General features: G+C 29.9%; 3 protein-coding genes across 3 annotated transcripts; 1 reads left to right on the top strand and 2 right to left on the bottom strand.

Moving 5' to 3' along the window:
* Positions 1-3,600: 3,600 nt before the first annotated feature.
* LOC136974426 (TGF-beta receptor type-1-like) lies at positions 3,601-64,233 on the top strand. Its single transcript, XM_067269306.1, has 10 exons — positions 3,601-3,978; positions 11,907-11,969; positions 46,948-47,062; positions 47,648-47,772; positions 49,118-49,351; positions 49,445-49,675; positions 62,265-62,432; positions 62,514-62,795; positions 62,870-63,000; positions 63,068-64,233. Exons 1-10 carry the CDS (start codon positions 3,918-3,920, stop codon positions 63,191-63,193), a joined length of 1,536 nt encoding a protein of 511 aa, XP_067125407.1. The 5' UTR covers positions 3,601-3,917; the 3' UTR covers positions 63,194-64,233.
* A 6,747-nt stretch (positions 64,234-70,980) lies between these two features.
* Positions 70,981-80,690, bottom strand: IP3K1 (inositol-trisphosphate 3-kinase-like protein). The gene is made up of 10 exons (XM_067269271.1): positions 80,338-80,690; positions 79,976-80,212; positions 73,851-73,939; positions 73,639-73,784; positions 73,466-73,538; positions 73,252-73,387; positions 73,119-73,175; positions 71,785-71,958; positions 71,530-71,703; positions 70,981-71,442 (listed from the first exon to the last, which is right to left on the bottom strand). The coding sequence occupies exons 1-10, from the start codon at positions 80,398-80,400 to the stop codon at positions 71,404-71,406; spliced, it is 1,188 nt and encodes a 395-aa protein (XP_067125372.1). The 5' UTR covers positions 80,401-80,690; the 3' UTR covers positions 70,981-71,403.
* Positions 80,691-97,335: 16,645 nt separating this feature from the next.
* Positions 97,336-122,262, bottom strand: LOC136974752 (nose resistant to fluoxetine protein 6-like). The gene is made up of 17 exons (XM_067269699.1): positions 121,813-122,262; positions 113,072-113,298; positions 111,037-111,151; positions 110,878-110,965; positions 110,713-110,810; positions 109,011-109,178; positions 108,843-108,936; positions 108,137-108,223; positions 107,894-108,059; positions 107,742-107,819; positions 101,354-101,421; positions 101,047-101,106; positions 100,845-100,964; positions 100,343-100,463; positions 98,776-98,962; positions 98,555-98,697; positions 97,336-98,488 (listed from the first exon to the last, which is right to left on the bottom strand). The coding sequence occupies exons 1-17, from the start codon at positions 122,147-122,149 to the stop codon at positions 98,285-98,287; spliced, it is 2,361 nt and encodes a 786-aa protein (XP_067125800.1). The 5' UTR covers positions 122,150-122,262; the 3' UTR covers positions 97,336-98,284.
* Positions 122,263-123,549: the final 1,287 nt, after the last annotated feature.

Genomic DNA, 123,549 nt, shown 5'->3' with positions numbered 1-123,549 from the left:
ATAAATAAAGTAAATTATTATTATTATTAAAATATTTTTGCAAGAATAACTAAATATTAATTTTTGTTATTATGTAAGTAATATTAATAAATATTATATTAAAAGATTGTTATAAAATTCTAATTTTAAACGAAAATCAAATTTTTTGTAATGAACGAGGAAGACGTCACGTGACCACTGCTTCATTTTTAATTAATGACGTCTTTACATAATTGAAAATAAATAGAGTAATTTTTTAATTATATTATATTAAAATAATAAATTTAATTACTTTTAATTACGTTCAATATTTTAAACTATTTATTTTTATTATTATTTTTAAATAAGAAGTAAAGGCTTTTATTTAAAGTCTATACAATATCATCCGTTGTCTATTGTTTGACTAAGACACAAAAAATAATAAGAATTTTTTTTTAAAATTATTACTCATGTTTTTTAAAGGTGAAGTTTAAAAATAGTTTTAATATATTAGTTTATTAAACCTTGGCTTATTTGAAATACGCGACGTTATGACACGTGAGTAGCGTAAGCGAAACGGGAAGAAGTAATAGAGATGGAAACTTTCACACTAACCTGCCAACGGTGCACTTTGACTTACTTTTAATGGCACAGACGTCCCTCGGCCGCGAAAAAAGGAATCAAACTATGAACTGTCAGTCCAGAAGGTCGAGACACACACGACTCAAGAGTGCATTCACCTTCTCTGCCTCCGTCTAGCTTCTTTGTATGTGGCACCTTATTTTGCTTTAGACGAAAGCAAACTTTAACAGGTGTAAAAAGGAAAACAACATCATAAATTAAACAAAAATAAACATCGGGATAAAGATTAAATATGCCAGGAATTTCATTAGCCGATTTGCTAAACTAAAATACATATATATAACAAAATGGCAAAGCAGACGGAATTTACTTATCGATCGCAACTACTAGAATATAACGTGTATAAACGTCAGACAAAAGCTAATAAATGGCAGGTGAAGAACTTGCGAATGCAGATGCCAATTTGCTACTTTTTTTTTTTTAAGTGTTTAAGTCGTAAATTCTAACAGTGAATGAAATTTTTTTCTTTTATAAGTATACTTTTTGCGTGCTGTACAAGCTACTTGTTTTGTTTCATCACCAGTTGTTGAGCCGCGGGCAAAAATGTCTTATCGAGGCCTCTAAATTAATTTGCAGTCCTTCGTAGACAAAACATACGCAGCTGGCGTGACAATATAATTTCTCGTAAATTGTATCGTCTTTTATGCAATTAACAAAAGTTTACAGATGTAGTTCAAGTTCGTATGACTAAACGGGGGCTTAAAAATCAAGACTTTGATACCCTCGAACATTCTAGTAATCCAAACAAACGAGAGAGTGTGTAAATATTACGTAACTCCGATTCAAATATGTTTAAATGTTAACTTAAAACAGCTTTGATATTTTTCTCTTACGAGAATTGTAGGCTAAATGCCTGTTAAGTCTACACCTTTCCAATATGTTTGTAGGTGTAGCGACGTCATTTATAGACAAACAACGTCATAGAAACATTATATATCATCAATTTAAGCGGTCTACTTGTTGTTTGTGCATCAACCCTTATTAAATATTTCCATTTATATATATCTATGGACTAAATAAAAACAATTACGCAACGAGATAAACAGATACACGCTCCGTAATAAATTAAGCTCATCTTAACTGATCTAAAACTGAAAGATTTTGATATTTCTTCATAATAAATTACCGGATTTTAATTTATTATTTTTAAAAATAAAGTTAAAAAAAAAAAAAATGATAAGGTGTGTACAACTGGATGAAACAAGATTTGAGTTTTTAAAAGCTGTTTACAATTTTAAAGAATAAAGAAACCAGTTCTTACCTTGAAACTGTTTGTTAAGACACGTAATGAACTGTAACGGTAACCATTAAATTAACAAATTGTTATTTCTGTTTTTTTTTTTTTTTTTTTTTTTTTTTTTAATTTTAACACCGTAAAACGGAAGCTTTCAGTTAAAAGAAGAAATATATATATATATATATATATATATAACATTTTATACAGAATGGTATCAGGCGAAGAATTCAATTTTGAAGATTGAAGTATGTTGCGAAAGTCGAAGGACAATAATGAACTTTCAATAAAGAGAAGTGATATAACGGACAGTATTATAAGTAAAAATGATATTTATTACAGTTTTACCGTTTATAATATATATATATATATATATAGTGTGTGAAATATGGAATAAAAATATCCGGCTTATAAAATTCTTAAGAGTTATTTTATAAAAATATGCAGGAAGTTTTTCGCTCAAGTATTTGGCAAGAAAGAAAAATTTTCAAGCGATGATTAAATTGAACGCTGGCTTTCAATTTTGAAACAAGTTATTTTGTTTTTTTCGTTTAATATACTGTATATAATTTCCGGCAAAATATGTTTATTTATCAATAAAATTAAAGCAATTCGATACGGTATTTTAGTTTTTTTTTAATGTGTAGTACCACCGGTAGATAAGGAACTGTCCATAAATTACGATCACATTTTTTTTGAAATTTTTACTCCCTTGTCCGACTTGTCATAATCCCCTCGCTCCCAGTGTTGTGGACAGCCCCTAAGGATATATTTCCGGTCCGAATTATATCCTTAGGGGCTGGTAAATACGAAGGAAGAATAGAGAATGACTGCAGGATGCCCGAGGCAATTAGGGTGTCAGCCTAATTCCGGAGGAACAGATCCAGGCGATCAAAAAGAAAAAAAAAGACACTCGGGAATTTTTCTTCCATGAATACGTAGGGGGTTCTTGTTATACCCATAGTAGCTATATTCACAATGGAGCGGCAATGGCGCTCCATTGTGAATATAGCCACTATGGGTATAACAAGAAGCCCCTTAGGACTCACGAAGCGGAAAAAAGCTCTCAAAAATGATAGAGAACGGCACTCGATATTAATTATTCACAAAAATTAAGGTGATTCGGACCGGATTCGAATTCGGATCCTTACGCCTTTAGGCGATATCTTATAGCGTTATGAGTATATTGCATTTTAAAATTAGTTTTCAAATTGTTTTTTTGCTTTTTGAAAAAAATTGAATTATTATTTGTGTTCCGTTGCAAGACTTATATTGGTGTATTTTCCGCCTGGTAAAAATTATGTAGCGTAAATAATAAATTAACGCAACTTTAAAAATCCAAAATCGATCAATTATCGCCGCGATAATTTCGCCAAAAACAGCGAATAAAAATTATAAAATATTAACGCCGCCGATACTTAAAAATGTTAATTATATTTTCGCAAAAAAACTCGAATCGGTCGTAAATAATTCATAAATAAAATTCATCTTAATTAGCATAAAAATCTCTTTATATAAAAGAGATCGCATTGTAATAATTCTTGCATAACCAGTCAAATGGCGGACGTTTAAGCTGCTACCAGCGCCCTCTTTTCGTACGATGCATTTAAAATTTATAATTAAACATAAGTTATTTTTTTAAAAAAAACTTATAAATAACACTAAAAACTTATATTAAAATTAACGAAATAAATCAAAAATATCAAATTAAATAATTTACGTCAAATATTAAAAACGAAATGTTTGTATATTAAAGGACGGCACATCTCTCCACGTGATCAGATGAAGCCGATTTCGATGGACGTCGCTTCTTACGAAATTATCGCTATCGGTCGGCAAAAACAGGCGCGACTTTTATCAGTTTCGAAAAGTATAAACATAAATTAAAAGCGGGTTAACTCAACTTGGTAATTAGGCTCCGTACGATGGACAAATCTGTAGATTTTTCTTTAATTCACCGACGTAACTAGGCCTAATCGAATTTATATGAAGGGAAAAAAATCATCTAAAAACTGAAAATAGAGGGGAAAAAAAATGCTGGAAATTGTGCCATTTTTTCAATTCGAACGTTAGTTTATTGATAATGATTCTCGGAGTATGTTTCATGAGCTGGTTGCTGATATGCAGCTCAGTTAGTACAACAGGTAAGATTTTTCATTGTATCCTTGTATACATTCCAACACAGAGCTTAATATACAGCACAGAACATAACACACAACACAACACAACAGGACACAACACAATACACTAAAATATACACAATTCAGTTTAACTTCACTTAAACAAAGAAAAAAAAAAGTGCTTTTTTAACACCAGTCTATTCTGTTAAAAAAAAAAAAACAAAAAACTTGTGTGTTGTTTGCTTGTAGTGTTAATTATAAATCACTCCCACTATATTCTAAGATATCATGTGTTTTCTGGATTGATAGTGCGCGAAAATAATAATCGGTGATTAAAATTTGAACAGTTGTTTAGTACGAAAGCTATGCATTCCATTAATGTATGAACCATCTGGGGATGAGCTAAATGTGCATCTTTGCAGTCATGCTAGATGAATTTCAAAACTTTGAAGTCTTTTAGGAGTTAAATATACTATAGAATACGAAGAAAAACACAAGTAAAAAAAAAAGTACATTGTGCTGTAGTTTAAAATATATCTTTTGTGTTTGATTGTTGCGTTGTCATCGTTAGATATAAGTCTTTATTTTTGTAAGAATCTGTGCGTGTTATTTTGTGAGATTTCTACTTTTGTATGTTATCCGGTAGAAAATTTCTTTGAATAAAAATTCATTAGGTATTTTGGAACAGTTTCAAAATTAAGAACTGGAATTGTGTAAGAGTATAATTTATTTGGAATTTGTAATTTTTATTTTTATGTATGTAAGTATAAATACATCGATGACCATATTTTTATATATGACATAATTGTGGCCGAATTATAATGTTTTATAGATGTATTAAACTTTATTACGTCGTAACATCTAAGTAGACAATCTATTTATTAAATGAAACTTGTACCACCGTTTTATATATTTTGTAAGTATTATTTGAATAAGGATAAATTCAAGCAAATTACATGTATAGTGAAAAGAATAGTTGTTACGGATTTTTATAATTAACTAATATAAAAAAAAAACACTTAATATCTTATAAATAAATATATTTGTTTGATTGAATTTATTATTCAGAATTTATACATATTTATCTACGAAAAATCACTATATTTTAGTTTAAATTAGTGACAAGTTTATTATTTATTTGAACAAAATAATTCTGGTAAAAGATTGTATAAAAATGATAAAAATAAATGATTAATTTCTATATCTGGAAATTTTATATTAAAACTTAATTATTTTTTAATATGGAATATATATAATATGTAATAACATGATTTTGTTTTTATCGTACAATGCATAAATATAAAATTGTCCAATTTAACCTAACCTAAATGCTTTTAATCTAGATCTTGCTTTTTATTTCGTGTATGGAGCACATAATTGGTTTCATTGCTATTTATTAAATTTCTATTATTTTATTATTTATTTAAATTTTAAAAATCAATGGCCTGTTTTATTTCGTATTTACAGAAATCATTATTAGTAATTATGTATAATATATTTATCGTTATTAATGTTTGGGATTTTCAAAAATTTTTTAGGATATTCGGAAATATTTTTGATTGTTTTCATAAAACTTCTTTTTTAATAATTACCTCGGGTTATTTAAACAATGTAAATATTGTTTTTACGTATTAAATTATATACGATTTTCATTTTATTCATATTTGTTTGGTTGATTTGTAAAGAAAATACAGTATTAAAATGAATAATTGCTTGAAAAAATAACTATTTTTCAAATTTACAATTGCTTTATCCAATTAAGTACAAAATTATTCATAGAAATAAAACACGATTTGTTGATTTGATAAGCTAATATTATTTAGATTTCTCGCATGTATTCTACTAGAATTTCGCCAATTTTTGGTATTGGTTCGAATTAAATTATAAAATGGGTAATTTTAAAACAAAAATCATTTCGATAATAGAATAAAAAATGACTTTTTAAGTAAAATATATATATATGTTAAAATTTCGCTTTCATTAGTTTTAAAAGATTGGTAATAATCAAGAGATTATGATTTGAAAAATTTAAAAATTAAATTGAATTATGAATTAATATATTACAAAGAAAGATTTAAAAGTTATCATTTAATCTTCTCTATACTTTATATGCAAAATGTAATTTTATTTTTATATAACTTAAGTTTTACCTTATTAATATGTAACATTCTTAGTCTTTACTATAATTATATGTGAATTTATTCAAATAATATATTAAAGTATAAGAAAAGCTAATTAATGACTAAAATAAAGTTTTAAAAATAGACTTTATATTCTGATTAGTTTTATATTTCCTTTTAAAAAAGTAATTATAGTACGCCAGAATCTTAAGATAAAAATTAATTTGATAATTTTAAACGGATATAAGATTTCTGTTTATAATTATACATTAGTATGAAAAAGAGATCTTATCAAAAATGAAACTAAATTAATAATTTTTATTAGTTAATTTTCATAAAATGTTATTAAACAATAAACATTTTATTAAATAGAGTTTAAAAATTACAATGTCATTAGCGTCGCGATAAAAAAAAAAAATGTTAAGACAAAGTAGTGGAGTAGTTTTGTTATTTTAAAATTTTAATAATAAAATATGATTTAATATTTATAAAATTAATCTTATCAAAATCCTCTATTTAATATCCTTTATTATGTATGCGTAATTTTTTTTTTATCGTCGAATATTTTTAAAGAAAACTTAAACGCATAATATTTTAATTATGAAGAACATTCTGTTCAATATTTCAAAATAATTACTACTCAATATAATCATGTATACATTATTAATAAACAGGTTATTGCAATTTTAATATTGATATTGTAATTCTCTATTTTATTACATGCAAATATATATAAATTTTTAAGATGATAATTTTTGTATTTTATCTCTTTTATTTCATTTATAAATTACATTTTAAAATTAGTCAATATGGATGAAATTAAAAATGATACTTTTCTGCTGTTATATTTTTCTTTTTTTTTTTACGTATATTTGAAAGCTAATATAAAATTATCTTGACATTGAAGTTTGTTTTCTGTATTTGAAATTTAATATCTACACGAATTTGATTTTTATAACTTAACTATTATTAAATTGTAATAGTTTATATAACATTTATTTTAATTATTAAGCACCGGAATGAAATAAGTTGGAACGAAAAATATAAAGATAAATACCGGCTCCTTACTTATATTTTAATTATGGCGTTATGAAGAGTGAATAAAGCCTAAAATTGATTTTAATTGTTTACATTACAAATACTTGAAATTTTTTTTTGTATTTTTCACATATATATATATATATATATATATTTATTTGATTAGTGGGAGATCATAAACGAGGACAGGTTATAAATACTGTTTACATTGCTGTATCGATCACTTTTGTTTGTAAATCGAAATGTCTGAAAAATTTATCGGAAAACATTATTTTTTTGTAAAGAATTTTGGAAGCAACAATTAGTTTCTAAAAACAAAAAAAAATTGAAGATTGTGAAGGTTATCTGTTTTTTTAATCAGCACTTCAGACATTTTTAATCTTTTAAGATTTTGTAAAAAGAATGATAAATGTAAAATAAATATCTTAGAAAAAGATAAGATCATGACTATAGATCTTACTAAATATATATATAGATATCTAGTTTGAAACATAATTTAGGAACACCTGCGGCATTTTTACGTAATTTTTTTCATTTAGAAAATTTTTATATATTTAAAAAAGTCGTTAACTTCCATAAATTTAATTAATATGCAGATGATAATAGATATGAAACGAAGAATATTAAACGTTAACATTCTCTAGTAATTTTGCAGCAGAAAACATTATTAGATGTAAATATTATTAGAAAAATTTGAAATTACATTACAGTTTGTCTCTTGTTTTCAATCAAATAGTTGAGATACTTCATTAAATTTCAAAAATAATAATAATAAGCTATTAAAAATGTTATCATCCATTGTTATCTAATCATTTCATCTAGCTCTTCCAAATACATATTGAGAGTGATTCACTTCAGTAAGCAATAATACAAGTGGATCATACATTTCTAATCTCTAAAACTATATAAAAAGACATTCCTTTGACTAATATGTCTGAAAAATATCATATGATACTATTTGCAGATGAGTGTTTTTTATGATATCGATTGATATTTAATAATCTGACAATGTTTTGCCAATTTCTTATTGTATTGAGTTTTTGTTACAACCATCAATATAAAATGTAATGAATAAAAATCTGATTAACGTACATTATCATCGTAACTGTCATCTAGAAAAAAAAATTGTTGACCTTATTTCTAATATCCTGTTTTTATATGAATATAATTTAAATTTTTAAAGCCTAATTAAGTCAAAGCATAATGAAGAGAATGTGTAAATTAATTGCAAACTTATTAAGTTTTATTATTTAAATAATCATTTGTAAAAGGTTATATTTAATGTTACATAAAAGGTTATTTATATATATTTTATTTTAAAGATTTTTTTATGTTATCGAAATGCTATTTCAGTAGAGAATCTATTTATTATTATTTTTTTGGTAAGGTAGAAAACAGTACTTTTATAAAATTTGTCTTTGTTAAAGTTGTCAAGCGTTCAATGATGCTTTTTATTTGTTGAAAACTAGCCATGTAGATTATTGTATACAATAATTGAAAACATGACAGACTAAACTGAAAAGCTTGTTCATAATACAATTAATTAATTTTAACATATTTATCTAAAAGCATTAATAAATTTATTTACGTATTTTACCTGGTATAATAATTCATGTTTTATATAATAATATATTTTGTAACTTTAAACAAACACATAGTCAGTTGCTACATGCATATGAATATTGCTAAATAATTTATGGTAATATATTTATAATTGGATACATAGAACTCCATCCTTTACATTTATCCTCATCTGGACTCTGGTTGAGAGATGGGACTTGGTCAAATCCGTGATTTTATGTTCAAGAAAGACCCTTAGTGCATGCAGGAAAGAATGAATAAAAAAAAATAATTAAATTTATATATTCTAATTTTATAATGTTAAAGCTCAAATATTTTTGTGATGCTATTTTAAATAATATATATATCAATAACAATGTATCATTCGAGGTTTATAAACTTCTGAAAAAAAGTGGCCACTTCAGTTGCACGCTGTTTTTCAAGGTTTAGATATATTTTCTAATCTGTAAAATAGATTCAGGTAATCTATTTTACAGATTGTGAAATAAATCGAAATTATAAAATGAAGACGATAAAGTAGAAGAGCATTTTTTAAGCCACGAAGTAAACAAACAGGCTCAGCAGGTAGACGCGATTTATGAAATTCTAGTGGCTGCTAAAAATTTGTATTCCATGCAGGCAATAATAGAATTGTAGTATATAATATAATGAAATTGTATTTTCTATGATTTTAAAGAAAATTTTACAATAATAGTTTTAAATGGAGAGCAAACTTTTCTGTTATGGTAGCATCAATTGGCAGAAACAGTGAAGAAATGGTTGCATATTTAGAAGAAACATTATGGATTGAGAATGACTGTTTAAATTTTTCTTATGTTGAGAAATGATAGAATTAAACATTTGTAAACCAAGATACATTAAGATTTTATATTGTTTTTATATTAGTGTTTTCAAGTTATTTCCTCCTTTGGAATTCTTTAAAATCCACATTAATTTACGATATATTGAAGAAACTAGTAAAATTCATACTTTGTAATTCTACTTTTGTTTTTCTAAATTCCATTTGTATACAGTTTATCTATGAATTTTCTTTTAATTCTAATTGTTTAAAGCTTCTTCAAATACTTGAATTATAATAAAAAAATTTATAATTTTAAACTAATTTGTGTTTCAAATTATACAGAAAATACATAAATTTTTCTGTATTTATACTACTACATTGTAGAATGATAAATTCATATTTTATAAAAGAAAATAAGATAGTTTTCAATGCTATATTAGCAATAATTTATTCATGCAGAAAAATTTGCTGAATGATTCAGAGAATTCGGAAAAATATATATAAAATTTATTTAAAAAAAAAAAAAACTTGTTTGAATTTTACATCACATGCATTTTAAAGTTATTGGTATAAAAATTTAAATGATGAATCTTCAAACATTTAATCATAATATAATGTGTTTAAAATGAACTAGATTTAAATTATTAAGTTGCATACATAATATTCACTTTAAAAATGTGTTTAAAATTGGTAAAATATGTTAAATAGAAATAACAGCTTATGAAATCCAGCAAATACTTTTATGGACGTTTTAGACTAAGAATTAATGGGCCTTCATCAATTAGATCCAAGCCAAATTAACAGAATTGAATGTATAAAAACATTTGATAATAAACGTAAATATAATGGTAACAATAAGAAATAACATAATAAACAAAATTTGTTTAAAAAAAAAAACCTCCGTTTTATCAATTAATGTTGGTAAAATATTAATGTTATTTACTATTATCGTTACTGCCATTTCGAATATTTGGTGATTTTAAAATCATTCCGAATTTTATTATAAATCGCTATTATTTCTTAATCTAATACTAATGTTCGGTTAACGATGACAATTATATTACAAGCAATGTTTATTAAAATTAAATTTTGTAAACATATGTTTACAGGAAAGCATTTATATTTTGTTAAAATAGTACAATGTAACTACGCTCCCAAGAGAAACAATTTATTGTGATTAGTTACATAATATAACATCGCAGTACAGTTTACTTAAAGATTAATACATAAATGCTAGTAATTTATAACTTGTAATTGTATGCTATAATAATTTTAAATACATTGGTTTAATGGAACGAGCTCATTCTCAGTTTGACCATTTTAATAAGTCAGAAATATATATTTTATAAACCTTTATGTACTTTATGTATGTACAGAGCAATATTAAATGTAATAGAGGCTGTTTTATTGTGTAATTTTAATTTATTAAAATTCTTAGATATGATAATATAGAATTTTTGTGGACATGAAATATTTAAGAAAGATAAGAATTAGAAATTTTCTAATTAACTTATTCTTTTAAATTTAATGATTTATAGTGTTTTAAAATATCATTGTTTCTTTTCTATTTTTAGAACGTAGTAATTAATTTTGCTGTATAATTTATCAATGGATTAAAAATACGCGTAAGGAAATCTTAACAATATAAAATAAACCTTAAATATATGATTTATATAAGAAACACAGTTGACAGATGTTTAATGGGTTGTATTGTTCGTAATTTAACGCACGGAACAAAAAATCTGCGTGGAAACTACTTTACGTATTCTGTTCATTATATCGTAGTAATATATAAGAAATACTTCTTGCTTTTGATTGTAAATAACTAAATAAAATATATACGTACAAAATAACTATAAAATGAAATGAAAATGTAAGTAATAAGACTTAAAACTGCAGAAAAGTTAGAAGTGGTGACATATAAATAAAATATTGTCAATTTAATATATAATTAAAACTTTCAAATATTGTCTTTGATTTTTCTAAATGGTTAATTAATAATTCTATTTCAACAAATGATTTTATTCTTTATTTATTTATTTTTTCTTGAACGTTAATATCATTCATTTTTGTGTAATTTAAAAATACTCTGAAAATAATTAATATATTTACTTTACATTTAATTTGATCATCAAATAATAATTTATCAGATATTTATAAAATGAAGTTTTTTAAAACTTTATAGCAGTGTTTTTACTATTTTTTTTTTTTATTATGAATCAGTCAAAATTAGATTAATATGTTTACTCATATAATTGGAAAATTTAAAATTTTATTATTTAATTTAATTTAAATGATTGATTTGTTTTTAAAAACAACCGTTTGTTTTTTTTTATTGTGTTAAATTTATATTAGTTAATAATAAATAAAATAGATTAGTAAAAATTTATTTTAGAAACTAAAATGTAATGTAGTTTATTTTCTGTTTATAGGTAAACCTACTTCAGAAGCAAATATGACCAGATCACCGAATATTACCAAAATTCAAAACAGATGTAAGTATTCATATTGTTTTTCTATGAGTAATTGATAAGTTACAACTATTCACGAAATTGGACGAATAAACGCAAACAAAAACACCACAATAAGCCTTAAATATATCGCCAGCACGCATTCCAAAATAGAACATCGAACTGCAGAGATCTGAAGTAGTTCCGACATTAACTCGAAAATGTTTGTATGAGTTTAAATAATATTAAAGCTCTGTGCCGATGATACATTAAGGTTTATTGTCTGTTTTTTCTTTTTGTTAGTAATTGATAAATATATTTCATGTAGCCTTGGCACTATATTGGCACCAACATTAAAATGCTTACTTTAGGAAGTTGAATGTTTAACTGAATAATAATAAATGTTTTTGTCCTGATCCCAGACGGTTTCAATTTACGGTAGTGATGATATTTACGTTCATTTTAAGCTGTAGTTGTCCTGGATTGGGATGAAAATGTTTATTATTCAGTTAAAAATTTGGTTTTCTGAAGTAACCATTTCAGTATTGGTAAAAAATATATGTAATTTAAATAAGAATTTTTGAGGAAGTATCTATAAATTAATGATTATGCTTAATTTGAAGAACTTATATAATTATATTAAATTTAAGTTATGTTTTTATTAGAACTTTTATTTAGATTTTAATACTGTATCTTTAGTTTTTTAGTAATAAGAAAATTGCAAAGCTTTCGAAGTTTGTTTGTTTGTTTATAATTATTTTTCATTCCATTAGTTGGTTTAATTACAAATTAAATATTGACATAAAGTTTAAGTTTGACAATTTTCTTTTCTTAATAAAAGAAAATTTTGCTAATGTAATTATTTTAAATTATATATTGACGATTCTTAGTTTAGTTTGTATTGTTTTATATATTTAGTGCTATTTATAATTTATTTTATTATGTTGTAAAGTTTCAGCTAGCAAGTATTTCATTTAAATGAAATTATTATAATTAAAAGTTATGAGGGTGTAGAGTATGAAATATAAATTATTTAATAAAGAATTAATGATTTAAAACAATAGTTATAGCAACTGTTAATTTTGTATGACAATGTTAACTGATGTAATTAAAGTTTTAAGAACTACAAATCAATTATTATTGCTTGTAACGTTATAATTATCTAAAATCTACATGTAATAATTTTGAAGTTAATGAATGAATGCTGTTAAATTTTATATGTAAAGACTGAAATATGATTATTATTATGATTTTTAATATTCGGATTCAAAATGAGAAATCTAATTCATATATATTTGTTTAAAAATTGTCTTTTATCTTATGACAATGTAGAAAAATTACATAAAAATTTATAAGTTCATAAAATGAAATTTTCATAATCAATATATTTAAATATTACATTTATAAAGTAATATGTTAATGAATACAAAGAGGTAGAAAGTATGCATTAGTCAACATTATCTTCATTCAAGCTAAACAAATAAATAAGTATATATAGTGTATTATATATATATATATACTAATTTATTTGTTGAATATATATATATATATATATATACTGTATATTCATTCTAACCTACTACAAAGATACAGTAAAACTAATAAAAGATTTTTATTAAAACAGATCAAATAATGAATTATTAAGTACTTAAGAATTAAATTTTTGAATTAGAAAGGCATTCAGTAATTTATTTATTTAATATTTTTATATTACCAAAAAATCACTGAATGCATTTCTAATTCAAAAATTCATTTCTGAAATATTTAATAATTCATTATTTGATCTGTTTTAATAAAGATGTTTTATTAGTTTTATCGTATCTTTGCAATAGAGTAGATTGTAAAATGAAAAAATAAATAAATTGTAAGAATTAGAAGTGTTTGATAAATTTAGAATTTAAATTTTATTTAAATAAATTTGTACAAAAGCTATTCTATAGATATATTTTATTAAATTCTTATAAAGATTCGGTAAAAAAGCTTATCACTTATTCATGCAAAACATTTTCACGTCCTTTTGATCCCTATTTGTGTGTGTGTGTGTAAATGTAGAAGGCTTTTCTTTGTTCCTTTTTTAAAGATATATTATTTCCATTGTGTCCTTTGTTTGCTTTTTTTATTTTTAATTACTGTATAATTTTAGTTTTCATATACTAAAGATGATCTGATGGATCAGCTATCATTTTGATGTGAATGAAACTAAAACACCTACATAAGGATTTTAAAATTAAATCATTTTTTATGTTTTAATTCTAATATTGAAAATATTGATAGCATTTGATTTTGTATGTCATTTCTTTGCAATATTTCTTTTGCATATTAATTAAAACAGAAAAATTCTTTGTTTTTCATTCAGGTAAAAGATGGTTTTAATTTTTGCATTTACTACAGTTCTTACATTTATCATAAGTAATAAGTCAAGCACTTCCTCAAGACTGTATTTTAAATTCATAATTTTAAAATTTCTCAATTCCAACTTACAAATGATTGACTTTTTTAATTAATCGTGATTTTTACTTGATGTTGAGAAGATATTTTTTTTATCCGAAGATGAATTTGAATGTATAATTTTTAAAGAAAGTTAATTTTCAAATAAAAATGTTTGTATAATATACTTATTTCCTCAAGGAAATGAAAATGTACTAGGAATTTTATGATTAAACTTGTAACAATTAGAACATAGATTACTATGTATTTTTTTTTATTCATAAATATTTATATTAATTTCACTATTTGTAATACATAGATTTAAAAATGCAAAATAACTTTGAAAATACGAGATTATAAATAAAATATTTAAGGATTATTTCTGCGTAAAAATATAAAGAAAAGTATCATTTTAATTACTCTACTTAAAATAATTTCGATAAGAAATGTTTTTTAAAGTGTCTGAGATGGATGAATAGAAATTTTATAGTGCTAGGAGAATAATTTACTGACATAGATTGATAAAATAAACATAAAACATTTCAAACTGCATAACAGTCAGAAATTTGACAATTTTCCAGTTGTAAACAGTCAAAATAAATAATTATATAATAGTATAAAATAATAAAAACTGTATAATAGACTATATAATATTATTTAATAGACTAGTTCGTTGAACTGAGTAAACTTTTTCTTAAAAGTTTTATAACGTAATCCTGTATATTAAATTTATCATGGAAAGGGATCACTACTAGACTCAGTTGCTAAACTCGATATAGTGAGGCACTAATAAGTTAGATTAAAACTGTGATTAAAGTTTAAAACGGATTTGGATGTATTATATTTCACTTTAATTTGCTATGAGAAAAGAAACTGATCTACCATTAAAAAAAAATTAAAAAAAAAATAAAATAAAATTTATAAATGAGAGAGAAACCATGGGGAAATCTTTTTAAAAGAAAATAAAAAAATTATTCCTGATTTATTCTTTATTATCTAGTCTAAGTGGGAGTGGTGGTAGACAACAAAAAATCTATAATACAGAACTACATGTTATATGAGTTGTACTTTGAAACAGATTGTACAGACTAAAATAAAAATCTATAAAACTTTTTATTTATTCATTTTCTATCCTCTGTGGTAATCATTATTTCATAGTTTTAAAATAAAATCTAAAGCCAAACAACTAACCATGTTATTAAAATAAAAGCATAGTTATTACATTTTTCAAAAATTAGAAAAGAAAGAAATCTTTATTGTGAGGAAACTAAATTATACTTGTTTGTCCTTATTTTGTTGGAGTCAGAAATCAACTTATAACATGTTACCAAGTATTTTTACACTGCTAAATCCATCTTCAGAGGAACTTACTACTAAAAAACACAAATTCAAGTTATTAGAACACAAATTAAAATTTTTTTTAAATTGTTTGTTTGTAACTCCAATAAAGTGAGTTTCTTGGAAGATTTGAAAAAGTTGGAATGTTTCTTGAATTTTTCTATCTGCAAGTTTTTCACTTTAGATTCACTAACTTATTTTTTTGAGAAACTTTATGGGTACTTTTCAGGTATATATTGTATTGTATATATCCTTTTTTATAGCTTGTGCCTTCCTTTTTATACTTAAGGGCACTGCTGCTTATAGGGATAAATGTGTAAAGAATAATGAGCAAATATCTATTGTGACATCGTCACAATGCTGGGCTGCAATTTTCAATCATATTTTTATTTTATTTAATTTAAAATATATATTCTCTACTTCAAATTAGTAGTGTCTTGCTCCTGTGCATCATACTTTTCCTTTAACAATAGAGTTGTGCCGGTCATTTATCTAACACTCTCCAGGAGAAAATGTTTGAATTGGAATAATGTGAATTCTTATGCAAACATACATAGTTAATTGGGCCTCCTATGGGCCCAATTAACTATGTATGTTTAATTAACCTCGGGTAGCCCTAAGATTTCCATATCTGGTCTCGTCTTTCATCTATCTAACTCTGTTCTCGAGATTAAGGAAAGGCAGATGGACGGACAAACAGTGAGAATTTATAGGTCTACAATTTTTCAAATTGCAGGCCAATTAGTAAAATTTCTTATTTTTTTTTTTAAGATCTAAATGCATTTCCCAAGCAAAATAGCTAACTCCTTACATTAGGAAAGGTCCATTTTGAATGCTTTCTTTCCTTAAACATCACTGTCACATTTTATTATATCAGGAGATGATTGAGTTATATGCTATTTGGTATGTAATGGTATAAAGAATATTATTTATAAATAATTATTTAAATATATTATATTATACAATTATAATGTATTATAAATGAAATTAATTTTCTTTTAATTTAAGGTTGCAGCAACTGAAATTCTTACTTTAATTACTGTCATGATTATCAAGAACATGACTATAAAAATATTCTAATAATCTAAGTTATTAAGTAGCAAGACATTGATAGAGAATAATGGCTATTAAATAATGTAATGTATATATACTCTATGTATATTTTTAAAGATAATTACATAGATGTAAAACTTAATGAAACATATAGTGAAGATTACATTTTCTTATTTATTTAACTAATATTTTGATTTGTATACCATATTTTATGACATATAATATGCACTGCCATTTTAATGCAGAATGTTTAGGAAAAAAGTGTTTAGAGTTTTTAGCAGTCCTGTGCTTTTGGTACTTGACCCTAAATTTTTTTTTAATGTATTCTGGTTAAAAAAAAAGTAAGAATGCACATTTTTATTTATCAGAGGAAAAATGAGTTTAAAAGAGGTCATTTACAGTTAAAATATTCAATACGAATACATGCAAAAGCTGCTTAGCTATAGCAAATAATAATAATATATTTAATTAAATAATAATGTTTTTGAGAGTTTGGCTAGGTAGAGATTTCCATAGACTACCTATGAAAATTCATTAATCTATGGTAGATCACAACTTCACATATAAGATGCAGGGTGATTTTATGAAAGTTGCTGTAAAATATGGTTATCAATAATTTCATAAATAAGTTGTAAAGAGTAGTTTTAGCTTTCTTTAAATTGATTTTAAGAAAGCAGAAATTTTCAATAGTCTCTGAAATAAAATGAGAAGTTTTTAGTGTGATTCTGCTTTTTGAGGTTTATTATTCTATCAAATTAGAAAAGATCTGCCAGAAGAATTTCAGAATAAGAAACAAAGGTCTGTCATAGTATATCATTCTTATGATAAACCAACCAGTAAAAGAATTTGATTACTGTATATGCCACCTTCAATCAAAAATAGCAATAGTTTTATTGATATTTGATGTTATTTTTTCCGTTTTGAACAAACAAGTATAGAAATCTATTGTTTTAGTAAAAGTATCCACATCTCGGAAATATAAAACATTTTTTATGAAAAATATAACTAGTAATATTATTAATTACAATTTTTTATTTAATTTTTTCTTATACTTTCATTTATAATTTGCTACATTTGTTACACAAATTAATAATTTTTAATCTACACAGAAAAATTTGAATTGTAAAAATATGCATAGATAAAAACATTTTTATGTAATTATCTTCATTTACATATTCATGCTCTATACATTAATGTCAAAAATATAAGTATCATTCATCATATATTGAATGTTAATCATTCATGATATAAAGGACTGATAACTAGTAAAATCTATTTGCTTAGTCTGTTTTTTTAATCGGCTAATTTTGTTACAGATGGATCATTTACAAATATAATTCTAATAATATTCAAATATGATAAGTTAATGCAAAAGAAAAAGAAATAATCAATGGGATGATTTTCACATCAAATACTGATATATAATAATATAATAAAGTGGAGAAAACACTGAGATTGGCGTTATATGTACATTTTCTTATCGCAAGCACTTTCGATGAACCTATAGTCGTCGCCATCAGGCGAATATGGAAATTTACTAAAAACTTCAACGGAAATAATCCAATGAAGAACAGAACGCTCAAAATTTAAATTAAAACTTTTGTCAAAACCGTTAAGAACATGTAACAAGTACTCAAATGTGTTCGAAATTGAACGAGCAGTAAGCTCCATGATATGCGAAGCAGCGCATGCGTGGATCCAGGCTTGCACTGTACATATACTGGAGGATGCTAATAGTTGCTTAATCATTTGTACAGTGTGACCCATATGCTGGGCAGGTCGAGGGTAGGCGTTTTGCATGTATCCAAGGTGGTAGTAAGAAGAGATTCCCATATAAAAACGAGTTTCTGATTTTTACAACTCTTGAGCATAATTGATTGGGATCATAACCCTGCTCAAGTACCTTTTTTTGTAAGTTCTGTGATGTGCCTGCCTCTCACAACATCCTCTTTGTGCTTTGCAAGGTGGCTGGCAAGCATTCTAGTAGTGGCCCCAATATACCTTGTGTTTACTCCCGTTGCAAGATTCTCTGGTGGAACAGCATAGACCCCTGACTTCTCAATTGTAGAAAACTTGTTCCTATCATTGCAAATGAGCTTGCGTAGGTTTGGAAGTGGGGATAGTGGTAGGACAAGGTTACGCTGCTTAAAAATATGGCAAATGCGTATAGAAAGGGGTCCAAGGTATGGCAACGATGTTTGGACCACAGAAAATTCCCTCTTACTGCATAGCGTAGTGCTTGGAAATAGTGATTTTTTTACTATATTGATTTGGCAAGCATTACAGCCTCGAAGGTGGGCACTGAAGGATATAAAGATAAGATATTACATCTAGTTTGTAGAAAGTGTAGGTGTCTGGCTGTAGGGCACCAATGCTTGAAGCGATGGCGGATTTAGTAATTACAGATGAGGGAGTAACATATGGAGAGTCCAGAACTATTGCACGAAGGAATTTAGCAAGTGCTTTTTCTAAAAAGTAAGTAGGATGAGACCTTTTGTTTACAAGTGGATGTAACGGCCAGTTTTCCTTATGCGTTTTTGGTTCAAAGAACAACCTGGGACATGCAATGTTGGAGGGGGATCAAGGGACCCAGGTAGGGTTGAGGAAACACCTGGTAGGGCTATGATTCTTGTCTTCAGTAAGATTATTGGTGTAGGGTCCTCACTCATCACTGAGGAATGTGATTGCGCAAGCACTTTTGACTATAGGTTCATTGAAAGTGCTTGTGATAAGAAAACGTACATACAACGCCGATCTCAGTGAAAAAGAAATAGTTTTATAGAATGCAAAAAGTGAATTTTAAAAATTAAAAAACGTTCGATTGTAACAGAAAGTTGTTCAGATTATTGCATTTGGCCTTGAATTTTTGTAATTGAAGTCTGAAGTTGTGAGATAAAAAATATCCTATAATAACTGAATTTATTTTATAAAATTTCAGGTTTATGTTGTAATTTAAGATGAATATGAAAAATTCCATTATTAAATATAATTTGTTTTATAATGTAATGAATACATGCTTAGAATTTAAAAAAAAAATATTTTCAATAATTAAAATTAACTTTACTGTGTTTAAATATCTCTTAATTTAAAATGTAATTATTAAAGAAAGAGTATAAATTTTGAACGTTTTTAATAAAATATTCACAGAAGCTGGAAATGAGATAACTAATAATTTACCCAGTGCTTCAAACTTCTTCCAGCAATTATTTTCTTAAAAAAAATAAATAAAACACTTTTGGCCTCTTCAGGTATATGTGCAGAAAAAGAATTTGAAAGATGACAATTACATACAATGTGTGTGTATGTATTTGTATGTATATATATATATATATATCTGAAAATAAATCTATTTTCTTACAATTAGTTTAGAAATGTAGAAAATATTTTGTAAATTTATTTTTAAGTTAAATGGTAATTATCTTATATTTTTGCATATAATACACAGTTTTTCTGTCTTTAAAAAGTAACTTGATTTGAGAATTTTTTTTGTAAGTTATATGTTAGGAGAGGTTTTGTGCTAGGTTAATTACAATTACGAACTTTCACCTATGGCTGTTTCATAGGCTTGTGGTATATGGTCAGGTAGATTATGCAAAGGTTTTATTTTCATTCTAGAAATTTTGTGTATTATATGTCATTGTAGATTATAAGCTCAAAAATATGGTGGTTATTTTTCTAAATTTACATAATGTAAAATAAATTATTCTGCTTTAGAGTAGTAATAATAAGCTTAATATAATGCTTATGATAACAGTCTTACTTCCAAATGTATTTGGTAAGATTGTTTTTTCAATTAGAAAATTAATCATCATCATGCATTTAATTCAAGAACAAACAGTTTGATTAAAAATGTTCAAAAATTACCATTTAAGAAAAAAAAATTTTTTAATTTGACAAATTAATTCTGTAATGATTAACTTTCAACAAACTTTTCCTTGGTGGAAACAACATTTTTTATCCTCTGGTTTGAAGAACTTCTATTGGAAATTTTTATTCTGATAGATTTAGAAACATAATGTTAATATTACTTAATATTATTCATACAAAAAAATAATATTAAAATATTAAATTAGCATTACTGTGCATGCTTTGTATGGCAATGACTGTGAAAAGCTTTTTATACACTGGTAACAACAGTAACTGATTGAGAAAGGAATGTGTTGTTTAAAAAAATGTATTATGTTCTTAGATCTGAACTTGTTATAATATGGTTCATAATGAAATTTTTGTTATTTGCCTGAAACAGATTGAGGAATAACTTTTTAATTAGATAAAATATTCAATATAGTTAAGCATAGTTTAATATTAGATTATTTTGCTTGGCTTATTTTTATCATATGCTAAATCTGAAGTTTTATATCATAGCGTGTTAAAAACATTTTTTTAATGAGTTAACAAATACTTGCATGTATGAAAACATCTGGCAGAACATCCTGTTTACACAAACTATATTATTTTCATATTATAGAAAATTTTATATAAAGTTATATAATTTATTCTTTCTGTACTAAGAGTATAGTAAGAACATTTATTAACATTTAATTTCACATCAGCTCTTAAATTGTATTGTTAAATTTATGAATAAGTCTTATAGCCTTTTTTAGATTCTAAAACAAAGACAGACTAGCTGCTGCAGTTAACTTCATAAAGTAAACAATACATCTTTAACAGTGGGCAGCAGTTTTTGACCTGGTAATGGGCCATGTTCAGGTGTAAAAGACATAAAAGTGTCCCTAAACTGCTATTAAATGTGTATTGTTTGTTTTACTGATTCAAAAATGATTGATAAATAATAAAATTTGCTATTACGTTTAAGCTGTTTGCTGAATTATTAATTCTAACATCCTGTTTTCTAAATGATTCTTTTTGTTTGACGTGAATGAAACTCTTTTAATCTGTTTGTTTTTAGATTTATCTATGTTTAGTGCATTTAGTTTTTGAGAAAAATATTTCTGAAAAAAATTATTCTTGAAGTGACAGTTGAAAAGTTTAAATATAATTATAACAAACAGTTAAATGATACATAACTTAATAATATGTTAGGTGTTATAATGTAGTTAATGTCATTTTGTAATAACATAAACTATAAATTATTGTAATAATAATAATAATATACAATTTGTAATAGATGAAATTATAAGTTATCATAAAGTGCTAATTTTTTAAATGGACAATAAATAAATTTTCCTTTTACTAAAAATTTCCCTATACGATTTACATGCAGTTCTTATTTTAATTCAGTTTTTTACAATTTATAAGTTAATATGCTTATTTTTGTGAAGTTAATATTTATCTTTTACTACAATATTGATAGAAATGAATAAAAATAAATATAGAAAGGTTCTGTATTTAAAATAACTTGTTGGAGTTAGAGCATAAAGAAAATCAGTAATGTTCAGTGCTAACATATAATACTTGCTAAAAAACTAATTAGAAATTAAGAAAATGTAATTTTCTTATAAGATATATTCTGTTTTATGAATATCAATAAATCCATCATCATAAATGCATTATTTTATAAAATATGCTGAAACATGAAAATGTAGTAGCTATTTGCTTATATTGAAGAATTTTCAGCATACGTTCAAATTTATGGATCATAAATTTTGTTTAGTATTCTGCATAATTGCTTAGAAAAATTCAATAATTGATTAGTAGTATCTTAATTGTTGCCATGCTTCTTTTCTGCCATCAGGAAAATTAAATTAACTATATACAAAAGCTGAAGAAATTTCGTCCAAAGCTATTTTTATTTATAGTTTTCAAAATGATTTAAATTCAGTCTTACAGTAAGATTTTATGTTATGTAGCAGGACTGTCTCAACAGGAGCCGTATATCACCTATTAGAAACACGAGAGCCGCACTCTGTTGAAACTGTATTTTTTTCTAATGGATACATATTCCTGTATATTTAATTATAATAATTAAATTTATGAAAGCCACAGTAAGGGGTGAAGTTTGTCCACCATTGTTTTATAGTTCTGAAAATGCAGGTGAAAATTTTCATTGTTTTGATTGTTTTGATTGTTTTGATTTCTGCCAAATAGACTTTGTTCTTAAGTCAGTTATTGAATATTAAAATATTATTATATAATATACAGAAATTACAATCTTCATATCTATGTAAATTTCATTTAATTATCTGATGAAAATGATATATTATTAAAAAATAGAAATTGTTTTAATCAATTGCTACCAATTAATATACATTAAAAACTGTATGATAATTATTGTTTTATTCGGATATATATGACGTAATATACACTTACTCAGTGAATAAATCAAAAAATTAGCATACCCACTTCAAGCTTGAAGTAACTTGATTAAAAATTTAAAGTACAGGAGTCATTATGTTATAAGGCAAATACTTCATCAAATTAAGTTTAACTTCTTCAGGGTCAGTACATTTGAAATATTCTAGAACACAAACCAGTTGGAAACGTACAGAGGAGGAAAAATACGCTTATCAATTATAAATTAAATAAAACTTAAATATAAAATGGTGGCATATGTAATGTTATATATAAGTTTATAGGTTAAATATTTTGTAATAAACAACGGAAAAAAAATGATTAAAAATTTGTTTAAATAGAAAAAAATGTACAGTAAAACCTGTATAAAACGGACTCGCTCGGTACCGAATATATTTTCCGTTATGAACAGGTTTTTTTTAACACAGGAAATCCACCGTTTCGAAGAATTTTTTCCGTTTAGGCAAGTTTCCGTTTTATTAAGGTTTCGTTTCGAACAGGTTTTTTACCGTACGTGTAAGATACGCATTGATAAACGTTTATAAATTTTGAAGTAGTTAAAATGAAATAAAATAAAAAACTAATTGCCAATTAATCAGAGTACACATCGTAAAACACTTTCGTTCCGAAGGCGTTAATCTTAGCGAAATGCCTTGATTGAAATTATATGCAGCTCAGTTTAATATGAAAATTTTATAAGATTTAATAATTCATGAAGAACACATATATATTTTATTTTATTTTCTTTGAATTGGTATGCAGCTTTTCGTACATGAAGAGAATAAAGATACTGTATATGGAATTCTGTAACGTAGAAAAGATTGGACTAGACAGAAAAAGATCAATTAAAATAATTCAATATTCAGTTTTTCATTCTGTATTCAATTTCGACCATTTCCCCCCCCCTTTCTAGAATGAAATGACTGATCAATTCACTGAAATTAGAAATACAGTAATTGATATTCATTAAAAGATTTATGACATTATAATGGAATACAAAATTGATCTCTTTCTTGGCTTTTGAAATTTTTAAATACAGTAAGACCTGTTCAAAACGGAAACCTGCCTAACCGGAAAACATACCGGATACCGTGGGTGTCAGGTTTACACAGGTTTTACTGTAGTTCAATAAAACCACAATCAGTTGCTCTTATATGTAAAGTCGACGTCTTGGACAGTTTTGAGATAATATATAAGCTTATATCCGCTTGACCACGCATTTCTTTTTATTATTATTATATAATTTGATCTTTTTATAGTTAGTTTGGTATCATTTAACTTTCAAATTGCTGTTATGTATTCCAAACATATCCAATTTTAATTGTAAAATTTTCAAACTATAAGGTTTGAATCAACTAAACGGAATAAAAAAAAAAATTAAAGATGAAAAATGCCAAGTGGTCGAGTTACACTACATAGTGTTAGCAGACAGAACAAATAACGACACGGTTTCAAAATTACTAAACGTTAGGTTACTAAAGTGTTACAGTATTGTCTGATTAGAATCAACGACATTGGATGTAATAAATTATTCGACAAAGGTACCGTCCGTAAATTACGTAACGCTATTTTTATACTTTTCAACTACAATCCCATGGCCGGTAACGGTCCGTAACGCTGTCGAACAATACTCACAAAATTACGCAAGGCGAATCATCCATAAATCCTCTTAATTGTACTGAAGAATAATATGCAATGCTGATTATTGTTATATTAATTACATGTATAATGTACAAAGAAGCGACGTAAACAGTACGGTTTGCTATGCAACATTTTTTCTTGTTTTTTTTTTTAGTTAAACAACTGAAATTAGACACATAACCAAACATATATTTGATAATTTGGGGAAAACTACTGGCAGGTTTTCCCTACATATTTAGCAAACAACACCAGTCGATTTAACGACAGCATTGCATAATGTTTTTGTAAACACACTACCCGCATCTCCTCGTAACACATCGTAACGATTACTTGCGCATTTGCTCACCTATATCTACGTTACGTAATTTATGGACAAACCCAAATCGTTCGAAAATCATAACAGAATATGAATATCACAGGCACGAAACAGTAGTTAATCATCTTGATTATTCAGATAAAAAATATTCCTCATTCTTGACTACAAGATTTACAGTATTGTCATTTCCGCGAGAATTCGAATTTGAATTCACAGTTCAGATTCTCCGGAATCTTGTGATTTGAACCATCCATAATTTAAAAAACAATTACCCAGATTCCTGTCGTTCCTCATCCCTGCAACTCCTAGCTCATGTGTTTCTCGCATATAACGAATAAAATTGAGGCCGGCTATTTAAACTCATAATGTGCTTGTGCTTCTCACGAACAAATCTAAACCTCTTCGTACTAATATATCGGAATATTACACAAAATTGAATTATTTTCCGTTTTAATCTTTTTGGTGAATTTTAACAGATTAATCTGTTAAGTGAAATTAGTATTTCTTGGCTGGATGTGTGTACACCAGTGGCTAAGCGATTCCGTTCCCTGAACACTGGGAGGTTCGGCCGCGGGTTCGCGCCTCGCCGGACGTGGAGTTTACCGGATTTTCTCCACGTCTGTAACGCCTGAAGGGGTCAGTTACTCTTAAAAAGACCTCCCGGAAGGCATCCCCTAGGCAGATCGCCCTAGCGTTGCGTTACCGTAATTTAATAAAAACAAAAAAAAAGACAGAATGTGTGTAAAAAAAAGAGTCTGTTTTAGCAGGAAGACTAAAGCCGTTTAAGGAAAAAATTTGCAATTTAATCCTAAACTGCCACATTCGTGACTTCCTTCCAGAAAAAGTTGCATGCCAATTTGACGAGTGTGTTTAATGATGCGAAAGAATAACTCTTATAATCAATTTTTATTTATTTATTTAATTTACAGGAAAGTTTTCTATTTTAAAGATGGGTGCATTTACTTTTACGAATTACCTCGATAATATTCCGAAACAAAAGTCGGTTAAATCAAATTGAAATAGTATATTCAGTTTTTTTTAAAATGTATCTAGATTTATCTACTCGTTAAATTTCAATTAGTTACATTTTATTACATTTGCCGTTTTATGTTTATGTGATCGCTGATGAGAAACAATCGTAAAATTACTGGAGAAAACAGAACATTTACTTAGAAATAGAAAGTTATTTTTTATGTTGAGCAAGTCGTAAGTCATGCTTCATTTATTTTTACAACTTTCAGTTGTTTTTAAAATGTTACGAGTATATTTTTGATTAAAAAATCGGAGCTGATCACACAGAAAAATGTCTCTTAAATTAGCACCGACGTAGCGATCGTGATTGATATCTATAGAGATATACATCCGATATTTTAGAATTAATTAATACTAAATATACCAAAATGTAATTCATGAAAAATTCAAAGATCTATTCAAATATTATGCAAATGTTATGACGAATGCTTTTCGGCAACAATAAAATGGCAAATTTCTTTTACTTTCTTGGCTATTGTAACATAACACGTGGAAAGTATTGTAATTGTGTCAAATTAAACTCCCGGGTTTTTGCAAGGGTTCATTTTTAGACTCCTTGAACCCAAAAAATCAAAAAAGGAGGAAATTTCCATGATGTGTGTGTGGCGTCTATTTAATTTAAGCCCGCCAGTGGCCGAACACTGGTAGTTGGTTGTGAATTTGCGTCTGTCCAACGGACTGGCCACATGGAGTTTTCTAGGTTTTCTTCACGTTTATAACGGCTAAATGAGAGCCAGTTTCCTATTGAAAATCCTCTTGGCAGGCACCCCCTCTGAAGATCGCCCATGTGTCGCGTTGTGGTAAAAGATCAAACCAATCTTACTTCATTTAATATTTCGTAATGGGGGTTAAGATTTAGAAACGATATTTGGCGCGATAACTTGGATATAAAGAATATTGATGCTGTTAAATTTTTGGATACGAAACTCGAGAGCATTGTGGGATTGGACTTAATCCCACTTGATGAAAATTTTACTCATTCGCACAATATCAAAATCTGTCCTCAAAGTTAATATAAAAGTTATTTTTGATAACGTCGCGTAACATGGCGCCTCACACAATTTTAACTAAGCTGGTGTCATAGTGATTTTTAAACTTGTTTGTTTTTTAAGTGCGATTTTGATCATAATCCAAAAAAATGACACCTTTCCAAAATTTCTCCAATTTCAATGTCATTTTGCGATTTTAATACAGTAGACTCCGCTTATTGTAATCATGGCTATTGTCATTTGTTTAATGCTGTCTGAATTAGCAAGTTTGAAATGTATAAGCTAAAATACACTTGTAAAGCCACATCGCTTATTGTTATCATTGGGAGCATTTCTGGTAGAGGCCTTAATACAGTTGGATAAGCAAGCAGATGACGTAGCTCGTTTCGTTTGAAACGGATTATGTCATTGGTTTGTTATCCAGCTGCGTTAAAGCTGCTGTATTAGACAATGCGCCCATTATCTTCTGTAAATACCTATTTTTAATTTCTTCATGTTATCAGTCTCTGATAGCATTCTCTCGTTATCAGTATATCATTATTAGTTCTAGCCAATGTTATAAATGTTAATTACAATAAATTACAATACACAATAAGCGATTACAATAAACTCATTTGTATATTGAACCTTACTGCATGTTTGAGCTATTAGACGACGTAATGGATGTTGATAGGACCGGATTGTCCACTAGTCACATGAAGCACATGACTAGATCCATCTCGGGCGTCCAAAATTGAAGAAAAATATTTATACAATTGCAACGGTGGCCGGATGGCCGAGCGGTCAAGGTGGTAGCCTACAGCTCTGCGGGACCCGGGATCGAGTCTGGACGGGTCAAAAAAATTCCCAGGAATTTTTCGGAGGGTGATCCTACCGGATATGTCGGCCCCAGTCTCTCACCACCCGGCCGCCCCGTTGTGGGTCTAGCCGAAGTCATAATGGACTTGCTATAAGAGGCCCTCTTAGTGCCCACAGGGTAGAAAGAGTTAAAGCAATTTTACCGTTGCAATTATTTTTTTAATCATAATTTATAATTAATTCTATAGCTATACTTAGACGTTTTTAGTTTATGATAAAATTATGTAGAGGGATCTTCAATCTGTGCCTAGGAACCTCTGTTTGGTTTAGTTGTTTACAGCAACGCGACAAGTGGACGATCTGCCAAGGGGGAGGACTTTGTGTGGGAAAGTAGCTTTTATTTAGGTCTTACCAATGTGAAGAATACCCTTTGGTGGCCAGTTTAGGTGTTACTAACCTGGAAAGAAACGAACCTAGAAAATTTCACGTGGCCAGCCCATTGGCAAGGCGCGAACCCATGACCATATATATTTGTTCAGTGGTTTTGTCCATTCGGTACTAGTAACCCCTAGGTGCCACGGGCCAATTAATTAAGGTGACCAATCGTCCTCCTTTACGGAGGACAGTCCTTTTGTAAGTTCTGTCCTCCCTTGAAAAGTGTTCCTCTTACATGTCCTCCTTTTTGATATTTGAAGACTAATCTGTAAATCTCCATATTTGATTGATGCCGAGCCGATTCGGCTCGGCATCAATCAAATATGGAGATTTACAGATCCGTTACAGATTTACAGATCCGTTGCATGTAATGTGATGTGATGTATTGTATTTGACATGAAGGCTCGGTACAGTGCAACAAAACGCGATTATGAAACGCATGTGCTCTGCACGTGAGACCTTGAGAGAGTGCGCTGCATGCAAGTAGCTTTATTTACTTCTTACCGAAACAACACGGCACATACGCATGCAGTAGAGATTATTATAGTGTATTATTGTTGCAATGAATAAAATGTTTCTTTTATTTACAATATTTTTTCAAATTTTATTTACAAAATTAATAGAAAACATGTTCTCCTTTTTCATTGTAAAAATGTTGGTCACCTTACAATTAATCCATCACTGGATGTTGAAACGAATCAGAAATGTTTTGATTTCATGTTTGAAGTTTATTTTTATTTTCTTAGCAAAAAAAAAAAAACAACAACAAATTTGAATTTTTGCACAATGTTTTTGAAATTCAAGAAGGCCAAAGTAATGGAAATTTTCTTTCTGAATTATTTTTATCGAGTGAAATCACATCCGTGAAAATGTTTTTCTTTCCAAATTTAAATACCAAAATAAGAAATTTAATTCGTTAATAGCCTACTTGTTAAATATTTTAAGAAGACTGAAAATTGATCTCGAAAAACTGTGGAAACATGGTTTGTTAACGATCTCACAAATCACGATAATTTCAAAAGGTATTGCATTTTTCAAATTTAACGTACGGTAATTGGAAAACGAATTAGACAATATGATTTTAATGTTATCATTTGTTTGCATTAATTAAATTTATTTTTAAAGCTTTATACGAAACGTAAATATGAAGTTTTGCACCTTGTTGAAAAGCCATTTCAATAAGTGTCACTTTTTCAAAGAAATTGGAAAGATTTTTTTTTATGATAAAAAAAAAATAAATGATGATAATTTTAAAAGTTAACTCGTATTTGTTTATCGAGATTAGCGCAGTTCACAATAAGGAAGAAAGTTTCCTCGCATTCCAAACTAGGAAATAAAAGTCCAAATCCGATTGTCTCAAAGGTCAGAGGCCAAGCACCAGAATTGTTTGTCATAAAACGTTACGTTTATCTTTGATTACTTCATAAACATTAATAGAGACTAGGAATGTTTATAGGTGAAATTTGTGCGCGGTGATGATCGTACATTATATATGTATATATATATATATATATATATATAAATCACCCAGCACGTTAGGAAATCAATAAGTGATGAGTTATTTAAAAACATCGAAAATAGATTTTTTTGAGAGCTTTACACAAGGTTTATGCAAGCTCTTGAGGTGAAAAACTTCCCATATCTTGAAAAAATTAAAATTCTAAAATTATTTTCTAACCTTTTCTTTTTTTTAATTTATAGAACTATTTGACGTTTCAGTGAGAAACTATTTATAAATTGGAAAGTAGTAAAAGTAGTACGAGGATAATTTTATTTTTCTATCATACAAGGTCTAACGATTACAGTAAATTAATAGAAAACATGGCAATGGGCATTTTCTATTCAGGACACTGAGTGAAATAATGTAGAAAGAACCAGTTTTTCTTTATATTATGTATTAGTATGAATAGAACTATGGCAAATGTTTGTCTAATTTGTGTTATAAAAATCCATTAAGTATAATTAATTTTGACATTAAGTTTCTCTGTAAAAAAAAGTTATGTTCTGTAGATTTGCTTATAACAAATTAACGTAGAAAAAGAAATAAACCATTCACTTATTTTATTTATATATAAGAAATTTGTGGTGTTTCAGGGGTGATTTTAAGAAATGAAGGTTTGTTTGATTAATTCTAACTTTTTATATTTAGATATTTTATAAATAATAGGTTTATTTTACAGATTGTTTCCATATTTATTCTGAAAATGATTGAAGGTAGAATTAGATTGTCATACTTAATATTGTCCGACATACTTCATTACAGAACTATCAGTTCTGAATTAAAATAAGTGTTTTGCAATGATTGTAGTATATATTTAGATAAAATATATTCTTAGTAATTAAAAAATATGCCAAGATCATGTTTCTATGATTATTACATGCACATTATTTCAAAGTAGTTTTTAGAAATGAGTTTTTTACACTGTGTATTTTTTTTAAAGGTAAAATAATATAAATATGATAGAATTTTTTACAAAAGATTTATTAGTCTTCAGTATACATACAGCCCAGCAGGGGTGGACCTATATAGGGACTAATAGGGCTTAAGCCCTGGGCCCCCAAGTGTGAAGAGCCCACAAAAATTGAATTGTCATAAATATTATCATAAATTTTTAATACGTTTTCATTAACAATGAGCACTTATTGCATAGTAAAAAATAGTTAATAGGTTAGGTTTGGTAAAAATGGGGCTCTATTGGACTTCAATAAGTCCCAGGCCTCAAAAAACCTAGATCCACCCCTGCAGCCAAGCTATAGAAATAGAAATAAAGTTTTTTTTCTTATTTCTATTTCTATGAATGAAAAGAAAATGATATAGCCAAATGCTGTATTTTTTAATTTTTTTTAAAGAGCAAATTAAACATAATGCAGTGAAGAGTTAAAAATCAGAATTTGGCTGCCGAAAAATGGATACCTTTTCAACGGTAACTTCATCATTGACGTTCTTTTGTCCTTGTATTGTTGATGTTCTAACATTCATTCAGAATTTAGAATTTTTTAATTTTGAAACTATGATTAGTGTACATTTGTTTAAATATAGTGATTTTGTAAATTATATCTTGAAGTTTTGTAAGTATTCTTACATTCCTTGTGAAATAATGGCTCAAACTTAAAACACCTAACTTGAACTACAGTGTATTTGGAGTTACAATACTTCAAATATACATGTAAATTACACTTTCTTAAACCTGTTACTGTTGCATACCATTCCTGAGCTAGTTGAGGAAGAACTATGAGATAGTTCAAAAATGTTTGTCACCCGCTGTATATCTTATATGCGTTACGCACCAGTAGCAGGTTTAAGAAAGTGTAGATTTTACTCCCATGCTGAAGTTGGAGTCAGTTCTGTATTTTACGTGTAAATTAGCATTTTAAAATCCAGATGGGGTTCAGCGCCAATCTGTCCGAATTTTCAAAGCTTCACTACACGACTGCAGAATGTTTATGAGAGATGGAATTTGAAAACTTTAATCAAACTCGGTTTACAGCTTTCATTACTGAATTAATTAACATCGTTTTAAGTTAATTTTTTAAATGTTAATAGCAGTGTTTTTAATTGAATTTCAATCCTGTCGAGTTTTGTGTTAGGTAAATATTAAAAATATCAGCAAATATAAATAATAGAGACTTCTTGGCTTAATAGTTGTAAAATGATAAACTACAGTAATTAATAAAAATATAATTAGCAATTTATATTTAACAATTATTTTTAACTCAATTTTTCAGTATTAAATATAATGACTTTTAGAATTTTTAATGATGATAAGAAATTTATTGATTCATTCATTTTTGCATAATTAACATTTTCCAAGAGAGATTTTTGTGTCAATCAAGCTGAATATTAATTTTAAAAAAGTAATAAAATTATATGATATTTACATATTTATTTTTACTGCAGAAATATATATATATATATATATATATATATATAAATTATATAACAGAATAAGAAAATTAAAATTCAAAAATATACAATACATTTGAAAAGTTTATTTCTGAATATTTAATTTGTTTTGAAGTTTCAGTCATGTATGACATGAATAATTTTATGTATAAAATTAATGCATTTTCGTTATTTATTAAAAGAAGAATAAATAAAAAAGATAACAATGAAACTGGATGAAATTCAATCTAAAAACACTTTATCTTTACTTGTTTGTTCAATTTGTTTTCATTTTTCCAACAGTTGCTTACAGAAGGCAGCTTGATTGCATTTAATTCCTTTTATTCGGGCGACTGGTGGTTTTTTAATCTTTTCCCGAAGACACACACAACTTATCATGATTAAAATCATTTGATATTTTGCTGTTTCGACAAATATCTTAAAGTGATAAAAGAAAAACCTTATTATAGTCAATGGAGCATATTTTTTTTTTCCCCTTATTTTTTTCTTTTATTTATTACTAAATGAGATTTTCTCTTCAAAAACATGCAGTCTTATAGAGCTGTTTGCCATTATTAAATTCATAAAGGGAAGAGGATTTACAAAAATTCTTCTAAAATTATCAATAAACTGATGATTTTATAAATAGACTAATTAATACTCGTTTTGAATAAGCAAAGTTTTAATAAACAAATAGAAATATATGCATTTGGTTTAATTAGGTAATTTGAATATACTTATTACTGTAATTAAACAAATGATAACGAATATTTATATAATGAAATCCTACAATTAAAATAGCTTTTGAAATTAATTTGCATATATTTTCAATACGTTACTAAATATGTAAGATACGGTTGACAAAACCAATCAGTTTTGAATAGTTGCCAGTAACAACGTCAAAATATTTCAGTGTTAAATTTAGCAAAGGCAATGTCAATTTTGAATTAAAAGGAAGCACTTTCTAGAACAGTATATACTGTACTAATTTAATGATAGGAACTAAATTCGTTCTAAATAATTAATTTATGTTTTGTTAAAATATTTATATATTATGCTACACTTTTCTTTTCATAATATAATACTGTTCTGTTAAGTTATATTTAAATGCATAATATTTTGTGTACACATAGTATTTAAAATATATATATTTATTGAATATTTTATTCATATTTACTCAAAAATATTTTAATTTAAATATTTTTTAACATTTGGAAAACATTTAGTAATAACCTTGTACTTGTTCCTTATTACAGTTAAAAAAAATTGTATTAATAATTGCAAAAGAAATTAAATTTATTCAACTATAACTTCAAATAATTAGGAAAAAAAAAATTTAAAGTATTTTCCTATTAAAAATTGATTGATTTTTATTTATAAATTTAGATCATTTCGGATTATTTAGTTTAATTAAAAAGATTTTTTATTTATAAGAGAAGTTTAGAGAAACTTAGTTATCTCATATAAGTATCTATTTTTTTTTCTGTAAATGTCATTTTTTAATAACTAGATTCATTTGATTTGTAATAAATAGCTGTACAATATTAAGTTCTCCAGATTAAATTTGTATCTTGAAATTAATTGTATGAAATATTTTCTAACAATTGCCAAATCTACAATTTAACGTAAAAAAAAATAATAGTAATCTATTATTATTACGTTGGGTTATGTGAGATATACTCGGTTAACACCGGTGGCTGTGTACTATGCCAGACCAGACTCAAGACATAGCAACCAAAACAAAACTAAAATTAAATAAGCGTATCAGTGTCAGTGTCTGTATTCAGAAATTTCCTAACAATATTACATGTATTCAATATGATGGCCTTCTATAGTGTGATGTATGTATTTCTATTCAATTATAATGTTCCCAGGCTTTTGTTAATGTGTGTGGTATCATACCTGTAGAGGAGAGAACAACAGGTGCAATAAGCACCTGCTTATTGTACCTGTTGTATCCATCCTCCACAGATGCCTTTTTCCTGGGCAAATTCTGTCTACTTGCTAATTTTTTCAGTGCATACATTTTGTATATTGTGAGTGTCTGGAATGGATATGTCTATAATGTATGTGATTTTATTGTGTTTGTCAATGAGTGTGATGTCTGGTCTGCTGTGGTAAATTGTTTTATCTGTGATTTTGGCCGTGTCGTAGTACATTTTGTGCGTGTTGTTTTCCAATACTGTCTGTGGAATGTATTTGTAGTATGGTTTGTGGATCTCTAATAATTTGTGTTCGTTTGCAAGCTCTTGGAGTATTATATTTGCTACTTGATTATGTCTGTGTAAATAATCTGTCTGTGCCAAGAGCTTGCAACCAGAAGTGATGTGTTGTATAGTTTCTGGCATGATGTAACATTTTCTGCATGTGTCATTTGTGAGTGTTGTATCTCTGAGTGTGTGTTTTTCTGTAGTTATTATTATTATCGTCGAAAGTCAGAATATCACTATTAAATGTTCCAAATATTTGAATAAGAGAAAATACATTGTATTAATATAACATTTTTCGGAAGAAATTATTTCCCAACGAATTACGGATAAACATTTTTTCACTTATAATTATCCGAATAACGAAAAAATGAGAGAGAGAATTTCTTATTATAAGCCACAGTTCAACAGATTTTCCTCATCTAAGTATTATTGTCAGAATTGAGGGGTCAAATTGCAATATATATAATACCTTGAAAAATGTTTAGTGTTTTCACGCAAAGAGTTTATGCAATATACAGTCTGTTGGTTGTATATATTTGTTTTTTACTGTATTCAATTTTTATCAGTTTTTATTTTTTCTAAAATTCTTTGATTAAACCACTTGTATTTTAAATACTGAAATTAGAAATAATCAAATGTTTCATTTCTGTATAATATAATTTTTATATTTGTAAAAGTTGTGAATCAATATATTGTTTAAATTACAAAAATTATATTTTGAGTAGGGTTTTTAAACTTGTTCGTTTATTAATGCAAGAATAAATATATATAAAATTATTCAAAATTTTCAAACTTAAGTATTTAACATAGTTTGCCCGAGTTTATATCTTTAACATTATGTTAAGAAGGGAAAATTTGTAATTGTCACAAATATATTGATTATTACAAATTATGAGAACAGTTATAACATATGAAATTCATATCGGTACTTTCATTAACTACTATATACTATATCATGTTTAATACATAAATACGATTATGAAACTCCAATTGCATTTTTGTAAGGAGGAAAGGGCATTGAAATTTTAAAAGGAACGCCCTTTAACTCCCAGAAATTTGATGTGAATGACTGATAAATGTTACACCTATTGAGTCTTTTTAGTATTTAATTATTTTATCTTACATTTTGTCAGAAAATGGTGTAAATTAATTTTAAACATACGGAAACTCTATCATCTCGTTTTCTAATTCCTGTTTAATCTTTTAATGATTAAATTTAACACGGAGAAAATTTTAAAATAAACTTAATTTTCCGTAGAATACAGTAAAACCTGTCAATGGCGACCATTTACCGTTCCTTCAAAAAGTGGTCTTTTAGACAGGTGGTCGTCCAATACAGGTGGTGCTATAATGCCGTATTTCCACACGTATTTTGCGCACAGATATGGCTAAAGGCCATATATACTAAGCAAAACTCGAGGTGAGCAAAAATACGAGAATTTTTTCAACAATAGACCTACATTGGGACTGTATTTTATACTTACCGGATAACTCGATTAAAAGGAGTCGTCGTGATTTTATAAGGCAGATTTAATACCAGTATTTTAAAGATTAATACAGTATTCTCACACTTTCTTTTTTCCGAGATAATTAATTCAAGTTGGTTCTCTTCGTTTGTTCCTCAGTTACGTGTATTACGTCATCAGTATACAAGCGCCCATCGCTTTGGTTTTGGTTTTCGTTAGTTTAATCTTATTTTAACTTTAAAAATACTGTATTTTTAAATATTTAATAGTTTTATAAGTACAGTAAAAATTGTTAATTGATAATAAAACGATTTTATTATTTCTTCTCCTAATACGATTTCATTACATCAATGACAATCGCGAAATGGGAAGGTTGCCTGTAAAACTGATTTTGTGTTAATGCGTTTATTGTTTGCCTGCGAAAATTACTTGAATATCGTTTTTATAAAAATATCGCGGAACTAAGGTAGGTTGATACGGAAACTATTTATCGCACATGTAAATGAGCTTTGTGTACTGTAAATGTAGTACTGTACTGTTATGTACAGCGCCGGATCCAACAGGTGCGAGGCCCGATTGAATTTTTTTTGCGGGGCCCCTCAAACTTTAAATAACAAAATTAATTAACTGTTAATTCACATATTGAAATATGTTGTTTTATTTTTAATAATAACATACCTAGATATTTATTTTTGTAACATGTACTGTACTATTTTTAAATATATAAATTTTGACGTGATGCGGGGCCCCGATTGGCACCAATCGCTCCAATCGCCTAAAATCCGGCCCTGGTTATGTACTGTAAATGAGTTTTAAAAGAAAATAAACAAATTTTATCAAACGATGAGACCTGCCGATTAATTGTATCGTATACAATATTTTATACCCCTGAGGAAAATACTGTAGATCTACAATACAATAAATTGTGTTTTCCCACAGTTAAACTTCGCGGCTAATTGCCGTTGCGATAAACCATTTTCACTTTTTCTGATAAGTTTAACCCGATCTTCTAACGACAGCACTTCGCATTTCGTTTTCGGACAATTTCGAACAAACTGAAATGAATTTCCTTTGTTGCTAGACTATTCATTAACACCTAATTTCAAGGGTGGGAGAAGTGTCCGAGGTGGGTTCGAACGATAGTTTAGACGGAGAAGTCGTCGCTTATTACAGTTGTTATATGTTGTATCGGACCAAAAATCGATGCCGCGGCCGCTTTACACAGGTGGTCGTTTAATACGGGTAACTTAAACGAAGACTCCGTGTATAAACTATTCCGTGCCAGGAATTTTTGCCCGTTTTGACAGGTGCCCGTCGAATGCAGGTGGTCGCCTAAGCAGTTTTTACTGTATACGATTTGAATTTTTGTTCAACCTGTTAAACTTTAAAACATAAGTAACAGGTAAAATTATAATATTAATTTATTAAAACACTGTTATATTAGTGATTGTTCTATAATATCTCATATCAATAATAAAATTTATTTCTATTTATTAATTTTTATCAAAAAGTAGCCTCTAAGGGTCAGCTGATTTATCGGAGGGTTAATAAATTGCAAGAGTTCATTTGGAGATCAGTGGCAAAATTAATTTTCATTATATTTAAAAATAAAAAATAAAAAGTAATAATTGATACAATATGTATTTAAATATTTATATATATATATATATATGTGTGTGTGTGTGTGTGTGTGCACATGCATTTGTATTATTAATAAAGTTTTAACTAGTAATGCAAGTGTTCATTTCTTATATATAATGACATAAATGGACTCTTGCATTATTAGTAAAACTTCTATACAATAGTAATAGAAACTGGAATATCGAGAGACATGACCTTCACCTAAGAAATTATTTTCATAGCTCATTGTTTCCTGGATTATATTGGACATACACAGGTATTTTGTTATAATTAATGATAAATACCTTGTACAGGTATAGAATTAAAATACGATTTAATGTGATAAGATCATATACATTTTTTATTCAGTCAAAATCCTTTGATTATTGCTTTAATTTAACAAATTTATTTTTAGTTTATTATGTTTTATGTATTTTGGGAAGTGTCAAATCTAAATTTGCTACTGATCAAATTGGATAAAATTAAAACAAAGATGAAAGAAAATAGAAGAAAGAACAGGATATTAACATGCTGGATATTAAATGATATATCTTCTTTTTAAACCCATTTATAACAGGAATATACAGCATTTTTTGATTTGCAATGCCTAAACTGGATGCCTTAATTATATATAACTCGAAAGTTCGAAAAAGTTTGCGAAGAAAGGTTTTCTCACGATTTACGCCGGTAACAGGTTCCGGATTTAGTGTTTATATATAATTATCTCATTAAATCTCAGTTTTTATTTTATAATTCTTCTCCATAATCCTATGGATTTCTTTTAAAACTTTCTGTAGCAAATACTTTCAAATTGAGAAATAAGATACAAGTTTTTCAAATGCTTATTAAATCTATTGTTTTTAGTTACTTATTAAAACACTCAATTCTTTTAAATATTTTTATATACTTAGGAAATTATAAACTTTTAAAAATTTTTCATATAAATTAATGAGTTTTTTTAGTAGTAACTAAATTTGCTGTGTAATCACATTTTTTGTAAGAAATTTTTTAATTACAGGCTTTACTAGTTTTTAATAATATGTGTGGTTAAATAGGATGTAGTCACAAACACTTCATCAGTCTATATGTCATTTTTATGTAATAAATACCGTATTTTACGGACTATAAGACGCTAGGACTATAAGATGCACCTTAATTTTTAAGCAATTTTTAAAAAAATACCTATAAGATGCTACGGACTATAAGACACACCTGAATTTTGGAGGTAATTTTTCGAAGAAAAAAGTGCATCTTATAGTCTAAAATACGGTAAATATAGTTGTATTGGAGTATAGGTAATTTGATAGTGTTTATTCATTTGTTTGGATGCTGTGTATTCCTAGTCTCCTTTGAATGGGGAGAAATCTTATCTTGGATTCTATGAAAGATAATTGCATAGTTTAAATTAGTCGTAGTATCTCAAGACTAGTATCACAAGTACAAAATATTTTTGTCCAGTTAAAATACTCTGTTAAAAAAATGAGTGCTGAAACTGAGGTTTTGGTAATGGATATTATCTAATTATTAATAATTAATATACAATGTATAATTGATGATATAAATTTATATAAATATTATCATCAATCATAAAACTATTATCATTATCATAAAAGAAATCTGTTGTATTAAAGTAAAAAATAATAATAAATAGACAATTATGCCTTAATTAATGATGGAACAAGAATTAAAACAAATATGCAAATGTTTCCGGCTAATTTACCATCTTCAAGCACGAGAGAAAGGAATAATTCAGCTGTTTTTTTTTTCTAAGCTGTTACAGTTGAATCCCCAATAATTTCCACCTCCCAACAACAGCCATTTTTTCAGGACTGTTTCTTTTTTGAAATGCATACGAAATAATCTCAAAACAACAGCCATCTTTTATGTTTCATCAATGGGTTCAGAGGTTTGACTGTATATACGGTTTTGAAGCAGTTATTGTATTTTGTATAGATGATAATATAATAATTATTTATACAGAAAAAATTATTTACCTTATTTTCCGGCGTATAAGACGACCCCTGACTTTTACAGTTAAAATATAGAGTTTGGGATATACTCGCCCTATAAGACGACCCCCGACTTTTGAGAAGATTTTCCTGGGTTAAAAAGTCGTCTTATACGCCAGAAAATATGGTATATCATAAAATAAATGGACTGAGTTCTTTAAAATAGACTGTTAAGTGTGTGTGTGTTTTTTTTTTTTTTTCTTTACAGAAATGGGACAGAATAACAATATCTTTGAGTCAATTGTTTTTGTTATTAATATCTATAAAATTTAACATTCTAATAGTTCTGATTTTTGGTCAAGAATGAATATTCTGAATCAAATAAAATGAAGAAAACTTTGAGAATTGTTCATTATTGATACATAAAATGCAAAACATTAAATAACTTCTTAATCACTGTTATATATAAATTTTAATACAAAATATATAATTCAATTAATTTTACATAAAATTGTTAATATTCCTATAATCACATTTATCCTTTAAATCAGGGAAAAAATATTTAGTAATAAACATAATTATAAAGTAAATAAACTTTATAAACAAAAATAAATATTAGTAATTTTATATACCAGGCTTAATGTATTTATTTTAAATTAAATATTCTTAGTACGTTATTCATGTAGATGCTTTAATATATAAAATTAATGGCGCACGTAGCGAATATATTGATTTATAAATTACTCTTCTTTATTATTTTATTAAATAAATTAAAAAGAACTTTACAGAAATTGACAATTGAAACAAACTAAATAAATATTTATTAATCATAAAATTTTAATTAATTGAAAATAGATGACAAATTTTAATTAAAATTATATGCTTGTCTGTGTTTAGAATTTGAATAATTAAATAAATAAATTTTTAATCTATCCAATATAAACAGAGAACTATTTTTTGAAAATTTAATAATAGCTCGACGTAACTATTAATAGAATTTATTCAAATTTTTAAAAGTTAATATTATACTATTTTAATCTTTTACACGAAATATTTCAATAGGAATATTTGCTCAAATTAATGGATTAATTGAGAAAGTCAAGCTAAATAAGCATGCTTCTTAGATTGCAGATAATTTAGTATCAAATATCTTTTTTGTTTTTTCAGTTGAGTTGCGGTGATAATATAATAAAAGAAATGTCGAATAGTAATATTTGTTTAATATTCCGACATTTTTATTGTGTTTCATTCAGTCCAAAGGATGTTAGTCATTCATTTACATTTATTCCTATTGTGATTTCCTTGTTGTGTGTCACGGATATATTATTTTTAATATTTAAATCTAATTGTAAATCAGAAGTGTTTTTGTTTCTGAATTATTAAAGTTTTTAATTCTATAACCTTAGAATAAAATGATAAATTTATATTTATTTTATTAAATTGTAAAAGAATTTTTAGTTTTAATGTTTAATTTTCATAATTTAGAACTATTTTCTTATATATATATAAAAAGATTCTGTTACTATGTGTATATCTGATTATTTTAATTGATGATTCTCATCTTTTGGATCTAATTACACAATTCATTTTTGTTGTTTTCAGATTTAATTATATGATATGCCATATCCTTATTACTTTACAGATGTAGTAAGCATGTGACAAATGATCATTTAACAAATGTTTTAATGAATTTCAGTTAAAATGATATTTTCAATTTTTCTTATTGACTAAATCATTTTCTATACCTATATACTTATTCATTTTTTTAATTTAATTTATAAATTATAGCCTATTTAAAATTAAATTCTGAATGATAATTGATGGAATTTATCTTGATTTTTTTCTTAAAAGAAGAAAATGACGATAAAATTGTTGCTGTATTGAATATAATTGCGTAAAAGTATACAGTAGGCATAGTAGTCAGATTGAAATCTAGTGATAGAATATGAAACCGTGTGTGCTTGTATGCATGCACGCACTGTTTCATATTCGAAATAATTGATACTAGGCATACACGTGTGCACACAAGCGCGCACACGTGTCAGCATAGTATTAATAATTTCTAAAACATAACTGAATATTCTTCTTTACGAATTAAATTCTTTAAACAAGTTTGTTAGGTGTGTTTTTGCAGCAACGGGTTTAGAAATATGATTTTGTTTTTAATTATTTCTTCTATTAATATCTATAAAATTCAACATTCTACGAGTATGAGTTTTTGTTTAAGAATGCACGCAATCAGTCACAAAAAGCACAGTTTTTAAATGCCATCGACATACGTAAACTCTAACATCATACAACCTACACTTTTCATTAACACACGGAAATATCTTTATCTTTGCAAAAAGTAATTCTGATAGTTGGCCTTGGTCTGCTCAGTGGCATATTCCAGGGTCATTCTATATATATATGAGGTGAATTTTTTTTTTAATATTAACTCTTTATCAATCTACAGATTAATTCTTATTAATAATATATGTGTTAAATGGCAAGAACTTATCTTTTAATTAAATTGCTTCAAATTAAATTGTAGATAAATATATATATATATATTTATCTACAATTTAATATATATATATATAAAGTTGCTTTTTAATATATTTTGTGCAAGAAATGAATTATAATGGAAATTGAATAAGATTGATTTTTTTTTTTCCAATGTAGAAAAACAAATATTGTATTAAATATTTTAAAGTGATAGATGAATAAAAATAAAAGTGAAGCATGAAATCTGGAACGTGTGCGTAGAAAATATATATTGTTACATCATTACATAATAATTGAATTTAATAAAAATAAAATTAATGTAGAACGAATGCTTTCGTTAACGGTTACTAAAAATCTGCAATCGAATGCATAAAAATTTATCTACAGTCTAATTTTTAAAATAATATGATACAAATAAAGATTAAATTTACTTTATTGCTGTTTTTGTTATCTTGCTTAGAACATAATATGTATATATATGAATGAAAATATATATTCTAAATCATATCTGCAATAATGTTCAATATTTTGTAAGTGTTGAATTTTATGTTATATGATTTTCATCTGCAATCAGACATTATTTTTCAAGTCAGCCCACATTTGAGTTGTTTATATCAAACATCTTTTATGAGATGAATTAGTGAAGCCTTCATACAAAAATATTGAGAGATTCTGTTGTTGAAATAATTTTATTTTCTAGTCAATTTTCCTCCTTGTCTCGTCAAAGTTACTACAATGTGTAATAATGCATCGTTGAATTTATTGAACCTAAAGTTGTAATTATTTATTGACATTAAATATTATTATTTAAGTACTTATACTTTGAATACTATTTGTTTTTAGATGCCTGAAAATGAACATATATATATTTACTAGCTGACCCGGCCACACGTTGTTGTGGCTCAAAATGTATCTATTATAAATGTATAACACTTCCCCGTGGGGGGAATTTCAAAAAATCCCTTCTTAGTGTACATTCTCTTGACGTACCCTATTAAAACGCAATCAAAAACGCATCTAAAATAGTATAATAAAAGCCGAGTTCTTCACAGTAAGCCTTAATCCCGTCACTTTTCCCGCTGGGGAATATCGAAAAATCCCTTTTTAGTGTATATTCTGTTGACGTAACCTATTAAAACACAATTAAAAACGCAAAAAACCGCATGTAAAATAGTATAATAGAAGCCGAGTTCTTCACGGTAAGCCTTAATCCCGTCCATCTCCCCCACTGGGGGGAATTTCGACATGTATATTATATAAACACACGTGCGTATTCGAATGCAACGGTAGAAACAAACGAACGTTATATTTTATTTATGCTTATAGAAAATGATCTGCTTCAGTCCATTCTCACAGAAAAGCAGAATGCCTCACAGAAAAGCAAACTTAGGTCGTCAGAAGGTAGCGCCATCTGTTGGACATAAAAGCCTTAATCCATATATAAATATATTTTTGAAAGGGGGGAAATGGTGTAGGGGTATAAAAATAGATAGTAGCCGATTCTCAGACCTACTGAGTATGCATACAAAATTTGGTAAAAATCGGTAAAGCCGTTTCGGAGGAGTACGGTAACTAACATTGTGACACGAGAATTTTATATATAAGATTTATTTATTTAAAAAAGCATCTCCTATCCAATTTATAACTATTAATTCACCGTTAAGAATTATGTATTTAAATAAATAATACATTAACTACATAGACATGTATTAAAATTTAATAGTTTTTTTAGGTTTCATTTTCTTTTATGGTACATGATTTTACATATTTAATATACTACGAAATTGATTTGTTCTATTTATAATAAATTTATCATTGATTATTTAATCAGAAACACTGTTATACATATTTATTTCACTAAATAAATACTTATAAATTGTTTTTGAGTAAATATTTGTGTATGTTTAACGTTTTCAACAAAAATTGGCAGATATTCTTATATGGAGTGAGCTATAGATCATTAGTTAAGTATTAGTTTGTGTTTAATTGCCAAAATTATTTTTTGTGACTCATAAATCATCTCCCTTGTCTACATTTCTACAAAATAAACAATCATACATATAAGATAGGAATTATAGATTTATTATTAATAAGTTAGTCAGGTTTAAAATTTCTTCAAATTTAGATGACATTCAGGTAAAGTTTATGAGTATTGTAACACTTAAAACATCAGTAGAAAATAATGACAATGTATTGTGAATAATGTATATATGTGAAATTAACATATGAAAAAGTTTTGTATACAAAACACCTCACAAATTAAACGATTTTTTTTATTTTAATAATAGTCTAATATAAATAGCCAAGGAAATTCTAGAATGCTATATAATTATACTGTACCAGCTAGAATTTCCACTTTTTACTTACAAAATTACATAACTAATCACAGACTTTTATTTATATTTATTGGGGTTAGAATATATTGAATTTTACTGTATCTCTTCAGTATGACTCCAATATCACACCTTCACTTCTAGGAAATCCTCAATATCATTGATATGTAAATTTTGTGATAACCACCCTTCATTTACATCTTCACAATGATAGCTATGCTAGGATAGTAATTTTCAATTTTTTCTTGAAGCCGGCACCTTAACTGGTACGCGCAATACTACTGTTACTCAATAATTTATTTAAAGTTTAAATAAATTAATGTAACAAGATGTTGAAACATTTTGGTGCTCTTGAAAATCAAGTTGATAACAACTGGATAATTAAATTATTATTATTATTGTTATTGTTATTATCATCATCCAAAAGCACACTTAAATAACTTTTTTACCATTTTAAATTTCCAATTAAACAAAGTTCACTTTCAAATTCTATCAAAATATAGAAAACTTTAATTCTAATGATTGAAATATGTACTGTGTATATGTATAATATTTTTTAAAACTTACAACTCACCAACCAATTAACCGGTGTGAATAACATTTAAGTGACGAACGTTTTTGTTAACCCTTCTGGGCACTTCTTCAGGTTTCTTCTTAATTCAAAACAGGCTGTTATTCACATCAGTTAATTGGTTGGTGAGTCGTAAGTTTTATATACATCTTGGTGGTGTGCAGTTAAGTACAATATTTTTTACAATAGTTTTTATTCTTTTTGTTCTCCTCCCATCTATTCAATTGTCCTGCTTCTTATACAGTTCAGTTTGTTAACAAATGAATAGTATAAAATGCTTCTTGTGTGAATAATTATGTTAAATTTTCAATTAACTGTTAATATGTCTCAAAAGCAAACTTATCATAACGACCACAAATGACTTTAAGGTGACTGTTTTATCATTTTAATTTTGTTGAAATGTCTCTGTAGATATAATATTGTTTGCAACTGAAGAGGGATGAATGTATAAGTCCGAAATGCATACTGGAGTCAACAAAATTGAAATGATAAAACAGTCACCTTAAAGTCATTTGTGATCATTATAAGTTTGGTTTTGAGACATATTAATAGCCAATTGAAAATTTAAATGAATAGTTGTGCATGGCAGGTCTTACATGAAAAAAATGCAGAAACTTTAGCAGAATAAGAGATAACTAAACAAATAATTAAGAAAATAGAATTATGTAGGTATATATATATATATATAGTAATTTCTCAAGTTAATTACAGAATGAGCAATTTGTTTACAAAGGAGTAGAAACTAAAGCTACAGTATTAAATGGTTATACATGTATGTAGGTACTGTGTATTGTACAATAGAAGAAATAGTCAGATTTGGCAATTGTTTTATGGCTAGTGTCATTCCTGATGCCACACACTCTCTTTTTATCTGTATTTGAGACTGGCCAGAATAATTGCATTCTATATGGGACAAACAAGACATGATTTTTCTCCAACATCTCTAGCTATAGTATCAGCTAGGCTTTATACATACTACTAGGCTTAATCCTTAACTTTGATGATTTGACAGTGAGTCCATTGAGAGTTAATCATTGTGCTTAAAGAATTTTTTTATATTTGTTTATACACATTATCTGTTTTATTTTCATTCTTTATCTAGCATTGTCTTTTATATTCCCTCTTTCTCTATTTATTAAATTCTTGTTAGGTGACACTGAGACAGATTTCTTTATTTTAAATATAGATATTTAGACATTTTTCTAAATTATGTAAATTTTTAGTTTGTAACATGTAAAACAAAGAAAGGAAGAGAACACTAGTCCTCTATCTGTATTAACTGGATTTATTTTCAAGGGTCCTCCTCAGGAAGAGCACTTGAAAGTAGTATATATAGATATTTTGTTTGCTGTTGTTTTCTTCCTTTCTAAGCTTGAATATTATAAACAAAAAGTTTATATTATTTAGAGAAATATTTAAATAATTTATGAATATTGTAGAAGAAATTAATGTAGTGAAATAAAAGTTAACATTAGCCAAATAAATGTGTTGTCATGTCTATATATCAACATTTGTGTTGTTAAGACACTACCAATTGTTGAATTTTGACATGATATATATTGGATATATTGTAAATTTAAAAAATTCTATATAATAAATATTTTGTTTAAAAATGTCAAAATTGAATTTTCTCAGTTTTAAATGCAATATTTATATTATTTCATGAATCTTTGCTGGGAGCTACACATTATTTGAATGAGACTCTAGAGTGTAAACAGAGTATATATACCTGTGACCTGACTGTACTTCACATCCTGTTAAATTTATGTAACCTATGTCCTTCACTTATTAACAGACTTGTCTTTACTACTGCACATACAGCAGCCTGATTGAGATTCACGAAATTATATATTTACAAATTTCCAATTTAAACACAGAATTATATAATATATATATAGATATAAATATAGTTTACATTTCAGCAATGTTTAAGCTCATAAATAATCTTAATGTCTTCAAGAATTTTGTTTTTATTAATAATTGTTTGCTGAGTAATATAGAAAATAGTTTAAACGTACACGAATTGGGCATCGTAAAAAGTTCAAAGTACCACGTATTTTAAAATTCTGTTGTTATATAATAATTTTAAACAAATTTTCCCATTATATTATTTTCTTTGATAAAATTTTTCGTTTAAAATAAATAAATAGCCTATTTTTAGACTTTCTTCAGAATTCAAAATTATTTACTAAAAATAGTAATAATGCTTATTCTTATTTTTAGCTTTAAAATGCTACTGCAATACTTGCCCGGAACAAAACTTTACTTGCGAAACAGATGGACTCTGTTTTCTTTCCACATCAAAGGCCGAGAACGGAGAAATTACTCGTACATATCGGTAAGAAATTTTCATATATTTACTTTCAGTTTTTCAAAATAAATAATAGGATACTGGCACATAACTTTTATTGTTTTAAATATGTCGTAACAAAAGTGCTGAAGTTTTTCTAAATAATCCTTATACTTCTTATTAATAAATATAGAATTAAATTGCATTTCAAGGTGAAAAATAATATTTTGACAGTTTTAAATTAAAATAACAACCAATCCAATTATATGTTTTTTTTTTTTTTTTTAAAGCACATATAGGTAAGATTGATTTTTGATAATGAAACAGATCTATGCCAAATTAATTAAATGAGGAGATTGAAATTTATAATGTAGAATTATAAGAAAACATAATTTCAGTCATGAATAGTTTGTTCATACTCAATAAGGAAAGAATTTTTTTGAAGTGTGAATAATTCTAAAATAAATAGTTATAAAGTTTAGTTGTTTAGTATATGTCCATTTACTAAAAATCTTTACGATTATACTCTAATTTAAACCTTTACAAATGTTTATTTTTGAATTGTAGCATTAATTATAACAAATCTAGTGTATTAATATTATTCATATTATTAATTTCTTTTATTTGTTTTAGCTGTTTGAATACTAGCAAAAATTTTCCTCCAGAAAATCCATTGGTTTGTTATACGTCTGCCAGTTGTTGCGGAAATTATAATTTTTGTAATAAGGATCTTCAGTCAGCTTTTCCTTATGAACAAGGTCAGTTATTTAAATTTTAGAGCATTATTTTTCGATATTTACCATTTGAAATGTAAGGAATTAATAAATATAAACAAGTACTTAAAGAAACAATTAAGAAAATATGCCCCTTTTTATAATTTATTTACAGTGTTTATATTCCTTAGACAATGTAGTTAATCTGTAAATACCAATTTCATTTAAAAAATTAACTAGAATGCAAATCATAATTTTTACTTATGAAATAATTCAAAGGATTTACATTATTTATTGTTGTTATTGTTACATTTCTCATCTTTGGAACAAGCATCAAAGTTTAAACAATGGGGGGTAATCATATTTCTCATTGAACGTTAGTAATTTAATAATTCGAAAGAACCGTTGTATTTATAAATTAATTTTATTTTTCCTAAAAGTGTTTTGCTTTTGTGCAGCTGTTGTTTTCATAAAAGATTGCAGACAATTGTATTAATATACTTGTTTACAAAATCAACTACAGAAATAAAACATTAGTATCATTGTTTGTTTATTAGTGTAATGTCTGTAGACATATAAAATAAAATATGTTATATATATTTATTAAAAAGTGCTCATTTATTATAATTATCACGAATAAGTTGGCAAATTTAAAAATATATTTTACCAATGTCGCCGTAACGGAAAGTCAATGTATATTATTATTTTTCTGCGACTTTGAGGTTCTTTTTTCTAACTTTTTATAAAAATGTCTTCGTGATTTATTTTTGAATATCATATTAACTGTAATTCGAGTTATTATTATAGTGTAAGAGAAGTGAAAAAATAAATGTAAATATATTTAATGTTACTTATCCACGAAGAAATTAATATTTGTGCTTGAGGAATTTAAAAAATAAAGTCATTATACATTTTTAAAAAATTCATTAAAGTAAATGCTGGTTTAAACTTTGTTATGTGTGTTTAATATTTTAATGTTAGTCTTTCAAGAGAAGTTCATCTTAAATTTAAGAGTTTCTTTCGTGCATTGGAAATTGCTTAAAAAGTTTGTTTACGTTAGAAATAAGAATTATTATTTATATTTATGAAGTGTTTCTTATGTCAGTGAACTGCTTTATGTTTGTTCATTGATTTATTTCTTTTGCATGTCTGTTTATTTCTTAGATGATTTATATCAGTAGAAAAAAATGCCATTACTCCTCCTCAAATTTAGCAAAGATTTCTTTATGTTAATTTAGAATGTCTGCATTTGTAATTAATATTTATCCTAATTTTTTGCCCTATCTACGATTACCATAATATTAATTTTTGAATTTTTAAAAATTCGGGAAAATTTCTTATAAATAAAATGTGAAATTTATTGCAATGTAATAGTTTTGTTCTTTTACAGATGAACAAACTAAAGATACGTCTACCTTGAGTCTGGTTGAGTTAGTTATATTGATTGGAGGACCTATCTGTGTATTTTGTATTGCTTTTATGATTGTCATTTCGGTATGGCATCAAAAACAGAGATTAAGAAGATACAGATCCGAAGTTGAAGCAACAATTGAATGCGGCGATCAGCCTTACGGACAGACGTTAAAAGATTTGATGGAAATAACCACTTCCGGTTCCGGTTCAGGTAGAAAATAATAGGAACATCAATAAACATTAATGAATTTAATGACAATTAATTTATTAAATAGATTTTAAAGTAGATATTTTCGTGTTTAAGGTCTTCCTTTACTCGTTCAACGAAGCATTGCTCGTCAAATTCAATTGATAGACGTGATAGGCAAAGGGAGATTTGGAGAAGTATGGAAAGGGCACTGGAGAGGGGAAACCGTGGCTGTAAAAATATTTTTTTCGAGAGATGAGAGATCGTGGTTTCGAGAAGTGGAAATATATCAAACTGTGATGTTAAGACACGATAATATTCTTGGTTTTGTGGCAGCTGATAATAAAGGTTTGTAAAAAAATTTATTTATATATGTAAGATAAACATTTAAAAGTAACATTAGAATAATTCCACAGACATTTTTATGTACCATAATGTTTTATAATGTCATTAATATTGATTTTATTTCTGATATTAGACATTTAAGGATTAAAAATATGAAACACTATAATAAAACAACAGTATTGAACGAAATATTATTTTATTTTAAAATTTTACTATGTTGCACTGTGTTGTAATGGCATATTGTTAATCATGAAATAGTGAAGTTTATTCAAAATAAATTAATGAGTTTTTATTGGAAAATTGTTTTTATGGATTGATTTCTTTGTTGCGTTATAAAAAGATGCTACTGTTTCATTTATTTGCGAACAAATAAATGTACTATTTGACTTATAGATTGCTGAAGAACTGGATGACAATCAGTTTTTTTTTTATTGGTTAGATAAAACAGAAGCATGATTCTTAAATGTAAGCAAACAATTACTTGATATTAAATTTACACAATTTATTATTGAGAGTTATGTTAAATAATTTCCATTGTTACAAAAAGAAAAATAATAATACTAACAATTAGAACAATGTTTTAAAAAAACATACATTGCTAAGAAAACAAAAAGATTATTTGTGTTATGCATTTAATACTTGGAAATTCAATAGTTATGTTTTGTAATTAGGATTTATTTTTTTGAAAAGTTCAAATTTTTCAAGTCAGTTACTAGCATATTAAAGAAAGAAAGACATTTATTTTCAAATTAATAAAACAATAGAAAAATATGTAAATAGAGTTTGCTGAACTTTTATGGTGCAAATTTATTTTATACAAATGGTTACAGTATAACATAGGATGTTTGAGAAAGGTCATTTATGTATTTAAATATCTTTATTATTATACAAATTTATAATACAAACGAATGCAGTTTGCGATATAAGAAAGAATACCTCAAAAAATTATTAGCATGCATTCACTAAACCTCTGAATTCCACAGACTCCTACAAAAGGCTTCTCTAAACTGTTCTGTAGATTCAATCAATGTCAAAGAGCAACTATAATCTTTTGAGTGTTGAACACTTCCTGTGTCTTTTAAATGTCTGCATCAAATTATAAATTGAAGACACACTTCATGGCATCTTTTTGTACTTCCTGTGATACAGTAAAAACTGCTTAGGTGACCACCTGCATTTGACGGGCACCTGTCAAAATGGGCAAAAATTTCTGGCATGGAATTGTTTATACATAGAGTCTTCATTTAAGTTACCTGTATTAAACAACCACCTGCATAATGTGACCACAGGCATCGATTTTTGGTCGGAAACAACATACAACAACTGTAATAAACTACCATTTCCACGAATATATCTGGTCTAAACTATTGTTTGAACCTATCTCAGCAACATTCCCCCTCCTAGTATAATGAATTAATCTAAACTCTTGTTCAAACCCACCTCTGGCATTTCTCTCACTCTTGAAATTAGGTACAGGTTTTAATAGGTTAATCATTATCAGAACATCTTTATGATATAATCAAACATTTCATTAAATAATGATACAATCCTTTTATATATCAAAGTAGACTTTGGTAATTTGCATATTAAAGCAAAACTGTTTTGTTAAGATTATTATAATTTAATTGCTGAGAATGTGAAATAATGTAAAACATTATTAACAACAATATAAATAAATGTAGAACATTAATATAACAATTAGAAGAAGAGTTAAAAATATTTAAAACTATTTTTTTTTAAATTTCTAAAGTAAATGCTAGTTATGATTTGCTACGACAGACTTCTTAAGTTTATTTTTTTAATATTTTACATCTTGTCAAACACAGCAAATGATGAATGGTTAAGCAAACAATAATTATATTTTTTAATGATTTAAAAAACATTTACATAAAAAGAAAGGACTGATTCTTTTATCAGGGAAATTTACTTCAAAATAAATTTAAATTTTTTCATTTTGCTAAATCCTTTACAAAAATTAAGGAAGATTTGAAAGACATTGTTGTAAAATAGTCTCAAATCACTCATTATTTTACTTTTAAAAATTTAAACACATATAATGAGGAAGATTAATGAATGGAAGAAAGTGCAGATAGTATCTAATGAATGAAAATACTCTAATTATGATATAATCTCCCATAAAGACTCCCAGAGATAAAATAATAGTTTATCGCAGTTCAATAGTTACAACGTAGATGAAAGTTTTTATATTTTTTATAAATGGGAGATATCATTGATGTGTAAGCAATACTTTAAAGAAAAATCTGTAGAAACTGAAGCTTTATAAAGAGAGTTCTTTTCTGTGGTTTTAATTTTGTTACTATATAGTTTTTTAAATATGTAAAATTTCACATGCAGAAAATAATGCTAATAATTGATATTTTTATATGAACAAAATAATTACTTATACTACTTTGTCTTTTATACCAGTACTTTTTAATCTTTTTCCATCCCAGACTGGAAAATTTATGGATAATTTATGAATTATACTTATTTATTATATATATATATATATTTTTTATTATTATATATTATATGTATTATTTATACATGCTTATCTGGAGTTACTGTGCATAACAAAGTATGTACAGTAACTCTAGATTATTATTTAAATGTCATCCATAATCATAGATAATCAATTATAATAATTTTTGACCAATTTTGTTCATTGTGAATCATCTGTAATTTTCTTTAATTATTTAAGACAGAAATCATAACATTAATTAATTATATTCATTATTATAGCTCTAATAATAATATAGAATAGAAAGGGAACATTTATTTTATGGTTATCATAAAAGAAAATATTTCAGTTGTTTTAACAAAACCTAAAACAATTAGATAAACTAATAATGATAAAATTTATGTTATTTTTATAAAATAAGAATTAAAATAAATTTAATGTAACATGTAAGAAATTACCATTAAAATGTACATAATTTAACCCAACAGAATTCTTTAAATTTACAGTTTATCAATTTAAGAAGTCAAAATTTATATATTTTTATTTGGATATAATCTAAAATTGGGTTAATACTACCCTAGGTATACAAAATGGCAGCTTGTCTCTGATTCCAGCAAGGAAACAGTGGGACGCACGTTCTAACCTAACCTAACCTATTCTAATAAATTACCATGATTATTAACAACCAAATTATTAGAATAGGTTAGGTTAGGTTAGAATGTGCGTCCCACTGTTTCCTTGCTGGAATCGGAGACAAGCCGCCATTTTGTATACCTAGGGTAACATTAACCTAAAATGGATTAATATTGTTGCTAGAAAAAGAACACAATGCAACTTGAACACTGAAAGTGGACAAAATATTGAAAGAACTACAGAGAAGGTGTGAAACAATTGCTACTGTTGTCTTTGAATAACAGGATTAAAAACTTTTAAATTACCATGTTTTACAAGAAGAATTTAACAGAAAAATGGGAATACAATAGATCATTTACATTTCTTGATGTCCATATCAATGTAATAAGATGTAAAAATACACAGTATAAAATTACAATAGATGAATATAAATCACACAAACTAGTCTCACATACTTTAGTCAGCCAAATGCAATATAACTGAAGACTTGAATGTCACTTTTAAAGAACACAAAAAGTCACTTTCAGATAGAAGTGATTGTACTGTATTTCCTTGCAAATTATTATTTAGGTACTTCTGTATGAAAATTTCTTGTTTTTGCATTTTTTGAAATATCCTACTTTGCTTATAAGAGCATTCTCTCGTGCATATCAACTTGCTTTGGCTTATAAGAGAATTGCATTGATTTGCCAATGTAAATTAAATGTAAAGATTTTTAATAATGGTTACTATTTTAACACATCTTTGCTGTTTTCTAAGAAAACTTCATTGCTGATTGAGCCTCCCATAATTTGTAATTGATAGAATGATTCGAGTATTGTTCCCCCATCTGTGCTATCAAACCCCATTGGATGCAACTGTTATAATCTAAGTTGCCTAATATGCTGGAGTATTATATTAATTTTTGAAGTCTTGATTGATGTGATTATGTTAATAGTGCAAATTTAATTTCATTTTTTATTCTATATGTCTTGGAAAACAAGTCTTTGGAAAAGTCTAAATTATTAATTTTTCATTTTGATTTCTTTCTTCATTTATTTTAGTGGAATATAACAAGATAAGAACAAACTTTTCCATTTGTATATTACCATAATTGTAGACTGTATAAGAACAACTTTGTTTTCTCTCAAATAACATATACATAGAGACCTTCATACATATTTAAAGGCACACAGAAAAGATTTACAGTTAGTTTCTGAGTCTTTTCCCCCACATCTTTCCGTGTTAGCTTTGTTTGATTGTTAAACTATTTAGCCTACTTAGTAAAGTTCTATTTGTATAATTACAGGAATATCTTCATGTTATATCTGGTCTGTTAATTATTAATCCAATTATATGTTGTAGCGTAGATTTTTATTATTTATTTTAAATAATAAATACGAAAATTTGTTCCAACATATTTTTGTTTTTCTCGTTTACCCATTTCTACTTGTCAAGTTGATTTATATATATTCTACATACTTAACATAGAATCTGCTTAATTGACTTCATCAAGACAAAAGATTCATGAACTCAATTTACTAAAGGCTAAACAAAGAAGATACAATGAACACTAACATTGTTTACAGTTATATGAAATCAATTACATTTTATCTACTTCATTCTCTTCCTCCTCCTCTGAACTCTTGGGAATAAAAATAGCATAGCATTGAATAAATGAAATATTTATACATTAGGTATGTGAATGTACTCGGTTGTATCTCGAGTGCATTTAAATACGTAGTAATAAACTAAAAAAAATTGTGCGCATGCAAAGTTAAGTTTTTCATACATGGAAAATAAATTATACTGATGATTAGTTTTTAACATTCATTTCAGTTTTACAGGAACTTACATTAATTGCAATTTTTCTAAACTGTAAGTAATTTTATGAAAATAAGATATTTCTTATACAGTTTCAGGACAGTTACATACACTTACTAAAAACAAATGTTGACGGTGATGTACTCTATAAATATATTTTAAAAATTATTAGAATTCTTTATAATGCCATTTAAATAATATGTATATATGTATATACATGGGTGTCTGCAGAAGAGGCAAACAAGCATTTACCATCTCATGGAACAAGTAAAAAATTTCTTAAATTACAATCGTAAAAGTGATCGAGATACGTAACCTTACACCTTTCACCATGGGATACTTCGATGCAATACAGGTACTCCTCACTTTACGACCGAGTTCCGTTCCGACGACTACGTCGTTAAGCGAGGAGCTTGCACCGGGAATATAGAATTGTTGTAAAATTATACAAATTATGCAACAAACTTCAAATTTATTCATAAAAAGACTATTATAGTACGCTATTAGCCTATTATAGTACTATAAGACAGTTATAGTACGCACAAGCCTATTATAGTACGCTTAGTTCACCATTTGCCACAGACCGACACTCAAGCTGAAAAAAGGGGATTCCCCGAATTGCAGGTCGAAACTCAATTGTTCGTAAGTGTGAGTGGTCGTTAAGCAGATAGGTTGTACAGTGAGGAGTACCTGTACTGTGTTCTATAATAATATAAATTACATTAATTTATATTTGATTATTTGTCTCCAAGCTTTGCTCCCCGGAAAATTTTCTATCGATTTTCAAGTGTGTATATATATATATTTTATATTACCAATAATTCATTTAATTTTTTGAATCAGATTTTATATTTTTGTTTTGTTTTAGTTTTGCATATATCAGTTTTATGTAAATTGCATTCCATTTACTTGGAGAAAAAATGACTTTGTTAGCAAGTGAAATTTTTTAATCGCAAGAGATACAAATTTGCATAAAACTGATCTATATGCAAATGAAATGCTTGACTTTGCATATACAAGCAGAAGTATAAAAAATAAAACTTTGGATATATATAAATAAATAATATCTGACCTAAATATTTTCAATAAATATTCAAAATCTGTTATTTGAATTACAATAAGTGTTGATAAGTTCTAATTAGCTTTTTTAGCCTTTATGCTTTAAAATATCTGAATTTATAATATGTTATAAATTCTCTACCCTTGTAAATAAAATTTTTTTAAATAAGATTTTAAGTGTATATAATTATTCTGTCCCTTTTCTCCCTAGATACTTAGTTTACTGTTTAAAATTTGGCAAGGTTTGAGTTGAGCATCTGCCAACATTCTGTATTTTGAAGCCACTGATCTTCTAAACCTTTTAGATATTTATTTATTTACTATGTTTTCTTAATGATGATAAGCTATGAGTTAACCGATTTGCTTTACTACAAATCTCTGTTAGTTAGGAATCTGTTTTTAATTGTAATAACTTTAGATTTTGGATTATTATTAATTTGCAGGATGCAAAACCAAATGAATGAAAACTTATGCTAGAAAAAAGGAATCGTTTGCTTGTACATCAGTTAGTTTGGATTAGCGAGTGCATGCTTCATATGTTTAAAAATTTTCCCTAACATTTTTTCATATAACTTGATAAATATTCTCATAAATTTATTCAGATGTTTCAATATAAATTGAATTGTTAGGTAGATAAAACAAGTAAGCAAATGAATTCGTTCTAAATACTATAATTGATGAGGTAACCTGAAGGTTGTCGGCATCAAATTACAGTATTTAAAAGTCAATTTGAAAGCAGGTTCGGGTTATGCAACGATACAGGTTATCTGCCAGTTTCGATCTGCAACTTATCAAATGGCTTTTTCTTTGTCTAAACTTACTTGAGCATCTTTAAAAAATGTGAGAAATTTATTCTTCGTGTGCTGTAGACATATTCATTTGCCTTTATGATTTCTTTTTTTTCTGATATTATCAAAAGTGTGTGCACATTACATATAATGTATATTCTAGTTCTTTCTTATTCATTTTTTATGCATCAATTCATACTTTACTTAGTTATTATTTGACAGTACTATTTTAACTTGTATACTGCACTCTTAGAACCTATAACTGGTGTGATATAAAAAAAACAAAGGATGCAAATCACCACAAACGTTTTCGAATCATTGGCAGTTCTTCCTCAGCTGTGAGACTGAATTACTGATGGGACAGAGCGGATTGTTAAAGGAAATTTGAGAAACAATTATAAGGTGTTACATGAGACGTGTGTGTTGTTCTAGTTGACCTACCATGACCTTAAAGTTCGGAGTCCATCAATGCCTGCCATGCTGTCGACAGAACCAACTCATCCTTAAAATTGATGCAGTTCTCATTGAGGGACGATTTGTAGATTTGAATTGCCTCAGGCCACTTAAGGTGTTTGTTGTGTGACGTAGTGTGTACGATCACACAACAAACACCTTTCGCCTGATGGAACTCCTTGATGGACTCCGAACTTTAAGGTTATGGTAGGTCAACTAGACAAACACACACGCGTCTCATGTAACACCTTATAATTGTTTCTCAAATTTCCTTTAACGGTTCGCTCTGTCCCATCAGTAATTCAGTCTCACAGCTGAGGAAGAACTGCCAACGGTTCGAAAACATTTGTGGTGATTTGCATCCTTTGTTTTTTTATATCACACCGGTTATAGGTTCTAAGAGTACAGTATTTTACACATCCTGGTGTTTTGCAGTGTAATGTTGAACTTGTATACTGAAAGCTCAAGTTTCTGAGAATTATGTAGAAAAAAGAGAATTACCTCCTCTTCTGTACGTAAAAACTGTCAGAGAACTGTTTAGAAGTAGTCTGTCAATTTTAGTTTTTTTATAGTGAATAGGTTTGAGAATCGATCACTCAGTTTGTGTCATTGGATATCATTAACATAAGATAAAATTTTTATGTTTATTTTAGCATATGATATTATATATTCAATTATTTTTCCTTGTTTTATTCTTTAAAAAAAAAAAGAATTGTCATTTTGTGGCCATTTTGTATTCCTGTCACAATGCAATTTAAGCAGTTTGTCTCCTATTTTATAATTAGGCAATATTACAATATTTATAAATAATATAGCCTGATATACAATTCCGAATTATAATTAGGAATGCTAATTGAAATATCTGTAGACAATTTCATAAAACAACTTTCAATTAGACATGCTATTCTATAGTGACACGGCAGAGCCATTTGGTCTAGGATTATTTTATATTTTACAAACATTCAGCCATTAATTGATTACTGTAGTGTTTTTAACCATTTTTTAATAGTGACACCCCAACTTTGTAATATTTAAACTGATACAGAAGTAGAGACACTGCAAGAAGAGTTACTGCGTTTTTGAACTTTCAGTAATACATGGTGCTGCTTGCACTATTTTATAGCACTCCAGTGAAAACCACTGGATTGTTGTATTGTCATTTGGTCTTCAACTGACAACACATTCCCCAATAAATTTATTAAGGCATTCAATAAGGTGTTGTACTTACTGTTTAACAAACTGATATGCAGTTTATAACACTCACTTCCAAGATAAGTGCTAGCAACTTTTAATATATTAAAAACATAAATCAAAGCTAGTTTTGATTAGTTTTAAAAAAAGCATTGTTTACCCTTAAAGCTTCAAAATACATACAAAACAATAAAATTTAAACAATGTGTTTAACAAAACTCAAAAGAGATGCTTATCAAATACAATAGTAAACAAAGTTATTGTATATACCAGAGGTGGGCAAGCAAGAGTTCAGTGGGAGCCGAAATGTAGGTTTTGCAAAATGCACGGGAGCCGCAGTTCTGTACTGTTGTGGCGAATAGTATGGTAAGGCGCACGATTTTATTATATAATACGAATATAATATAAAACAAATATTAAATTTTTTTAATAAACATATTTTCACAAAATTATAAAAATAAAATTGTAATAATAATAATAATAATAATAAAGAAATTAACACTTTCAGCAAGAGCCGCATGTAACTCAAAAAGAGCCGCATTTGCCCATGTCAGGTACATACAGTAAAACAAAATAGCTCTCAAACTTTCTGTGAAAATTCGAACCCGCCGGAACCAAGCCGTTAATAATAAAATTATTTTATTGCTTGGTTCCCATGGAGAAAATATGAATCAGGAGGAACAAGAGTTGAAAAACGCGAGTTGGCGAAACGGAATAACGTGACCGAGAGGATAAAAGGGCGACGAGGGAAAACAGGGGGGCCGGTTACGTTCTGTCAATTTGACTGTGTGTGTGCGCAATATCGAGGGAAACCACCCGAAATCGACGGAATACGTTGACTATGAGGACCGACCCGGATCACGAGGTATGACCCAAATTTATGTACACTCTCCCTCCGTGGATCCGAAAAGAGGCGACTGTCGCGCGCTTCTTCTGTAATTATATCGTTAGCTTAAATAAATTTTTGTTGTTGTTATTATCCATTGGCTATGTCTTTTATTCGGGTATCGTCACCGCCGCTCTATCGTCGGACTCATCCACTTCCTCCACTCGCCTAAAAACGCGTAACGCGTAACACTTCAGAACCGCCATCTTGACGTGGGCAGGTCTAACGGACTTGTAAGCCGAAAAAAGGAGGAACGAGACTCCGTCCGCCTCCCGGCACCCACATTTCCAATGAAAAACAGAAAAAGAACATACTTTTTCCCTGTTTCTTCTCTTTGCCTAAAAGAAAATGAAGTTATAATTTTCAGCAATAACTCATACAATAATTTTCATCAAACATGCTTGCATATACATAATTATCTAATGTATTTGTAGTTATGTTTTATACTTTACAGTTAAAATTGAATGAGAATTTCAACAACTTGATGTTAAGCTTTTGCATGTAATGCCATTTCTGTTTAGGACAGTGATTCCCAAACTTTTTCAATCCACCGCCCCCTTTGTTCCATAAAGTTATATCCACCGCCCCCTAACCCATTTTCTCTTGTGTGAGAAAGGATTGGAAATATTCTTAGGAAAACTTTTCTATGAATCTCACACTTTGTGCCCTTACCTTACATTGTTCTCAACATCTGGAAACCATTAAACGCGATGTTTCCTCTTATCCATTTAATAGAGGGAAGGGAATGGCTGTCAGTGACCCCAACTTATGCCTTTGGTCACCGTTCAGTACCCTGCCTCCAGTGCCCCCCTAGATTTACTCACCGCCCACGGGGGGGGCGGTAGTACCCACTTTGGGAACCACTGGTTTAGGATATTATAAAGTGATTTTCATGCAGTAGTTATGCTTGATTGTCTTCTAAAAAGATAATTTTAAACTAAATTGGTGAACCAATTTATAAAACTTAAATATATTTTATAATTATGATACAGATAAAGATTTTGTCATTTAAGTTTGTTCCAAAAGTATGGTAAAATAATTTTTTCCTCCATTTTTATCACAGCTTTTTTAATTATTGAACATCCAAATGGCTCATGCTAGGATGTGGTCATCTCTGCGGAAATGTGCTTGATTTGTTTTGTAAAATAAGTCATTTGGCATTCCAAATATTTAAAAATGCTTCAGCTATTTTCAAAAATAGAATTGCATTCCGTAATTAGATTTCTCCATATCATTAAAACTTTGATCTTGTGTATTATTCTCAATTCGACGATGAATTCAAGTTTCTGAGATAAAGAGGTGAGAGGTTAAAAATAAGGGAGTTGGGCGACGTCCTAAAAATCCAAAGTCAATGAGCCATAGAGTTGTTTGCGAAGATACCAAAAAATTGTGTGCATGCCGAGTTCCAAAACACTTCAACACAAATCATGGGTCGTGTTGAATGTGACTCAGTTTGCAAAGTTTTCTGCAGTGAAGAAAATTTTTTAGAGGACTTAGTTATCAGGGACAAAACTTGGGTAAATTGCATTACATCCGAGTCTAAAAAAGAGTCCACGACTCCGTGTCACTTTTGGTCACTGTCTGCCGAAAATAACGGCAGGCTTTTTAACAGAATTTCTTTGCAATCCATTCATATTTTTAAACAATGAAGAAACAATTAATGTATATTTATATTGTGAGCTATTGGATAAACTTTGATGTGCCATTAGGTAGGAAAAAGCCTGGAAAGTTTTGACAAAAATAGACATGCCTGATACATTGATGATGCAACTCCATAGTTCAGTGTAGACTTAAATTTGATTCAAAAGTAATAGAATAGCCTGTGTATAGTCCTTAGAACGCTCCAATTACCATCTTTGTGGTTTACATTTCTCTGGTGGCAATACTTTGGAACAAGGAATCTTTGCTTTTGTCTCATGCCGGAAAAGTGTATTTTTCTACTTATTATAAAGTCTAAACTAGAAAAATTTGGCGATTTCACATAACTATTTCTAGTAATGTGCCAAACTACTGCCGGATTAAGTTGGGCTATTATCATCAATTAAATTCTAAATATGGTACTAGAGGTAGGCATTACGTGCCATCTCTTATTAAATTTAATAATTAATTTAGGATATTCTGGAAGAAAATAATCAGCATCTTTATTGAATTTGTTTATTTGTTGTTTATTTTCTATTTGCAGATAATGGTACTTGGACACAATAAAAGTTTGTAGCTTGTAGGTAAAATTAGTAAATATTATTATTAGTGAGAAAGAAGTAAAAAGCAAGGTGTATTTGGCATATTATTTATTTTTTATTTTTTCTTTTCTTTGTTTTTGGGCGTGCAGAGCCAAGTACTTAACAAACAGAACAATGTTCAAATCTATTGCTTTATAATTAAGCAACTATACATAAAGAAAATGAATTTTTTCAAACCTTAAAATGTTATGCTACATGAGAAAAAGTGAACTTAAACAATCAATGGTATTGAAATTATTCTGAAATTTTAAAAATATATTATCAGAACTACAATAAGAAAGATTAAACTTAAGTTTGAGTAGAAAGCGGATAAGATACTAATGTTCTAAAATAGAAATTGCATATCCATTTTCTATGTAAAACAGAACGTTCATCTTTCTTTGTTGTAATACCAAAGATGAAATTAAATTATTTAACTACAAAATTTGTCTATCTTTTTAAATTCTAAGATATTTCTGCTGTTATATGATGGAATAGCAAAAACATAGAATTCTCTTAGTGCATTGTTTCCACTAAGGCATATCAGGATGCAGTTTTCAAAAATTGTAGACCTATAAATTCCAACTTGCGTCCGTCTGTCTGGCTTCATTAATCTCGAGAACGGAGTTAGATTGACGACAGTCGAAACCAGATATGGAGAGCTTAGTGGCACGAGGTCCCGATTAACCATAACTCCCAATTAAACTTCTGGTTTGGATTGGAAATCGTGCTATTTCAATTCAAAAATTTTAGATAGATGACCGAAATGACTCCATTGTTAACAGGAAAAGTGGGATGTACAGGGGTAGGACGCTACTGAAATTGAGAGCATTGTGACGAAAAATTGCAACCTAGCATTGTAATGATGTCACAATAAATAATTGCTCATTATTATTATACTGCTAGTTCTTAATTAAAATGTATTTTTATGTATTTTTACATTCACTTTGATAACTCTACTTTAAACTTTAACATTTATGCTGTTAATTTTTATATATAAAAATTTTCTGGAATAGATTTACGGAAATGTAAAATTTTATCTATAAGTTATTAGCTTAACATTTATTTTATTGAATTGTTGTTTATTTTCTATTTGCAGATAATGGTACTTGGACACAATTGTGGTTAATAACCGATTATCATATGAACGGTTCCTTATTTGATTACTTGAACAGAACAACAGTCGATATCGCTACCATGTGCAAGATGACTTATTCGATTGCAAATGGATTAGCTCATCTTCATATGGAAATTATGAGTACACAAGGTTGGTTGGTTGCGCAAAAGTATTAAAGAAATTTCTTATATTAATAATAATAATAATAATAATAATAATTCCATTATTTAGGGAAACCGGCTATCGCTCATCGTGATCTAAAAAGCAAGAACATTTTAGTAAAAGCCAGTAAAGAATGTGCCATTGCTGATTTAGGGTTAGCGGTGAGATTCGATTCCGTGACAAACTCCGTGGATATTCCGCCGAATCCGAGAGTGGGTACCAAGAGATATCTTGCTCCGGAAGTATTGGGAGAGACGATCAACACAAATCATTTTGATTCGTTCAAGAGAGCAGATATATACGCCCTCGGACTCGTTCTTTGGGAAATTGCACGTTGTTGTGATATAGGGGGTAAGTTTCCGAAATTTACTGCAGACACTCGTAAATTAAAGTAAATACCGATTAATTACAATTGTTATTTACAGGTATTTATGAAGGTTATCAGTTACCTTATTACGATATGGTTGCACCCGATCCTACAATCGAAGAAATGAAGAAAGTGGTTTGCGTGGACAAACAGAGACCAGCGATTCCTAATAGATGGCAGTCTTGTGAGGTGAGTCACTAATTTGCACATTTTTAATTTTGATATTTGAAATATTCATTTATTCTTATCCAAATAGGCTCTGAGAGTCATGTCAAAAATTATGAAAGAATGCTGGTATCATAACCCGGCGGCTCGTTTAACCGCACTCCGGATAAAGAAGACGATTGCCAATTTGGGGGCTCACGAAAATTCAAAAATCTGATACTAATCTTTCGTAGAAAGATGATAATTTAACGTATAAAACCACTGCATGACTTTTATTACAGAATCTACGAGGATTACTTTCGTATGAAATGGAATCCTCGTACGAATGAAATGCTTTCGTATGAAACACTTTTCCCAATGATATCTTCATTTTTTAGTTTTTCTTAGAAAGATTTACATATTATAGAAAAGTTTTGAGGTTATTAACTGAATATTGTTGTCTTGTATTTCACTATTTCTCGATGTTAATATAAAAAAAAAAGAAGTTGGTAGTTTTATCATGTGACTGTTATTGTTTATAATGACGTGAGTATAGATTGTATAAATATTGAGAAATTGTAATTTCTCACTCGAAAGTTGATATTATTATAAAGAGAACATGCATTATATTGGAAGTTTTTGTAGGCCTCGTCTTTTTAAAGATGTTACGGCCATAATACTGGTGCTATAATGTGACTAATATTGGGATTCATAATCTCAGGCCTGGTCATAAAATTTGGAATAACATATTCCTAATCATGTTGTCCCTAAAGGAGGTTAAGTTTTCAAAAGAGTTTTAGTGATGCCCGACCTTTCAAACGAAGTTAGCTTAGTAACTATCCTTAGTATTTGTTTTTGGAATGATGATACAAGTAAAAATTAATTTATGTTCCTGTTTAAAATCAAAAGAAAAAACAACTTGGATTTGTTTTTTTATTATTAATTCTAAATTAAAACTGTAAATTGTTAACAAATAATTCATTACAATGTGCAATTTGTTATAAATTAAGGAAAGAACAGTAATAATATAAAAAAAATAACCATTGAAAATGGTCACATGGAGTTTAGCATATATAGGTGTCTGCATATGGTTTGTTGGATTTTCTTGCATAGCATCATAATGCTTGTCTACATATTTGTAACTTTTAAAGTTCATAAATTATTTATTAAAGGTTGCCAGTATATGGCGATAACACGACGATTAGATAAGAGTTGTAAATAATAGTATATTACGCTTGACGAAGCTTGATTGTTGTTTCTTTTCCTTTTTTTTTTTTTTTAAAGACAACTGTAAACTCCATGCTCGATGTCTCTGTGGTGCATTTCTACCGTTCGTTTGGGGAAATTTCCTGTCCGAAATGTCACGCATTTTTCGTTTCCATGCATTTAAATCAATCTTTTTTCATACGATCGATATTCGTATAGTGTAGGCTTTGTATAATAGAAACGATATTTGTGCCTTTTTACTATTAAGTAATTACTTTCTATTCTGTATTATTATCGGATGTTATATCGTCGTTGTCATCTTTAATTTGTCGATGCATCTATAGTTTTTTGGGGATGTAATAATCAGTTTGATGAACACTGCCATTTATATAGCTTTTCTGATTGTTGCACTAAAGCCCAATCATTTTTAATTGTGCTATTGGATTATATATACATACATATATATGTGTGTAATTTTTTATTATATATATATATGTATATATACGTGTATATGTGAGTGCGTGATTTGTTTTTTGTTTTTTTTTTTTCTTTTAAAAAGTGTATTAAGAAAACATTCCTGAAAATGATCTCCGAATAGATACTGGGTTTTGGAATAGTTTGTAACATACCAGTAAAGTTTAAATGGTATATTTGATACCATAAAAAAAAATTATATATAAAACTATGTGAGTGTTAGTCAACAGTTTTGTGTATTTTTAAATTTTGAGCTGTCTGACAGTCACAGATCGAGTGTGAGATGAGCAGTATTATACACACGAGTGTATGGAATTTATATATAGTATTCTTTGATATAAGAATTAAACTGTATCCCATTTGCGGACGGTATTTATTCCATTACGTTTGGATATATTAGGTGGGGGAATTCTTTTTAGCTAAGACAAACTCCGTTTTCACGATAAAAATATTTTACAAGAGCGTAACTTTTTGTGAAAGAACTGTACAAAACTAAACGGACGTAAAACTATATCATCTCGTCAGTGGTCGGAAGTACATGTTGCATTTATTCATTCTGGAGAATGGTTAGTCTAGACTGCATATAACTTAAAAAAAAAAAATAAAAAAGTGATATATTAGACCTACCTCGGTATGTTGTGTACTGAAAGGACATTCTGATTATTATGCTAAGTGTTGTTATATTTTTTTTTTTTTAAATTAAAAACTTCATCTTGTGATATATATAAAGAGAACTATCATCATTTAGTGGTGACAAAACTGTAGAAGTGCAAAAAAAATAAAAATTGTACTATTATAAAAACAAAATGAGTTTTTTTTTGTTTTGAATGTATTTCAATATTATACTGCTTTATTATTATTTTGCAACATTGTGATGTTTTATTAATTCCTACGTTGCTATAATTGTAATTCATATCAAACGCCTTTTTGACAATGTTAAAATTGAAAAATGTCAATAAAAAAAAAAGAAAACAAAAAAACTTTATTGTATTTTGTATATATGATTGTATAAAAATTTATTTTTTTAATATTTTACGTTGAATGGTTTTTGTTTGCACGATGCAATATATCCAAACTAAGGATTTTGGCGATTTTAATTAACTTTCGGCTTGATTTGCTAGGTCGGTGTTCGACAAGATCTCTCTGAAGCCGAGAGAGATTGGATTTCGAATGTGATGTGTCTGACCTCGTTACGAGTTATAAAAATTGGCGTGTACTATACGGTCTTGTTTTATGTGGATATTGTCGTCAGGTGTCACACAAATCTCTACTAGACATACTTATGCAAATATTTACTTGCTGATTACTTTCTACACGATGAAAACATTATGTGCACTATTAGAATTACTTTGCAGTGAAAACACAAATCCCATATCCCATGTAAAACAAGGCCCCTGCCATATATAGACCGTAGTATGTCGATTCTGTACGAAATAAATCCAGTCTAATCCAAACATTAACTTTACTTTTGTAAAATATATTGAATTAAAGATGTTTCTAATTCTTAATTTGGATATATTGTGTAAAATATGTAGGAATATAATGATTTCATGAATGATCTATTGGTATACTTTTAATTTTAACTAAAACTTGCACATTTAGTAACTAATTGTTAAATTATTTTTAACATTTTATTTACATATATGCAGTATATTCTATTGTATCTTCCTTCCAGTCAGTTATAAAGCACATACCTAAACATTATTGCAATGTAGTATTAATGGCCAGATTGCTGAAGCTGTCAAGGGAATTTTTTATATTTCAAATTAAAACTTTATTGGTGATTTACGATAACCATATTCTGAAGTAAACTGTGTGTAAATAGTTTCCGTTCAAATATCTTCTAACTGAAGAAATCTAAAACAATAATTAGTATCACACATTCCTATGTCTTTATTAGAAGAAATCTTTGTTTCTATAAAGTAAGGTGTGATATTGATTATTGTTAGAATAAGTTCCAGCTTTGAATTACACATTGTGTAAAATAAAGTTGATGCAAGTACAAATTAATGTAAAAAACACAAAACAAAATACATCAACAAAATGTTAGTTAAATCCCTATTTCATTATCAATATCATCCTAACTAATTTATTAGATTCAGATATACAGGCCAATATCTATGTTTTTTTTTAAATTTTTGATATACATTCCAGACACACCACACATTATTTTTATTACATTTACATTTTCGACTTCATATACTATCTTGTATATATATCAGATATCTCCTTTACCGTTCTGAAATTCTATATATATAAAAGGAGACATCTGTTGGCTATTACTCTTTCTTGTGTCTTGGAAATTCCATATACATTCTTATTATTATGCTAAGTGTTGTTATATATATATATAGAGGAGAGGAGGGTATTTTGGAATACCATTTACATTTCTAAAAATACCTTTACTGGTTTGGTTTTTGAATAAAAATCCCCAAAATCATCATGAGTATATACTATAACTAATTGTAACGAACTGTCACTTGTAAAAATAAATACTATTTATTTTGTTGTTATAAAAAAGTTTATTTAAAAAAGTCACAAATGGAGGTTATGAAATAGTCGGATAATATGGAATATTGAAAAACTAATTAACTTCACAAAACAGTTATTTTTAACTATAAAAAAAACCATATTTTTAAGATTATGTGCATGTCATTTCTGCTTTGAGTCTATTTACAAAAGCCACGGATATAATTTTCTTTCTCTGCTCCAGTACAGTCAAGGTGAGCCCACAGAAAACAGCTGAAGCATTGAATCCAAATTTCCCCTTGTTGATCTTTGGAGAATTTTCCGTTACAGAAGATACATTCGGCGTCTTTGTTTTCCGGTTCTTTAGTTGATGGCACGAAGTCCATTACAGATGATACATCAGAATGGAATGATTCATCGCTGGTGGGTTTAGGTCTAGAAGGTCGGTCTAAGTTTAATTTCTTAACAGGTGGTCTTTGAATGTTCGGTTTCTTTTGTTGTTTTGAAGCTTCTGGTTCCTTCTTTTTGTCCTTTTCTTTCAGTTTATCCTCTAACTCTCTTTTATATAGGGAATAGGTTTTTATAGAAGAAGATACAGCTTTCCTGCCTTTATTTGACTTCTGCTTTTTTGGAGGTGGTGGTGATATCTCTGGGTAGGACAAAATTTGTTGACATATCAGGGACAACCACATCAGGACTCTTGGAAGAACAGGGTTGAGGTGAATCAGAGCTTGTAGACGAACATGGAAGAGGGTCATTTGTTGGTCTCATAGTCTGAGGCCTAAGAACAGTGAGTGTAGAAGCAATAAAATCTTCACTGCTAAAAACATTTCTATTGACAGGATAAATACCAGTCACTTTAAAGCTGTTTACTGCTATGTCGCCAAGTTGTACTTTAAGGTAGACCCTGCCAAACAGTTCCATCATATCAAAAATACTCAAAGGCCTTGAGCTATGCCTTAAAAAAGATCTCACTTCCTCACTATAGTGAGACTTTAATGGACCCATAAAGGTTTTATCCAAGGGTTGGATTTTATGCGAACAGTGGGGTGTAGACATAAAATCGTAATGACTTTTCCTTGCTAAATTAATTATGTCAATGTTACGCTTGTGGGTTATGTGCCCGTCAAGGAGAAGCAGGATAGGTGATTCAGCTGAGGGTTTTGTTACAGCAATGAAATATTTAAACCATTTAGTAAAAATGTTTGTCTATATCCAACCATATGGGTGGCACGATGCGATGATCCCTGGTGGAGCACCTCTAAGAAGTTGTTCATTCATGTTCTTCCTCAAGAATATTACAAGAGAGAGAAAGTCAGCACCTGCACTCATACAGGGAATGATGGTCATGAGAGAACCTGTTTCAGCTGGAATAAGGGACCCAATTTGTCTATTTCCTTTTAGGCCTTCTACATGAGGAACTTTACTTTGAACCACAGACAAACCAGTTTCATCTACATTAAATATCCTGTTAGGAGAATAGTTGTATTTTTTGAAACCAACATCGATCAGGTCAAAAAAACTTGTCTATTTCTTCTTTATTAATTCCCCTGGCTCTGGCAAAAGATTTACCTATGGGTTTACGGACTGAAAGTTTCAGGTTCCTTTTCATAAAAGCAGTCTTTGCCAGCAGTTTCGTCCTTAAATAGATTGTGTATGTTATTGTAAACTGCAAGTTGATAGGCAAGACTGCAGACATCCCTTTTTGTGAGCCCATAGAACATGGCCTCCATCTCAACTAAATATTTTTGTAACTCGTCTTTTAGTTTTTTAGGAAACACTGGCTTATGGCCAAGAGTAGTTGAGGTTGCTACCTTTGCATTTCTCTCCTTACTGTTGACAAGGTGGAAGAGAGATGCTCTGGGAACCTGGAATTCCTTGGACACCTTAAGGTACCCCATCTTCTCACGAACAGCTTCTATAGCCTTAGCCATCTGCGTCTGACACCAAAGCTTTCGCTTCTTTCTCTTCTTTCCCCCATCTTCCTTCTTTCTAGGCATATCTGTTTTTTTTTTTTTTTTTTTTTTTTCACACTATTTAAAACTCTTGCAACTACTAAGGGGGTTAGGTTTAAATAGACAAAACACATCTGAAAACAAATGATTTGTAGGTCTAGACTATAGACTAATTTTCAAATAACAAAAAAATTATGGTTTTGCTTCCATTCCAATAGATTTAGCTTTTAAAAAAATGTACTTTGGTTTTAAATTAAGCTATATTACTATTTATATAATTAACAATTATTGTTTAGCTATCAATATTATACTCAAAACTCATTTTTTAACTATTTTTATTCAGTATATTTTGTCAGGTATTATGAAATACTAGGTATTTCATAATACCCAACACGCAATCTTGGAAAATGAACCTTTAAACTGATCAGCTAAAAAACAACCACAGTATAACAAACTACAATTCTTTTAGTGTGTACATTATGCTTAACATCAATGTTCAAGTCACATGTGTACTAGTAAGTTAAAACATTTGAAAACTTACCTGCAAAAACTCTTGAAAATTACAAAACACACTTTGTAGCGAGTGGTACGACAACATGCGGTCAACTCTCACTACACTGCATCATAGGAGTCTTTCTTGAGTAGTTCACAGTATTCCCATGTGATAACAGCAACAAACAGAGCCGAAACCTTGGTATTCCATATTTCCCAACTATTCCATAATACCCACCACTCATATATATATTGACTCGTTCACACTTTGTTAGTCCAGATGCCACGAAAATGTTTCCACTTAGCTCAATTGTTCCTTGTATACTGATGGGGATGGGGACAATTAGGCGGGTGACAACTGGGTGTATGATTATTCACCCAATTATTATAGACCTACCTAATGATATAAGGGAAAAGATTTTCCCTTATGGTTCAGAAATTTCCGACACAATAAATCAACTTTTAAATCGCTTTGGATGTACTTCAAGATGGCGTAAAGAACAATATTCCACTTGTGCAGCTTTAAGTTTTCACATTTAATATTGATAATTCTTTATGCATTGCTCCATATCTGTAGCATTAGATAAATATGAATATATACATTACTTTCTAAATTATGTAATATGTAATTATCTTGTATACACTCTTTGTTAATATACATGATGGAACCACAATTTACACAACACTATTGTAATAGTGTGATTTCCACTATATGGTAAACTGCCAGCAATGCTGTGTGTTGGAAATAAGAGGCCTACTTTACGGGTATCTTTGTTTCTACAAATCTGGAAAACTTAATTTTGTAATTTAATTTATATTATTTATTTATAAAATATACATGTAACTAATTTATATACAAAAGTAATTTCTGCGTCAAATAATATGCTCGTGTAACGCGTTACTGAGCAGTGCATACAGAATTACAAATATTAAATATGGGAACTTTTAAAGCTGCATAACAGATTTCTGATGGGATATCATTCTGTATGTTGTCACAGTTATGGTTATGATTCAATCTCTGAATGTGTATACTTATGGAGATTTCTGAATTGTGGGGAAAAACTGACTGCAGATGGAATATATATTCTAATTCTTTACAATGTCCAACACTCACAAAAACTACAGTTTTTGGACTGTGTGTCTTATGATATTACCTTGTTTTGTTTAATACGGGGCATCCAAAAGTTGCCATACCATTTTCCGATACTGTTTGGGAATGTTTCAAAAGAAGTGGCTGCATTCATGACTTTGTGAAGAAGTGGCCAAGGTGTAGTGTTTTGTAAATAAAAAAAGGTGCATTTTGTTCAAATTTTCATTTTTGCTGTGTATGACAACTTTTGGAACACCCTGTAGTGTACTACAGGGTGTTCCAAAAGTCAAGGTTCTAATCACTGTGATTTGGATCTTCAAAATATTAAATTACAAGAGATTTTGTATGATTTTTCAAATTTTAATTTTATGAGATACATAGGACATTTAGCCATGCAAACACAATTTACTAGATCAATATATATATAAACAGACAGACAATTTCAAAATTTATGTGGCACATTTAACTTGAGCTCGACATGGCACTTTTCACTCTTATTCAGATCTTTTAAATCTTAGAGTAAATTCATAATTTAATTTTTCTCAATTGAAAAAAGTATCTACAAAATAATTACAATAAAACTGTACAAAATTTATACTCAAATTATGCACGTTTTAAAAATAAATATATAAAAAGCTAATATTCTGCTCTATTCTTAAATTATATAAACAAGGACTCGTTCAAAGTTATCGGGCGTGTAATCTCTGATACCATCTGTACAAAGCCTGTACTTCGGCAGAAATTATTTTCGAACCGTTCGGTTCAAGTCTCCGTCCGAGAATCGAGACAGTCTTCGAGAACCTGTAACAAAAACCCTCCTGTTATTAATATTCTACCCAAATTTTTTATATTAAAATGCTTAAAAAGGGTTTCTTAACGAAAACGTACGGAAATTAAATTGTCTAATCCGAACAGATATCCATCTTCGTGATTACCGAGAACCCACGGGGACCTGTGATCGATGGTAACTCCGTCGGGAAGAGAGACCGTTTTGGCAAAATCGATCATCCACGCTCCGACTTTCGTACCGTCGTGGACGATAAGAAGGCTACTACCTATCACCTGCAATGTCAAATATTTTAATTTTGTAAATTAAAAAAGATTTAGATTGTTTAACGTAAACGTCAAAAGTGACAAACGTACTTCGTGTCTGGAGAAAAATTCGGATTTTTCAAACTTTTTCCGCAGTAATTTTAGTCTCTCTATTAATTGGGACGTGATGCTATCACTATTACCCAAGAACAATTTTAGAGTGGCGATTACTTCGTGTCGCTCTCTGACTTGTTTGAAATCTTTGATTGGTTCCTTTCCTTCGGCCTTTTGAAATTAGTAATTATAAATTATGCAATTCATTAATTAATTATCTTACATCAAAATATTAGATAATCGAATGGAAAATTTGCTTCTGAGGAGTTGACCGTGCTTGTTATTGTTGCAAGAAGACTTAAATCACGAGATTTAAGTCTTTCTTGCAATGATAATTTTTTAAAATTCTAAATAAATACAGTGATGTCTTGTACTTCAAACAATTCTAACTTCAAATGGTTTTAACTGCAAACATGTCACCCACAAGTGCATTTTTTTGCCATCTGTTGTGTGCTGTCGTCTCTCGCTCTTGCCGTGAAAGCATCTCTTGCATTGTGCTTGCGTATATTCACTGCTTTTTCCTTTATTTATGGTGCGCTTGGTTATATGTATCCCTACATATTAATCGTGGCATCCAAGAAGTGTGTGGAAGCGACAATGCCTGTAAGGGACGTTGTAATATCGGTAGATCCCATGTGCGTACACAAAAGTGTTACATGTGTGGCAGATCTGGCTGTCGTGTTTAAGATGCCAAAGTTATGGTGCACACCATTCCTAAGCACAAGGAAGCAATAAAAGCAGCAAATGTTGCCAAAGGTGAGACAGCATATTTTTTATTTATTGTTTTAATGTTTTAATTTTTTAGGGTCATTTAATTGTGTTATTTTTACCTTAAATTATGTGTGTATGTCACTGTGATGAGTACTATTTAGGCCTTTAGGGTCTGGAAACGGATTAATTTGCCTTCCATTATTTCTAATGGGGAAAACTGATTCGGATTTTGAAAATTCAGAGTTCTAACAGCCTCCTGAAATGAATTAAATTCAAAGTATGTGGCACCAATGTAGATTGGTTATGTTTGATGAAGTTTTTTGTTAGTTACAGCAATGCAACACTTGTGTGATCTGCCTAGAGGGAATGCCTTCTGGGAGGTCTTTTAAGGCCTATTTGTGCATTATAGATGTGGAGAAAACTCGGAAAACTCCACGTGGCCAACCTGTCCCAGCGAGGTGCAAACCCACGACTGAACTACCAATGTTCGGCGAACGTTCGGAACCACTTGGCCACCAGTATGCCAAATGAATCAGTCCGACATCAAATTCTTGTATCATGTCTGCTCCTCAAAAGTAAATTTTAATTTGGTTACTCTGTACAACAAAAATATATCTTACCTTGAAACCTTCTATTCTGAAACCAAAATTTGACGACGAACTCAAATTTTCTCTAAACTGTTAACAAGGGAATAATTTATTACTGATTCTAACAAGCAGAAAATTCAAAATAATAATAGAAAAGAACACATACTTGCATATAACGAAGTTTAGTAATTGCACTGATTTTCCTTTCTTCGCTGGTCGGAGCATCTGTGTCAATCTTGACCATTTTCTCGTATAAATCGTTCCTCGCTTTACTATTTTGGACCTCTGACTCTAAAAATGTCCTTAAATAAAAATAACTCGATTAAATTTAGAAATATATTATCGAGTTTATTATAACCAATTATAAAACTTAGCAATACCTTGTACCCATTTTAATGTCCATTATTGAAGGATTCTTAAAATTGAAGAGTAGATCTTCCATTTCTATGAAATCTTACATTTAATTAAGACAAAATGCAATTATAATATAATTTGGCATTACTAGTATAATTTATGTTTAAATCACATTTACATTGTATAGTTTAAAGGATACGTTCGCCGTTATATTCCACATCTTTATAATATCGAGGAACCATGTCGTGTATCACGTCTTTAGCAAAAGCCTCGTAAGCTTTAACTTCGGAATTATCCGGAGGCCTCTTTTTCCAAATGGTGCCCGGTCCCGCGGAGCAAGAGAACCTAAAATATTATCAATGTTATTAAAAAATTTTATATAATTAACAAGTTTTATCTATAAAATCAAACTTACCTTCATGTCCAGATAATTGAACCCAGTTGTTCACCTGATTCTTTAATAATATATCACTGGCTGGTGCCGTTAACTCGAGTGCACTCTTAAAAAAAACATTATTTATTAATTTACATATATCATTCAAAGTTTAATTTTAAGTATTATTAAAAATTTGTAGTCAAAAATTGTCAGACTATGCCATTATTGTGCCACAATTAAATTTTCTTTGTGTGAGAAACTTCAAACAGCCGAATTCGTATAGACAAATCAAGTTGCGATAGAGTAGTTTCTGAAAAACCCGTAAAATGAATGTTGGATGATCACTAGGCTACTAAAGACAATGGCCAACCATCCTAGGAATCCGAGTTGAATTCAGAAATTTTAAGTGATTTGGTACAGAAATATCAAGCAGTGGCAGATCCATAAGAACCCAAAGGAAAGCTAATTCAAAAATTTTAATTATTTGAATAATTGTAAGTACTTTTTATTAACATGTTGACAATTTTAATGAGGACAGTCTGATAAATCACATTTGCTGTCAGAAATATTTTAAAGTTTAAATGAATAATTTTTATTTTGTGTCGACAGGGAGGGCCTTAGATCTGCCGACATCAGGTCCCATCACTCACCATTGTGAATTGAACTAGCCTATGTTACACACACAAGAAAGAAGCTCAAAAAATCCTAAAAAGATTAATTAGGAAAGTGTATCATACTTAAAGGAACCGAGATAATTCAACTGCCTAATATTAATACATTAATTTCATTAATTTTATAATTAAACATGGAGTTTGCTGTAAAGAATTGACAGTTTCCATCCATGCTCTAAAAGTACTTGGAAGGGTCTCTCCAGATAAAGCAATGTGTTATTCGACGACTAATTGAGAATCCGAGTGTAGTAATTTAGAATATTCTGAAGGAAAAGATCAAACCTTAGTAGAACTCAATGCCTCCAGATAGGAGTACAGTGGAAGTTATCAGTTAAGCTAACTAGATCTCTATCTAGGTTTATTAATTTGAATCGCGCAAACATACAGGTTACCTGCAATGCCGACTAGGGAAATCTCTGTGCCCACTAATTGCTATTGTTCTCGGCTGACTTACGTTTAACCTGACAAATGTATATGCAGTAGGCTTTGTTTAAATGAATCAACATTTAAATGGAAAAAATTTAGAATTTTTCCTTTTATATTTGCAAATAGAACATGCTCAAAGGTTGGGTCAATGAATTGGCATTGCCATTGGTAACGTCCCATTAGTTACATCGTGTAGTTTTTGAGGCGTGTTTAATTGAAATAAAATTTGGTTCCAGTTAATTTTATCTTTATACTTTTAACAGATGTTTTATAAGTGTGTATAAATACTCAATGTAGATTATTATTATAATTTTTTCATACAATGTACAGGATGAATAAGTAAGTTTTAAAATAAATTTGATTTAACAGAGTTTTGGCAATAGCAGACATTCCTTTCCCAATTAATCCATTAAACTGAGAGAAGAGTATATAAACAAGATTACTTATTAATAGCTTCTTTAAATAAGTCTGGCTTATTTAAAGCCTAAAAAACATATCCAGCATTTAAATATTTCACTATTAAAATTCTGGATTAGTTTTATATGTGGTTATACAAACACGTTTATATTTTTAACTGCATCAGTTTACGTATTTCTGCAAACCAGGTGAAATTTCTCCATGAATTTGGCAATGTCTTTAAATAGCAAAATCAAACTTAAGCAATCGAGCATCTCTTGTATTTCTATTGTAAACAGGCTTTTGTTTAATTTATAATATAAAATAGCCAAAGCTTTGGACTTCAAGCAGTTGAATAAATATATGAAAAATTACGCTATCCAGACAGCAATCATTTGGCTTTAATACATAACTATCGGGTTTAAGACATTTATGTCTGTATGAAAAATTAATTGAGAAGAGGATGATTATAAATTTAAAAGAAGAATAAAAATAAACTAAAATTAAGTTAGATTGAAAATACACGGTAAAAAATAAATGAATTGTATGATTACAAATTTAATACTGTCCATATTAAATCGGATATCCATTTCTATTCCTATAATGGTGCATTGTTATTTACGAGTGTCTGTCGGATCTGCACCTGTATTTATTACAAAACCGCAAAGAAAATAGGAAACTAAACAGATACCCAATTAATGTAGTGAGTATTAAATTAGTGTTATTCTAATTAGCTGCCCAAACTACAAGAAAGCAAATAATAGTTTTTTCCCTGTGTAGTTTTTAATCATATGATTTGTTGCATAACAAACAAATTCGTTTTGTATGCTACTTTGGATCATAGGTTTGCAATCCTTGTACTAGGATGTAACTAGAACTCTTGGTATAACAGTCAATTAATAGATTTGTCATGAATCCAAACATGTAGATTGCACTTTTCTCACTTAGTTTTTACTCTATAAGTACTGGATATGAGCAGTTATTTTAAAGCAGATTGAAGTGCAATTACATTTAATATAATTTGAAAGTTATATTGCTACAAACAACAACATCTCAATGCCTGATGCGTATATAATAGAACACCAAACAATCGCCTAAATATCGGGCTAAAATATGGCTAATTAAATGTTGTTGTTTATATATATATATATACCTCGCCGGGTAATGTGATAGCTGGCTGAGTGCCGTTGTGGAGATGTCCTTTGGCTGTGGGCGTAAGAGTTGTCTCCGGCCAGCATCGTATTTAACCATGTAAGGTTATATCTAAATTAATATATTTCTGGAAGCGAAGACTTGCTCGGGGTCCAGGAGCATAACTGGCAAGCGCACCGCACGGCAAGCAGAGGTTGCGGGTTCAAGTCCCGTCCTGGGCCAGTTCTTTTATTCCAGAAGGTTCTAAATTTATTTAATTATAATTATTAATTTACTTAAGAGATGGCACCTAATGTCTACCTCTAGCAACAAATTACTTTATACCAATCATTTAATTAGCCATATTTTAGCCCGATATTTAGGCGATCGTTTGGTGTTCAGTTATATTGTGGTTAGTTTATTGTAAATGGATAGTTAAACTATTAAATAAAATAGTGTCATCGTGTTTTATTTCTAATAAATTATTTTTTATTGGCATATTTTCTCAATTAAGTTAAGTTATTTAGTGATTTTTTTAAACTTTATTTTTTGTTCAAAGTAATAAAGTAAAATATTACAAGCTTAAAAGTCTCATTTTTGACTGACATCATAAAATAAAGTAATAAAAGTTATTAAATATAACCTATTTAAAAGAGTAGATGCATAATATTTCATTTAAAAATTAATTTTATCATGAATCTTTGAAAATATTAGAATGAAATATATTGGTTTCTGCTTAACAAATGAAAAATTGGAAAAATGTTTGTAATTATGTATTAATTGAAAGAGGCTTTCCAACTTAGTTTGAGTAAACAACTGAGGGTACGGACATGGTTTGGGTATCAAATTAAAGCTCATGCCCTATAGATGATGCTGCAAAAGAGTTTTGAGAAAGATGCAATAGTTTGGATGTGGCAAAGGTACAATGTTAAGTCTATGGGACAAACATCTCAGGATCTCACTCCGTTAACTTTTGCCATTAAATAATTAAACTTGGACAATGAAATAGTAAATGCAGAGCAAAATAGATTATGACTGCTTTCATTAAATATCCATTTCTTTAATTAAACAAATTAATACCATAATACAGCGTGGATGTGGATGGAAGAAGAAGAGAAGAGAAAGGGGACAAATCCGCTTGCCATATGGTGATAATCATTGTTCTTATTGTTTCAGGTGCAATAACACTTGAAGTAATTTGCTTATCCCTGAACGAGTACAGCTTATTTTATTTTATGGGGACAACACAGAAATTCCATTGGAGCAACAGAAACCTTCGGGGGCCCTCACACAAGGCTGTTGAAAATAGTCGAATGTAAAAAATTCGGTGTTCTGGGTGAAAACAAGCTTTACCCCTTGTTCAGGGATTACAATTACTTCTGTTGTTATTCACCTGAAACAATAAGAACAGTGACTACCCCTATATCATAAATTAAATAATGATGTATTGGCTAGAGTTAGATCAACATATTTCTGATCCTGAAGTGAAAGGAAAACAGAATATTTCCTCTCTAAGAATTTTATTGCTTAACTTGCATTTTTTGATATAGGATTACAATTACAAATATTTTTATTAAATGTAATAAAATATTTAGTGATAAGAAAGCAACAGAAAAATAGTCTAAAACATGGGACTTTAACTATGAATTGGGTAAAGTAGTTAGTTCATGTGGCCCTGAAATAATTATGATTTCTCTGCTGTTTTAAAGAAGTATTTGAAATAATAATCAAATAAAAAAAACAGAACTCTTCATGAACAGAAGTGATGCCAAAACTTCTTCCAAAACATTGTTGATAATAGAAAAAATAATTTGACAAACTTAAATTGGTTGATCTGAAAAACAACTTCTATAAATCTAAGTCCAAACTAACCTTTATGAATATGACAACAATAACTGTTTTCATACAAAAATTATTTGCTAAAAAGAAAAGTGAAGAGGACACAAGTTCAGGAAATGATACCACTCAGGGCTCTGACCATAAGAAGCTTTAACATACATAAAATCTGCCTGTAAATTTCCTAATTGGAATAATTATCCTAATTGGGAATGCAGTTCTACCATCCAAACAACTATAACAGATGCTCTCAAACTATATTAAAACATGTTGGAGGAGAGAAGGAAAAAGACTCAACAGATGTTCTTACTGCAGTTCTAAGCCAGAAAATCTTTGAGCCTTTTGATCTAAACAATCCTCAACCAGGCCCATCTCATTAAGGCTTATTCATTAAGTCACTGTTTCAAATGTGTTTTAATTTTAATTCACGATCTTTTGTCTTATTTATAATTATTATTTATATAAAATGAGCAATTATTTATTGTGACATCATCACAATGCCAGGCTGTAATTTTTAATCATATTCTTAGTTCATTCAATTTAAAATGTGTTCTTCATCTCAAATTTGTACTGTTTTGCACCAGTTCATCATACTTTTCCTGATAAAAACAGAGCCATGCCAGTTATCTATGTAATTCCATTTAGGGAAAAATTTTTTAATTGAATTCAGGTAACGTCTGGTTTAGACCGGGAGTTCGTATATAGTTAATTGGGACTTCCGCCCCTAAGCTTTCCATATCTGGTCTCAACTTTCATCTAACACTATTCTGAAGATTAAGGAAGGACAGACAGGCAAATGGACGACAGTGAGAATTTATAAGTCTACAATTTTTTCAAATTGCTGTCCAATAATTATAAAATAACCATAATAATGTTTCAATTCTAATAAATAATTAACTTTTAGCAGTGAATTTTCATACTAAAGGAATTAATTTTATTTAAAAATACATTAGAATTTTTTTTCAACTCATGAACAGTGGACTGGGAACATAATCATTTAGCATTATTAAAATGAAGCCTTACTTTAATGAATATACACATGGAATGTAGCATAATCTGTCGTAATTTAATTAATAAATAATGTTAAGGTACTGAAATGTGTGGAGTCGCCTTTAATGGGAAAAGTACGCCTACGGTATAAATTTTATTCTAGCAGCGTATGGTTGATTTTTGAAATACCAGTTTCAATGAATTGAAGATTATGTTTACCATAATTTAATTGTATATTCTAAACAATTTCCTGTTTATTATTTCAGACCAGCTAGACTGCACGATATGTTTCGATACTTAATAATGATATAATTCAATTTTAAGATTTGTATTGAGTATTCTCCTTAGTCATTAATAATAATATAGATTCAAATATATTTAAATTTAAGTCCCTACATCTGATCTGTGTACAGATAATCAAATGTAGAATAAATAATTTGTTTCAATTGTTTTATTAACATTCAATGTATTGGAATAATGCCAGAAACAAGTGTATTGTTTAGAATGAAATATTATCATTAAAATTTTTTAAATAATTTATTATTTAAAATTAAATAAAAAATTTTTTTGCAAGACTAATTATACAAATTATGAAACAAAGCTGTAGAAAATTTTAGGATTATAAATTTACCTAATTTATATATGTATATGTATAATACGATTAATGTGTTTTTAATATATATTTAAAATATTTACGTAGACAAACTTACCAAAGCAAGAAGATGCAATAAAGTTAGATCATCGTTATCTATATTTTCCAATACGCCTTTCGCATAAGCAAGTTGACATTCGGCTAATTCGGTTTCTAGTTTTTTCGGTTGAGTTCTAATTCCGCTTCTTGTCAGACGTTTCCATTTCTTTTTGGGCGTCTTTTTCAAATTTTGCAAGTGTTTCTGCTGCACGACTTCGACTAATTCCGAATTCTTATTACCGTTGGATTTGGCTACCTGTAAATACAAAGAAAACGGTCATTTTCGAGTTCTTACGAGCGTCTTCGAGTCTCGATTCTTATTCTGTCTATGTAAAGATTATACATTACATCGCCGCTAAACCTGTAAGACACAAATCTCACATTAGTATTTGTCATTTTCTCTTCCCGCCTATCTTTTTCCTCTCTGCTAAGTCCCGAACCCATATCAGATATCTCAAGAGCATTAATGGGAATATGTTATTTTAAGTGGATTCAAATTTTCTATAAAATACATTTGTTCGACATCTTATTCACACTTGAGTCGTAGAATAGAAACAAGGGAAGACTAATATAATTAATTTTGTTAAATGGATTTTTAACTTTTATGTGCTTGAGTAAGGATTCTTGCATATGGATGGCTTCGACTAAGCATGGAGATAAACAGGAAAATATTGTTTTATGCTAATAAATCTAATTTTTTTTTAAATAAAATATTTTCTACATCTTGCATTAATAGTTAAAAAAATTATTATTATTATTATTTTCGAAATTGTAATATACACAGTTTACTTATCAAATATCATTTAGATACGAGATATGGTACGATAATCCCCGGTTTAAATTCTAAAGTTTAATAACGATTACATTCGAGATTAATTATATTAAAATATATATGAAGTGCGTACATATATTTTAAATATTATGACATATCGATGGTTTTAAAACATGTTTTAGAAGAGGAAAAATATAAATTTTTTTTTTTAAATCTAAAGCACAGAAAGTAAACCATAACAGGATTACTCTATACAATGATGAATAACAACTGCTAAAAATAATTATTACAATTATTGATACAGGAAATATGTGACATAATTTCGCATCAAAATATATATGCAATTAATACTTTCCTTGTACTACACGTTTTTTTCTCTTCGTAAATTAAAGAGTATGTATTCTCTACATGCGTAGCTCGTGTCATTTAAATTTTACACGTGCACATTTATTCCGGAGAAATAAATCAACCGATCGATAAACAAACACGTTCCCGACACTTTTTATTACAGTATATAAAAGTTATTTGCCATAATACGTTATAGGAGAAAAGTGATATATAATAAGAAAGAACAAAGGGAGAGGAAAAGCAAAAACACTTAATTACGCCATTTTCAATGCTAAATTCTTTGTCTGTCAATAAATTAAATAGAAAAAAACTAAAATTGAGTAATTTTATTATTTTACATAATGACTAATTAATTAGGTAAATTAGTATGAACTAAGAAAATAGACAAAAATTTAACATTGACACATTGACATCATTTAATACATAAAATATACATACAATATCTGAAATATAGAAAATATCTTTCTATAAAACTATAAAATACGGGAATATCGTAACTAAAATTAGATTATTTTGCGGTAATATACACATATATATTTTTTCGGTATGGGAAAGTATACCTCTAGAATTAGTTTTTCCGTCTGTAACCGTCGATTATTTTAAGAAAAGTAGTTAAAAATATTCTAAAATTTATTTACTTTAATAATATTTAGAAAGTAGAACAAAAAAGAAAAAGAAAAAGGTCAAGGATAGAATAAAATTATCAAGTTTCTTTAAAAAAAAAATAATAGAAAAATAAAAGCTCAAGAACAAATTTTTTAATAAGAGAAAATAAATGAGAAAATATTTTTATACGGAAGGCGTGCGATACGAAATATTTTTAAAAACAAAACAACGTTGTTATTTTGAAACCTTGCGAATTTCAAAATTTATATTAAAATTGAATTTCGATGAAACTATTTGTCATCAAACTTGCATATTAACAATCTATGTGTGTTCTGCGATGGAAGTAGCTTACAGCAAGACAGCTATACAGCACGTATAGTTGTTCTCCTTGGCAATTATAGATGTAACAGATAACATCTGGGATACGACTAAAATTATTCTTTGTTTTATGGACGAATATCGCAGGAAAAAAAAAACCACATAATTTGTCATGCACATGCATTGTTGATAAAAATGGCTCTATAATGTGTAAAAAATTACTCCATTAATATGCGACAATGAAATAATTTTCTGTTTATCGTATACTATAAAATAACAGGAAAAATTTAAGCGGATAAATGATCTGCTGCTGTTTAACGTGATGTTTAGTATGGCATTGATTATCAAAGAAAAAAAACATTTTTTCTTCTTAATTGTTTTACAGAAAGCTACTTGGCGAGTGTTGTCGAGATGCTGAAACTAATACAGATATTATTTTAAAAATGCTGTGCGTTAAACCTTTAATCGGAAACTAGTTCGTGGAGTTTGAATCAAAATTAACATTGTTATATATTCTAATGAATTAAAACAAAATTGCTTACGTGGTATAAAAATCTGCAAAATTTGGATGATTAATTGTATTTAACTCGATTTAAAAAGCTTTAATTACATAATTACTGAAAATGGACATTTTCTGTACACTGAGAAATATTAATTCATTACAATACATTATTACTTGCCTAGAAAACAATTTAAATTTATATTATTATTTTTCTCGAATCGGTATAGGTAACATCCACCAAGACAAGAACCTCTCTCAATAACAAACCCAACAATAATAAAATAGCAGTAAATTGTTTTAAAATTGATTTATTCGTTGCACTTTTGTAAAATTAAATATCAATCTATATGTATAAAGTCACGATATGCTTGTTAGGTAAAGGGTTCTATACCATTCGACATATCCGCACCAAATTTGGCATTAATATCCTTCAACACCCTAGAAAAAATACTATGGAGGACCCCCAGTTACCTCTAACGCCCACCCTCTCAAAAGCCCAAGCAATGCCGGACATGTGCAGCTAGTAAGCTATAAAAATAACTTTACGCAACGTAATTACACTGACACTGTATAGACTACATAATTTGCGAGTACAAATATACTCCACGAAGTACGCGGAGAATATCCGTAGCTGCAAATTACGCAGCAGTACAATCAAACTTAATTATTCAGTTTAATGTTAAATTAATTTTAACTTTTATCCTTAAGTTTAACTGTTGTAGCAAATCTTAAATTACCATTCTTACATAATTCTTATCCTTAATCTTTGGAATTTTTGAAATGTTTTTACTATAAATTACTTAAATATCTTTTCTATCATTTTGTTCTAAACACTTTTATAGTATTTACAAAATATGAGATAACAGAATTTAAATATATCCAACTGCAATAAATACGTTATCTATATAAATATTTTTAAACATACGAAATATATTTCAGTCGTGTAAATATTATGTCGATTTGGATAAACATTGTTCAAATTAAGTCGAACGTATCAAAACTATTAATTAAATTATAAAAATAGAAATAATGAATACAGGAAAGTCACAAGAAATGTTAGAAATCATGCTATATAATTATTAATATAAATAAACTAAACTAAGAATAGAAATCTTTAGAACATTTTCATTACATTCAAAACAATTTGTTAGAAAATTCTGTTATTTTTGAATATAGCGAGAATGGGGCTCAATTTAAGCTCTGAATGATACATTTGGGAGCTTAACAGTAGCTTTAAATAGCTTACAATGTCAATTAATGTAAGATTTAATAAAATACTGGGAACCGGGAAGTTTTCCTCCAGTCCGGAGCAAAGTTAGGACCCGAAATGGCTCCGATCCCTAAATTAGTATTGTTTTTACCGACAGAAAATGAAATCTTTAAGATTGCTTTTTATTAATAAAGAAACACTCTACTTATTCTGCAAAAAGGATGTCAGGAGCTCGTGCGGAGCGAAGCTCCCAATATCACAGAGCAAAACTACAAAAAAATTACTATCATTAAAGAGTGAACGAGTGCATTTATAATATAATCCAATACACATCTAACATAATGATACGATTTATACGGGAAGAATCATCAGCATTTTGAACGAAACAAGCACACAACAAAATTAAAGATAATTCGTAAGGCTGCTATAGTGTCGGAAATATAGGCCACAGTTAAAGATAAGCCACTATATATTATGCAGTAGGAAGTCGTTGTCGAACAATCGAGCGATAGGAGAACAAACTTAAGGATGCTAACGAGACACCGGAACGTATCTGCGAAGAAGACGAAGCCATCGCTTCTCATTTAATCTTAAATTTTAAGAAAATAATTATGTAAGAGGGTAGAAGTTAACTTTAGTTAATTTATCTATGTGTTAGTATATAAGAATTTGACTAAAGGTAACACTTACTATTAAATAAGTAAGAGAGTAGAAGTCAACTTTAGTTAATTGGTCTATGTAAAAGTATATACGAATTTGACTAAAGGTAACTCTTAGTTATTTTAATTGAAGTAAATGAACTTACCTGTATAAAATAAGGTAGAAACGTAGAACTGAAAGTAACGGGAGGAAATTCAATAGTGGCAGCCATGACAAATTAAGGATATTCACCTACAAAGAACTTTAGTGTATGACTCGAGTCACGTTTAAAGACGATAGCTCATACTCGTGACACATTCTTTACAATTACTCGCGTCGGTGTTAACTTCCTGTCTCTCACTCGAAGCGTACAAAGTAATTATCCTTGTAGTTACGCTCCTACACTAACTACTCATCGTTTTTCTTGTTATCGCACCGATCGGGTTGTTTTTATTTTACAAAACGTACGATATCTCCGTATACACCATCTTTAATTCCCGTCCACGGCTCCCTCTAGTGACGTCGTTGGAAAGGCGGAAATGACGTCAATGCTATCTAGTTCGTTTATGATGTTTTTCCTGTGTGAAATTTGATATTTGAATGAGTTTATTGCGACCTAAATTACTAGTTTACATACAACTCGTTTCACTGACAGGTTCGACTCCACAAGTGTTTAAGGTCAAACGTTTACGTTACTCGGTGCTATCGACCTTAAATTTATTTATAAAAGAAATACAGCGTACCTCCCCGACGGAGAAGATGGCGGCCGCGTCTTTTGCCAGTGTCGAGTTGACGTCGCAACTATTTATACCCGCGATTTCATCTAATTATAAACTATAGAAAATTGCTTGGCATTAACGAAACTCTGCCCTATCAATGCGTTTGTTTGGTTTTTTTTTTTTTTTTTTAACAAGCGGCGATAAGCTATCGGCTCTAACTTCAATTGTAAGCTATTGAAAGGACTGTTTCAGCAGGAAACGCACGATTATTTATATACAAAAAACAGAAAGCCAGTGCAATTATAATGCCCTGTATACACAATATACAGAAAATCATAAAAGCTGATTCGACTGTAACACAATTTTTAAGGTCGCAAGTGGTAATTCAGTAGAAATGTCCCACTTTTTATCCCCTCGTTACCCTATTTGATCGGTAGAAATTTTATTTCGGTGTTTTTTATAATAAAATTCGAAAGGTTATTTTAGGGATTTTACCAATATAAATTCGAGGCACGTAAGAAATGCTTTAAAAATAAAAGAGTTATATAAATAAACCAATCGAAAACCAGAAATAAAACTAGGAATTCTGGAAGCCTGCATAATTGTAAAAGCGTATTAGAAAGTGGAACAAAGCTAGAATCGAAATAGGAATTCGGTATGTAGAAAAAGTTAGTACTTTATAACATGGGAGCCATATGATTATAATTAGAAATAATGATTTACATATGGGGCCTGTATAATCATAAGCACGTAATATTGGGTTTACGGATGTGAAAAACGACATTGGTGAGAGGTCTAACACGGATGTAAGAATGAATAGGAAAGATTGATAAGGATGTAAGTAAAACCATATTTTTAGAAACACTAGAATAATGAATAATTAAGACTAGATACGCTAGCGGTCTGAATAAATAAAGCTAAGAACACTATAAATGTGAATAATTAAACTAGGAACACTAGAAGATTAAATAATTAAAAGACGTTAGAAACATCTAGTAACAAAATAGGAATTTGGTGTATAGAAAAATGTCTAAATCATAAATTATCAACTCTATAATAAAATCCATCTGAATATAATTAGAGACAATGACTCACATATGGGGCCTATATAATCAGAAACACGTAATATTAGGTTTACGGATATAAAAACCAAATCCGTAAGGAACACACAACACGGATGTAAGAATGAATAGAAGACCGATAAGGATACAAGTAAAACCATAACACAGAACAGAAAACAAAGTGCATTTTTTATTACACATAAAAAGATACGTAGGCCTACTTTCTTATCATACGAAGAAAGGAAAAGTCGAATTATTTAAGAACATAAATCCTATAACGTTAGTGTTTAGGGCCTCAGCTTTCACTCCAGTCTCAAAAAATTAACATATATTATTAGTACAAGAAGTAGCGGGGGCTGGAATTAACTTGCCTTAAGCTATAACAGGCCATTCTCCTTCACCAAATAATGTTTCACGCGAGGCCCTGAATTGCAGCATGTATTGCTTATATACAAATCTACCCTGGTCCATCTTGTATATTATAATCTAGGGCCAGGACTAATCTAAATTCAGTATGGTGGGTGCTGTGTGTTAAAGGTTAGGTTTATACGCCTTTGGATTGTTTTTAAACCGGATACAAGCAGCATTTCCACGTAAATGATAGTGAGATAAGATAAATTTTTCTACTGTTAAGGGAAAACAATAATATTTGATACTTAAAAACAACTTGTCATATCAAAAATATGCCCTTTCTTTAGTACAAGCCCAACCTCCAACAACGGCCATTGATTTAGGAACTTTTAAAATGCTTACAACCTCCAAACAGCAGCCATTTTTTAATTTTTTTTTCATGGTTATTTTGTGTATAACTTAATTAAAATTAGTAAGTGAAGTGCTGCAGTACTTAACCTTCGTTAATCATTGCTAATGTCATTAATTGTGATTTGATACATCAGTTTTCTTTCTTTCTTTTTTAAACTTTGATTGCTTTCGAGATACGAAATCAACAGTATCATTTACAAAACTGTAGTGAGTAGTCAACACTTCTGTATAGCCTAATATAAAAAAAAAAAAAAAAAAAAAAACATGGCGAAGAAAGTTTCACCTAAAATTATTAAAAATAATGTAAAATAATTTAAAGTAAGGATCGATAAACTTTATCCCCTTATCATCAATACGATTACAGCTTTAAAAGCGATAATTTTACATGTTTACGATACGATTTCCATAGACGAAGTCCATGGGAACTGTATTTTAAATTGCCCTTTGTAATATTTAAATTAATCTTAATTATCAGCTTAATGATAGTTCTATAAATAATAGAACAATGTAGATGATGATGATGATGACGAAATTAGTATGGGTTGTAACGTTTTCTGCGATGCTTACGAATTTTTTTAAAAACAAGTCACTCCCTTCAAGGGCGCCGAGTGGATAAAAACCTTTAAACACTGGGCCAACAGGATAGCCACGTGCAGTTTTCCGTGTTTTCTTCACGTGTATAACAACACCTAAATTGGGGAGGGCAGTTTCCCGTAGAGAGATCTCACGGGTGGCATCCCCCTCAGCAGATCGCCTACGTGTTGCTTTGCCGTATACAACGAAACCAATTCCTTCAAGGGCAACAATAACGTACTAAAAATTGCTCGTTTAAACAAGTAAATCAAGTTTTTTTTTCCCCAAATAAATTTAATGTTTACGAATATTTAAGTACGTACACTATTTAAGCGCTTAAAAATTTAATTTGGTACATTAAAATTTCATTCATAATGCTTCTTTTACAGTATAATAGTCCTTGGTGTGTACTGGAAGTTGTATTCATGCAAATGAGGATTGTGAAAACTTTGCCGTCCTTGAGTTTATTGGATTAACCACAAAAAAAAATAAAAAAATTGTAAAGTTGTAAGCAAAATATTTTATATTAATTTAATTGTCGATTAAAATAGCGTGGGTAATAAAAGAATTATGCCATTTAATGGGATTTTTGGGGCTATGCTTCCAATACTAATTGTGTAATTAGGTAGCAGGCAGGCCTACACGTAAACAGTGTTGTGTATGGCTGTTTTTTAAGGCCTATAAAAATATTCATGTTAATTAATGTGTAATTTAAATTTTAAAATAATTTTTATTGGTAAATAGCCAGAAACTAGCCTTACTATTATTATTATTAATGTATCTTACAATTGCATGTTAAAAAAATTCTATTGTTTCAACGTGAACCCATTAATCTTTTAATGCTTTATAATAGTGATTTAATGTATTATCGATGTTAATTTGCATTAAAAAATCGTTAAGAGCACGGTGATTAAAGGGACCATCCATTAATTACGTGTTTAATTAATGGAAGGAGGGGGGAAGAGTTGCTTGTTGTTGTTGTTGTTTTAAACTGTAATTAAAAATGTTAGGCCCTAAGCTATAGACTTATAACACGAGGTCCCAAGCTGCATATATTTATAGCTTATGTGCAAATCCGAGCATCGTTTACGTGGATTTTTTAGTGGTATTAATGGCATACGAGTGGCATACATAGCCTAATCGTGTGAAACTATCAGAAATACTTGAACTTTTTAAAGCCATTTCTTCAATTTCAGGGGGGTTCATGAACTATTATACACGTAATCGGGGAGAGGGTGATTTGCCAAAAGTGCACAACAGAGAAGTGGAGTCAAAAGTGGCTCGGAAACGTCCCAAATGCATAAATTACGATCTGCTCGTGGTTAAATCAATGATTTTCATGGTTACTTTAACAGAAATTTGTGTTCTGCAAGATTTTAGAGTGAAGAATTAGTAAACGATGCTCAAATTATATATATTTTCTCTCAAATCCTGTAAATTCGAGGTAATAACTTTACGTATTCGCTCCCTTCGCTTGAAATTCCAAGTAAGTTTTATTAACCACAAACATAAATGTCACTTTAGGTCTTACCGAGAATAGTGATCATCCATTATTTATATAATAAATTAAAGATTTAGTACGTCATACCACAATAGCTATCAAGGCTTTCTGAAAGTCACGCAATGTAAACATAATCTACCTTTGTTGACCACGAACGGATGGTTATCCGTGAATTTTAGTTTAATTAATATGCTGCTTCCACATTATGTACGTACCAGTAAATATTTCGGAATACGCCCATATTTATTGGCATGCCACAATAAATTTCCATACGTGTACGCCAGTAACAGGTTACTGGCGAGAAAATCGAACGTGGCATTGAGAGCAAAGATTCTTATCGTTATTTTTACTCTTCATTTGTCTGCACACGAGATTTTATTACTCTACTAGTTTAAATTCCTGCAATTTCGTACAAATTATTCTGTGGTCAGCAAACAATACGCTATTTTAACAGAAGGTTAGGTTAATTAAATAATAAATTTATCATAATAATAACCCAATAAAGCTATTAATCATAACATTTTTGTTTTAAAAGCATCAAAAATTGGACAATGTCCAAAATATTGTGACAAAAAATAGCAAGAGAGTATAGTATTTTCTAACAGGAAAAATTTATTTCTTAATTAATACATTCCCTCTCCCACCAGGAATGAAGTGTGTTTCCACCGTTCTGGTAGTTTTTCCCTATTTCTGGCATGTCAAGGGGCTAACTGGGTGGAGTTTTCGGTTTCTGCACACATCCTAATACCCTAATGAAGCCCAATTGCCAAAGACCTCCCAGAAGGCAAATGTGGCTAACGCTCCTGTGAAGTATGTTCCAAATTACTAGATTTTAGCCATCAGTAGATCGCCCATTTCTGCATTCCTTTCCTCCGCAGACTTGAGGATTCAGACAGTGGCACGTTAAACAAAAGGTGGGTCCCACCAACAGGAGGGCCCAAACCAATCTTTTAGAAGAAAATATTTCCTTAGAAAATTCCCCCGAAGAAAATATCTGAAGTTAACACCGTACAGTACATGGGACCATTGGATTCAGATCTTAAAAAGGTTAAAGGCCCTAAGCTTTCTCTTGGCATGGGAAAAAATCCCAAGCTTCCCTTCTTTCATAGGCCCTACATATGTCTATAGACGAGCTAGCGCTGGCTATAAACCATACTCCTGTAGGCTATACTTGTTTATAACGGTACTAGTATTTATTTTTTAAATATTTTAAAATAATTAATCACTTACTTTGTGAATAGTAAATTGAGACATGAAAATAAAGAAATTGTGAAGTTTTTCAGCACTTGTAAAGATTTAGAGATAACAAATTATGTCGACAGCTTCCAACGTTACGCAGAATCTCATTATAAATATTTAAAACGTTTATAATTAAATAACTTGATAATTATTTTATGTTTCAGCCATTTTTTTTAAGTCCTGCTGTCATTAAGATACTTTATATTTTACTTATTTTTGCTTTATATTATACGATTCTTATGCATGACCGGTTTATTTACATGATTACCGATGTCACTTGTCAATAGTTTAGCGCTTGTTTAACTTTTTATGATTGATTACGTTATATGAGTAACGTTATTGTTACTTATATCACATGATACATAAATTACGTATGCAAAACTATTGCTAAATAACGTTTACAGCGATTCTTGCAACGTTACCAGTTGATAATATTTCTAGCAAGCAGCAAACAACCACATTTACTAAGTGTAATGTAAGATTTCATAGAATTACAATGTTGTTTGTATTAATGTGAAGAGACAGCTTATTTTTTCTAAAATTATGAATAGGGCCTCTATTTCTGAAAACCCTCAGTAAGCTATATCAAAGAAATTGTATTATATTGCTAGTTTTCCCCTGTTAAGAGGTCAGCTTTATCATTCATAGCCGAATATGAAATGGTAATCGGCCAACCAATCAAATTTCGCGAAAAATGGACCAAATATTTAAACTCGGCACCCCCGAGAACCTCTAAAACGTATCCTATACTTGCTGGTAACTTTGTTTTAAGTAATTTTTTTATTTAAATGCCACCATCTCGCTGGTCAGATAGAAAGGGGAGTTGTAGTTAATATGGCCAAAAGTAACCTTTGACCTCCTCCAAGATGAACGAATGATCCCTGAAAAGTTTCATAGCATTTGCTCAATCGTCTCGAAGTGTACAGACAAACAGTCTTTCTTCTAACATTAATTAAGACGCGCGTAATTAACTTATTACCAAGCTGCTATACTATTACTATATTACATTAGATTTTATTATGCTCCTATATAATTATACACATTATTTATGTTTGTTTTAGATTTTATGTATCTGTAACTACTAAAATAACGTGTAGCCACCCACTTTACGCAGATACATATTTTAAAAACTGACTAGTTCATACAAGGCAGATTCGCGCGTAAACTGAGTGAGCTGCAACTAAAGGCCTCCGTTATGAGTCTATAGCTTAGGGCCTCAGATTTTTACGTGTATCATTATTTAGCGAAGGAGAAGGCCGTTATATGTTATAGATTAGGGTAAGAACAAGTTAACTCCAGCCCTGAGTTTATATAATGTATAACAAATGACGAAACTTCATTACATCCTGTAGTGATATATACATTTCCTGTAAGCGATATTTAAGAAATTTCCTTTACGGATCAATTTATTGCAAAATTTTTTGTATTTTTTTAAAATTCCGTATTAAGTAAGCCTCGCTGTTATAAAAAAACACAGATATTAAAATTAGAACAGTATTCAATCAGGATATACACCGGCATAGTCGAGGGGATTAACGGATTGTAGCTCAAAAAACATGAATAATTTTAATAAAAAAAACACTAAAAATGAGCACTGTTTTAATACATTTTAATTTAAATATAATATAGATACAATTTTTTACTATTTTACTATTTATTTTTTACTATTTTTTACTATCTTTAAGCTCCAATCAAACTGAATTCACTGGCTAGGCCATTGGTGGTATATCCTTTCTTCTGTAACATAATCTGTAATTATTATTATTATTATTTTCGTTCTATCACTTGCCTTTTCGTATGTGTTCTTTGATGAAACAGAATAATTAAATACGTCAAATACGAAGAGATTTTTAAGTTTTACCTTCCAGAATAGGGCGCCAGGTGTTATTAAGCTTCAAAGTGTATGGACAAAATCGTGCCCTTTCACTTTGATCTCCATGATTTTTCACCATGTCTTTTGTCGAAAATTTATGAAATTTTGCAGGGAGGTTTGTATATTAGAGGGCTTGATTCTATTAAATTTTGGTAGTTAAATTCCATGGGGTGGGGGAGGTAGAGGGATATGTGTCGTATCTCGAATGGGGATCGAATTAATAAAGATTTCATAGATTGTTTAAAATAAAACTCGTCTTTACCCTTATAATTAAGCATTTTGTTATTTAAAATAATATATATATATAAATATATATATATTTAAACTTTTATATTATCATAACAGAAGGCGCCACACGAATTTTAACTTTTTCGCCGGGAAAGTTACGCAACTCGTTGCTGGATTTTTTAAACTTGAAAAGTAAAGTGTTTGCTGTTATTACACGGAAATAATTGTACATTTTCAGTTTTCGAATCTAAAATATTGCTTAAATGAATTGTTATAAATTTAAATGTATATTTAATCGGAAAAATGATGTCCGCAGATCCAATAGAGATCGGGAGGACTTTTATCTATGAAAAATTGGCCCTTATTTAGATGTTAGACACGTGTAAATTCCTCAGGACTCAAGTTGGTGAGGTTCGAATCTGCGACAAATCATCAGTGTTAAATGGTTTTATCCACTCGTCCACGGTGTGGGCGAGAAATCCATAAACGTTCTGTATAAATTGTTTACTATTTTTAAAAAAAAATAATGATATAAATAGTTTAGATGAATTTATTCAAATGATTTAGGATTTACTTTTGATAACGAAGCACGTGGAGACGTCGTGATATAGTAGGCAATTTAGGCAATTGCCTAGGGCACCGAATGACGTAGGATATCGAAATAATGCTCATCATAAGGAAGAAGATAAGCATGCAAATCATGCTTAGGGAATTCGGAAGAGATTTGTTTCAATTCAGTCATTAAAAAAACTATTGTAGATGACAGGATCCACACGTGAAAAGGAAGAGGAGGCTTCACTCTTTTATTTCCTTACATATCTGTAACATATTACATATCCGGTGGTAGTATAATGAAATACAGTGGTGAGGTTACGTTATTTCTCTTTATGGAGATATTGGTTTACGAAACGTAATGCTTTACGAGACTGTGTACGTGACCAGAAAAGAGTATATGCGCGTGATAAATGGGATTATCACCCTGAATTTTTAGTTTTTTTGTAACATAGGGAGTGAAAATTCGTAGTTAGATCTCTTCTGGAGTATTTTATACTTTAATTAATGTATTTTATTGAGGAACTCTCGGCGAGAAATAAAAACAGTTTACGAAAACAGATTAGGGTAGCATTTTAAAATGCCACCCTAAATGTTTCTGCTAAAAAAAGCTAACTTACGGGGCGATTAGTATCGTAAATTTTAAATTTATGGGTCTAACTGGGTCGTTAAATTTCAAAAATATTGTTTGGTTAACACGTTTATCTTCAGAATGCTTCTAAAACAACCAACCCAATAGAGGAAGAAATAGAAGGAGCTGAACAGTCAATACGCCTGCTGCAAGGCTCGTAGTTGTTCTCTATCTTGTTACATTATTCGTGATGCAACACCGTGACGTCGAGAACGTTAATAGAATCCTGTCAGGGCTCGTAATCGCTCTCCCCGACCCTGGCAGTACTCTGTTAACATCCTCAACGTCATATTGTTGCATCACGCATAATGTAGCAAGTGCCTTGTTTCCGAGTAAATAAACTATTGATAATATTGTTTCGTTGCTTTGTATCTATTTATTTCTATACATTACAGTTTTATTTAGTTTAAAAAATGCCAAATCCTAGAGTGCTAGCCTACTAAAGCTAGGAAAATAACGGGAAATATCCGAAGAATATCTTTTTTAGAAGGATCCTTACCTTATTGAAGAAGTGCTACACATGCATAATTTATCATAATTAATGAAGTAACGCAAACGATGAATTATAATTATATACGGCAGTGTTTCCTAAAGTTTTCAGACTACCTCTCCCTTTTAGTGTATTTCTTTAGCCTCCTTGTTTTCCAGTGTCCCTCTACTGCCCTTTACCTTTTGGCACCCCTTTAATTTTCTACCGCCCTTGGGGACAGTAGCTCCCACTTGGATACAGTGTCCCACACAGAAAAATTTAGCACTTATTATAAAAATATCACTTTATTTATAAATGATCTCTCTACACACATACTTATACGTTTTCTCCACTCGATACACACAGACGTTATGAACTTAATTGAACTTTGAATGCATTCCTTTAGGTGCTCCAGGTTTTTAAATCTTTTCCCGATACACCAAAGCCTTCAAATATCTCCACAGGTAAAAATCTGGAGGGTTAATGGCGAATATAACCGGACAAGAACGTCATACTTAACCACCTTAGTGTTATATCTACTACTCATATAAGCTATACGTAACACAATAATAAGTATTTACGTATCTGAATATCGTAAAGGTACAGGATGTAACGAACTTTTCAACCCCGTACAGGGGCGCATTATAGTTACACGGGGCACAGGCAAATTGTAAGAAAACAAAAGATTGATTTGGAGCCTTCTGTTGCTGGGGACCCCAGCAATTGCCAATTATAGTCTTACGGAATCTCTGTCGTTAAGCGGAACTTACCTGTAAATCAAAACTATAATTTAATTTCATCATAATTTTTTTTTCCTTAGAAACTATGACGAAAATAAATAATTGTTTTCGTGTATTCTCTTAAGTTTTATCACAATTCCGCTTAATTTTCTATAAATAACTTTATTCTCCACTTCCTCGTTTGCGTTAGTGAATGAATAGGTTTAAACAATGTAAAAATAATTCAAGATCAGGAATTATTTTTTAGGGAATTCATTCTGTGTTTTCATGTTCTATTGATACTTTCATTCATTCATTTTAAAGTACAGGTTGGCTTAGCACATGAAATTCCATAGAAAACAATTAAAGAAAGATAGAAAAATACATGAATACCAGTTAAAAATAAATAAATTTTTGCTTAAAATAATAAAATTTTAATAAAATTAATCCGAATTTAAATAAAACTTGGCACGATAGAAGCATAAACACCGACATGGTGGGAGAACTAGGCCTATAAGAAGAGTTAAACTTAACAAAGATAAACCCTCATAAATTATGCTTATAATTTTTAAAATGCCAAAAAAATTCTTACTTTTTAAACATCCGTTATTCATAAATAATTGTAATATTTTCTCAAAATATCGAATAATATAACGAGTTTTTCCTTATGGGAGAAGGATACAAGCCACACAATTCTACAGTCAATTTTAAAAATAAATAAACCGAATGCTAAGATATTGGTATGAATATTTGATAAACTTATAAGTACAGGTATGAAGAATTGGCATGATATACAAGACCTCTAAGCAAGAGAATAATTTATAAAAATTACATAATGACTACGTTGCATGCCGACTGACGTGATTTTTTTTTCTTTATATAAGCACCGTAAATATTCCTAGAACTGTTTACAATCATTAATATTTGAATATAAATTATAATAAACCATTCAAAAATTACTTTCTTACTTGAAATTATATTTAAAATAGTAAAGAAGTGGTAGAAGTTACCTTTAGGCAATTTCTCTTTTGTAAGACGGTCATTGGTTAATTTAAAATCAAAATTAACGGTCTGACGTAACCGAATTTCTTTGTTAAAAAATTAAATGTATGTACTAAAAGTAACTTCTATTAAAATCGATTTTATAGGGCAGCATGCCAGATTTTATTAGCTTGAAAGAGGGGGAACAAGTGATTTTTCCCCAGCCTCGGTGGAAACAGGAACCCGTAGTGTTTCCTATCCCTATATATTAATGCTATTTTTACTAACAGAAAATCTTTACAATTACTTTTTATTAATAAAAGAACATTGTGTGTATTTCATTTACTCATAAAACTGGCAATTGGGGCCAAATGAAGCGCAAAATGGGCTCGGTTCAAACCCAGAACCCCGTACAAACTATCGAAAGCCATAAAATATTCGAAAAGTTTAAGTCGTTTCGTAGTCATTAGGTTTTCAGTTAGCTTCTAAAATTAACTTATACTAAATGTGAACTTTATAAGGGCCCTCTATAAGGCAACATATCATAAACAGGGCCCTCTAGAGGGAAAACTAGGGATTTTTCCCCATAGAGGTACCTAAACATGTATATTAATGGTATTAACGGTATTTTTATTAACAGAAAACAGCTTTTTATTAATAAAGGGGCATTCTGCGTTTATCAATTACCAAAAATCACGTCGATAGGAGCCCACTAAAGCGCAAAAGGGACTCCTACAAGCTCTCGAAGACCCTGCTTGAAACGTAAAATATTCGAAAAGTTTAGGTCCCTTCCTAGTCATTAGGTTATCAGTAAATTTCTAAAACTCATATTTAGTGGGTAGAATGTTTAATTTTTTATTTTGTGATTTCAGTTTTCTCATTATCGATCATATGTATACATATTGATAATCTTGAATAAGTTATCTTGTAATAAATGGAATTTTATTTCATTCGACAATCACGTGCGTTTCGTCACGTGGATTTCGATTGACGTAAAATTTCAAGGACATCTTGTTTACAGGAAAAAAAAAGAAACAGTAAACTTTGAACATCTTTTTGAATTTTGACAGTTTCTTGGAAGATGGAAGCCACAAAGATCAAAACCCCTAACTTCTAATTCAATTACATTAATGAACGATTAATTAACGAATCTATCAGCAGCAAATTGGTTTAGATTTTGCATATAAGAATTTCATTAAACATAATTTTTTGTTTATAATTCTTTAAATTTGTTTAGATCTATGTTTACATCTTGATTGACGTCATACGATTTGTTAACTGTTAATAAAAGTTAGGAAAAATAAAAGAAATAAATATATTTCACAAATTTTCGATACTAAATAACGGTTAAAAATTTTATTATTAGTGGGTGGGAAAAACTTGCAAAATCTCATAAATAACGCAATTTAAAAAAAATTAGCCAATCAGCAAAGCGATAGATTCAAATTTTTAAATATTTGAATCTATTATCCGGCCGATTGGCTAATTTTGAATTACGATTTTACGTTTATTGGCTAATTAATTTATGCTTATTGGTTGATTTTCAAAATGCCGTTTTGTAAGACTGTTATTGGAGGATTTAAAATCAAAATTAACGGTCTGACGTAAAACATTTCTTAAATCAGAAAACAATATAATGAAAGTAATTAATAATATTTTTGTTTATTAAGATAATATATAATAAAACACTTGTTTATATACAAAAATTGTTATTTTACAGATTAAACTAGATAACAAATTATATTTTTAAATATAATAACAAAACATGTTTATAACGTTTATTTTTGAGTATTTTTATAGATTTATATACGTATACAACTTCAAAAACTGCAAGAAAATAACTTGTTTATTAAATATCTATTATAAATCTATATTGTATTATTTGACATTATATGACTATAATAAACATATAATTAGCCTGACCTTGTGAAGAATCATATTTGAATGCCGTTGAGCTTTGTAAAATTTTGTATAGCTTATAGCATAGCTTTTATCTATATCTTGTATATAAATTATCGCGTATAACAGAATTTCCTCATTCTACACAAAATGAGGCAAACCGTTTCATAGTAAAAGTACCTCAGTTCATAAAATATTTTGCAATCAATTTGTTGCAATGGTATAGTAATTATTCGAATTTACGATTCCATACGTCAAATGATTCACATTTATCTAACACGGATGCTTTAAAATTTATACATTCTTTAAATTACATAACAGGAAGTTCTACCACAGTTTAAAATCATTATTTACATACAGGGTCTCTCTCGCAGCTTTCTCAATACCGTAGGCCTCTAAAACATAAATGGCCATTTATGTTTTAGAGGCCTACAATATAGAGAAAGCTGTGTTAAAAATTGTGCCATTGTTTTTAGGGGAATTTGACTATAAAGGGCTTTATTAATATACAGAATATTGCAATGGACATGGGCGTAGCCAGGAAGGGGCACGAGTGGGCACGCCCCTCCCCAGTTAACCTGGTGCCCCTCCCCAGAAAATTACAGCCTCTACTAGGCCCCCATAACAAAACCCTGGCTACGCCAATGGCAATAAAATGAATAAATTGGAAAAAATGTCGGTGAAGCCATTCCGTATATCCCATTGTTCTTCTGTGATGGAATCTGTTTACATGTTTCTATCATAAGCTAAAACAGTTTGCAGTTGAACTCTCTGTTGTTGAGTTTTCGTTTCTTCTTTAATATCAATCGTAATTCGTGAATAATTGGAGAATATTTTATACTGAAGAGCACTGATTGGAGCTTCGATCAAAATATAACCAATAGCTGCAGTCAGAATCAGCATGACCAAGTGACCAAAAACTTCATACATCTATAATACAGAATAGGAATTTAAAGTGATTGTTAACCGATTAGGAATACTTTAACAGATACTAACCATATTATATTTACTGTATACAAATGAACTTTGCATAAGTCCATAGCGTATTAGAATGATATATTCGATCAAAAATAAACTTAGATGGCTGATACGGCTAAGAGGAATGAATATTCTAAAGGAGAGAATCTTGTTGACAATACCTGAAAATAAACAAATAACTTGTGTTTAATTGTTTTTTTATTAAAATTATATTTATAATAGTAAAGGATATATCTCACTGGAATGATTTGTGATGCAGTAAAATGAAATCCATGCCAGAGCTGTAGACCATAATATGCGATGGAAGGAACTTGTGAACATGCTTTCTATTACGATGGGTTCGTTGCGATGATGGCTCACGTAAGGATAAAGCAAAACTATCAGGCATAAAATCACAGCTGTACACCAACCAATTATATGATATAACTAGACATAAATAGAAAAAGGGAAAGTATGAAATACAGTAATTTAAGACGTAATTAATGGCGACATTTAAACAAAATTTAATTAACAATTAAAGAAATTAAGTTCCAAAATTTTAACCTTTACTTGATAAGACATTGCTCCTGAATTCAGGCGAATAAGGTTATATTAATTAGTGTTAAGCGTAAAGCCAAGAGCCCTGTGGGTACTAAAAAAGCCTTTATTCGTGCCTGCCACAAATTTGGCCAAGCCCGCAAGTGACCGACCAAGCAATAAAGAATGAGGCTCAACATTTTCGAGTTAGTGCACTCGTGAGAATTTCTGAAAAAATGACCCGTACCCAAACCCGGATCTTCGGAATTGTAGAATTTACCTTAGACGCCATGGCCACTTGCCTTCGGGTTTTACTTCATTCCTTATTAATTACAAACAGTGACTTAGCAGTATTCAAAATTAAGGGAAACCATTTGCTATAAATTAATGCCTAAAAAAACATCCAACCCATTAACTCTAAAATATAACTTATCGTTTCTATCTCAATCTTCTATTCTCAATTTAATTCAAATCAAATAACATTAATATCAATGAAAATTTGGCAGATTAATGGGTTTAACATCTAACATAACTTGAATAGCTTAACCTTATTCAATTTATTATATGAATTAAATATATAGGCAAATGGATTGGATTTAATTAATTAATGAAATAAAGCAACTCATCACTCTGGGCGTTCTACCAAGGATGAATGCCTCCTGGCAGGAAAATTGGTCCTATTTAAATATTAAACACGTGAAAGACCGGAAAATTCCTTATGGCAATTCGTTGGTCAGGCGCGAATTCGCGACCAACTATTACTGATGCATTGCGATGCATCGCGCCATCTTGGGTCTTAAGGATCTCACACTTATGCTCATGATTTAAACAATTGTGCTACAAAGAAAATATATAAAAATACTAATGAACCTAATGAGAACGGATAGAAATTTTATGTAAATACTCGTATTTCATACAGTATTTTTCGAGTTTTAAAGTCAGCCTATTGGTGTTCCGACTTTTGAAATAGTAATAATAACTAAAATAAATTTAAATTGTTATATTCTGAAGACAAAACAAATAATTTAAGTATTTGTTATGTCAGTTTTATCTAGAATCGTTCTGCTATGTTCCCAATGCATCCGCCATATTGGGAAAATGCATCAGTCCCAATATGACGGATGCATTGGGAACATTGATGTCCACACCTTATATTATGATCTTAGATCTTGGTTTCATTTACTCGGACACTGGTGAGGCAAGTATGAATGAACTGAATAAGAATGAATTGCACATACAATGCAAATATTTTCATTATCACGAATTTCAATGCCTTAAATTTTTACAAACCTTTTGTATTTTTACGTGGTTGTACTTTGTAAGAAGATATCCAGTACAAATTCCAATACAATAAGGGCCTAGATGCGTATAAGTCTGTAAGGAAACGTACTCAAATAGCGTCTTTTGAAATCTGTAAAAATAAATTCTGTATTGTAACTTTCGTAATATACTGAATCATAGTTACAAAATCAGGGCCGGATCAGTCTTCGGTTTTTCGGGCCTCAAACCGAGAGAGGGGTCCCACTTTCAAATTTCTGAGAAGTTTTGATATGGGAAATATTTTGATTAAGTTTATATTGATTTTTTGTTGTTTTATCATTACCGGAAATAATAAAATTCGCCGGCAAATATGGGACCCCACATTACCAGTACTGGGACCACATCAATAACTTTTCTCGAGACTCCAGCCCGCAAAACTCCAGCTGGCCCAGCAAAATCATTTGGAATGAACAAACAGGAAATTTCTGTGTTCCAAAATAATAATTTAACGAAGTTCGAACAATTTACTTACTCGGATTCGTATAATTTGGTATACGTAATATGTAGTTCTTGTGAAAAAGTGAAGTAAGCAATACAGCCAATAGACGTTACGATTAATGCAAGAAGAAGTGCTATTCCAAACTTCATCCATCTGTATAAAATAAATGAAGACTTAGCATCATTTTAAAAAATAAAAACAAAAGTAATCATTATTCAACGTGCGTAAGAGGTACGTTTTTTCTTTATGGTTCTTTCCCCCCTGTGGGAATGAAAAGGGTCTTTTCTTATACACCCTCGTGCGGTTAAAACCCGCCCATCAGCTAGGCTCACAAAGATGGCCAGATGGTGAGAAAAGAAGCCCGACATATCCGGGACAGACTGCCCAAGAAAAATTGCTGGGGCTTTTCATAAGCAACACTTATACACGTTGAATATTGATTATACGTAGCTTGTGAAATAAAACAATTACAATGAAAGTCAAGGACGACCAAAGCCCCAAGGAAGTAGAAGTCCCTACATAGGATTACCATATATACAAACCAGTAATCGGGGCATTGTCTGGCAGAATCTATGAGGAACATGATTAAATGTAAAGGTCCTCTCAGTGCCTACAGAGCAAAAGGAGCAAAAAATTAAAAAAAGCCAGACTATGGAGATGTAACCATTGATTAAGCCATTGTCAATTATTGCAAAAAACGATCAATATTTTCGTGCAATCACACTACACAGGGCCACAGAACACGACGCATATATCGAAGATTACTGATGGCGCGTATGTGAGATAGTGAGAACAATTGGCGCAAGCATGCACGACACAATTCTTATTTTACTTTGTTTTAAATACAAATCGAAATACATTTTTAGTAAAAAGAAAAAATAAATCGGGACATTTAGGGAAAAATTTTCCAATCCGGAAAATCTCAAAAACTTCGAACGGTGGACAGAGTGGAACAAATTTTTCTAGTAGTGACAGCCTGGTCTAATCCTAAAGATCGGTTAACACGAGATGCATTGTTTTGTTTGAATAATGCGCACTTTTACAAATCAAATTAACATCATTACTGCATTTTCTCATAAGAAAACTGCACGAATGGCGTCAAATTAACATAATTGTGTACAATATTCGGAAAAAAACGAATGCACCTATAAATAATCAAAGATGTCCGATTCACGCTGCGCATAAAACACCCGTTAAAGCAGCAGCCTACTGTTCTGGGAAACCAGGGATTAAATCAGAACGGGTCGAAAAACCACAGGAATTTTTCGGGGGTGGTCCGTCTGGATATGTCGGGCCCTGTCCCTTACATTCTGTCGTCCCATTGAGAGTCTGGGCAGAATCATAACGGGCTTCCTTTTTAGCAAATCGTTATGGGTTCGGTCCTCCGCCTGATGGCTCTCTTAGTGTCCTCAGGGCGGAGAGCGTTAAAAAACCCATAAAAACCGTGAGAGTACCGACGCTTCGACAATGGAATGATGAATTAGCGCTTAGCAATTCCAACAAAAATTCTGATAATTAATTATTTTCAATATTTACATTGAACAACAAAAACTCTTCGGAAAAATGGGCGAAATTTATAGTTAATTTTGCCTATTAATTTACTATATTCACCATCAAATGACTATTGTTTATCCTGATCGTCCTCGACGTTTCATTCTTACATATAGAAAAGAAGATCGTACCTGTTCCAATTATAATGTCGAGGAAGAAATTTACATAAATGAATCTTAGAATTTGCATAATTTACTTTATACTTGATCATATTCAATATTCTTTAGGATATTAGCATATTCTCAAATATCAGATTGATAGAATAAACGTTTAGTATTCTACATAACAATACAAAATTTAAAAATAGCTATCCTTGCTCATAAGTTCGTATTAATTTGCATACAGATATAATGAAGTGCGAAATATTTTTACCGGTTTTAATAATTGATATATTTATTAATGAATAATTCATAACTATTCTTCTAGTTTTGTACTCTGTAGAAAAATTTGAATGTATTCGTATTTAACTTCCTGATACAGGCCCCCGCCCACTAATGGTGTAGTGCAGTGTTCCGCAACCGGTGTGTCGTCACAAGATAAAAGGTGTAACGTGAACTTTACATATTCTATTAATTTCAAGTTTTATTTATATATTTTTATCACATTTGCTGTTTTGTTTATACTCGCATTTCATTCTCTGCCGCAGCACTGATGAAATAAGGTGATGATGAAGCAATAAACATATATGTCATCCCAGTACTCACTTATTCTTTTGGAGTTATACATTGGACTCACACAGGTCTTGAGCACTCATTAGATTTACATTCATAACGTATGGACACGACACAACATATAAATAGCATAGACACCATTAAGCAATCATGGGTGAGAAAGGCACTCCATGGCAGACATCCCTATGACCTGGCCCAGGATTTTGTTGACAAACCTGCGTCAAACAGCTGGTTAGCTCGAGGATGCCTCTTTGGGAAGACGGAAGTATTCATGATTGCCATACAGGATCAGGTCATAAATTCTAAAAACTACAGAAAACACATACTCAAAGATACATCACAAACGGTACATGCAGAAAATGTCACATCATGCCAGAAACCATACACACATCACTTCCGGTTGCAAGCTCTTGGCACAGACAGATAATTTACACAGACATAATCAAATAGCAAATACATTAAGAGCTTGCAGAATTATTAGACATCCACGAACCATACTACAAATATATTCCACAGACAGTATTGGAAAACAACATGCACAAAATGTACTACAACAGAGCCATAATCACAGATAAAACAATTTACCACAACAGACCAGACATCACTCTCATTGACAAACAATAAAATCACATACATTATAGACATATCTGTTTCAAACACTCACAATGTACAAAACACATGCACTGAAAAAATCAGCAAGTACATAGAGCTCGCCCAGGAAATAAGGCATCTGTGGAGGATGGATAAAATGCTTATTGTACCTGTCGTTCTCTCCTCTACAGATGTCATACCACACATGCTACACAAAAGCCTGAGAACATTACAATTGAATAGAAACACATACATGAGACACACTACAGAAGGCCACTATATTGAATACATGCCATAGTTTTTTGGTCTCTTGAACATTATATAGTGCAAACACACTAACACTTGGCAATCTTCACTTTAAGTTTATTCAGTTTAGTTGATACATGTACCTGTTTTTTTGTACACATTTCGGGCTTTTGTAAGGCTCCTCCTCAGCCAACTAAAATTACATAATACATACGAATTACAAATATTAATAAATATTCAAAAAACAGACAATACAGTTTTTTTGTATATTTATTAGTATTTGTAATTCGTATGTATTACGTAATTTTAGTTGGCTGAAAAGGGGCCTTACAGAAGCTCGAAATGTGTACAAAAACAAGTACATGTATCAACTAAACTGAATAAACTAAAGGGGAAGATTGCCAAGTGTTAGTGTGTTTGCACTATATAGTGTTCAAGATACCAAAACAATTACCGACACAGTTTCAAGATTACAAAAACATGTCATATTGTTAGGAAATTCCTGAATACAGACACACACTGACACACTTATTTAATTTTAGTCTTATTTTGAAGTTACTCTGGTCCGGTATAGTACATAGCCATCGGTGTCAACCGAGTATAACTCACAAACCCAACATAATAATAATAATAATAAGTTTATGGCATTATTCTATCAATAGTATCGTATCATACGTTTTTGAGGGTAATAACATTTCGGTGTGCCGTGTCGAGTCATAGGTGTGCCGCGAGTGGAAAAAGATTGCTGAGCACTGGTGTAGTGGATAAAATTACTGAACACTAGTTTGGTTGTGAGTTCGCGACTGGCTAACGGGCTGGCCACGTGATATTTTCCGGGTTTTTACACGTTTATAACACCTAAATAGGGGCCAGTTTCCTATAAAAAGTCCTTCCGGGAAGCAGATCGCCCACGTGTCACGCTGAAGTAACCACATAAACCGATACAGGCCCTGACCTAACACCACAGTTTAAAATGTGATACATTATATATAATATATCCTTTTCTGTTATAGCGATGCATTATATTACTTGGAAAGACTTTACATTGAATTACCATTTCTTCAATAAATGGAAATTCCATAACTGACTGAGATTGACGTAAATTTCTTAAAGGATAATTTCATACGTATTTCTTCGTATATCAATTGATATAGAAAGGGACGGCTGGATGACTGAGTGGTTAAGGTGGCAACCTATCGCTCCGGGATCCGGATCCGGGATCGAATCCGGAATAGTCAAAAGTTCCAGGAATTTTTCGGGGGCGTAATCGGTCCGGATATGTCGGGCTTCGTTCCTCACAACTCCTTACATGTTTGGCCAGGCCAAACACGTAATGGTCTTGCTAAAAAGGCCCTCTTAGTGTCCACAGGTCGGAAATGTTTGGGTTTATTTGGTTACGACTACGCGACACGAGGGATCTCCCGGGAGGATTTTCTTTGGGAAACCAACCCCTATTTAGTTATTACTAACACGAAGATAACCCGGAAAACTCCACGTGGCTAGTCCGTTGGCGAGGCACCAACCAACTACCACGTTCAGTAGCCACTCAGCTACTGGTGGGTACCAGAGCGGAAAGGATTAAAAGACATAGAAAGAAATATATTATATTTATTCTTTCTTTACTTTTGTTTGCATAAAAATGGCACAATTTTGAATTGCTAATACTTTATTTAAAAGTATTTCGTAAACGCATGTTATAACATTGAAAATAAAGTATTTGTAAATCACTATCGGCATTCAGACAATAGAAGAAAAATTTAATGTAAATAAAATAGAGATTTACAGAAGACCATAAGGATTGGATTGATGGAATAAGGCAATGCTACGCATGGGCAATCTATCTAGGAGAATGCCTCCAATGAGGATTTTCTATGAGAAATTGTATCTATTTAGATGTTAGGTGAAGAAAACACGGAAAACTCCACGTAGCCCGTTGGTTCGAATCTGCGACCAACAACCAGTGTTCGCTGGTTTTATCCATTCGGCAACTTGTAGCTGCCTGTAGACCATGAGAGAATTTTTAATACAGAAAGAATCTATGGCCTATTCCATAATAAAAAATAAAAACTATACAGTTGAAGTTTAATGAGCAATAAAGCATCTGCTATTCAACTATTCCTATTCTATTCGTATTTTCATATACGGAACATAAAAAAATGGCCATTTTAGGGAAAGTGTCCGTTATTGCAGATGTTTGATTGTACATAAAAGTACGAATGGAGTACGAATAGTTGGCAGCAGGCTAAAGAAGTAATTTGTTAGGTCAATATTCTCGATTTCTCAACCAGAATGACTTATAATTCCATATAAGTGAAAAAAATAGCTTATTGCAAAATTACTTTTAAAGTATCGAAAGTCATTCATTATCTCTAATAATATTTCTTTCACATTCTCCAGTTATTATTGAGTTTTTAACTCCTGTTTACATGTTAAACAGTGGACCAGCCTGTGGAGAGGCGCGAACCCAGTGCCTATTGGTTTTATCCACTCGTCCACCGATAAACTCCTTAAAATTTGGTTTTATGGTCATTAATATTAATGGATGCATTATTGAATTGATAATTAATAGAGAAACTCAAGAATTATTTACTACTCTAGAAATATTTTTCTATTGTTTATTAGATGTGCATATTTTATCATCATTTCTAAATCTATATCGCAACTATCCGACATACGAAGACTTGTTTCATTAGCTCATTTGCATACTTAACCGATTGGAAATTCTATCTATTCACGATTACAAAGGGAATTTTTGCCTTATTAATATTCACAATACACACATTGTATCGATAAATTTCAATGACTTCTATTCTATTGTTTTGCATGTCATGCTTTACACAGCAGCATCAATCATTGTCAAAGAATCTATCATTCAGTCGTTGAATTGAACTTCTCTTTTTAATTATGTTTATTTCGTTATTATTGTTTTGTCTAATTACTTTTATTGACTTAAATTTAGTAAACGGACAATATATATATATATATATAATCTTCCTACAGTTCCAGTTCTAATGGATACAAATTGATAACTTCGTGAGAATTTGGCCCACCAGCTGTGGTCGAGTGAATGAAACCACCGAACGCTAGAAGTTCATGCCCTGTCACCTAGCAATTTCCGGGTTTGTTTCACGTTAGTAATACCTAAGTAGGGGCCAGTTTCCTATGGAAAGAACTCTCGGGAGTCAACGCCCACGTCATGTTGCCAAGAACAAACATAATACAGTGAACATTGATAATTGGGTCGCGGTTTGCGCCTGACCACGTGGAGTTTTCCGGGTTTCTTCGCGTGCCTAAAACCTAAATAGAGCCACTTTCCTGTAGAAAGTACTCCCGGGAGGACTTTCTATTGCAATGCAACGCATGGACGATCTGCGAAGTGAGTGTGAGGACTTTCGATAGGAAATGGCCCCTATTTAGATGTTAGACACGTGAAAACCCCCGGAAAATTCACGCGCTCGTCCCGTTGATCAGGCAAGAACCCGTGACTAACAACCAGTGCTCAGTTCACTACTTTTACCTACTGATGGGCCTATAAACCAGGGGTTCTTGACCTGTCTTGTCGACCCTTCATAGAATCAAATTTAATACTCCGACTTCTTTCTACACTGATATAAAGTAAGAATAAATTACAAACAGGATAAAATAAAAAAATAAAAAAATCAAAGGCACACCAAGATATTTTATATATAATAGAAGTTTTCCACCGATTCCTTGAGGGTTTCTACAGGGATTTCCCGTATCTAAACGGCCTTTATATTGTAATTAATTATTTTTAGACAAATAATAGTGTTATGCAAGGTAAATTATTTTACTTAAACACGAACTATTCCTTCTTTTACTACAGCAATTTTACTACAAAATAGATCCTTACCTGAGAGACATAATGACGAAAAGGGATATGAGGTGTAATTGGAAAATTGTACTCGAATAATGGAAAAGCATATATACACTATAAGAGAAAAAAATAAAGGTGAATTTAAGTGTTAATTTAGTAAAATTAGCATTTACAGGATAATCGCTTACCATATTGTTGTAATTCATCCAATTGCTGATGAACAGGGGATACATCCACCACGAATCTTTACAGAGTTCTACTTTCTTTTCTATTACATCGTGCCATAGAGGGCCCGAACCAAACAATGGCACAATCGTGATGAAACAGAGAGTAATTAACACTAATACGGTTAACCTGAAAAACAAAGAAGGGAGCCCGATTAGAATTTTTGTTTAGTTTCTTTGTAATGATCCCTTTGTAATGTACTGTACCTCAAGTATCTTTGTAAAATGAACAATATGAAATTGAACTTCTTCTCTTCCAGGCTCTTCAGGGCAAAATATGCAGTTAGAAGGCCACTAATTAATAAGTAAACATAGTAAGATACAGTGATAAGATGGAAAAACCATGGAAAGTGCTTAAAATTACATGAAAGATAAAATGACAAAGAACAAAAAAGTAAAATATTCTTTTTTTACTTTCCTGTTCAGTTGGAAAAAGTCCCGAGGGCCATGTAGCCTTTACTACCTTGCCTAGGGGCCCGGTTTCGTACCGAAGCATAATCAAGGGCCCTACCCTCTGGTTATACTACTGAAAAAAGTATATCACCAAAACTTCATTTACACATATGCACACAGCTATATATATAGGCTACGTTTTTATAAACTGTCCCTTTCTCGTGGGCACTAAGAGGGTCTTCTTTAGCAAGCTGCCCATTCTGTGTTCGGCCAGGGTTAGAATGGGAGGTGGGACTGAGAGGGACGGGAGCAACCCCAAAAAGTTTCTGGGGTTTTTCGATCGATTCTGGGTCCCTCAGAGCGGTAGGCTGACACCTTAACGGCTTAACCGCTCGGCCATCCAGCAATCACATGTATATGCTTACAGATAACACTTAATTATCCTGTATTTATATGTAATTAACTGTTACCTATACCAGTATATATCTATATTATTTCCTATAAAATATATAAATTTTACCTCAAGAAATAAAAAGTATTAAATCCGGTTCTAGAAGTTTGAACAAGTTGGAAATACAGCTGGCTACTATCTGATTCCAAATTCAATATTTTTTCTACAAGAAAATAGTAGTAGTTTTATGATTAATCTATTATTTAATTATATTATTTACATTATATATTTACTTACGCATGTATTCTGGCTCGTAATAGCGATACGTTAAACCTATTGTTAACCATATAATGGTTATAAAATGGAAACCGTGTAGAGATGAAAAACTTGCTATCGACGGCTCTCCAAATAATGTCTTAACACTTCTTTTTATAGAAAAACACATTATAATATCTTGAAGTTTACCTGAAATATTAAAAATTTTTAAAAACTTTTATTGAATAAATAATGATTTAAGCTCCTTCCGAAAATTTCCCTTTCGAAAATGTGTTACAGTAACCAAATAAATCAAGCCCTGCCGAATATAATGAGCTTGCTAAAAATAGGCCCTCTCAGTGCCCACAAGGCAGAAAGAGATTATAAAAATGGTTATTTAAAACTGTATACGTCAAACGTTATTAAAAAAAAAAAAACATTTAAATTTAATTATTATGACGTATTGGGACATTTAAATTTAATTATTATGATATATTGGGAGTAAAAGTCCCATTTTAAATTGATTTCAAAGAAATCAATTTAAAATGGGACTTTTTTGAAAAGGATCTCCTGACTCATTTTATAAGAAACTAGTTTATGTATGATTCATTTATGTTTATTTTAAATTCATTTACGTAGTATAAATTATAATGAAAATAATTAAAAAACAAATGATACGATAAACGTTTCATCTAATATTAATAAGGGGGAGATCTGCCAGAGGGGAAGGACTATCGATGGAAAACTGTCCCTTGTTAAGGCGTGATACGTGAAATAAACCATTTGTCAGGCACGAACCAACTAGTGTTCAGTGGTTTTATCAATTTAGTCACTGGAGAGCTTTCAGGTTCTTCCAAAAGTCCCTTTGGTATCGTTTAAAGTTAAGAAATAAGAAATTGTATATATTAATAAAGCAGGGACGTCCAGGGGGCAACATAAAATTGGGAAAGCAAGTCAAGCTTCGATTGAATAGGTATATCAGGGATACCCAAGAGAGGAAAAGGAGCAAAATTCCCTAGGTCTTGAGAAGCAGGGCCCTATACTTTTTCGTTTACTTCCTTTATTTCAATAAGTTAATTCAATTTAGGGGCCCCAATAATCAGGCTCCTAGTAGCCACTCGAAGACTTATTTTGACAATGCTTGCTCCATTCTAATTTTATTCCATACCAGAGGGAAATTACAAGACAGAAAGATATATCGACTTTACTTTCTGGAATCTACATGGTTTCAATTTGAAAATTGCAGCCCTGTAGATTTCCATTGTCTTCCGTCTGTTTGCTGTCCTTCCTTAATCCCGAGAACGGAGTTAGATCGATAAAAGCCGAGATTAGATATAGAAAGCTTAGTGTAAGGCAGTCCCGATTAACTATAGCCTATACGAACTACCTATGCAAACCGAAAGTCACGTTATTTCAATTTAAAAAATTCCCCCTGTAAAGAGTTAGATAGATGACGGCACGACTCTATTGCTAACAGGAAAAGTATTATGTACAGGGGCAAGCCTCTACTAATTTAAGGTGGAGAGCATATATTTTAAATTAAATAAATTTAAAAAAATATAATTAAAACTTGCAGGTAGAGTCTTGGTCATAATGACCTGTGACCAAGACCCTACCTGTAATTGACATTATTCCAGTAAATTTTCTTACACAGAGAAACCTCTAAACAACTGAAAAATGGCCGCCGTTTAAAGATGGCCGTCATTGGAGGTTCAACTGTATTTAAAATCAATAATAGATCTACCTTTATTTTCTTTAAATGACTGTTGAATTCGATGATCGAAGCAGTAGTCTAAAACTGTTCCGAGTGTTACCAAAAGTAGAAATAAGCCCAGGACACATCTGTAAGTTAATCAGTTAAGTCAAAAATCATAAATAATTTTAAAAAGGGGCCTTAAAAGGATCTTACATAACTGTTATCTGCTCTTTCGTAATCTGGAATCTCTCTTTAACTTCGCATCTATAGACTCGACTCTTCAAGTTAATTGACTTCAATACTATAAATAGATTTGTGCTTTAATTATAATTAGATTATTTAAATTAAATTTTAATAATTAAAAGCAATTACCCGCATTTACAATTTGTTCAACTTCGTTCCTGTTACACGAGGACGGAAAACACAAGCCAAATTTTCCTTCGAAAATGTAAAAATATTGATTTAAAGTCGATAATCTTTCTGACAGCTGGAAACAGAAGAAAATAATTATAAATTTAAATGTAAATACCCTTTCAATGGTTACTATAAATTACAATAACTCTCGTGTAATCTATAATAAGCCATTATTCTATTGTGAATTGTAGATTGATAGGATAAGCGAAACACAAGAGGGAATGCCCCAGGGAGGATATTCTATGGGAAACTGACCCTTATTAAAGTGTTAGACAGGTGAAGAACATAGAAAACTAGCTCCTATTTAGGTGTTAAATACCCACTATTCACCATAAAGCTTACAATAAATGATATGAAGACCTTGGTTCACGTGAATTTTTAATTAGGCGACTAATTTGCATATAATAGATTCAACATTGAGTTACTTTAGTGTTAAAGAAAATATCACATGTTTTAAACAGTGTAAATTAATGCGTAACTATGCGATAATAAATAATACATGCATCGATACTAAACATGGTCATTAAATTGTTGAATTTATAGCTTAAAGATGATCGTTGAACACTTAAATTTTATTCCTTAACAGTTAATAAGTGGCAAAATTTGTTAGTATTAAATAACATCAAGTTTAATGAACTCTTTAAGGAGTTACAAGAGAACACTTGAAGAGGTATGACTCAACACATCAATAATACTCGATGGTGTACTTATTAATGATAGTGTTAAGAGTCTATTAAGAGGTGTTACATAAGAGTTCTTTGCTGAAAGCATTTTAAAACTGTGGTATGAGTTATTTATTGCATTAAAACAGGGGTGCACGAGTCCTGCGCACCCCCAAATCCCCCATGGATATTTGAATTGAAAATTAATGGGGTTATGATTTGGGGATCCATGGATTTCTTTGTTGAATTAAATTTGTTAGTAGGGAAATGGATTTGACTCAGCTTTAGAAGATATTTTTAGCATAAATAGCATAAAAATAGCATAACAGAACTTTTATTCAGCATATGATAGGAGTGTAGCTTGTATTTTCTGAATATGGATGCTATTATGTGTGTTGTGTATAGTGTGTGTATGTATAAGTTGTTGTACGTATATATTTATATATTTTAACGAATGACAACGGCTGTACAGTGTTTAGCCAGCGGAAGAAGGGGGAAGAAGTGAAGAGATAGAAAGAAGAAAAAGGAAGGATCCCTCCGAGCGGTGTACGTAAGGTTACTACTCCCTCTACGATTAATGTTAGTGTACAGTTTTTAGGATGCAAAGCCGTCTATGTATATATTACTGTATTTACATTCGTATTATACAATATTTATTTATACTTGGTATGATCTGAAAAGGTTTTCGTTTTGTTTGGTTTGATGGGATACAGCAACATAGGGGCGATCTACAAAGGGGTTGCCTCCAGGAAAACTTTCTATAGACCCCCAAAAAGAAATACTAAAAGCGATGTGCGCCGTTATGTGTTTTTATATTGTAAGTACAAAATTGATTGCTTCCGATTACTAGGAGATGCTACAGTACCATGCGAACCCTAAATTTTCCCTATTTGTGTCTTAAAAGCACTAAGAAGATCTTTTAATCATGCCAGTTGTGGGTTGCAGGCCCAGTCCCACAAAGGGGACAGCCTGACAGTGAAAGACAGGGCCAAACATAACTGGGATAGACCACTCCCGTAGGTTGCTTGCCCAAATTTGATCTCGGATCCTCCAGCGCCATAGGTTTATTACAAAATAAAGGTTAAAACATTTTTATAATTATAATTAAAGAAAAAATAATTAAAATAAATATTTCTTAATAAAAATTGATAAATTTAATATTAATCAACTGTTATTCATTTTGAAGTAACAATTACAAAATATAATTAAAATAACTGTTACTGCCATCTAGCGAGAATTTAGATAACGAAATATACTGTATACTTTTTAATTGGCAACATTTACTAATTTATTATTTTAAAATGGATTAACTTCAATTTAATGTTACTTACCGGTATTGTTCTTGATTCGGGTTCATTTTCCAAAAGACTATGATTCCACAATGGTATATATTTAGGCTTTGGCGGTAAAATGGGTTGAAAATTCACAGTACAATATTGACCTTTAAACTTTTTCCGCGATTTCTGAAGTTCTATATCCAAACATTGTTCGTAAGAACCAAGGAAAGCTAACGAACCTTTTAATATACCAGAATTAGGTTTTCCGATCGCATCTACCACTAAAAAAAATTAAAGAATGTTTTTAGATATATTTACGATAATTTGATCAAGAGATGGCAGCACTAGTAAATAACTAATATATTACACAGTATATAAAAAATGCATTGTTTTCTCAGAACGGTTTACGTTTAGCGTCATTATGATGTAATTTTAATGACTTTATAATGTAGAAATATAAAAATGACGTCAAAATGACGCATAAGTATAAAGTTTATGAGTTATTTTGAAGTCATTTTTATGTCCCTCATCACTTGGCCAGCATTGTGAGCCTCGCCCACAATGCTGGCCAAGTGATAAGGGCTAGGCCCAACATATTCAGGCATTTTGAGCCAGAGGGCATTGTGAGCCTTGGTCATTGCCCTCTTGTCCAAAATGCCAATGATTGAACATGCCCTCTTAGTATCCACAGAATGTACAATAAAAATTCTAGGAGTAGGCCCAGGGCAGTGGCGTAGCAAACATAATGGCGCCCGGGGCATAACTGGCGCCCGACACTTTATTGGCGCCCCTCTCCCCCCTCCAGAAACACATATAGTTTGTCTTGGAGACCATTTGGGCGCCCCTCTGCGAGTGGCGCCCGGTGCATGATACACCTCCTTGCACCCACCTCGCTAAGCCACTGCCCATGGGTGGGAAACATCCATATTTGGGCGCGAAAATTATTTCAATTTTCAGCAATTTTCAACAATTCAACTATTTCAGTGAAAAAAAACTTAATTAAAAAAATCTAGCAACGAGTTGCGCGACTTTCCCGGCAATAGTTAAAATTGTGTGTGGCGCCATCTGTTACGAGATATAATTTTAAAATTTCTTTATGTATTTAATTATTATAAAATGGCAAAAAGTTTAATTTTGAGGGTAGAAATGAGTTATATTTTTAAAAATAAATTGTAATTGCTAATAACGAATAAAATCTTCAAAAAGACCGAACCCACTCGAAATATGACACACAATCCCTCTCTTCTTTGACCTTTAACCACGAAAATTTAATCAATACCCGAATTCACAAACCTCCCTCGATCGTAAAAAATGGCCCTCAAATTAATATTTTTGCCATTTTATAACTTAAAATATTAATACAGTAATGTAAAAGTTTTAAAACAATACCTCAATAGATGGCGTCATACACAATTTTATCTCTTGCCATGAAAGTTACGCAACTTATTGTTGAATTTTTTTTTTTTTTATTATTGCAGAAATTCACTTTTAAACTGATATAAAATTACGTATAATATAGGGAAATAAATATTAATTTAAAAAAAAAACAAATAAATATACGAGTGTATTATGTTTTTCTTAAGAGTTATATATTATAACTTTGTAATTCTTTATAAGAATTACGCGTATCCACAGTTATATTTTATATTTAAAAATTTAAAAAGTAATAATAATAATAATTATTATTTTTAGCTTCGGTGGAATGGTAAAATTGAATTTAAATCAAACGGTATTGTAATATGCAGTGAAACCTGTTATCGGTTTCGTAAAGATTAAATTTTTTTTAATTACAATTAATTATTATTATTACTATTTTAAATTTTGGATACGAATATTTACGTATCATTACTTTATGTTGCAAATTTTTATATTGGTAGTAACCTATAAAGATGACCTAGTAAAGAGTAAACGTTACTAAATTCTATAATGCTGAACTACAAAAGAATTTCTGAAATTATGTCATTTAAAAGTAATTAAGAAATCAAAAGAAAAAATGATGTTTTATTGTTTAAATACATTTTAAGTTGATATTAATAATGAACATTATACATTTTTTAAATTGCATTCTAAATGAGGTAACTTTAAAGTATTTAAGCTTATAAACATTCATTTTTTAAAAACACAACGTTCATATTTATAATAATATATAATAGTGAGGTTGAGGCCGAAGTTTTCAACGCGAAAACGTGTACGTCGGACGTTCAACGTCGCTTTCCTGTAAGCCTAGAAGTTTGACAATGGCCTTTGGAATGTCGAGCACGATTCCACTGACTTTCCAAACGCCATTGTCAAACTTCTAGGCTTACAGGAAAGCGACGTTGAACGTCCGACGTACACGTTTTCGCGATAGAAACTTCGGCCTCAACCTCGCTAATACTATAAATAATGCTCCAAAATGTTTCCATAATATTCATTTTATTAATACAGTATTGTTCTGTAATGTTTTTATAGTAATGCTTCATAATGTTTCCCTAATACTGTTCTACATCTATATTTTAGAATTAAATTTTAAAATATTTTTTCGGGTTTACACTTAGAAATTCAATATTGACTGTCTTCCCGAATAATGTTTACTCACGTGACTCGTCCAATTTTACTCAGAAGGTATTGTTATTGTTGGGTACTACTTCTACCTAAACGCTAAAAAATTATTATAAGGCTAAATTAAAAGATTTAAACGGCCAGGATAACCTATTTTTATTATAAATACACTACAGTCGATAGTCTTCATTTAAATAATGGCTTTTTTTTTTTTTTTTTTTTGTAGTGTGAGAATAACATCTATTATAGAAACCGAAACTGAGTGTGTATGGGTGGGTGTCTGCACGATGCCAATTTTCAGCAAGATCAGAATTAACACGGCTGTGAAGATGGCTGCTTTTTAAATTATAAAACCTTGCGGTGTGTATTCTTCAATACGTACAGTACATTATTCATTTCATAGCATACGTTCAATTTGACACCTTGACGTCTTAAATCGGGTATGCGGTTTGCTGTGTGCAGCAAAGTCATGTCAGTTTGACGTCATTACGTGCTTAGTAATGCGAATACATTTTTTTTTATTTTTTATTTTCCGGCTGTTATATAACGGAGGGAAAGATGGCGATCCATCAAAACATGACCCCCCCCAAAATGTTTACATTTTTGGACTCAGTGAACCTCGAGACGCCAAGAAATTGAAAAGAAATTGGGGAATTTTATGTATGTTTGGATATTAGTATGTGTAGAGGGCGCGATTTTGTCCATACATTTTGAAGTTTAATAAGTTATTTGTCGAAAATTTCTGAAATTTTGCAAGGAGAAATGTGTGTTAGGAGGAAATGTTTCTAGAAATTTTGAGGAAAATCGGACCATTGTTCGGGAGATAAGACTCCACCTCCTTAATTAATATCTCCCGTATCAATATGAAGACTTAAAGATAATGGTAGCAATTTTTAAGAAAGAAAACAAATAAAGAATGCCTGGAACCTTTAGTTCAGAATTTTGAAAATTCCGCCTTAAGGAAAGCATTAAATTTTTAACGCCATCTGCTGTAGATAATCTGCATAACAAAATAAATTACAGTCAGCCTTAAGTTCGTGACTAAAGACGTTAACACTGACACTCGACCTATATCACGTGAGACTACTTGGTTTACGAGACATTTCATACTATTATTGTTAAATAGTGTTAATCAAGCCAGAATATAAATAGAATGACGTTGCGTTCGCTGGTGTTATTCTTTAATTATACACAATTAACTTTCCTCTTGTTACCGATACGTGTTGTGTTGTAGGAATGTGAAAAAGAGATGTTAGATTAGAATTTTCCTTACTAAAACATAGAAAAACTCCATTTATTACTTAAATTTATGTATTTTAAGTTAAAAATTTTTTATAGAAAGAAAGTAGAACTTTTCCACGTATTAAAAATGTTCATTCAGTTGGCCTTGGTAATAAGGAAATCTTGTGTTGTATTTATTAAGTATTTAAAGACAATATATATTATATTGTAATTATATAAGCAATATATTTATTGCACTTTTCTGATAATAATTTGAAAATATGTTTATATAATATATTGCCATTTTCAAAACATGTTTTTCTTCGCTTATAATCGGAATTAGAAATATTCTTTACGTTATAGTATGTTTATATACAAGGGTGGATTAATAAATAACCAGCCAAAAAGGACAGCGTAGAATACGCTTATTTCCGATGTTAACATTTCGATATCTAAGGCCATTGTACGATCCATTGATAACGTGTATAGATAGACCCCCTCCTGTACTTTCGTACTCCTCTCCTGAATCTGTATACAACGATACACTTTTGGCAAACTCGTTCTTCTTTAATTACGGGTACAATAGTTTTTGCACCCCCTGACATTTGAAGTGGCTTAAAAAAATTGGCTCCTGAAGAAGTGGCTTAAAAAATTCTTTGAATATTTTCTAACTGATTATTCACTGTTTAAATTTCGTATGGTACTAATACCACTAAAATATTCACGCAAGCAATGTCTCCACCCCTTCTTCCCTATCGTATCTTGTATCAGCTAGTTGGGCATGAGCTTCTAGGCTATATCGCCCCGTGGTATAGATATTCTCTGGTTTTAAAATTATAAGCAAACTTATTATATGTTTTAAAACTATTTGTGAGAAGAAACCAGACTTAGTTTTTTTTAAAAGGTTTCTTTAGATTGGCTAATTTACATAAAACTAAGCAATGTGACAATAAAATAAAGGCTCTTGGCTTTATTTATAGTCCATTTGTGAAGGTCACTAGAGATTTATTTATTGCTTTTTTTTCAACATGTCATGAGTTGACACATGTTTTTAAATATTTTTATTAATTAAATTTGAACAAAGATTGACCTTTCAGCTTTTTTAAAATATATTTCTTTAGATTTCGGCATTGAAATTCCACACAGAGCTACTAAAAAACTGTGGCTCTACTTCAATATCAAGAAAAAAGTTTAGTTTTTCCCTTCTAATTAAATTTCTTAGAAATTTAAAATAAAATTAATTTCTTAAAAGAATTAACCACGGCTTTCCTTTCAAGGCTCTTGAATCATTCGGTGGTCTAGTGGTTAAACCACTGCAGGTTCAGCCTAATCAAAGGGCTGACCACGTGGAGTTTCCCGTGTTTCCTTCATATAAACAGCCTTTCTCTCTCTCTAATTTTGCATATATATAAATCATTTTAAATTGATTTTTTTATTAGATAGAATCATTTAAAGTTTGTATTTTAGTCAATTAAATGAGTACAAAGGAAGAAATATGAATAAGATATACGTATGATATACGTATTCATAAGGTAAAAAACGGAACTGACTAACCGGAAAAATTCAATGACAGTTTGAAAAATAATTTTACTAGGAGGAAAATTCAATGGTTAACGTTTGTGACATACGCAACGTCTCACAAATTTTATTTATTGCATATCATCGTGGTTTCTCGGTAATCAAATTTTAATGAATGTCATTTGTACTTCGAAAAGTAGTCACAAATACAGTTTGTACTGACGTGATCATAATAATTAATTGTTCTAATTCCAGTTTTAAACTGAGTAGGAAGCCTGTAATTGAATTATTTACTGTCGACTGGAATAAAGGTTTCATCCCTGTACATTTTTAAACGGCAATTGGGACACCGATCACGTCGGTATAATTTGTACAACATTGCCAATATAAATGAACATATATTGTTAATTTATTAAATATGATCTGCATTTTTATCGTGTTAATAAATTAAATAAAGACAGCCAAAAACAATTGAATGCGTTAATCAGTTTTTATGTATTAAACACCGAATTAAATACACACTAATTATATATTATTAGTGTACTGTGTGATAGACAGTGCATTTTTTTAATATCATTTCAATTTATTTAGTTGTTAGCCTTCATTATTATCAAGAAATTTTGAAATTTGGAAAAGGCTACATACAATTCGATTGAGTGTGAGGTTGGTTGAGCCAAATATTGGCTCAAATATTCTGTCAGGCAAATATTTCTCGATCGAGAATGTCCACGTGTTCGCTGACTATAATTAATACTGTATTTCAATACGACAAGTGGATAAAACCACTTAACTGATTGTAGGTTCCCGCCACGCCAATAGACTGGAGTTTTTAAGGTTTTCTTCACGTAAATAGGAGCCAGTTTCACGTATAAACTCTTCGCGGGGCATCCCCTTTAGGCAGATCGTCCACGTGTCGAGTTGCCGTATACGAACGTGTGAAAAGTTCAAGGAAATCAAATTTGTTGTTATAAAAGTCGGTATTATTGTATTCAGTTTCATCAATTATATTATCACAAAGATTCAAGGTTGTCTACAGTTTATTACACGAAAATTTTACGTGATTAAATAAAATATATCAATTGGCTTCTGTTTTGTAAGACGTAACAAGAAAAAATACATTGAATTGACAAAATACGTGCATACAAAACTACGTAGTATTGATTAGATAAGTATTATATAAAATGGTATTAGCTTAAAAATGAATTGCAACAAATAAAAAAAACCTCCAACTTTATCGTGGGAATTCAATATTTTTAATACAGTCAAACAAACCTCTGAACAACGGCCACGGAGGAAACATAAAATATGACTGTTGTTCGGTGTTTGAAGGTTATTTTGTACGCATTTTTGCTTAAAAAGTTGCGAGAAAAAATGGCCGTTAAAGAAGGTCAAACTGTATTCATTTCACTTATTAGAAGTAAATCTATCGCACATACAGTACTTAAGATGGCAGCCTACCGCCCTGACTAACGAGTATGGTCACGTGAAGTTTTCCATGTTTTCTTCACGTAAACAGGGCCAGTTTCTCGTTATAGAAAGCCTCCCCTTCGGCAGATCGCCCACGTGTCGCATTGTCGTATACAAACAAAATAAACGGTTAATGTTACCTATGGTTCCAAAATGGCGGCTCGTCGCTGATTCCAGCAAATAGAAGAAAGAAAACAGTGGGAACGCACGTTCTAACCTAAGCTATTCTAATAATTTTGGTAATTTATTAGAATAGGTTAGGTTAGGTTAGAACGTGCGTTCCCATTGTTTCCTTTCTTCTATTTGCTGGAATCAGAGACGAGCCGCCATTTTGGAATCATAGGTAACATTAACCAAAGAAACTTTAACATTTTAATTAAGAACTTACACGTAGCATAACAAAGCTAAAATCAAATAGATTGGATTTCTAATATATTTTCAGTTTTACAGTAAATTATATTTTATGCAATAACTAGAGCACAGAAATGCTACGGTTACAAGCATTAAGAGAATTCGGTTAGGCGATTTATATATATTATATGATGAATACTGTCTTTTACATATTTAATTATTTGAGTAATCATGTTATTTATTCGTTTAATCGAGTGAATATCTATTAATTTCCATAAGAAATGATCACTTACTTGCAATAGTAAGTGGAACACAAACGAAATTCCCCGTAAATCTGTGTTCCACCGCAAGTATTCCACCTCAAGTATTGCCTAAACACTTAAGCAACCATTTACAATTAAGAGGAGAACACTAAAATGCGTTTTAAACGGGTTTTCACAGTGTTTTAACCATCCACCATTCGCCAAAACACGTAAAACCAGATCCTACTGTACAAATCGGACTTGAAACTTTGTTCTGTAACGTATAAAAGGCCCTTCGCTCTCTATCAAACAATCTACGCTGCAACTTGTTTAGCTTACGTGTGAATCGGTTCTGACGTTGAGCAATGTAAAGGAAATCGATCACAAAATTTTAAAAGGTCGAAAAGTAAAAAATAATAATAGATATTAAATTATATAAATTCGAATGTTAATTCAAAAATAGCAGTACTTGATGCATCGGTGAGTTAACCTGATTATTTTTATAAACAATAAAACCACGAATAAATGTAAAAATGTGATTTAACCTGTATAAGAATAGAATTTTTCATTTATCCGGTTATTTTTTTTATTCTTCCGCCCTTCGAGCACTAAATAAGGCCTTTTAGGTAAATCACGTCCATTACGGGTTCGATTAGGCCCACAATAGGGATGCCTAGCGATGAGGGACGGGGTCCGATAGAAACATTCTTGAGGTTGCTCGAGCCTCAGACCGTTAGGCTGAAGACTTAATCACCTCGCTGATCCGGCCTTTATTTATCAGGTTTAATAAAGGTTCTGGTTTATTATTAACGAACAGAATCTAATATTATGATATTCTGTGAAAGTACAGTCAACTTCTGAACGACGGCCACTGACGGGAACGTAAAAAGTGGCCGTCGTTCGGAGGTTATTTGTATGCATAAGTTGAATGGCCGTTGTAGGGAGGTTGGTCGACTGTATTATATGACATAAGACTCCATTCATTCATTAAAAACTAACGTATTAATCGTACTACTTTATTTATAATCTGGTATTCCCGATGACCTATAAAATTATACATTAAAATTAATGATTATATCGTATAGAAAAATGAAGTTGTTAACTAGAAATTTGACCCGATATTCAACTATTTAATACATCCCTAATCACTTAAATTATTTATTTATTTAATTGTTTACTTATGAAATAAGCATTACATAAGATTAGCAATAATGGATCAAGGATACGCAAAGAAATTCTTAATAAAATTACACCATAATATAATTTTTAAAGTAGTTCGAAGGTTAAGAGTTTCGGCAACGTAATTACATAATGTAAACTAAAAAGGGGTTAAAGAATTAAGCAAGAAAACACAGAAAACAAGGAGTTTTATCGATACTTAAACCGTATAGAGGATAATTTTTAAAGAATTTACTATGCTTTATTCTTATACAATTACAATAAGGAAAAACTTACTCTGTAAAGCCCATAATTTCATCTGTCTCAGGTCGAAGATAAATTGCATTAAACTGCCCATACATCCTCCAGAAATGTTAACTTGACTCTGTCCGCTCATAACTGTAGGAAGGGCCCTTTTTATCACTTCATCCACGGCTTGTTTTAAGAGTTTCTGGACAGATTTCCACGTCTCATCACCTTTAGGTGTATCCAAACTATCGTCTTTCGCACTAGTTACTTCATCAGTCACTTTAGAAGCATTATCGGTTACATTATTAGCATTATCTGTAACGTTAGCAGAGTGAATAGGGAGAATAAATAAGATCAGCAGCGTTACACACGTTAACTCTTTCATGTTTAACAATGCGAGTGACAGAAGCGGAATGCAAACTCCTTGTCTTAGCGTGTCTTAGATAAATAAGTAGTCTCAAGGTTGAGAATTTTTTTGAAACTTTCCTCTCTTTCATAATTCGATTTCTTTCTAAACACCTTTCGTTGGTTTTTCCGTAACGTATTTGATGAAACGGTTAATGGGGACATTAACGGTTTATTATTTTATTTATTTCAAATCTTTTACTTGAGTTTTGATTTAAAAAAAAAAAACGCTTATTATTTTACGTTAAGTGTTAAAATTTCTCGTATTATAAACGATATATAAACTTAATAGATTCGAATTTGTGCGCGTAATATATTCGTAAAACCTGTCTAAAGCGGAACGTGAATAAAAAGGAAACTTGTCTAAAACGGAAGAATTCTTCGGAACGGAGAACCTGTTCTAAACGGAAAACACAGGTTTGTCTTATTACGCTGAAAATTGCTGTGTTACTAAGAATTTTTCCCGTTTAAGCAGGTTTCCGTTCTATTAAGGTTCCTTTTGCACAGGTTTTACTATATATTATATTACTGTACTTCTCATATATTACATTGTACTTCTATGGAAACTATACTATATTACAATTAGAGCAAGGACATCTAGGCCCTAAAAAACATAACAAATTTATATGATTTTTATGCCTAGATAGTATAGTTTTCATAGAAGTGTAATATAATATTATAAAGCACTCAGCAAATCATTATAGATATACGTACTTAACACCTTACACTTGCCGAGAAAAAATATATTTATTTGCAACAAACACGCAAACGTTTTCAGCCTGATTCACAGGCCATCTTCAGGCTTGGAATACATTTGAAATTAAAATTCCATCCATGGAATACAAAAATTCAAATTCAAAATTAAATAAGGTACAATCAAAATAAAATATTGAATAACTAACATAAAGCAAAAAATAACAAAAAATATATAAAAATGTAACAAATGAATACGTAAGCATTAATAAATGCAAATTTCTAAGACATACAATAAAACCACTATATTGATTGGTTAGAGCCCTTATTAAACTTCTTAACCATAAACTTCCATGCAGAGGGAAGACTATCTGCGTCCCTCGCATTAAGACAGCCTTCTTGTAATCTACTTCTAAAAATCTGCAACTTTTCCGCTGTCAAGGCTAATGATGGAGACGATAAAGGATTTATGATGGCCGCCTGATTCCATTTGACCGTAGCTCCTGGCGCTTGCGCCATTTGGGACAAAACTGTTGCATTAGACCCCTTTCTGATATCATAACCATGCTCCTTGATTCTAATTCCTAAACTTCTAGTGGTTACTCCGATGTAATCTTTTTTAACGCCCAATTGCATGTTTTCATACGGAATTTTATAAACTCCTGCTTTCTCTTCTGCCTTTATAAC

The sequence above is a fragment of the Centruroides vittatus genome, unplaced genomic scaffold (genome assembly GCF_030686945.1).
Source record: "Centruroides vittatus isolate TY-2023 unplaced genomic scaffold, ASM3068694v2 contig_1079, whole genome shotgun sequence".
Taxonomy (NCBI): domain Eukaryota; kingdom Metazoa; phylum Arthropoda; class Arachnida; order Scorpiones; family Buthidae; genus Centruroides; species Centruroides vittatus.
This window is presented reverse-complemented; position numbering and strand designations above follow the sequence as displayed.

Bases quoted from the DNA above. Each gene is read 5' to 3' on its own strand.
- LOC136974426 (XM_067269306.1), top strand. From the start codon at position 3,918: ATGATTCTCGGAGTATGTTTCATGAGCTGGTTGCTGATATGCAGCTCA. The intron at 49,352-49,444 runs GTAGAAAATAAT...TTCGTGTTTAAG, and splicing joins CACTTCCGGTTCCGGTTCAG to GTCTTCCTTTACTCGTTCAA. The intron at 62,796-62,869 runs GTAAGTTTCCGA...TGTTATTTACAG, and splicing joins ACGTTGTTGTGATATAGGGG to GTATTTATGAAGGTTATCAG.
- LOC136974752 (XM_067269699.1), bottom strand. From the start codon at position 122,149: ATGAAAGAGTTAACGTGTGTAACGCTGCTGATCTTATTTATTCTCCCT. The intron at 108,224-108,842 runs GTAAAATTTATA...CTTATTAATTAG, and splicing joins AATACTTTTTATTTCTTGAG to TGGCCTTCTAACTGCATATT. The intron at 108,060-108,136 runs GTACAGTACATT...TTTGTTTTTCAG, and splicing joins ATTTTACAAAGATACTTGAG to GTTAACCGTATTAGTGTTAA.
- IP3K1 (XM_067269271.1), bottom strand. From the start codon at position 80,400: ATGGGTTCGGGACTTAGCAGAGAGGAAAAAGATAGGCGGGAAGAGAAA. The intron at 73,785-73,850 runs GTTTGATTTTAT...ATAATATTTTAG, and splicing joins TTATCTGGACATGAAGGTAA to GTTCTCTTGCTCCGCGGGAC. The intron at 73,176-73,251 runs GTATGTGTTCTT...CCTTGTTAACAG, and splicing joins CTAAACTTCGTTATATGCAA to TTTAGAGAAAATTTGAGTTC.